Source organism: Leptopilina boulardi, unplaced genomic scaffold (assembly GCF_019393585.1).
Source record: "Leptopilina boulardi isolate dan_hultmark-lab unplaced genomic scaffold, ZJU_Lbou_2.1 LbouV2_240, whole genome shotgun sequence".
NCBI lineage: Eukaryota > Metazoa > Arthropoda > Insecta > Hymenoptera > Figitidae > Leptopilina > Leptopilina boulardi.
Window position 1 is genome coordinate 145,263 of NW_026137797.1, and position 144,179 is coordinate 289,441.

Below are 144,179 nucleotides of genomic sequence, written 5' to 3' on the forward strand. Positions count from 1 at the left end.
GAGATTTATATAAAGTTAGTTTTAGATTAAATCAGAATTATATCAAGTGAAATTTAGGTTAAATGAGATTTAGATTAAATGAGTTTTAAGTTAGATGAGTTTAGGTAAAGTGAGTTTTATATTAAATCATACAGAGGTTAAATGAGATTTAGATTAAATGATAATTATGTCAAATGTGTTTTAGATAAAATGAGAATTAGAATATGTAAATATTAGATTACATGAGAATTATGTCATGTGAGATTTGGAGAAAAGTCGTGCACCTCAAGATTATCGCAAGATTGATCAGTAAGCTTGCACGGTAAGCTTGTAGCAAGGTTGCCAAATAACCTTCAATAAAACTTTAAAAAATAATTTTCTTATAAGGTTTCGTCTATAATTTATATAATAAAATTATATAAATTAGACGAAACATTTTTTTAAAAAAATTATTTAGGTTCAGAGCAAGGTTATTTGTCAACCTTGCACCTACTTTGGTACAACCTTACCGTACAAGCTTACTGAGCAATCTTGCGATAATCTTATTGTGCAATCTTGCAGTAACCTTACACTGCAATCTTACAGTAAACTTACCATGCAAGCTTGGGTTAGGTCCCAGGTGAAAATGATCCTCACGAATGACGTGTGGAATTCGTCCGGAATTCGTCCAAATTCCCTTAAGAATTCGTTTAGAATTCGTTCAGATTTCCTGTCGAATTCTGGAAAACGCCGTGTGGCGATTTGAAACAGAATTCGTCCATAATTTAATCGGAATTCGTGCGACTTTGATAAGAAAAACGAATACAAAAAAATTTTCTCTCAAATTTCGGACCGAATTTCGTACGGTATTCGTGCGAATTGCTAACGAATATTTTAAGAACAGTTCGTGCGGATTCCTATAAGAAATTGATAGGAATTCCGAACGGAATTTAGGCTGAAAAATATTTTTAAAAAAATATTCGCCCACTTTTTCGAACGAATAGTGCGCGGTATTCGTGCGAATTACTAAGGAATTCTTTAAATAAACTTCGTGTGGATTCCTATAAGAAATTGATAGGAAATCCGCAAGGAATTTTCGCTGAAAAATTTTTTTAAAAAAATATTCGCCCCCTTTTCCGACCGAATAGTGCGCGGTATTCGTAAGAATTACTAAGGAATTCTTTAAATAAACTTCGTGTGGATTCCTATAAGAAAATGATAGGAATTCCGTACGGAATTTTGGGTGAAAAATTTTTTTAAAATAATATTCGCCCACTTTTTCGATCGAATAGTGCGCGATATTCGTGCGAATTACTAACAAATTATTTAAATAAACTTCGTGTGGATTCCTATAAGAAATTGATAAGAAATCCGCAAGGAATTTTGGCTGAAAATTTTTTTTTTTAAATATTCGCCCACTTTTCCGACCGCATAGTGGGCAGTATTCGTGCGAATAACTAAGGAATTCTCTAAATAAACTTCGTGTGGATTCCTATAAGAAATTGATAGGAAATCCGCAAGGAATTTTGGCCGAAAATTTTTTTTAAAAAAATATTCGCCCACTTTTCCGACCGAATAGTGCGCGGTATTCGTAAGAATAACTAACAAATTCTTCAAATAAATTTCGTGTGGATTCCTATAAGAAAATGATAGGAATTCCGAACGGAATTTTGGGTGAAAAATTTTAAAAAAATATTCACCCACTTTTCCGACCGAATAGTGAGCGGTATTCGCACGAATACTGCATACTATTCGGTCGGAAAAGTGGGCGGATATTTTTTTAAACAAATTTTTTAGCTAAAATTCCGTTCGGAATTCCTATCAATTTCTTATAGGAATCCACACGAAGTTTATTTAAAGAATTCCTTAGTAATTTGCACGACTACCGCGCACTATTCGTTCGGAAAAGTGGGCGAATATTTTTTTAAAAATATTTTTCATCCAAAATTCCGTTCGGAATTCCTATCATTTTCTTATAGCAATCCACACGAAGTTTATTTAAAGAATTCCTTAGTAATTTGCACGAATAGGTACTGCATACTATTCGGTCGGAAAAGTGGGCGGATATTTTTTTAAACAAATTTTTCAGCCAAAATTCCGTTCGAAATTCCCATCAATTTCTTATAGGAATCCACACGAAGTTTATTTAAAGAATTCCTTAGTAATTCGCACGACTACAGCGCACTATTCGTTCGAAAAAGTGGGCGAATATTTTTTTAAAAATATTTTTCAGCCTAAATTCCGTTCGGAATTCCTATCAATTTCTTATAGGAATCCACGCGAAGTTTATTTAAAGAATTTGTTGGTAATTCGCACGAATACCGCGCACTTTTCGGTCGGAAAAGTGGACGAATATATTTTTCAAAATATTTATTAGCCAAAATTCCGTTCTGAATTCCTATTAAATTCTTATTGGAATCCACACGAACTGTTTTTAAAATATTCGTTAGTAATTCGCACTAATACCATACGAATTTCGGTCGAAAATTTGGTCAAAATTTTTTTTTGTATTGATTTTTCTGAAAAAAGTCGCACGAATTCCTATTAAATTATGGACGAATTCTGTTTCAAATCGCCACACGGCGTTTTCCAGAATTCGACAGGAAATCTAAACGAATTCTTTCGGAAATCTGGACGAATTCCGAACGAATTCCTTACGAATCATTTGCACCTGGGGTGGGACATTTGAAGCTTGCCGCAAGGTTGCTGCAAGTTTACGTGCTACCTGGGTACAAAGTATGCAGCAAAATATTATTATTTAAATAATAATTATTGGGTATTTAATAATAGGTATCCCACTGTTGAACACAATCCTTCAAAAGAAGAAAAACATATTAAGTTCTAAAAACTTTAAATTTATCTATTTAATCACAATATAATGTGTGCATTGTGTAGAAAAGAGCTCAAATTTTATGGTAATACCAAAATGTGTTCAAAAATATGTAAAATTGACATATAAATATGTCTTTGAAAAAAGGTGTCCCACTGTTTGTCACTCTCCCCTATATTATGGTACGGGTAAAACACGAAGACCAGGTATTTCGACAAATTTGTAGGTGTTATTATTTCAGGTATAAATAAATGTACAACCCATTAATATTAACAAATATAATATACATATTATCAATATAGTGACTGATTACATCCTCGACAGTTTGAAGCGACTCTGTCGACTGACTGTTTATGACCATGAGAGATTCGTAAGCAGTAAGTGGGATCAGTAACGTGCCTATCAGATTATATAAGAATTTTCCTAATCCCTAAACTAATTTTAGCGTATTTATCAACACCCCTCCTCGCTAAAAGAGTGTTCTTATTTCAAAGCTTATTCCTTTAAACCTACTAATTTTACAAACCTTGTAAAAGGTGTAACTGGTAAACCTTTTGTTAAAAAATCTGCTTGATTACATTTAGTATCAATGTATTGTAGGTCAATTAAACCTTTTACAACGTTTTCACAAATAAAGTGATACTTTAAATCGATATGTTTAACTCTCTTGTTGTTCAACGGACTTTTGATTAACGCGATACAACCTTGATTATCTTCGTAAACTTTAATTTTCGTAACTTAAATTTTTATATCATTCAAAATCTTTTTGATCCATAACGCTTCTGAAAGCTGCCCAGTCGGCATCAACATAACACGTTAATTCAGATTTAAAATTTGAAGTTCTTTCATATCTCAATCCGAGATTTTTCGTAGATTTAAAATATCTTAAAACTCTTTTCAAATAATTTCACGCTTCATCGGTAGCCTTGTTTTGGTATCGACTGAAATGATTTACGCTGTAACAAATATCAGGTCTTGTCCCTAGCATCAGATACATTAAACAACCTACTAACTCTCGGAAAGGTTTCTCGGTAGTTTTGCCATTTTCGATAACTAAATCGAATTTCAGTTTCGGATCAATCGGAATATCAGAACTTTTACAATTTTCCATACCAAATTTATTTAACAATTTTTCCGTATATTTGGATTGATTTATTTCGAGTATCCCTGATTTTTTGTCGTAAAAAATATCTAAACCCAGAAAATGTTTAATTTTGCCTTTAACTGAAATTTTGAATCTTGACATTAATTTGTTTTTGATTTTGTTTAAGCTGTCAATATTTAGATAGTAGTATACCGCCGTAAGGTGCTGCCATCTAAGTTTAATATAGAGCGAGTATGCGTGTGAAAGGTACTTAATACTTAGTCTTAGTCGAGCTTTGTAGTTGACTACCTCATTGCTTTTTTAATAAACTTTTATAATTACTAAGTTGTAATTAATTGATGTTTTATTTATTGCCCCGAGTTATTACATGGACCAAATAAAATTATGTCATCAACGTAAATGACTAATTGTAAGAAAACTTGTTCTTCATACAATATATACAAGCAAAAATCATTTTCAGAACGCTTAAAATTCAATTTCTCTAAATAATCATTAATTTCCTTGTTCCAACATTTAGAGCTTTGTTTTAATCCATAGAGAGACGTGAAAAGTTTTAGAATATTATTTCCTTTATATTTTATTTCTTTAGGAGGATACACTGAAAAAGTCTTGGGCGTTTAGAATTCCCAACGCATGTATGAGAAGCACCAAATAAAGAGATTCTGCACAACTTCATTGTGGGGCTAACTGTTTCCCATCTTGGGTGCTCTGAGTGCCCAAGTCTGATGCTGCAGCATCACCAAATCTTGGTAACAATAACGTGGAACATCTGCTCGCCCAACATTTAGCATAGAGGTTGCTCAAAATCATGCTCCAGACACTCCAAAGCAAAGAGCTACTGCATTTCCACTGTTGGAACTGCCCACACAGCACAATATATTGCTGTAAGCTTACCTCAAGCTTACATGTAATTTTTGTAAGCTAACCCTGTAAGCTTCAGGTAAGGTCGAGGTAATATAAAAATGTCCGCCATACAGTAAGCTTACACAGTAATGCCATGGTAAACTTACATGGTAAAGTCATGGTAAGCTTACATGCGTAAGCTTACACGGTAAGATCACTGTAAGCATACACGGTAAGATCACTGTAAGGTTACAGTAAGCTTACACGGTAAGCTTATATTAATTGCTAACAAATAACAAAGTATTAATTTATCAACTTACAGTAAACAATAAATTGTTTTGCACAATTATATTTATTTTGTCATTTATATATAAAACCCCGGTAGGGTTTGCTTAAAAAAAATTTACTGCGCATTCGTAAGTGCCATAGAAAGCTACTGCGCATAAATATTTTTAAAAAATTATTTATTGATACCTTTGAAAACTTGCCGTGTAAGCTTACTGTAACCTTACAGTGACATTGCCATGTAAGTTTACTATGGCCTTACTGTGTAAGCTTACTGTATGGCGGACATTTTTATATTACCTCGACCTTACCTGAAGCTTACAGGGTTAGCTTACAAAAATTACATGTAAGCTTGAGGTAAACTTACAGCAATATACTGTGCTGTGTGGGTGCTGATCGCTTAAGACTTTTTCAGTGTAAATATAAACACTCTTCTATAATACACCGTTAAGAAATGCTGATTTCACATCTAATTGTTGGAAAAAGAAATTAAATTGATTTCCCAAAACTAGAATTAATCGCAAAGTGGACATTTTTAAAACTGGTGAATAAATTTCACTATAAATCGAAACGTCTTTCTGTGCAAAACCTCTCGCTACTATTCTCGCTTTATATTTATCGCATTCTTTTTCTTCGTAATCTTTGTATGTAAATACCCCTACTGAAAATCCCTGTATAAGATCTTGTACAATTTTCTGTACAGGATCAGCAACTGAACTTGTACAAGTTCTGACCAGTTCCTGCACAGGAAAATGCATACGAATTTGGAACAAGTTCATGTGTAAGATCTTGTACAAGATCTGGTGCAAGATCTTGTACAAGAAAGATACTTGTACAAGAAAATGTACATGATCTTGTACAATTTCATGTATAAGTACTTATACATGAACACGTTCATGCTTAATTTTTAACCAATAAGAGTCGTAACTCATGCATGCTAAAAACTATTGCACAGCTGTAAAGGTTAAAGTAAACTATTGCGTAGCCTTTGAAGTTTTTAATTTTTAGTAAAGAAAAACATGAATTAACATGTGCAAGAACATGGACGTGTTCATGTACAAGTACTTATACATGAAATTGTACAAGATCATGTACGTTTTCTTGTACAAAATCTCACACATGAACTTGTTCCAAATTCGTATGCATTTTTCTGTACAGGAACTGGTCAGAACTTGTACAAGTTCAGTTGCTGATCCTGTACAGGAAATTGTACAAGATCTTGTACAGGGATTTTCAGTAGGGACCTATTTCGTATCTAAAATTTGCACACTTTCTGGTTTCTTTACTTCTTTCCACGTTTTATTATCATTTATCGACTTTATTTCTCTATCTACTGCATCTAACCATAAACTCTTATCTTTTCTATCTTTTAATTCATCAAAATTTAACGGTACATTATCAATGAATTGCATGGCATTAAAAGCTATATACATTTCGTAATCATTGTATCTCTCGGGGGATTTTGAAATTCTTTTACTTTTTCTTATCGCTATCGCTTCATCGTCGTTCGATTTTTCAATTTCTCTTTCTAAATTATCATTCCCTTCCTCAAATTCAAAAAATTCATCATTTTCGACTTCAATTTCTTTTTCTTTAATTATTTCGATATTCTCTTCATCGCAATTTACATAAATTTTATTCTTTTTCTTGAACCAAAAATTATTTTTATCAAACTTTACATCACGCGAAATTATCACTTTTTCTTTTTCAATGTTCCATAACCGATAACCAGTTGTCGCGTATCCTAACATTATACATTTTTTAACTTTCGAATCAAATTTGCCTTTTTGAATTTCTTTTGGGATATGACTGTACGCTATACATCCAAAGATTCGTAAATTATTAACATTCGATTTTTCGCCATACCAAACTTCAGCCGGTGTTACACCCGTTACATTCGTAGTTAGACATCAATTTAAAACATAGGCTGCAAATAAAACTGATTCGTCCCAAAATCTTTTTGGCATTTCAGAATCGACAAGCATGGCTCTGCATCTCTCGACAATACTCCTATTCATGCGTTCAGCTTTTCCATTTTGCTGAGGAGTATATATCTTACTGTATAATCTAAAACAATTCCTTTTTCTCGACAAAGTTTGATTAAATCATTTGAACAATATTCACTACCATTGTCACATCTTAGTTTAGAAATTTTACTGTTAAACTTTGCTTCCACTAAACTGATGTATTCTTTAAACTTTTCAAATACTTCACTTTTTTGTTTAATTAAATATACGACTGTAATTTTGAAAAATTATCAATAAAAGTTAAAAAATACTTATTTCCATTTTGTGAAGTCGGGGATACAGGGCCGCACAAGTCTGAGTGTATAATCTCTAAAACTCGATTACTTTTGTTCTAGTGCTAAATGGTATGCGTGACATTTTTCCGCTCACACACGGTTCACAAAATTCTACTTTCGAAATTTTAATACTCTTATCGATACCGTCAATCATTTGTGTTTTAATCAATTTTTCGAGACCTGAATAACCTACATGGCCGTACCTTTTATGCCATTTTGTAAACTCGTCATCGGTCATTCTTTCAACATTTAAAGATTTTGAATTTGAGACAGTGAATGATATTTCGTATAAATTATTTCTTTTCCTAGTCCTACTAGATTATTTAATTTATCGAACAATTTCACAGAACCTTTTTCAAAAATTACTTTCAAATTTTGCATTTCCAAATTTTTAATCGATAATAAATTTTTTCTTAAATTTGGAACGTACAAAACATTTTTAATTCTGCATTCAATCATTTTGTTATTTACGTTACTACAAGCATTAATGTTACCTACACCTGTAGCCGTTAAAAATTGTTTATCTTTAGCCATAGCTATTTGAATAGGTTTATCTAACATTATTAAATCTGTTAAAATTTTTTTTTATTTATCATATGATCAGTACATCCCGAATCGATAAAAAAATCTAAATTGCTTGTTTCAGAATTGTTCGTTTTTATTTTCGTTCATGACTTGACTAAGAAAAACAACGCTCCTATCTGTATTATTACACTCGTTATCATCGAAATTATTTTCCTCGCTGTTACTTTGATCAAAATTTGACTCCGATCTATTATTATAATAATTGTTTTTACCTAGACCTCGTTGATACCTGTTGTAATTGCCCCTGTAGTTGCCTCTGTAGTTTCCTCTTCCTCGTTGAAAATTTCTTTTCTGTTGATTATCACCCGGGAATTGTCCTTGAGATTGGTCCCATCCTTGTTCATGGTCCCTCTGGTTGGTGTTTACATTTTTACACTGCCACTTGTGATGACCCATTTGACCGCATCTATAGCAACCTTGCCGATTTGCTTAAAACGTCGCTTGATTCCCAGGTGCAAATGATTCGTAAGGAATTCGTTTGGAATTCGTCCAGATTTCCAAAAGAATTCGTTTAGATATCGTCCAGATTTCCTGTCGAATTCTGCAAAACGCCGTGTGGCGATTTGAAACAGAATTCGTCCATAATTTAATAGGAATTCGTGCAACTTTTTTCAGAAAAATGAATACAAAAAAAATTTTCGACCGAAATTCGTATGGTATTCGTGCGAATTACTAAGGAATTCTTTAAATAAACTTCGTGTAGATTCCTATAAGAAATTGATGGGAATTCCGATCGGAATTTAGGCTGAAAAATATTTTTAAAAAAATATCCGCCCACTTTTCCGACCGAATAGTATACAGTATTCGTGCGAATTACTAAGGAATTCTTTAAATAAACTTCGTGTGGATTCCTATAAGAAATTGATGGGAATTCCGAACGGAAATTTGGATGAAAAATTTTTTTTAAAATATATTCGCCTACTTTTCCGACCGAATATTGCGCGGTATTCGTGCGAATTACTAAGGAATTCTTTATATAAACTTCGTGTGGATTCCTATAAGAAAATGATAGGAATTCCGAACGGAATTTTGGATGAAAAATTTGTTTAAAAAAATATCCGCCCACTTTTCCGACCGAATAGTATGCAGTATTCGTGCGAATTACAAAGGAATTCTTCAAATAAGCTTCGTGTGGATTCCTATAAGAAATCGATAGGAATTCCGAACGGAATTTAGGCTGAAAAATATTTTTAAAAAAATATTCGCACACTTTTCCGAACGAATAGTGCGCGGTATTCGTGCGAATTACTAAGGAATTCTTTAAATAAACTTCGTGTGGATTCCTATAAGAAATTGATGGGAATTCCGAACGGAATTTTGGTTGAAAAATTTGTTTAAAAAAATATCCGCCCACTTTCCCGACCGAATAGTGCGCGGTATTCGTACGAATTACTAACAAATCCTTTAAATAATCTTCGTGTGGATTCCTATAAGAAATTGATGGGAATTCCGAACGGAATTTTGGATAAAAATTTTTTTAAAAAATATATTCGCCCACTTTTACGACCGAATAGTGCGCGGTATTCGTGCGAATTACTAAGGAATTCTTTAAATAAACTTCGTGTGGATTCCTATAAGAAATTGATAGGAATTCCGAACGGAATTTAGGCTGAAAAATATTTTTAAAAAAAAATTCGCCCACTTTTCCGAACGAATAGTGCGCGGTATTCGTGCGAATTACTAAGGAATTCTTTAAATAAACTTTGTGTGGATTCCTATAAGAAATTGATGGGAATTCCGAACGGAATTGTGGCTGAAAAATTTGTTTAATAAAATATCCGCCCACTTTTCCGACCGAATAGTATACAGTATTCGTGCGAATTACTAAGGAATTCTTTAAATAAACTTCGTGAGGATTCCTATAAGAAATTGATGGGAATTCCGAACGGAAATTTGGATGAAAAATTTTTTTAAAAATATATTCGCCTACTTTTCCGACCGAATATTGCGCGGTATTCGTGCGAATTACTAAGGAATTCTTTATATAAACTTCGTGTGGATTCCTATAAGAAAATGATAGGAATTCCGAACGGAATTTTGGATGAAAAATTTGTTTAAAAAAATATCCGCCCACTTTTCCGAACGAATAGTGCGTGGTAGTCGTGCGAATTACTAAGGAATTCTTTATATAAACTTCGTGTGGATTGCTATAAGAAATTGATAGGAATTCGTACGAATACCGCGCACTATTCGGTAGGAAAATTGGGCGAATATTATTTTAAAAAAATTTTTTACCCAAAATTCCGTTCCGAATTCCTATCATTTTGTTATAGGAATCCACACGAAGTTTATTTAAAGAATTCCTTAGTAATTCTTACGAATACCGCGCACTATTCGGTCGGAAAAGGGGGCGAATATTTTTTTAAAAAAAATTTTCAGCCAAAATTCCTTGCGGATTTCCTATCAATTTCTTATAGGAATCCACACGAAGATTATTTAAAGAATTTGTTAGTAATTCGTACGAATACCGCGCACTATGCGGTCGGAAAAGTGGGCGAATATTTTTTTAAAAAATTTTTTCATCCAAATTTCCGTTCGGAATTTCTATCAATTTCTTATAGGAATCCGCACGAACTGTTCTTAAAATATTCGTTAGCAATTCGCACGAATACCGTACGAAATTCAGTCGGAAATTTAAGAGAAAATTTTTTTGTATTCATTTTTCTTATCAAAGTCGCACGAATTCCGATTAAATTATGGACGAATTCTGTTTCAAATCGCCACACGGCGTTTTCCAGAATTCGACAGGAAATCTGAACGAATTCTAAACGAATTCTTAAGCAAATTTGGACGAATTCCGGACGAATTCCACACGTCATTCGTGAGGATCATTTTCACCTGGGTTATTTGATGTACCTTGATTTTCAGTCAACTTTTTCTTTTCAAATTCTCCTCGTAGTTTTATTTTTACCTCTTCAAGTGTGATTTTCGGTAAATTTTCAATTACAGTGACAACTGTTTGATAAGATTTTGGTAACCCGAGTAAAAGATTGCAGGTGAGATCTTCCTCGTCCATCTCAGTTCCACTGGATTTTAATTGCCTCACAATTTCCTCGAAATCGTGTATGTATTTGTCCAAAGGTTCACTGTCCTCGAGTTTCAATGCGAGTAGCTCCTTTTTCAGGAACATTTTACTTGGTAGACCTTTCGTTTCATATTTTGTTTCCGAAGTTTTCCACATCTTGTATGCTGTGTCTTGATCTCGAAGACATTCCAACTCGGTATCAGCTACAAACTGCACAATCAAACTTTTTGCTTTGTTGTCTTTCCGTTTGAATTAATTTTTCTCTTTGTCTTTCGTAAACGCTGCAACGTTAATTGCTTCACTTGTTATATCAAACACTTTGTTTTCTTCCAATATGAGTTGTATCCTGAACTTCCAGTTGTAATAATTATTTCCATTTAGCGGCTCCAACATGTAACTTTTCAAATTTTTTTCACTGAAGCGTGCACGTGCTCCTAAAAATACTTTATTCTCTCTTCTTATAAATGGTGAAACATAAAAACTTTTTCACTCATCCCACTAGACAACTAGGCCCATAACCTGTTATTATTTCAGGTATAAATAAATGTACAACCCATTAACATTAACAAATATAATACAGGGTGTTCCAAAAGTATGGAAACTTGCAAATATCTCGAAAAGTACGAATTTTTGTAAAAAATGTTTAAGACAAAAGTTGTTCCAAACAAAAAGATGTACATCTTTGAAACAAAAAAATTGGGCTCAGAGCCCAATGTTGGGCCCTACAATGAAAAAAGTGGTTTTCTTAAATGAGACCACTAATTTTCAGTATCAAATTCGTAATCCCCCTGAAATTCTGCGTTCAGACATGTGGTATAAGTGCTCAAAATATTGGGCCCAATACAAGATATTGGGTCCAAAATTTATCAACAGATAAATAAATTTTAAAAAATCGCATCTTGGAGAGATTTTGAGATGACAAAAGTAGAAATTGGAAGCTAATTTTCAAATTGGGCATAGAGCCCAATGTAAGATTCCGCCGCCCAATGTGAGGCCCACAGTAAAAAAAATTAGTTGTCTTAAATAAAACCCATTAAGGGGTTTCCTAAATTTTTTTGGTCAAAAAAATCGAATTTTTTTTTCATTTTTTGATAGGAAAGTATGTTAAGAATGTGTGATTAAATCATTAGATCGTAATTCGCTCATAATCTTAAGTTATTTAACAAAATACATATATATATATTGCGTCTACAGATCGTATAATTAACCCTTTCGTGACCACGATAAACCGAGCGAATGGATTTGCTTGAAATTCGTTACTCGGGGGTTATTGGGGTCTCTGATTACGAATTTAATGTCAGATTTTAAAAATTCAAAATGGCGGATCCAATATGGCTGACAAGTTTTTTAAAAAGTGTTTAGATTGGCTCGAAATTTACTATTTGGGGGTTTCTGAGGTCGATGACTACAAATCTGAAGTAATATTTTAAAAATTCAAAATGGCGGATCCAAGATGGCGGACAAATTTAAAAAATGCTTGGATTGTCTCAAAATTCTTACTGAAAGGGTTTATGGGATCGCTGATTACGAATATGATGACAGAATTCGAAAATTCAAATATAAAAAAGGTTTTTTGGTTTGCTGATAATAAACCCGATATGGTCATGGATCCAGTACGGACAATTCATCATATTCATATCATTTCATCATTTTCGAGCAAATCCGATTAGTATTAAAATTTTCGTCCGCCATATTGGATCCGCCATTTTGAATTTTTAAATTCTGACATCATATTCGTAATCAGCGACCCCAAAAACCCCCGAGTACCAAGTTTCGAGTAAATGCAATTGATTTTTAACTTTCATGTCCGCCATATTGGATCCGCCATTTTGAATTTTTAAAATCTGACATCATATTCGTAATCAGCGACCCCAAAAACCCCTGAGTAAGAATTTTTAAGCTGATTTAGTTACTTCTGCTTGACTCATTATAACCTTTTGATATTAAAACTTTAAACGCTTTTTTCTCAAAACACTATATTTAAAAATGGTAACCAGTAGAACTCAAAAACCGTTTGACCGATTTCAAAAATTCAAGTTGCATTCGATTCAGTGGAAGTTTTTGCAGGTCCTAAACCTCTAATATATTTAAAATATTCAATAATCAGGTTTTTGTGAGTGATTGATTGTCAAAAAAATGGCGTTTTTTCAGTTTTTTGGGTTCCAAAGCTTGCCATTTTTTTAATTTTTGATTTTTTTTAATATCTCGAGGTTTAGGACCTGTATTAGGTCTTAAACTTTAAAATCACGTTTGATTTTTTTATTTTAGATGATTCTGCGATGAGCTACAGTGGTTACCGTAAAGGACCTTGATTTTGACCAGTGTACATAGCGACCTCTGTAGAAGGAGCATAATAATATTTTTTTAAATCGCAATTTTTTTTTAAATAGTTCTTGACGTATATAGTAACATGTAAAAACTTTTGATCAATTATATTTTAAAACTTATGAGTACACGATCTTTTAAAAACCTTCTATTTTAGGGCAAAAAAATTTAGGAAACCCCTTAATTTTCAGTATCCAATTCGTAATCCCAATGAATTTCTGGGTTTAGACTTATACTACAAAAGCCAAAAAATATTGGGCTCAATGTCTGGGATTGGGCTCGACATTTTTTGACAAATAAATAAATTTATAAAATCGCATCTTTTGGAGTTTTTGGGGTCACAGGATTAAAAATTCAAAGCTACTTTTCAATTTGGGCACAGAGCCCAATGTAAGATTCCGCAGCCCAATGTAAGGCCTACAGTAAAAAAATTAGTTTCCTTCCATTTCGTAATCGTTATGAAATTCTGGGCTTAGACTTGTGGTACAAATTCCAAAAATATTGGGCCCTCACATTGGGCTCTATGCTCAATTTCTAATCCTGTGATCTCAAAATCCCTCCAAGATGCGATTTTTTAAAATTTATTTATCTGTTGATAAATTTTGGACCCAATATCTTGTATTGGGCCCAATATTTTGAGCACTTATACCACATGTCTGAACGCAGAATTTCAGGGGGATTACGAATTTGATACTGAAAATTAGTGGTCTCATTTAAGAAAACCACTTTTTTCATTGTAGGGCCCAACATTGGGCTCTGAGCCTAATTTTTTTTGTTTCAAAGATGTACATCTTTTTGTTTGGAACAACTTTTGTCTTGAACATTTTTTACAAAAATTCGTACTTTTCGAGATATTTTCAAGTTTCTATACTTTTGGAACACCCTGTATATTATCAATATACAATATTACATTCTCGACAGTTTGAAGCGACTCTGTCGACTGACTGTTTATGAAGATGAGAGATTCGTAAGCAGTAAGTGTGATCAGTAACGTGCCTATCAAATTATATAAGGGTTTTCCTAATCCCTAAACTAATTTTAGCTTATTTATCAACACTAGGTACACAGAAAAAAACTGAACTCAGAATTACCCGTGTAGGCGGCTCATTTTGATATGCAACAAAAATGAACCAGGTTGGTGGCGCCACTGTCTCTCGTTTAGCATTAGCTCATTTTGATTTTCAACAAAAATGAGACTAGGTTTTTTGTGTGTAAATACCTATAGAATATTAGGTATTACCCAAATTTCCTTGTCATTCTTAGGTATTTCCCTATTTGCCTTAGTATGTCGCGAATTTCCTAAGCATTTCGCAAAATGCCAAAGTCGATTTAGGCGTAAGTAAAACTTAGTTAAGTCGAGTTAAGGAGTGCTTTCTGAAAAGGTAGGTGAGTTAGAACCGCCGCTCAGAAGTAAGAACTCGGTTAACTCAAACTGGCACGCGAGGTGGGCAAATTACGTATTATACAGATTGTAAAAAATGTTGTTCTGAGTTAAATTTTAATCTGATTTTGATTAATGAAGATTATTATTATTTTTTTTAATTTATATATTTATTTATTATTTTATTAACTTTATTTAAACCGGCACGATTATAAGCACGCGAGAATTACAGATCAACCCAACAAGAATCCGAAGTTAAACGATGTTGAGTTGAGAAGTTTGCTTTCGAAACACACCCACGTAACACTGAACATTTAATAAATATTTATTAAAGATTTATTTTCAATGTTCGCAGGATTTAGAATAAATGTTAACTAAAGCTTCTGTAAATATTTAAATGTCTGCATTTGAGCAAATGTTTAGCGCGAAACTTGAGTGAAGCTTTAAATTAAATATTCATTAAAGGTTAATAACGTCATAACGCACGCATATCGCATTCATGAAATGATGACTGCACTAGTGAACATACACAGTGAATAATATTTGAGTTTTAGTCATGCGAATGTGTTCTCACGCATGTGATGGTATCATGCGATTATGTAAAATAGCATACAGACATTTGATTAAAGTTGTCTATTCAAATGGGTTCCCTATTGAAAAACCCTGTACAAGATCTTGTACAAGAAAAATTACATGTTCAGCAGCTGAACTTGTAACTGTACTAGTAAGAACATGTACAAGATCTTGTACAATTTCGGCACCAGAATTTGGAACAAGTTCTTGTACGAGAACTTATACAAGATATTGTACAAGTAAATATATATTTTGTTGTACATGTTCTTGTACAAGTTCATTTAAAAATTTTCTTTTTTTTAAAAAAAAAATTTGAGATTTTAATAATTTAGAATTATTAAAACCTTTTTCAGTGAAAACTCTTTATAACGAAACTCTTTATAAGATAAAACTCTCCTTAACGTAAACATCTGTTCAAATTAGTTGCTTTGTATTTAAAGCTGTATATACATACACTCTCTTTAACGAAGCAATCACTCACTATAACGCAAGTACAATATCTCAAAACGAAAAATTTTTTCTCCTAACTTTGTTTCATTTATTTACTGTGGTGTACTGTTATTGCTGCCACATAGATTTTTATGGTAGGTAGATATATATAAAAAGTATTTGTTACTGTGAAAAATTAATTTAGTCTGTTTGAGTTTTCTACAAGTCGAATGTGACTAATATTGTGCGTGGCTTGTAAAAGATTTTTTCTATAGACGAAAAGGTTTCAGTAATTCATACATGGCAAAGCAGAAACACTCAATTTAAAATTACAGACTATTATAAATAATTTTTTTCATGATCACAAAAATTTGTTTTTTTCTTTAATTGAGTATATTCCTTTAAAATAAAAATTTAGTATAAAATATTGTTATTTTTTTGCTCACTCGATGTTACGAAAACTCCCTATAACGAAACAAATTGCCCGGTCCCTTGAAATTCGTAATAGACACTTTCCACTGTACTTAAGCATGCCAAAAATTATTGCGCAGCTGTAAAGTCCTAAGAAAACTACTGCGCAGCCTTTAAAGTTTTTAATTTCCACTAATCGAAGACATAAATGAACCTGTACGAGAAAATATACATGTTCTTGTACATTTTCTTGTATACAAATATTTCGCCGTGGCGGCCCCGGCATCAGAATAGGGCCCGTAGGTTACTGCGTGTCGTAAGAGTCGACTAAAGGGTACCCCTTGCTGGAACGAGAGCAGAGTCCCAGCTAGGGGCTGGCAGTGCAGAGGCGTTCATGCAAGTCAAATATTTGTTCGTCCGTCCTTAATGCGATCCGTGCGAGTCGGATAATTGAGAATGCGTCCCAAAAGACACGGTTATGATAGTGAACTCCCGTAATGGTAAAGGACGGTCGTCTGTATTATACTTGCAACTGTTATTGTATGAGGAGGTTTGCTTTAGAGTTTTTCGGGCATCAATCTCGCCGCTGCCAACAATTAACAAACCTGTGTAACATTAGTCAATAAGCATCCCAAAATGCCGAATGGTTCAATCGTGATGTTCCAATAGGCTAATGGTAAATGATGGTGGCTTCGGCACGTGTTTCCGCTTGCCTTGACCTGAAGTAGTTCCGAGTTTTTCGGAAATCACTACCTTCCGGTTGGTCTTGGCATATATGTGGTGTATGTTGTCGTATTTAAACGGTAACCGACCGCCAGTATGGCCTCCGGTTCCCCGGATATTGGAAAGTGGTACTCATATCTGAGTAGAATGGTACCATGGGACGTGTCTGGAGCCCAGGAGGTATGGATTCCGCCAGGCATTGGGTATGGATTCGTGGTGGCGGTGATTACAGCCCACATCGCTTGGGGTTAGCGTGCGTTAGCACATTGTGCACACATCTTTCGCATTCGGTGTGTGAATTGCATTAATCCAACTCGGGTGGAAACCTGTAGAGTTTCCAGGGATTGGAAGGGTCCCTGCTCTCACCAAGAGTGGCAATCGTGACATAGGTCGGTCGCATTGTCAATTGGTAGGTGACTGGAAGAAATTCTGCGTCATCGGTGCCGGTCAGGCATTAACTATTGACCCCGTGTCCCATGGGGGACCGTGCTTGTATACATGTATATGGAGGTCTTGCACGTTAAACATTTAGGCGGTGTATACAAATATTAAATATATTTTTTTTGTACACGATCTTGTGCAAGATCTTGTACAAGTTCTAATACAAAAACTCGTTTCAAATTCTGGTGCGGAAATTGTACAAGATCTTGTACATGTTCTTACCAGAACAGGCACAAGTTCAGCTGCTGAACATGTACATTTTCTTGTACAAGATATTGTACAGGGATTTTCAATAGGGTTAACAATGAGATGTCTTTTTGTTAAAAATGTTATAAAATTAATTATCAAAAAAACATAAAATTTGTCATGCATTATCTTTTAGTGCAGATATTCTCATTTTCTGATCAATGTTAAAACATAACCTCAAAATTTCATCATTAAAAACAATAATTTTTATATATTAATAACATTAAACGTCATTTTTACAAATTTTTAATTTAAATTTTTTGTTGTTATAAATAAATAAATTGTTAAAATGACACATTGATTTTAACCAAATTTGAATTGAAGTTTGTGGTTTTTCTAAAACAAGTTATTTGTAGAATTCGCGTATATAGCACCGAAACTTTTGTGAAATGCGCACAAATTGACTATGAATGACTATGAATGACTATTGGGGTATTTTAAAGAATTACGATGAACTTTCTCCTAAAATTATATTAAACTATGAAGAATAATTGTATTAATAATAATACTATAATTAAAATAATTATATTTTTTCATTTGAATCAGTTTGTTAAATAAATTGATTTAGGAAATTTTAGTTTTGAAAAATGAAAAAAAATTAATTTCTTAAATTTAGGGACTCGGTTGGTTTGGTATTGCGTTTGCGTTCGTCGAACCCGGGTTCGATCCCCAGTCCTAAATTTATTTTTAAAATTAATTTCGTTATGTTAAGTCTCTAAAAAATTATTTGGTCAAGTATGAGTCCCCTAAATTTAAGAAATTATTTTTTTTTCATTTTTTAAAACTAAAATTTCTTAAATCAATTTATTTATTGAACTGATTCAAATTAAAAAATATAATTATTTTAAATATTCCAATGGGCACTGGGACGTCTAAAAGACGACTTGAAGACGTCTTTTATTATCCACGGACATCCTGGGACTTTGATGATAATGTCTCGAAGACATCATAAAGACATACAAAGGACTTCTCTAAAATTATCTAATCATAAAAGCTTAGATATAATTTTAGAGACCAGCTATCTGGGTGAATATTTAACGAATATTTTTTTTATTCTTCAATCAATGTTCGAGTCGATCCTTTAACGAATATTTTATTTAAAGCTTTACTCAAGATTCGCGCTAAACATTTGTTTTTCCATTTTTCTTCGTGTGTAATTGATATTCGAAAATAGACATATAGTTTTGTAAACAGTCTGGCTGGTATTTCCCGATTTGTCTAGGCATTTCGCGAAACGTCTGGTCTTCGGGTTTTACCGGTCACATATAATATACATATTGTTTTTGAAAATACTTACAAAAGGTATTGCAAATGTAGAAAACATAAATAACAACATTAAGTAAACCATATTTGTCTGTCGCTTAGAAGAAAAAGGCCACAATCCTATCATCATAACAAATTTTTTCATAAAGGTGATATGTGGTTCGTATAGTGGAGATAGCATTGTTAAGAAAAAATTTTTAATTTTCAAAAACTTTTAATCATGTATCATTTTTCTAAAACGGTTTAATATAGTTTTTATTAAACACCAATATAAAAGATGAATTTATATAAACGATCCTTTTTATTTACGTAATTTGTTTAAAAACAAATTATTGCTTTCTTTTCGTTTTTTTTTTATTTTTCAAAATAAAATGCGTTTTAATTTGTTTTTCTATAAGTTAGCCGGTAAGAAGGAGTGGATTGAAAAGGATAGAACGCTTCTATCTACTTTAATGTCGTTTTTGTCCACAAACAGATGAATTACGAATGAAGATGAAGCAGGAATTAGATGGCATTAAAATGCTAACAGTCCTTGCAATAGAATAAAAAAGAAATTATATGGTATTAAAATGATAACATTTCTTGAATTGGATTAAAAAAGAATTAAACATTTATTAAATAAATAAATAAATCAGTATTAATTAAAATAAAATATAAACCAGAATAAATTTTAAATACAGATAGTATTTTACATATGTAATTCAAAATTTCTTAAAAGTTACCATTAATACTTTAAAAAATATAATTATGCATAAATTATTATATTTATTACTTTTTATTTGTTACATATTATTTACTTATTATTTATCATACTTGATCCCTATGCATTTGTAATATTATTGGTATCTTCATTATATACACCGAAAAAAACTTCCTACATTCCCGTTTACCAAAATTTTACCAAGCGCAGGGGTTCGTTAGAGTGATTACAAAGTTTTTTTGGTAAAATTAACTTATAATTTTTTATCACTAGAAAAATTAGTTATTTCAACTAACTTTTATGGTACTCTCTAACAGTGAAATTTTGGTAAATGCTACCCACAAAAAATTATAATTAACCTGTTCAAAATAAACCACAATAAACATTATACTTATGGTCCAGGCATTTCAGTATTTATTCTTAATAAAGTATTTACATCAGTCGAAATAAACATTTAATGACTTATTTTTTTAAATTTAAGATATAAAATTAATAAGCAACTTCACTTTGATGTAAAAGAACATGTAAAAACACACCACAATGTGTCTTTGAAATGACAAGCCCCTATTGAAAAAAACACGTATAATTATACGTATAAATATACGTATATTTATATGTACTATTATATGTATATTTATACGTATTATTATACATATATTTATACGTATTATTATACATATAATTATACGTGTTTTTTCCACTAGGGGCTGATTTCCTATTTTTTGAATTGCATTAAACTGACAACGGGGTTAAACAGGATTAGTTTTTTTCAATCTTATTTCTCTTAAAGGAATTAAAACAAACTCAATTTTAATGCGAATAATTTTACAATCAAACGAACTTACCTGTACGTGAAGTTCGATTGTAATTATACGAAGGCGCCTCGTTCGAAGATGATTATATGTAGTAGTGTCCAGTTGTTACACACTTCATAATGTTCAGAGTATTAAATTTAAAATTTGCCGCGGCGTCTTATTTATAAGGTTATTTAAGTTGGGTGGGGGAAAGCCAAGATGGATGATGGCTGGTGCACAAACATCCTATCAGCATTCATTCTCACGAGAAATTTCTCGTGGGAATGAATGCTGATAGGCTGATAGGCCGGATGTTTGTGCACCAGCCATCATCCATCTTGGCTTTCCCCCACCCAACTTGAATAACCTTATACTCGTCCGCGCGCTTGCGCTCTCATATTTTAAGAGTCCCTCTCTCTTTTTTTTAAATAAGAAATAAATGTGATGATAATTGGGAAAAAATTGACACAATGTTGGGCACCGTTGGGTGGGAAAAGATGTAATCATCTTCGAACGAGGCGCCTTCGTATAATTACAGTCGAATTTCACGTACACTGAAAGACTTTTTGTTTCAAAAATTAATATAATTTGTTTCAAAATGAGGATAACTGTATTTTTGTACTATTTAGTCGTATGAAAGTACTAGTTTCTAACCAAATAATACCAAAAATTAGTATGGTCCATAATAATTTTTAGTTTTTTCTAGTCAGAAACTATATAGTACTTTCATACGACTAAATAGTACAAAAATACAGTTATCCTCATTTTGAAACAAATTATATTAATTTTTGAAACAAAAAGTCTTTCAGTGTATAGGTAAGTTCGTTTGATTGTAAAATTATACTTGGCGCCTCGTTCTCGAGATTACATGTCGATGTTTAGAGTTATATTTCTTATTTTTTGATTTTATTTAGTAATGCTGTAATTACACTCTTAAAAGTCGACATTTTATTAGAATGCTTTTATATGAAATTGGTTTGTCATTTTCTAGAAAGGACATAGAACCATCTTGAAACTATTAATGAAACTGTCTAGAAACTTAATGAAGACTTTTAGAATCTTCATAGAACGTTCTAGTAAATTTATAAAAACTTATAGAAATTCCGTAGAATTTTCTAGAAATTTCTTGAAATTTTTGAGAAACTTTGTGGAACATTATATTCACAATACCTTGTACTATCTTCATGGAATTATCTATATACTTTATGGAACCTTCTAGAAACCTCATAAAACTTTTTAGGGTTTTCATTGGAATTTTCTAGAAACTTCATGGAACTTTCTGTTCATAGAACTTTTCAGAGTTTTCATGAAACTTTCTAAGAACTTCATGGAACTTTCTAGGAACTTAATGAAACTTCGTAGAAACTTCATGAAGCCTTCTAGAATTTTTGTGGAATTTTCTAGAAACGTCGTGGAATTTAAAAAAAAATTTAATGAAACTTTTTAATGCCTTCATGGAACTTCATAGAAACTTAATGAAACCTTCTAGAATCTTTACAGAACTTTCTAGACAATTCATGGAACTTTTCATTCATGAAACCTTGTAGAGTCTTTATGAAACTTTCTAGAACGTTTTATGAAGCCTTTTAGTAATTTCATAAAACCGTCTACAATGTGCATGGAACTTTATAGTAACTTCATGAAAACTTCTAAAATATTCACGGAAATTTCTAGAAACTTCATGGAACTTTCTGTTCATAGAACTTTTCAGAGTTTTCATGAAACTTCCTAAAAACTTCATGGAACTTTTCAGAAACTTCATAAAACCTTCTAGGAACTTAATGGTACTTTCTTGAAATTTCATAGAACTTTATACCTAGAAAGTTCGTAGAACTTTTGAAGAAACTGAATGAATAACCTTTTAGAATCTTTATGGAACTTTCTATGTATAAACTTCGTAGAACTTTTTGGAAACATAATGGAAAAATCTAGGAAATCTTCATCAAAATTTTTAAAACTTCATGAAAATATCTAGAAAATTCAGGAAAGCATCTAAAAATTTCAAGAAATCTTCTGAAATCTTCATAGATCCTTTTAGAAACTTGATGAAACTTTTTAGAAACCTAAAGAAATATTTAGAAATTATATTTCACCTTTTAGAAACTTTATAGAATCTTCTAAATATTTCATGGAATCTCTTAAGATCTTTGTTTATGAAGTAGAATATTTGCTAAAAATATATTTACCTAAATATACACATTTTGAAAACCATCAAACCTAAGCAACTTTTCTTTATGAACCAAAAAGTAATAAATAAAAAATTAAAATCACAAACAATTTTTTTTAATTAGAATGCTTTTATTATGGCGTAGAAAAGTAGAACTATAAAAATTTTAATAAAAGAATAAATGATAAATGTTTTGTTTAAATAAATTTTTAGCCTGAAGAGGTTGGCAAACCTGAGCCAACGAAACGTCGCTATTTGAAAAGAAAGTATTTTGATTTCTTTTTATTGACCTTCCTATGATCATTTATTTTTCATCTCGTTAATAAAATATGGAAGGATATAACTCAAATATACAAAAGAATAAATGTCCGATAAAATATTTCAATTTATTGCAAATATTCATTATGGCAGATTACATCAAAATGAAACATGACAGTTTTAAATAGTTTGTCGAATTGATTAAAGGTCCAAGAAGAAATAATTCGTAAAAACATTCAAAGTTGTCTAAAATATTTTAAATCATTGAAAACATTCTTTAAACCATATTTAATGAAAAAAAATTTTCCAATTTTGAATGCTTTTACGAATTACTTCTTCTTGAACCTTCAATCAATTCGAAAATATATTCAAAACTTTCATGATTCATTTTGATTCAATCTGGCATAAATAATACCTACTCGCAATAATTTTAATTATTTTGAAAACATTTATAATTTTATTGCAACTGTCAATAGTTATACTTCTATCTTTTATTTATCACTTTTTAGGCCGCCATAATAATAGCATTCCTATTAAAAAAAAATTTGTTAAATTTATTGAGAGCCAACTGCTTTAAATGGCTTTCTGGTGGAAATGAATAGACTTTCGATCTTTCCTCTTTTGTCCTTAGTATATTCTAAGTAATCCGTGATAGCTTTTGCTGCACATATGTTGGGTCTTTCTTTATAAAATGGAAGAATGATTTCGGGTTGGTATCGGCCTGGCCTGGAAGTTTTTATTATGTCCGGAACTTTAATCGTTATTTTTGTTGGTGTAATTTTGATGTTTAATATATAAATAGCAGCTATTGTTTGTAATCTATGGGCTGATACAAGGGCCAATAAGGTTGCTGTTTTTTTCGAGGTTTCTGTTATTTCCGAAGACCTGTCTGAAGATTCCATGTATTGAAATACTTGATCGATGTCCCATGTTGATGAATTCTTGGGCTTAATCGTTCTGTGTCTGAAGATTCCTTTGAAAAGTCTGTTTAGCAAAAAGGTTTTTTGACATGCCTATTCCAGAAATTAATGAAATTGATGAGCGAGCCGTATTGAGTGTACCGAATTTCGCTCCGTTGTTGAATTTCAATGTCAAGAACTCTATTACATTCTTCGTATCAGGCTGGAACATATCGAAGTTATTTGATATAGAAAAGGCTTCCTATTCTTTCAAGACGCCCGAGTATTGTTTTCTTGTATTTTCGGATATTGATGACAGAAATAAATCCAATGATGCTTCAGGAATGCCCTTCTTTAGGAACGCTTTCCGCATAATGTCGCTGCCATCAGACGAAGACTTCTTGACAGAGGATGATCTTTTTCATGCAAGGAGACATTAGTCAATCAGGATGTGCGTCAAAATATATGACAGGTTCTATTGCAAGCGACATGAATGAGGGAAACCATGGTTGCATCGGCCAAGCGGGTACTACCATGATCCCTCTAGCTTGCTCTTGAATAATTTTTCTTAGCGTAGGTAGGATTAAGGCGAAGGGTAGGAATACGGAGAAAAAATGATCACACCACCTGATTAAAAAAACGTCGACGAAGTGTGCTTCGGGGTCTGAAAAACGCGAGCAGAAAATTTTGCATTTCGTGTTAACCTTTATTCTAAATACTGCGAACATTGAAAATAAATATTTAATAAATCTTCGGTGCTATGTGGGGTTGTGAAACACGCTTTGCACATTCAGCGCGTTCTCGTTAGATTATTTAAAGTTTTTTATACAATTCAGCACAAAAAACATCATGGGAAGTTCCAGTAAAAGGAAAAGATCAAGGAGCACATCCAGCGAGAGACATTCATCTAGGAAAAAGATAAAGGAGAAATTATGAAACGTAGAGGAAAAACTTTCTAACCTCACAATCTTGATGGAACAAATGGTCAAAAATCAAGCTAAAACATTACAGAGTTCCCCACGAGCTCTAGTATGTCAAAAAAAAAATTATAATAACAATAAGATATTCAACCTCCACACGAGGTATTATATCTGCATTTAAGTCCCGAAACACGGGAACGTACACATACGTATATACATATACACTCACGTATATTTATATATGTACGGTCAGTCCCCATCTTTAATTTTTTATCTGCTCTAATACCATCAGTTGCATACGAACACACGATAGCACCTTTACAAAAAATAAAGGTTATAAAAATTAAAACATTTCTTTTTTATTTGAATTTCAGAGGCTAACAAAGAGAGCGCCGAAACAAACGGTAATAATAATCAAGCAATAAGCTCGGAAAATGGGGTCGACAAAAATACCGTTAACGAAAAATCCACGACAATAACCGCAACAGACAACAAGTCATCCGTTAACGACGGAGTCGAAGAAGAAGTAAAGTCACATAACGAAAATACTTTCGATGATGACACTCTAAAGGCTTTGGGCAAAAATCCAAACGAGTTAGCCCTAAAAAAACGAGATAAACACTTTACTCTCACACAAAACTGCGCCGGCACCGGGCAAATTGCGCAAGCCTCTGCCATATCGATGCTTGTAAAAGACCCTGAAGAAGAAATCGACCGCTTAATTTTCCTAGAAAGAATGAGCGACGTCAGACGGTTACTGGTAGACATTTTTCATCAGCAAACAACATGCCGAAAATCGTTCATCACTCCGATGATGAACAAAGACTTAAAAGCCACTCTCGACGCGGAGACTTCCGACGAGTGGCTACATGGTGCCAAGCTTTCCGAACAGGTCAAGGAGACGCAGTAGATCGTAAAAGCCTGCGAAAAAATTAAAGCTCCTGCGAGGACCGTACCGGGGAAGTCCACTACGTCAAACCAGGGAAACTGGAAGAACCCTTCTGGGAAGACCTACCAGAGGGGGGCTTACAAAAGGGTTCAATGGAAACCTCAATCCAACTGGAAACCGAGGACGAACAAAAATCAACCTCGAGGAACTCAGAGCAGTCAGGGTCATCCGCCAGCGAACAAGAAGAAGTAATTGAGGTAAGAGAGGTCGCCGGTAGGCTCAAGCAATTCTTGCATGAGTGGGAAAAAATCACACGAGACGCTTTTGTTGTAAACACACTAATAGGTTATAAAATTCCCTTATATCAACCCCTCATCAAGATCACCCACCAAAAAACGTCTAATACTCACCTGAGGAAACTGTATCCTTAGAAAAAAGCAATTAATACCCTTCTAGCCAAAAAGGCAATTGAAAAATGCAAGGATTGTGAATTTCAATTCTTATCTTCTTTCTTTCTGAGACAAAAATCAGATGGTTCTGATAGATTTATCCTAAACCTGAAAAAATTAAATAAACTAAACGAGAATTCCTTTATGTGTTCAATAGATTTACAGGATGCATTCCTTCTTATACCGATCCATAATGATTCCAGAAAATTTCTAAGATTTCGATTTAGAGGCACCCTATATGAGTTCACATGTTCTACCTTCGGACTGTGCCTCAGTCCTTCCATATTCACAAAACTCATGAAACCAATCATGAGTTACCTTAGATCACGAGGATTTGTGTCGGTCATCTACTTAGATGACATACTCTGCATAGCCAATTCTTATGAATTATGCCAAAATAACACCAATTAAACGATTTTCTCCCTAACAAAACTAGGCTTCATAGTAAACTTCCAGAAAAGCTCATTAATTCCTTCGCAAAAATGTACCTACTTAGGACTGATTCTGAATTCTAAACAATTAAGTTTAGAATTACCCGAGAAAAAGATTACTCGCACAACAGAATTACTAAAAGAATTTCAGGTAGGCTCTAGGTGCAAAATTCGTAGGTTCGCTCAACTGTTAGGGGTGCTAAACGCCTGTTCTCCGGCTGTAGCATACAGCAAGATATACAGTAAAAATCTCGAAAGAGAAAAGTTTCTAGCCCTTCTCTTAAACGACAACAACTACGAAGCCACAATGATCATCAAAGAAACTCTCCAAGAAGACTTAGAATGGTGGGCATTCCACATATCCAGCTTCAATCCCATCAGGTCTTACGTCTTTTCCATGGAAATAAATACTGAAGCGTCCATGACTGGTTGGGGTGCAAACTGTAATGGATCATCCGCCCAAGGCTTCTGGAACGAAAAAGAAAAAACTCCACATCAACTACCTGGAACTCCTCGCCGTTTATCTCGCTTTGAAAAGCATTGCGCACCAATTGTTTAAATGCGAAATTTTGCTGAGAGTGGACAATACCACGTACACAGCCTATATCAACAAGGCAGGCGGTGTGCAATATCCCAAGTTGCATGCACTGGCTTGCAAAATTTGGCAGTGGAGCGAAAGAAGAAAAATTTGGATCACAGCATCCTATATCCCCTCAAAACAATATATAGATGCCGACAAAGCTTCAAGAAACTCTAACATCGATACAGAGTGGGAGTTATCTGACGAAGTGTTTAAAAGAATTAAACGTAAACTAGGGACTCCTGAAATAGATTTGTTTGACACACGAATTAAGTAAACCTTCTGTAAATATTTAAATGTCCGCACTTAAGCAAATGTTTATAGCACGAACCTTGAGCAACTATGATCGGAAAAAAAATCTTGCTCTTAAGCTACAAGTGATTTTATTGGTTGCGGAAAACGGCACGAATTGCTTCGATGGTTAAGATAATTTTTGTTTGGTTATATACTGTCAAAACAAAAAATCCAGTTTTAAATTATCTCGCCGTTTTCCGCAAACCAATAAAATCACTTGTAGCTTAAGAGCAAGATTTTTTTTCCATTCATAGTTGCTCGTATAGCTCGGTTGGTTAGGTATTGCGTTTGCGTTCGTCAAACCCGTGTTCGATCCCCGGTCACCCAAATTTATTTTCAAAATTAATTTCGTTATTTAAACTCTCTAAAAAATTGCTTAATCAAGTATGAGTCCCTAAATTTAAGAAATTATTATTTTTTTTCATTTTTGATAACTAAAATTTCTTAAATCAATTTATTCATTAAACTGATTCAAATTAAAGATATAATTATTTTAATTATATTATTATTATTAATACAATTAATACTTTATGATTAGATAATTTTAAAATCCAGCTATCTGGGCGAACATTCAACAAATATTTTTTTCAAGCTTCAATCAAGGTTCGAGCTGAACCTTTAACGAATGTTTAATTTAAAGCTTCACTCAAGTTTCGAGCCGAACCTTTAACGAGTATTTAATTTCAAGCTTCACTCAAGGTTCGCGCTAAACATTCCCACGTGAAAAAGTTCCCGGGAGACTCCCGAGAATTTCCCGGGAGTTGACTCCCGGGAATCTCCCGGGAGTTGATTCCCGGGAATCTCCCGGGAATTTCTCAGAAAAAATTCCCGCAAACTTGTTAACCCTTACGTGAAGCATTGTAGGTGTCTCTGAAACAAAAAACTTTTGTTTAAGGCGTAAAAAATTTTTGTAAGTATTTAAAAAGTTTCATTTAACACTAGGAAGTACCCAGAAGCATATTTAAAGTTTAGGTTAATCATATTTTGCATGTTAATTACTTATAGAAACCTATTCAAGGTTTCAGTCTGAGATCCAGGTAATTAATCGACATTTTCCAATGTATTAAACTGAAAAAAAATCAATAGTCGATTACTAGGATCTCTCCAGGTACTTCTCTAAAAGTTAGTTAAATTTCGATAACAAGTTAACCTTAAAACGTGATAAATGATCACTAGGAAGTTTCAAAATACTTTCCTAGTGTTCAGGTCGTTTTCATAAACTTTTTCAGGAAAGTTTATGTTAAACAGCTCAATCGTTTACGAGAAGCAATTATCATATTACCTAAACTCAGTCAAAATCAAATATCTACAATTAACCTTCAAATATTTGCTCCTAGGTCAATTGATTTTTATCAACTGTCTCCGTCAAATTAAATATAAATCAGTTAATTATTTATTCCATGTAATTTCAAACAAAAAGTTTTTATCGCATAATTAAAATTTTTTCTGCTGATTATTTATTTATCAATTTATATTTATATTTTTAATTCTTGAAAAACAACTAAAATATCTTCAAAAATATCGTTGATTTTTAATTTTTATTAAACTTTTATGTATACAGACATTTACTAAATTACAGAATAAAACATTTTGATCAATTTTTTTTAACTATAAAACATTCTCGAAGTATTAAACATAACATACAAAAATACCAACAAAATTGTCTGAATTTGAAATTTCATAACCTAAACTTTAAATATGCTTCTGGGTACTTCCTAGTGTTAAATGAAACTTTTTAAATACTTACAAAAATTTTTTACGCCTTAAACAAAAGTTTTTTGTTTCAGAGACACCTACAATGCTTCACGTAAGGGTTAACAAGTTTGCGGGAATTTTTTCTGAGAAATTCCCAGGAGATTCCCGGGAGTCAACTCCCGGGAAATTCCCGAGAGTCTCCCGGGAACTTTTTCACGTGGGATTTGCTTAAGTGCGGACATTTAAATATTTACGGAAGCTTTACTTAACCTTTATTCTAAATACTGCGAACTTTGAAAATAAATATTTAATATTTATTAAATCTTCGGTGCTATGTGGGACGAAACAATATGAGAACGCAAGCGCGCGGTCGAGTAAAGATTAGACGCCGCGGCAAATTTTAAATTTAATCGAGAATGTAATACTCTGAACATTGTGAAGTGTGTAACAACTGGACACTACTATACATGTAATCTCGAGAACGAGGCGCCAAGTATAATTTGATTACATTTTCTATTGCAGGGATGTCATAAAATTTATTTCAATATTAAATTAGATTTATTTGCTACAATTCGTATTCTGACCACACGAATTAAAATGATTTCAACTTTTGTAGTAATTTTTCAGTATTCAACGGTTTTAAACTGATTTCAGTTTACGCTGTTAGGCTAACGATTCAAGTGTAAACGTTTTATAAACTAAATTTTTAAAGAATTAAATTGGATAGAATAATAAAAACAGTCGTTTTACCAGAAAATAAATTGAAATGAAAGTGGACAAAAACGACATTCGTTTGGATTAAAGTGTGTTCAATTTCATAACAATTTTATCCATTTTAATCCACTCCATCTTACTGGGTAAGTAGCCCAGCGAGAAATCAAAGGTCTAATCGAAGTCTATTTAACGTCTAGACCAAGATCTACATAAGGTCTAAATCAAGATCTACCTAGACGTCTAACTCGTAGACAAAATTGAACATACGTTGGTAAATCCTCAGTGCTTATAGAATATGACACTATCTCAGTATTATCTATATTATAAAGCCGCCATTTTAAATTTTTTGATTTTGTCTGTAGGTTTGAATTCAGTAAATCCAAAAACCTTAGAATACCTATGAATTAATAATTGTCTTAGTCCCTGACAGCACGTAAGCTTGCAGCAACTTTGCGGCAAGCTTGCCGCGCAATATTGCCAACCTTGCACGGCAAGCTTCAAATGTCCCGCCTAATCCAAGCTTGCATGGTAAGCTTGCCAAAAGATTGCAGTGTAAGGTTACTGCAATATTGCACAGTAAGATTATCACAAGATTGCTCAGTAAGCTTGTCGATTAAAAAAATAAATAAAATCCTATATAGGATCTCATGTAAGAATTCATCATACAGAAATATATATATAAAAATCCATGTAAAATCTTATGTAGGATCATATATAAAATCCTATATATATAGGATCCTATATCGGATCTCATTTAAAAATTCATCATACAGAAATATATTATAAAAATCCATGTAAAATCTTATGTATGATCATATATAAAATCCTATAGAGGATCCTATATAGGATTTCATGTAAGAATTCATCACATAGTAATTTATGTGGGATGTCATGTGTGGATTTCATTGTTTTAATTGTCCATCTAAGATACCAAGTCGGAAATTATATGAGAAATTATATAGGAAATTATATGGGAAATTCAAATATAGATGTATATCATCATAGTTCCACTTTTACGCCGCCCGATAGTGCTAATTTTTTTTTCTCACAGTTGAGATCAGTCTTGAATACTATAAAAGCTGAGACTCTAACTCAGAAGGTGTATTGCAAAGCACAATTTCTTTTGTTTTCAGATGAATTGCAGTAATATTATTTGATTTTTAATTAAATAATTTTTAATTTTTATAAACTGCCGTCTGCCAACTGAAAATTCCTATATGAAATCCTCTATTGTTCCTTTATATAATTCTATGTGAAATCTTAAATATAAATATTTCAGAATCTACATGAAATCCTATATGATTTCTTATGTTCAAATCAATCATATATATGGTCTCACGTGAGGATTTTCAATATGATTTCATGTCAGATTATTTGTAATAATTTTTTATTCAAGGATCGAAAAAAGATTTGATGTATGATTTGATATAGGAAAATTTCTAGTTAAGGATTGAGCAATGAATTTTGGTATGTTTTTTAGTGAAAAACACGAAGGAAATTGACATAAGAAATTGAAGGAAAAAATGTGACCAGAAAAAATTGAAGGATTGCACATAGGAATTTACATAATTTATTTATTACCTAAGAATACATTTATAAGAATTTACATCGAATCCTACTTCAAATCATGTCTCAATTTTCTATATGATTTTTCATAGGATCCTATATAGTTTCTTACATGACACATAGGATTTTATGTGGATTTTAATATATGAATTTATGTGAGATCCTATATAAGATCCTATATGAGAATTTTCAGTAGGGTTTAACCTTCCATTTCTCGCTGGGAGGGTGGGGAAATAGCCAAAATCGTACTTATGTTCTTATTATTAATAAAATGTAATCACAATATATTGTGGATGTTGGATTAGCTGAAATCATCATTTTTTAGTTATAGGGTAAGTCCGGGGGAGTTGGCCATAGTCACGAAGTAGTATAAGGAGACCCCACTGTCTGGGAAAGCTGAAGCCTGAAGCCGTTTTCCCCGTTTCTCTTACAATTAACGGAGGGGTCGAACCCTAACGGGAAAATTTGATACCTCCGAAATTTCGTCTGCTAAAAGTGACATGAGCGATATAAACATGAAGAATCTCCATGGATATAAACATGATATAATTATTTAGGTTGTGTAAAAATACAGTATCGAGGTAAAATTAGTAACTGCAAGTGAATATAAATTATTATACTGTTTAAATTTTATTTTAATTATGGTTGTGATAAAAATATACTTTAATAAGATTTATATTTAAAATGATACTCATCATTATTATTTGGATTTCATTGAAAATAGTTTTGTAAATAGATTTTTATTTTGTATTGCCTTTAACACAATTTGTTTCGCAACCTTTAATAGAACAACTAATCATATTTCCTTATTTTTCTTTAAATTATTTAAAAACCAGAAAAAAACAAAGCGATATAAAAACAATCAGTTTATGCAGGTTATGTCACAGTAGCCTTTTTGCGAAAGTTCTATGTGTTAGTAACTGTATGTACACATTTTGTGTCAGTGTAAGTAACTAGTTCCCAACTTTTCCGATAGGTTCGACACGTCCGTTAATTTTAAGAGAAACGGGGAAATCAGCTTCAACTTTTCGTGGGCTTAATATAGCAGTATGGGGCCTCCTTATACTACTTCGTGGCCATAGTTTTTTAAAGGCCTGCAAAAATAAAGTGATTTATGTATTAACTTTTATTGCTAATTAAACACTGAACATTTAACTTATAAATAATAATAGAAATGATAAATTTTTTAAATGTAAACAATCTTAAAATTAATATTTTTTAAAAAACACGTTTGGCCATCTCTCCCGGAATGTACGGGGGAGATGGCCATAGGCGTACGGCCCTACTGAAAATTCTCATGTAGGATCTTACATAAATTCATATATTAAAATCCACATAAAATCCTATGTGTCATGTAAGAAACTATATAGGATCTTATGAAAAATCATATAGGAAATTCAGACATGATTTGAAGTGGGATTCCATGTACCCAAGAAGCACGTAATATATCCTCAATATTAAGGTAATATTACACGTAAGATTCGTAATATAACGCTGTAATATTACAGTAATCTTACAGTGATCTTAAAATGTCCGCCTCAAGGTAATATTACAGTAATATTACAGACTGATTTGAGTTATTCATAAAGCATAAAAAACGTAAATATATTATAAGTCAATTTGGCTTATTGGTAAAACTCTGGACTCGTGTGCTTTGAGTTCGGGGTTCGATTCCCTGGATGGGTAGATTTTTTTCGTAAAGAAATGTTCCCATAATATTACTGTAATATTCTCTTGTAATATTACCTTAATATTACGGTATAATATTACCTTAATATTAGCGCGTAATATTACAGTAACATTACCGGTAATATTACCTTGAGGCGGACATTTTAAGATCACTGTAAGATTACTGTAATATTACAACGTTATATTACGAATCTTACATGTAATATTACCTTGATATTGAGGTTATATTACGTGCTTCTTGGGTAAATTCTTATAAACGTATTCTTAAGTAATAAATTATGTAAATTCCTATGTGAAATCCTACAATTTTTTCTGGTCCCATTTTTTCCTTCAATTTCTTATGTCAATTTCCTTCGCGTTTTCTCATTAAAAAACATACTAAAATTCATTGCTCATATAGGAAGTTTCAGTTGGCAGACGGCAATTTATAAAAATTAAAAATTATTTAATTAAAAATCAATTAATATTACTGCAATTCATCTGAAAAGAAAAAAAATTGTGCTTTGGAATACACCTTCTGAGTTAGAGTCTCAGCTTTTATAGTATTCAAGACTGATCTCAACTGTGAGAAAAAAAATTATCACCATCTGGCGGCGTAAGAGTGGAACTATGATGATCTACATCTATATTGGAATTTCCCATATAATTTCCTATATAATTTCCTACGTAATTTCTCATATAATTCCCGACTTGGTATCTTAGATGGACAAATAAAACAGTGAAATCCACTCGACATCCCACATAAATTCCTATATGATTAATTCTTACATGAGATCCTATATAGGATTTTATGAAGGATCCTATATAAGATCATACATAAGATGTAAGAATTCATCATACAGGAATATATATAAAAATATATATAAAAGATTTAATGAGAAAACACGAAGGAAATTGACATAAGAAATTGAAGGAAAAAATGGGACCAGAAAAAATTGTAGGATTTCACATAGGAATTTACATAATTTATTACTTAAGAATACGTTTATAAGAATTTACATGGAATCCCACTTCAAATCATGTCTCAATTTCCTATATGATTTTTCATAAGATCCTATATAGTTTCTTACATGACACATAGGATTTTATGTGGATTTTAATATATGAATTTATGTAAGATCCTATATAAGATCCTACATGAGAATTTTCAGTAGGGTAATTGTTTAAATGTGCATCTTCATTAGTAATTGTATCAAAAAAAGATTAAAATAATTTTTTAAAATCATTTTGCAACAGTTATATTAAATATAATAGTAATAATAGTTATTTTTTATGAACGCGCCGTAATTGATGCTCTCGTCGTAATTAATGCACTTACCCTAATACCTATTTAAAAATATGTAATTATTTATTTCTCGATTTTCTATTTTAAAGTTATGCTCTTAAATAATAATTTTAACTTTTTAAGTAATTTTATTGAAAGTTCTACGTATAAGAAAACAGTATTTAACGTGTAGTATTTTTTGTAATAAAGGGTAATACTCAGTAATATACGTGTAGTACTTTGTAAAACAGTAATATTTTAATACTTGTAAAAAGTGTAATACTAAGGTAATAATAGTAATATGTGTAGTTGCGTAGTCAAGTGTACACAATTTTTACTAGTAAATTCCCCCTCGGCATTGGACATCTGTCCCAGACATCTATACCTATAGCCATCTTACCTGTACATTTCGGGAGAAATGGCCAATTGCAATTTTTTAAGAAACATTAATTTTCAAATTGTTATCATTGCAATATTTTAAATATTTTTTTGTTTTTTCATAGTATAATGTTCACTGTTTAATTAGCAAGAAAAATTAATACGTAAACTGCATTCGTTTTATTTTTACGAACATTTAAAAAAAGTATGGTCATCTATCCTGGACTAACCCTAAATCTTTTTTCCCTATAAAGAAGGAAAAAATATATATGTATAGTATAATACCTCAATCAAATGCGAATAAATAAAGCAATAAATGAAACAAAAATTATGTTCATTTAAAAGAAATCTACTTTATTTAACGATTGCTTCTGTACATTAATATTTTAACATTTTTTTCCAACAATCGAAAACAAATGCGAATAAGAACCTATTATTATCTGTAAGCGTATGAATAAAATAATAGGAGAAAAAAAATTATTTTCAGTTAAAAGAAATCTACAACCTCTAAAGTTTTTGTTCTATAAATCAATATCGTTATAGTTGTTATTAGTTTTCAAATTACTTCAAGTTGATATATTTAATATTCACAAATAAGGGGGATACGTCATAAATAGGAACTTTTATTCAGCCCATTATTTTATTTTCACGTACACGATATCATTGCTACATAATTTTAAAAAATTGTACTTATTTGTGAATAATCATGCGTATGCGTGTACTTGAAAATAAATTAATGGGTTGAATAAAAGCATTTTCAAGATAAAAAAAAAGAAAAATCATATATTTTAAACCAAGATGTTTTTTTAGAAAAAAAACGTTCATTTGAATATTGTAAGATTAGTGTTTGCCTATAGATTTCTCTTTTGAATTCTAATTTTAATTGGTTCACTTTATTTAATGAATATTTCATGTTTAAATAAATATCGCCTTTTTGGATCAGGTTTGAAAGAAGTAGACTATTTTATTTTAGTTATACTGTGGATGTCAAAGTTTCGGTCTGCGATTGAGTACCATCATCAGGGCAAACCTGATAAAAAGCCTGGAATTAAAAAGAATAAAAAATATCTTATATTCTGTAAAATTGTAAATATTTTAATTCTATTTAATTCGGAAAATCCCTTTTGTCAATAACCTCAAACTTGATAGAATTTTGAAAAATTTAATTCCTTTCTATTCCAAATAATGGAAGTTGTATTCTATTTAGAGGAAAAGATTTTGTAAATTTTTAAACCCGATTATTTCTTTTTCGAAATGGTGAAGTTGAAAAGTATCTTTTCCAAAAGTGAAATTGGTTTATTATTTTTTTTATTCCTTTCAATGTCATAAGGTAAAAAACTCTGCTTTTCTGTATTATTGACATACTATATATAATGTGTGATATAATCAAAGTTTAATTCCGTTTTTGGAATTCCTTTCAACTTTTTTCAATCCTATTTAATTCTTTTTCTGTTTGATTTCAAAAGTTTCTTTTTGTAAATATATGTTTAAGTTTACGTGGCTTATTGGTCACCTTCACAGACTTGTAGCAAGAAAAATTCGGTTCCCCAGATGCGAGTTGGCGGTCGGCCCCAAATTGGGCCAACCATGTGCTCAGTCGGACCACCTATGGCAGCCAAAGGTCGGGCCAACTAGCGAATTGATAACGTCAACCGACCTATGGTCGACTCAGTTGGCCCAACTGTGGCTACCCAAGTCATGCCGACCATTATCCCCCACAGTCGGCCCAACTATGGGAACCATGGTTGGCCCAACTAGGGCTGCCGACGTTGGCAGCCATAGTCGAGCCACCTTTGGGTGACAATATTTACCATGGTCGGCCCAACTAGGGCGGCCGACTCTCTTGCAGCTCTAGTTGGGCCGACCAACCATCTCTGGCGGCCGACCGATATTCGCACCTGGGTCGATTCTTATTTTCGTCTTTTTAGGACACGAATTTATCTGGAGGGCTGAAATTTGGTACACATATGTATTTTCGCGTGTAGATTACAGGAAAAATATAGCGAACCTGATAGGAATTGATTATCATAGCGTTGTCAAGGAAAAACCATGAATTTTTTTTACAGGAAAAATATAGCGAACTTGATTCAGATCAATTTACATAGCGTTGTCAAGAAAAAATAAAAAATTTCGAAAAAAATGATTTATTCTCCCTAGCGCACACAATATTCAACCCAGACAGTTCATATTTAGTATACAAATGTATTTTTACGGGAAAAATACAGGGAAAAAAAAGCGGTCACGATTAGAGTTGATGATTTACTTTTTATCAAGTTTTTCAAGAAAAAATGACAATTTTAGGAAAAAAATGTATTTTTCCACCAAAAACGAACAAAATTTTATTTAAAGGGATTTAAATTTATATATTTTAACGTATTTTTAAGTGTAGATTACAAAAAAAATATAGCGAGCATGATTGGAGTTGATTATCATAGCGTTGTCAAGGAAAAACCATGAACTTTTACGAAAAATACCTAAAAATGACTATCATGGGTATAGGTGTAAATTTTATAAGTTTCATGTCAAGTCAATGTATAAAATATATATTCTTCTTAATTAGAAGCTTTTCGATCACATCACGTGATCATCTTCAGTAACACTAAAATATCAATGATTAACAATCGATTAGTTGTTATTTTTGTGAATTTAAAATTATTTCTGCAATATTGCATTACAAACTTACAAAAGATATGGAAAATATATTTTCCATATCAACTAATCGATTGTTAATCATTGATATTTTAGTGTTATTTTCCATATCTTTTGTACGTTTGTAATGCAATATTGCAGAAATAATTTTAAATTCACAAAAATAACAACTAATCGATTGTTAATCATTGATATTTTAGTGTTACTGAAGATGATCAACGTGATGTGATCGAAAAGCTTCTAATTAAGAAGAATATATATTTTATACATTGACTTGACATGAAACTTATAAAATTTACACCTATACCTATGATATACTCAGCCACAAGTCGAAACTAAAACTAACATCTAATTACAATTATAAAAATGACTATGTACCCCCCCCCTAGCAGGCACATCTTTTTACATAAAGAGCACAAATTTGGTATACTTACGTATTTTTACGTGAAAATTACAGGAAAAATATAGCGAACTTGATTTGGATCAATTTACATAGCGTTGTCAAGGAAAAATCAAAAATTTCGAAAAAAATGATTTATTCTCCCTAGCGCACACAATATTCAACCCAAACTGTTCATATTTGCTGTAAAACTGTATTTTTGCGTGAAAAATACAGGGAAAAAATGTAAGCGCGATTGGAGTTGATGATCAATTTTTATCAAATTTTTGATGAAAAATGATAAATTTAAGAAAAAAAATGTATTTTTTCGCAAAAAACGAAAAAAGTTTATCTAAAGTGATTCAAATTTATATATTTTGACGTATTTTTACGTATAGATTACAAAAAAAATATAGCGAGGATGATTGGAGTTGATTTTTCTGGAGCTGTCAAGAAAAAACTGATAATTTTAGAAAAAATCATGAATTTTCTCCCAATAACGGAAAAAATTTTATTTAAAGGGCTTCAAATTTACTATTTTTACATATTTTTATGTGTAGATTATAGAAATAATTTAATAAACATGATAAGAAATGGAAACAGTGGACTTTTTGGCTTAAGTTTATTTCTTTAGTCATTATAACTTTAAAGTAAAATAGGGGGTTCTTTATGTTCATTTTATAAAAATTTGGGTTCCTCGCGGAGAAAGCAATAAATATCTTTAACTCATTTAAGTGATTTAAATGATTTAAATTCAATTAAAACGCAAAATGTAAATACAATAAAAATATTGCGAGTTGAAATAAAATTATGTTTCTTATATTTTTTTAGTAAAATATTTTTTATAAAATAAAATCGGACAAGTGCGAGTTACACTCGCACTGAAATCGAGGGTTCCGTACTCGAAGCGAACTTATTTGGTATAAAAACAAATGATTAAAAAATATGTGTTGTATGTTAAATAATATATGTGATACAAAAAGAAACAATTTAAAAAAAAATTTAAGAAAATTGTTCCTCCTTTGGTATAAAAACAAAAAAATTTTTTAAATATGTGTTGTATTTCAAATAATATAAGTGATACAAAAAGGAACAATTTTGTAAAATTTAAGAAAATTGTTCCTTTTTGTATCACTTATATTATTTGAAATACAACACATATTTAAAATTTTTTTTTGTTTTTATACCAAAGGAGGAACAATTTTCTTAAATTTTTTTTTTAATTTGTTTCTTTTTGTATCACATATATTATTTAACATACAACACATAGTTTTTAAACAGTTGTTTTTATACCAAATAAGTTCGCTTCGAGTACGCGGAATCCTCGATTTCAGTGCGAGTGTAACTCGCACTTGTCCGATTTTTTTTTAATATAATTATAAATGGAATAGAAACTCATATATTTCTGTTCCATAAATGGAATTAAAAAAAGAGGTAATTTTCCGAATTAAAATTACTAATTCCATTCAATTCCAGCCTTTTTACCGGGAAATTTATTCCAAACAAAAAATTTATTTTTTTTGTCCAAAAGACAACCGCAGAAAACATCCGTAGGACGTCTTTTGAACAAGTCGATGGCTGGGTGTAAAAACATGATACATCGAATTGGCGTTGAAAAACATGATACATCGGATTAGCGTCGGAAAACATGATACATCGTCGTTTGATTTGAAGAACATGACATGTCGAAAACGAAATTTTTTTTCAAATTTCTGTTGGTACCACTGACCGCGAAATTTAAAATGTGTCAAATCTTTGAAACTGTTTTATGAAACAAATGATTTTGCTTCATAATATGTCAGTTTAAAGAAAAATTAGGTTAAATAGCTTTTTATAAAGTTTATATTTAGATTGATAAAATCTGTGATTTTATAAATAATTCTATTTTATTAAAAATATTTATATTGTAAATATTCTATTACAATTGGTGTTGCTTAACCTTTGTTTGACACACTGGGGTACAAAATACCCCACGTTTTTCCATTCTTACCAATTTTTCTCGAAATACCTCACGTTTTCCAATTTTTTAAAAATACTTACTTTAAATATTCTACTATATAACTTATATAGTTTTCAGAAGATACCTCTCAAGAATATGTAAAAAAAAATTGAAGTAGATATATTTAATATTTTATTTTTCATGATGATTTTTGTCGATGGGGTACAAAAAACCCCAATGTGTCAAGTATGATACTCAGAAAAAGTGTGTCAAGTAAAGGTTAAATATTTGTTTAAAGGGTCAATCATGGAGAGTAAGTAATGTATATTTTTTAAAACACAATTAATAAATAAATCAAATTAACTTACAAATTTACTTACAGATTATACAGCTGTAAAAGTAATTAATAATACAGACGACCATTTAAATACAGAAATTATTTCTAATGAAAAAGGTTACAAAATTGTTAACCTAGAAAACAAAGGCAATGAACAAATATCAAGTAAATAAATAAATCTGTGAAACAAATTTTTTAATTACAGATCTAGGTTTGTAAAATCATTTACGTTCAATTTTTTTTTAATTATAGCTTTTACAAATACAGTTAGTTTTGAGTTATTTTTGTTATTTGAGATATTATTTTTCAGAAAAGAAATTAATACTAAATAAAAAACATAAAGCTATATAAACTTGTGTTTTTTATTGTAATCCCGTTGATTTAAAACAAATTTCATGTAAAATATTCAAATTTATATGTGTATATTGCAAGATTTTACTTCTATTATTTTAATATCATCATATATTCTTAAAAAATGTAATATAACAAACCATTTTAAATTTCGCGGTCAGTGGTACCAACAGAAATTTGAAAAGAAAAATTTCGTTTTCGACGTGTCAGGTTCTTCAAATCAAACGATGATATGTCATGTTTTCCAACGCTATAATCTGAGATCTCATGTTTTTCAACGCCAATTCGAGATATCATGTTTTTACGCCCAGCCATCGAAGTGTGCCCACTGGGTAATTGAAAAATTAACGTACTCTCTTTGTCAAGGTACCCTTTCTTTCAGAATTGAACCGCCGGCGACCAAAAGGGCTTAAGCGTGACTTTCGTTGGCCCCGCGTCCAGCGAGTCTCTAGCTATTCCGGGGACCAATGAAAACCTCGTGTAAACCCTTTTGGTCGCCGGCGGTCCAATTTTATGAGTTTTTAGAAAATGAAACAATTTTAGTTTTAATAATTTTTAAGATTTAAACCGTCTTATATATAGTTATCAAAAAAGCAGTGGTCGCACAAAACCCGACGTTAGTGTCAGGGTCGGCACAGCCTACATTTTTCAGATCTAGAAATTTATTCTTTAAAAGAGAGGGGGAGTCGCTGATGAAGAATTCGGTAAGCATGAGAACGAAAGAGATGAAGATATCTCACTATCTCTTTCGTTCTCATGCTTTCCGCTTTCATGCTGGCGTTTCACGCTGTCATGGGACTGCGTCTTTATAATAAGGGTCTTAATATCCTCCACAGCATCTAAACTGAAAAAGCGGGAATGAAAAGTATGGCGTTTTCAGTCTTCTAATAAAAGTACGGTATAGGAAACACAATTAGTGGTCACAGCTCTATTGGCTCCGGGATGACGGGACGAGGGGGAGACATGAGTGTGAGCGAGAAAGAAAATTTAAATTTTTCTTCTTGCTCACACTCATGCCGCCCCGTCTGCCGAAGGCAGGCAGTAGAGCTGTGACTGTGCGCTATTACTCCTCTCAGCTGATGAGGAGGAGAGGCACCTACATAGAGAAAAAAATCAAACGAATATAATAGAGACAGTAACTATACTACTTTCGCGCGTGCGCTTTCTACGATATTCGTAGAAAAACATACCCAATTTGCAGGGTCCTATACCATAAGAGTATAGATCCCTGCAAATATCGTAGAAAGCACACGCACGAAAGTAGTATAGTTACTGTCGCTACTATATTCGCTTGATTTTTTTCTCCGTGTCAACGAGCAGAATCTTTTATTGTTTACGATCAAAAATATTAAAATATTATTCGAAGACATTCTTGATGAACCGATTTTTTTTGGAATCTTAAAGAAATCACAGGTAAAGGAGCGTTTACATCTCGGCTGCCTGCCTACCTGTGTTATGCCGTACAAAACTGAAAGACCGTAACTTCATTTTTAAATTAGGTTATGTCGACCATTACATTTTCACTTCTATAAAAATATAGAGATTAAAATTTCGATCAAATTTTTCATTATTTCAATTTCTATATTCTTGCAGAAGGAAAAATATATAATTGTCAACATAACATTCCTACGTTCTAATATTTGCCAATGATGTTAAAATTTTTAGAATTGTCAAAGACATTAATGATAAACAAGTCATGCAAAATGATCTTAATCGCACGTTTTTTATGGTCTCAATTAAATAAGTTACTATTAAACATCTCCAAATGCAATATAATAACATTCACGAGATGTGTAAACCCTATTTTTGTTAATTATTCTTTAAATAACATTACTTTGAATAGAGTCTATAATACTCGCGACTTGGGTGTCACATTCGACGATCGATTAAGTTTCATAGATCATATAACGTCTTTGGTTACGTCAGCATCGAGAGCTTTGGGGTATCTTTTCAGAACTTCTAAAAATTTTAATCAACCAAAAACTTTAATTTTACTTCTTAATTCATTTATTCGTACAAAATTAGACTATGCTTCTTTAATTGCCAATTTTTAACTTGACAAATATAATTATTACCTGGAAGCTATTCAGAAGAAATTCCTCAAATATCTCATTTTTAGAATAGAAAAACATTATCCTCCCCATGGTCTGGATTACATTGACTTATGTTTACGATTTGATTTTCGAACTGCTAAACAGCGTACAATTTTTTCCGCATGTATGATTATATTCAAAATCTTATCTTCGCAGGTATATGCTCCAGAAAAAAACTCCCAAAAAAAAAGACCCTGTACAAAGAAAATGTACATTTTCTTGTACATGTTCTTGTACAATTTCATTAAAAAAAATTTTTTTGAAAAAAGTTTGAGATTTTAATAAATTAGAATTATTAAAACCTTTTACTTAAGCATGCCAAAAATTATTGCGCAGCTGTAAAGTCCTAAGAAAACTACTGCGCAGCCTTTAAAGTTTTTAATTTTCACTAAACGAAGACATAAATAAACCTGTACGAGAAAATATACATGTTCTTGTATACAAATATTAAATATATTTTTGTACACGATCTTGTGCAAGATCTTGTTCAAGTTCCAATACAAGAACTTGTTCCAAATTCTGGTGCGGAAATTGTACAAGCTCTTGTACATGTTCTTACCAGAACAGGTACAAGCTCAGCTGCTGAACATGTACATTTTCTTGTACAAGATCTTGTACAGGGTTTTTCAATAGGGACAGAATATGCTAAAGTAGCTCCTTTTTTATGTCTGTTTTCAGATTAATCGCTTAACTGAAAATTTAAAACCTGCGTTGATTTATTTTTCTTGTGGCGTAGCGACTTTACGACGGCCCTTTTATACTTGAATTCCTTGTATTAATAATTTTAATTCTTTCTTCTCCAATATAGTTACTTTGTCTGTTAAAACGTGACAGTGACATTTATAACATTGGAATATGTATTGAAGTTGCCCATTTATGGTCCTATTGGATTGCGGGTGTTGATGTAAAATAAATAAATAAATAAAGTCCCAAGTAGCACGGAATATTGGTTGAATGTCACGGTGATATCAAGTGGGAATATTCCTGTGACATTCATGTAATATTGAGGGGATATCCCTGTGATATTGAGAGAATATTCCTGTTACTTATAAAATTCTAAATTGTTGTTTGTTTTGATTATTTTGAATATTTAAATACAAAAATAAATAAATTGAAAAAAAATAGAAATTTATTTTTAGAATTTTTTAAATTATCTCATCAATATCACTGGAATATTTCTCTGAATATTAGAGGAATATTCCGCTCAATATCAAAGGGATATCCCCCAATATTACATGAATTTCACGGAAATATTCCCTCAGTGCTACTTGGGGTTATTGCAATTGTAAAGCTACCCAAAGAAACCATTGTCTTATGTAAAGTCTTACGTTCAAAAATTTGTATCTCCTAAACTTTTGAGAATACCACTTATTTGTCCTTATAGGTTTTTGTAGTAAAAAATACAAGACAGATTCGTAATCAACGACCTTATAAACCCCCGAGTAAGAAGTTTCAAGCGAATCTAGGCGATTTTAATAAGTTTCAAGCAAATCTGAGTGTATTTTAATTGTTATATTCTAACCACTTTTTAACACTTTTTTAACACTCTATCTTTAAAACAAAATTTATGCTCAACTCTAAACGTTTATGGAATTATTATGGACTATATGTTTAAATGCGAAATTCGAGGGCCCAAAAATGGGCTAAAAAATAGTAGATTTTAGCGTCACTCTTTAATGCAGAATACAAAAAAATTATCACTTTTAATAATTTATATCTAATAAATTTTTTTGTGTTTATTTATATTTCGGATGTAAAACGTAAATATATAAGGTTTTATAAATGTTATTAATAATAGGGCTAAAAAATTATTTTTGAAATTTTTTAGGTTGCAGTCGTATTAAAAATGACAAGTGTAAATGCAGTTATTCGACGGGCAGAAAGGTTAGATTGCGAAGCAATAAGAGCTTTTATACAGGTAAATTATGATACACTATTATGAAGGCATCCCTGGCGGATTGGATACCCTATTGAAAATCCCTGTACAAGATCTTGTACAGGAAAATGTACATGTGCAGCAGCTGAACTTGAACCTGTTCCTGGTAAAAACATGTACAAGATCTTGTACAATTTCCGCACCAGAATTTGGAACAAGTTCTTGTATTGGAACTTGAACAAGATCTTGCACAAGATCGTGTACAAAAATATATTTAATATTTGTATACAAGAAAATGTACAAGAACATGTATATTTTCTTGTACAGGTTCATTTATGTCTTCGTTTAGTGAAAATTAAAAACTTTAAAGGCTGCGCAGTAGTTTTCTTAGGACTTTACAGCTGCGCAATAATTTTTGGCATGCCTAAGTAAAAGGTTTTAATAATTCTAAATTATTAAAATCTCAAATTTTTTTAAATGAAATTGTACAAGAACATGTACAAGAAAATGTACATTTTCTTGTATACAAATATTAAGTATATTTACTTGTACAAGATCTTGTACAAGTTCTTGTACAAGAATTTGTTCCAAATTTTGGTGCCGAAATTATATACAAGATCTTGTACATGTTCTTACTAGAACAGGTACAAGTTTAGCTACTGAACATGTACATTTTCTTGCACAAGAACTTGTACAGGGTTTTTCAATAGGATATTCTAAAAGCTAACCGTGTTCGGTTTCTTTAATAAAAATATATATATATATATTAAATCTTCGGTAAATGTTCGGTTTCTTTAAAAAAAAAATATATATTAAATATCTACACAATATAAAACAATGTATTTTAAAAGGTGAATGAAGGTTATGGAAGAGTCAATTTATATTGGAAATGTAATAATTAATTAATTTCAATAAATTGATATAAATTATGAGGAATTTAATAATTATTCAAAAAAAATATTAAATTTATTAAATTCTATTTGTAAATCTAATAAATTAATAATAATTATAAAAATGTATTTAATTTCGATAGTGTTGTGAAAAAATATATGAAGAAACTTTATTCCCGACTAAAAATGATACTATTAAACTAAATTGCAAACAATGTCGTACATCAAAAATTTTAAAAGGTGATAAATCATTGAAAGCAAAAACTTTTAGGAATTAGAATTTGGAAAGGACAAGTTTTAAAATAACTTTTCAGTATTCTTCTTTATTGTCGCACATGTACAGTATTAACTCAGATAGCACGTAAGCTTGCAGCAACCTTGCGACAAGCTTACCGTGCAAGCTTACCGTGCAAGCTTACTGAGCAATCTTGCGATAATCTTACTATGCAATCTTGCAGTAACCTTACACTGCAATCTTTCGGTAAGCTTACCATGCAAGGTTGGGTTAGGTGGGACATTTAAAGCTAGCTACAAGCTTAAGTGCTGTTTGGGAACACAGCACAATAATATTTCTTAAAACTCAATGTCAATTAATTTTTTTTTATACTTTACAGGAACTAGCTGACTTTGAAAAACTACCTGAAGGACCTAAAATCAATTACAAAGGTAACTAAGGTATTACAATTACTTAACCCTTACGTGACACATGGTGCCATTTTAACCCCAGACAAGTTTGAAATAACATTTTTGAAAATTTCCCGGCGGAAATCAGACAATTTATTTTTGTCTTGAATTAAAATTTTTTTAGATAGCTATAAGGTTTTACCTTCCTATCCCTAATTTTTTTCAAAAAAAATATTGAAAACTTTTGAAGTTTTGTTCAGTTTTTCACGTTGGGGTTAATATGGCACCATGTATTACGTACGTCAGAAAAAGAGGTGTGTCACGTAAGGGTTCAAATTGATTTTATTTATTAATTTATTTTGGGTAAAATTCTGTAAATTATTTTATGAGAAAACTTATTAAGAATGCGTATATGAGAAATCATGTGACCGTATAATTACACACACAGCACCCAAAATTCCAGTGAAACTTGACAGAACCTCACACGTCGAGGTTAGGAAACTTCAGTGGCAAGGTTCATACAAGTTTGTGTCGATGTTTAAATGTCCACATGAAAAGAATATTTACACGAAACTTTGAGGAAATATTACACTATAAATAATAACGTGCAATTTTCAGTCAATGTTGTGTCAATATTCACCTATACTTATTATATTAGTAAACAAAATTTTTATAACTAGGCGAAAATGTAATGTCAATATTGACACAACATTGACTGAACATTGTACGTTTATATTTATAGTGTAATATTTCCTCAAAGTTTCGTGGGAATATTCTTTTCATGTGGACATTTAAACATCGACACAAACTTGTATGAACCTTGCTACTGAAGTTTCCTTACCTCGACGTGTGAGGTTCTGTCAAGTTTCGGGGAATTTTGGGTGCTTTGTGGGTATATGTCCTTAACATAATATATTCCACTGCAGATCTTATAAGAGATGGATTTGAAAGTTCTCCACCCTTATTTATGAGTTATGTGGCAACAATTCAAGAGAAAGTAGTTGGTTATTCCATTTTTTACTATAGTTATTCAACATGGGAGGGAAAATCATTATACCTAGAAGATCTGTACGTCACTGAAGAACACAGAAACAAGGGAATTGGAAGTTTGCTTTTCCAAACTGTTGTACAGGTATTTATATGATATGTTTTCTCAGGTAGCACGTAACCTTGCAGCAACCTTGCGTCAAGCTTGTCGCGCAATATTGTCAACCTTACACGGCAAGATTGCATGGTAAGCTTACCGAAATATTGCAGTGAAAGGTTACTGCAAGATTGCGATAATAAGATTATCGCAATCTTGCATAGTAAGCTAAATGGAGAATTTTAATTAATGGTAGTTCCGCTACTGATAGCACACTTGCATAACAAATTAGGAACGTTATATTGCTGTAAGCTTACCTTCCCACGTGGAAGCGTTACCGGTAAAATCCGCGGAAACTCCGCGGAAATTCCGCGGATTTTTCGCAAATTTTTTTTACCGGTAGTTTTGTGCGGAACAAGTAAAAATTAAGCACTATGAAGTCATAAATGGTCCACCGGGTATCCAGATGAATGCAGGTCAACATCTTTAGGGAGATTATTTTATTAATTAACGAAGATATTACATCAGGAAATCACCATTGTCTGGATCAATTCAGGCCAACATCTTCAGGAAAGTTTACCTCAAATAGTGAAAATAATACACTAGGAAGTCAATAAATTTCAGGTAGATCTTGATAAACTTTTTCTTGGAGGATTCTAGAAACGAAAATTAAAATTTCCAAGAGTTTCTCGAAAATATTTTAACGTCAGACGACTTGAACTTGAACTTGGAAGTTTTACCGACAAAATAGGTAAGTTTATTAGTATGCCCTGTATACAATAGGTGATTTTCTAGTACTTTTTTCAATATTTGAAATTAATTTCTTCGAAAACGATGACTTGAATCGATTCGGAAAGTAGGCTATTTTCTGGTGTATTTTATTACTTTTTAAAGCTAATTTTCCCGAAGAACTTGACCTGGACCTACCCGGAACTTTCTTAACTTCCTGGTGTATTATTTCCACTATTTGAGGTAAGCTTTCCCGAAGATGTTGACCTGAATTGATCCAGACAATGGTGAATTCCTGGTGTAATATTTTCGTTAATTAACACAATCTCCCTAAAGATGTTGACCTGCATTCACCTGGATACCCGGTGGACCATTTATGATTTGCCAGTGCTTAATTTTTACGTATATCGCACAAAATTACCGGTAAAAAAAATTTGCGGAAAATCCGCGGAATTTCCACGGAATCTCCGCGTAGTCACTCCGCGGACTTTCCGCGGATTTTACCGGTAACGCTTCCACGTGGGTTAAGATATTCATCAAGTTCATATGTAAGCTCTAGGTAACCTGTTGAAACAAGGGGAATGGTGCTCTGCGCCGATTGCGCTATGAGGAGAAACCAATTCCTAGATAGGAAATTTTATTAAAAAATTTTAACGGCGAAGAACTAGGTGCATTTCAAACACCAAAATTCGATTTATGTGTGCCTATTGCAAGAAGGAAATATATTACTCATTTATTGACTTGGAAAATTGTTTGAGGTGCAGATCTCTTTATATCCATAAATGGAAATAATCTTGCAGATATAAACAAACATATAAATTATATAAAATTCGATTTTTAAAAAAAATCTCTTATTTCTGTCCTTTTCGTCACGTTAAGTCCATGGCCATATTTATTATTATACTCCACTATTAGCTAACCTAGACCTTATACATGAACTTCACGAATGTCTTTTATACACTGAGAAAAATATGCTATTGAATCAACAGCATTTCTGTCAAAGGTATAAAAATTATTGATTCAAAAGCACATGTTATAAATAAATAATTAAAATGACTTTATCACTCGGTCGATATTAAATAAAAAAACTTGAAGATAACGATCACTCCGAGTCAAGGCAAACAAAAGAAAACAAAACTATTCCCTTTTACGTTTCAGCAGCACCGCTGCCCTCTTCAGAAACTACAAATTTTTATTATCGAATAATTAAAATTTTTTACAATATATAATTTAAAAAGTACAGTATTAACAAAAAGGTTTTTTTACCAATAAAAAAGAAAAAAGAAAATTTTTTTTCAAGTAATTCATTTGAGGATGAAATACTTGGAGAGGAAGAGACGTCTGTACGATAGCTAATCTATCTAAACACTGAGTAGAAGTACGTGGCTTGACAATTTTATAATGAAGGGGTCAACGGACTGTCAGTAAACAAAATTACAAATATATAATAGGTGTTTCGGTTAATAATGTCGATTTTTTTGCAGGATTTGGGCGTTTATCTAAATGACGAAAAATATTACCTTAATAATCAAAATATTGTCCATCGTTTGCTATGACTTTCTCCCATCTTTCTGACAAATCATGGATTCCTTTCCAAAAGAACTGTTCACTTTTTGAGGCCAACCATTTATCGAGCCAAATTTTCACTTCTTCGTAAGAATGGAAATGTTCTTCTGAAAGTCCGTGCTGCATCGATCGAAATAAGTGGTAGTCCGAAGGGGCCAAGTCCGGTGAATACGGCGGGTGGGGTAGTACGTCCCATTTAATGTTTTCCAAATAGTTTTTCACACTTTTCGCAACATGAGGCCGGGCATTGTCATGTTGAAAAACGACTTTGTCGTGTCTTTGAGCATATTCTGGTCGTTTTTCCTTTAATGCTTTGTTTAATTTTATCAATTGTTGCCGGTACCGATCGTCAGTAATCGTTTCACCAGGTTTTAGCAATTCATAATACACGGCACCCTTGTTAATCCCACCAAATACACAGCAATGTCTTTTTTCCATGTATATTGCGCACTGGTTGTGATATTGAAGGCTGGCCTGGGTCAACCCATGATTTTTTTCGCTTTGGGTTGTCAAAATAGATCCACTTTTCATCACCTGTCACAACTCGATGTAAAAAACCTTTTCTTTTCTGTCTGGCAAGCAGAATTTCACAAATGGTTTTTCGCCTTTCAATGTCTCTTTCTTTTAATTGATATGGAACCCACTTTCCTTCCTTCTGGACCTTTCCCAATGCGTGCAAACGTTCGGAAACAGTGGATTGGGCAACGTTCAATGCATTTGCTAACTGCTTCAACGTTTGAGTTGAGTCTTCATCCAATAAAGCTTGCAAATCTGCGTCTTCAAACTTTTTCGGCTGACCTGACCGTTCCTTGTCTTTTACATCGAAATCACCAGTTTTAAATCGTTGAAACCATCGTTCACAAGTTTTCTGGGTTATAATATGTTCACCATAAGCTTTAACTAACAATCGATAACTTTCAGCAGCCGTTTTCTTCAAATGAAAGAAGGTTATTAAACTTCCCCGCAAAACGGCTTTTTCCGGCATGTAACTTGACATTTTCAAAGCTATACAAAACTATGTTTTGTGCACAATGACAATTAAGAACAAACTGGTTTTTAATGATATATGTCCAACATTAAAAACGCTATAGACATCAAAAGCCTGTATCAACGCACATGAGTAACTCAATTTTTTAGGAAAATCGACATTATTAACCGAAATACCTATTATATATAAGTAAGAGAGCTGTCAGTGCACATCAAAACAGGTGGCTAAACAGACTTCTTATCGTTGAGGAAATAAATGTAACTATTATTGAGATTTTGAGTGTCTTCCATTTTGTTAATTGGTTTCTTTTGCAAATTAATATGAATCATCTCAGATATCGAACGTTTGTTATAATCAATTTCTCTATCATATCTTTATCATATGTTATAAAATTTGTGAAATATTTTATAGATTCTATAGCATGTGCTTTTGAATCAATAATTTTTATACCTTTGGCAAAAATGCTATTGATTCAATATATATTTTTCTCAGTGTATATGCTCAAACTAAGCTAACAACAATATAATGTACCATGTGGGTAGAATTAAAAAATATAACAATTTTTTAATTTAAATTACAGTTTGCAGTGGAAAACAAATGTAGCAGGCTGGACTTTTCCGTTTTGAAGTGGAATCCAGCGAAAGAATTTTATTTAAAAAAAGGTGCAGTTAATATTACAGGATCTCAGGATTGGCAATTTTATAGAATGGACCAACAAGCATTACAAAGTATATATAAATCCAAATAGTGCAGCCTTGACTCGTCAAGTATTGTGTTTTTATCTATTCGAGTAAAAAAAAGTTGGATAGCACGGTACGGTATTACTTATAGCAGCGCAGTAGCTTGAATATAGAATTTGACTTTTTTCATATAGAACCGTTTGGTGCTATATGGAATTATAAGAAGGTCCTATATGGACAACTTTTATGGATGGTTTAGATAAAAAATACCACTTAAAAGTACACAGTTATAAATGCAAGATTGCATTGCATTAAAACTAAAATTATAAATTAAATGCAAATTTTGTAGAAAAAAGTAAATATTTCTTGGTTCATATTTGATAGTAGAAATGAGTAACTGTATTTTCTCTTTGGAACGGTAAGTCCAAGAAATATTTACTTTTTCTACAAAATTTGAATTTAATTTATAATATTAGTTTTAATGCAATAAATTAATAACCTTGCATTTATAACTGTGTACTTTTAAGTGGTATTTCTTATCTAAACCAGCCATAAAAGTTGTCCATATAGGACCTTCTTATAATTTTATATAGCACCAAACGATTCTGTATGAAAAAAGTCAAATTCTATATTTAAGCTACTGCCCTGCTATATGGAATACCGTATCGTGCTATCCAATTTTTTTTACTGGGATATTAAGGCATTATCCCTAACAGCAACGGATATTTCTAGATATCCTATAGACGTCCTGAGGATATTATTTGGTCTGGGGAAATTAGGATATCTTTAAGATGTACCAGGGATATCCCTAGGACGTCCATAAGACATTCTGAATATCTGAATGTTGTTAGGAAAATTCTTCAATATACATATATCTGTTAACTAAATATTATGCAATGGAATTTTTTAAACCTACCTTACTTTGTTGTTTACTGTGAATTCCATTCATTATTGGTTTTATACGATTAATCTCAGGAATATAATAAAATCTTGCTGTCTTCTCAATCTCTATACTTTTTTTAAAATATTTGCATTAACAAGTTAACATTATATTTTTGGCTAAATGCAAAGAAAAACCTATTGTTTTTGTAACAATTGTCGATATCTGATCTTGTAGATAAATACGAACGTTAGATGTCTCAGGAAATTAAAACATTTTGAATTTTTTGTAAACCCTGACGTTATTGTACCTTTAGATGAACAGCCTCTTAAATATCACAGTACAAACAATTCAAAGCTACGGTCTCTAAGAAAAACAAACTTATTGTGCTAAATGAGATAATTATGTTGGAGAAATTGAATTATTAGTTGATCAGACTAGACAATGTCGGCAACCTTTATTTGTAAGCTTACCACAACCTTTCCCAGTTGAAAAAATTTGTACAAGGCCATGTACATTTTCTTGAACAAGATCATGTTTATGTACATTGAAGTGAACATGTACACTACCGTCAGAAATTGTCGGTACGCCTGACTTACGAGGAGAAGATATTTGATGCTGACTTTAAAGCAAGATATTTTAAGTTAGAAAAAAGTTAGAGAATTTCTGCGTCTGAATGTATATCAAGAATTTTTTTTAAATTTTTGGAGCGATTGTAACACCGAAATGATTCCAAGACAAAATTATATAATTTTCTTACTTTCGTACTAAAGTTTTTGACTCATGGCATAATCTAGAATAATCGTGCATTATAATTTATATGAATTGTGTTTACACATGTTACCATACAATAATCGTGCATAATTTTGAAACTTAAAAATGTTTTGTGGTTCCTGAAATATGTTCAAAAAGGTCCTGTTAGCTTGTAGAAAAACAAGCTCGACCATTTTTTAACATATTTCAGGAACTACAAAATATTTTTCAAGTTTTCAGAAATGCAAATTAAAGCTAACTAAATATTAGTTGATATTATAAGGTAAAAAGATTTATTTCTCAACTCTTAAAACATACACTTAAATTTATGTAAGGTAAGTAAAATTTGTTTTTAATGTTACTTGAAGTAAAAGATATTATTTTCAAATGGAAGTATATATGGTACCGCCTATGTTATTTCCTATATTAAATCCTGTTTCCCTTTCCTATACGAATTTATATGGGATCCTATAAAAATTCCTATAAAATTCAGGGATTTTATATAATATTTTTTTTCGCCATTGACATGAAAAAGTGTCTTTTTTGTGCCTGTTTTGGGCAGATAAAGTAGCACTTTTCAAGGCAGTTTGGGTCAACTGCCTAAAAAAGACTTTTTTAGGCAGTAATTTTTATTATTTTATATACTATTTCATATATATTATATATGTATATTATATTTTCTATATATATATATATATTTCTTTAAAATTGTTTCACTTTTTCATAACAATAGCGAAAAAAAACGTATGTATGTGGCTCGCACGTAGTAATTTTTAGGTTCGGATGATTTCAATACTCGCTGTCTGTGCGACTTCGGTTCGACTTGGCTCGCTTTCGGCTCGTCTTCGTCTCACCTACGTCGCACTAACGACAGCTCGTACTGAAAATTACATCCTCACCTAAAAAGTACTACTTTACGTGCTTGCCACATAATATACTATTCTGGGAAATTTTATCGGGTCCTATATAGGATCCAACATGAGGATTTTCAATAGGGGAGGAAACAGAAAAATTCGGCGACACAAAAGTGTCAAACATATTTTACCATTATTAAGTAGAAAAAAGACACGAATAAATAGAAAAAATAATTAAAAATCGAGTCCACGTATATAACATGTGAGAAAACATACAAAATCGTGTGATTTAATTTTATAATTATAAAAATTTTTTAATTAAATTTACATATTTGATTTACAGATAACGATTTTAGAAAAATATATTTAACTTTGTTATCTAAGTATAGTTCACCCTAATGTTGTATTTTTACTAATTTCTTCAGATTCCTCCATAATTTCTACATAATCTTTTACATCATTAATAAATCTTCTTAAAAATTTGTGGTCCTTTTTTACATTTACAATCAGTTGCTTCACTACACTTGTACTGAAAAATAAAATTTTTAAAAAGGTTTTAACAAATTTGAATATATAATATTTAATCAATTTGCAACTAAACGTATTTACACTTTAATTTTGATTTAGGGCAAATCTCTGAAAAAGGACAAATCCAAAATTATGGCGGACGAATTTTTAAAAATTAATTTGACCCATTTGAAACTCGTAACCTGGGGGTTTCGAGGTTACTAATTACGAATTTGATGTTAGTTTTTCAATATTCAAAATTTCGGATCCAATATGGGAGATAAAAATTTTAAATATTCATTGGATTCACTTGAAACTTGTTACATGGATTTTTTTGGATCGTTGATTACGAATATTGGAGCTGAAGGATTCTAGAAGAGCACGTAAATTTTTTTGGCCGGAAAACGAAGTCCTCTGGACACTCAAAATTCATTTTTCGAATTTTAATATTTTTCGAGCATATTCTTATACAGAATTCGATTGGGCATCTTTTTTTCTTAATAAAAAAATTTCCATCTTTTTCCGGTTTCGAAATATAAGAGAAAAACTGATTTTTTGGAAACGTAAAATTTAATTGTTTTTTTGACTTCAACTCGCGCTAGCTCAGTCAATTTTACGAGTTTTTCAATGAAACAAAAACAAAAATACGCGTTATTGTATTCTACACGGAGAGAAATCTGTTACTAATAACGCATTAGCAGTCCGTTCGAAAATAGCACAGACACAACCTTGCGTAAATTGCAAGAAATCCATGCTGATTTTTCATGGCTTCTGAGCAAAACTCGCACAAGCTGTGAAAAATTAGAACAAGTCTTTGCGATATTAGCAAACGAAGCTCATTCGTAACAGATTTCTCTCCGTGTACAAGTGACTAAAAAAAAAGTTGTTTTGATTAAAAATAAAAAAGTTATTAATTTTTTATTGAAACATTGCGAAATTCGTGAAGTGCAATTTTCTCAATGCGGTGAAGTTCGACAAATTTTCAGCAGCAACAAACTTACAGGGAGAAAGTTGTTCATTAAGTCCAAAGAAGTTTTCTGGATAGTTACAATGCAATTGAACAATTAATAACAAAATAGTGATTGTTTAAACTTTGAAGTTGCGCGAACGGCTGAACGTTTGGCATGTGTTTGCTACGTAATAATTCAATCGAAAAAAAGATGCGCAATCGAATTCTGTATAAGAATATGCTCGAATAATTTTAAATTGGAAAAATTCAAAATGTCAATTTTTTAAAAATTAATTAGATCCGCCACAAAATTTAATCCATTTAACCGAATTTTCAAATATTTTTTTCGACATATTGGATCCGCCATTTTGAATTTAAAAAACTAACATTAAATTCATAATCAGCAACCCCAAAAACCTTGAGTAACAAGTTTCAAGTTTATTTATCATTTATTCAGCAAAAAAACTGAAAAGGTATATTGGCGGTTATGGAGTGGAACTTTTGCTCCTTTGGATAACGTCTAAATGGATTATTTATAATAATAAGAAATATATGATTTTTTAATCAAAACGTTAACAATCTTTGCAATATTTCATACAAATTGTAATAATATTATTAGAATTATGTATTAATATTTATTATTTACTTAACAAAAAGCTGAATATGTATACTAGTCACGGAATTGAGTTTTATTCTTCTCTACTTCCAAAATATATTGATTTCAGTGTTAAAAGAAAAAATTTTTTAAACAATCTGTGAATAGTATTTGCATTACTTTATTCAAATAAAAAACTTTTGTAAAAATTATTAATAATAAAAAAAATCTCATTTATACTGAATATTTTCTTTTCTTTCATCTTAATTTGCGCTGACCTTAAATCGCAAATTAATTCTTAAAAATAGAAATTGAAATATTTTGCCTTAGCTATTCTAGAATCGATTAAAATAAAGAATAATTAATCAATATTGCTGGACAAATGATAAAATTAGATTTGAAATTGAAACTAATATTTATTCTTTAAGTAAAATAAGTTTCATGCACGGTAACGGAATGGAGTTTTTGCACCATATGAATATGAATATTTCAGATACCTAATATGAAATTTCTATTTTTTTCTCATATAATCTGATTTAATAATGTTAAATACTATCATATGGCCGTAATTATTTTTATTTATTTTAAATATTTTTTAGAAAAAATGCCTTAAACGTGTTATTTGTCCTTTTCTAGAGAATGACCCTTTAAGTTTTTTAAATTTCAAAAAAAAATTATTACCACCGTATTTAAGTCAAAGAATAATTTTAAAACATATTTACTCACTTTATACTACCTGAAAAGCACACGACATCAACATCATCTATTTCAATTTCATCAAATGGTTTTATATTTAATGACAATTTTAATATTATTGACATTCTTTTAGTCCGTGTCATAAATGATACTCTACAAAAAGAATATATTACTTGTAAATTTTTTTGTTATTTATATATTTTGAATTACAAACTATTTTTAATTATATTATTCATTACATCAAAAATAATGAGTGATTTAAAAAAAACATGTACCGTTTACTATTAACCTCCATCAGATGAAGGTTTTTTAGTTTCTGAAGTTCGAACATAAAATCTAAAGCCAATTTTACTTCCTTTGCAATTTCTTCTAACAATGGAATAATATCATCAAACAGTTTATAAGTCTCTATTAAGAGTTCTGGACGTAGTTTTTTAATTATTAAGTCGTGAACCATTTGCATTAAATCGTTTGACGTTGCTATAAACAAAAAAAATTTCAACTTTAAATTAGTCATATTTATTTATAAAAAATCAGTCAGAGTAGCATGCACATAGCGCCTTCATGAAAAGGGTTTTGTGGCTCTTATATTAATTTTAATTGCAAACCATTACGTGATTTGTCTTTGGCGTTAGCTGATTCAGGAGTTAAGTATAAATTCTAATGCCCTATTTTGTAGAACAAAATAAGGATTATCAGCATTTTAATTTTGATTACCCACTTGTAATGATTCCGTTCACTTAAAGGCTCCGACAACCAGAGCGATACCACAAACTCTTCGGAGACGCTCTCAATTTTTTCTTCTGATAGACTTATCATCTGACTAGAGCATACGCGTCTTAATACCTCATCAAATATGGCTCATGCAATAAACAGCACCTCGATGCTTCTATGCAATTAATAAAATCTTTGAATTTGGACAAAGACAAGCTTCAATCGACATAAGAAAATACAACAATTAACAACAATAAAGACTACGGCAATTTAATAAGAACAAGAGGTGATGCACTAAAGTCACACTTAAATAGTCAAACAGTTGAAAATCTTGTTAAATAGAAAAGAACAGCAAATAGAATTAAAAAGGCAATCAGAAAGATTAAATCAGAGTCACTTAAACAATTCTGTGAAGACTCAAACTTTGCGAAGGGATTGTCTAATATCTGGAGGGCGGTCAAAGTCATGATGTCAAAGACGGGAGTGAATGCTAGCAGCATCTATAACAACGGAAGATAACTCGGAACTAACTAAACTTAAAGACAATCTGATTAGAAAGGATATCCCCCGAGGATTCACATGTTATTACCTGTCAAGGACGGAGATCATATGTTGAATAAACCATTTTCCATGACCGAATCCAAAGCAACTCTAGCTTCATCTAACGCCAACTCTGCACCTGGGTTGGACTCGATCTCCTATGACATTCTTCGTAAATACCCGGATTTTTGCAATTCGAAATTTTGTACAATTATAACGAAATGTATCTCGCAGGCAGTTATCCGGACTCATGAAGGAGGACTCTAGTTAGATTCATACCAAAGGGAAATGATGGTTACCGTCAAATCTCAAATCTATCAGAAACCATTGACTGGCTACCCGAGTACCAATTGGGCTTCCGCAGAGGAAGATCTTTACCAGATGCGGTCTCTTTTTTGTAATAGATGAATACTGTACTTTTTTGAGAAATGAATCAGTGACAGCTCTGGCTCTGGATATTAAGGGTGCTTTTAATGCCATACTTCCAGAAACAATAATCCGGGAACTTATTAATTTTAGAGTACACTCGATTAATCAACTTTGTTAGCTTCATGATATCTGAAACATATTTCAAACTTCTCGATCAATCAAGAGCAACCTTTCGTTTCAGATGTAGGAGTACCTCAGGGAAGTATATCATCACTCTTCCTCTTCAATTTGGCACTCATATCAATAAGGGATCACCTTCTACGAGAGACAGGGGTAGTAATGTATGCAGATGAAATCCTACTCTATACCTCGTCATTCTGTATTGTCACTTCCAAAACAGTCGTTGTTGACGCCTTTCGACAGGCCACTGATTGGCTTTAGGGTTTCGGTCTGGAGATATCTATCCTCAAAACCCAATTCATGGTATTCTCTACATCCAATAAGATTAACCAAAAAAATTTTTAATTGATTTGAATAACCTAACAATTTTTGGCCTTAAAGAAATAAAATATACCTATCTAATTATACTAAGAAATTTCCTTTGGACCAACTAGTCATCATCTCTTCCTTTAAAACTACACGAGGTATAAGGGATATGATCTGTACAAAAGAACTGTCGTCATACTTCGATTTATCTTGGCAACAAATTTTATCCAAACAATCAGTCGATGTCAGTAAGAGCATCATAATAGGAGAATCAAATCATCCAGAAGAGACGTTCCAAGAACTTGTGCTAAAAACACATTCTCAGTACGTAGTCACCTTCACGGACGCATCATTTATTCTTGTAACATTTAGAGTGGCAATATCTTTTTTTATTCCCCAATCTAATACTCGCTTTGGACTGAGGATCTAAGCCTTTCATTCAATTCTATCATTAGAGAGATTGGCAATTCGGGAGGACATACAATTCGCAATCTTGGCACAAATTAGGAGTATCATAATTGTCACACGGATTATGGGGAAGCAATTAGAGACCTATCCAATCCGATTATAGTGAAATACAAGACCCCTTCGGACCTACTCGAGATTACCAATCTGCCAGATCAGTTTATCAGTATTTAAATTATTTTTCAAACATGTAAATATTGAAATGTATAAATATAAAATATCAATAATAAAAAATATATGAAAGATGTAAAAAACATAAATATATATATATATATATTTATAACTGTTCGAAGGGCGGTTAGGGGAAGAAATTACAAATGTAAAGGGCCCCCACTACCACGTGTGTGTGTTACGGCTTGGGACTTCTTTATAAGCTCTGTGACATTTTCCTATTGAGCGAACGTCAAAAATTATCGAAAGCTTATAAAGAGGTTGTTGATTATATTTTTACCGGCTCAAAGTGGGGGACTTGTCGAGAACTCAGCTGTCCTTGAAGCTTATAAAGAAGTTGGGCTCTTTGTAAAATTTAGAATTGAGTACCTAGGATAAAAAAATATAGTGAATTAAAAAAAATAATAATGTGGAAAATAATATTCAAAAATAAATAAAGAAATTTAAGAAGCAATGTAACAAGACAATTTTCTCAAATAATCAAATTCTTGATTATTTTGGCAGCAATTTGAAAACATTTGAGTAGTTGCTGTGGCAACATTCTACTTCGAAAATATGTCGATTCACACGCGGTGCATTTCAAATTTCTCATTCGGTAAAATATTTTTTTTCGAGATATTTGACATTTGGTAATTTAGTTTTCGGAGACTGAGAGTGATGTCTCCCCTTCATACAGATGTCGTCATTAAGTTAAGAAAATTAATTTTTACCTGCAATTAAAGATTTAATCTGGATACTTTTGATATCTCTAAATGTATTATTGCTCAGCCGATTTAATTTAATTACAACCACAAGAGATTTAGAAATATAGTCAATTGACAGCTTCTCTTCATCTAAAGATCGTATACTCCATATACAATCATTCCTAAAATAAAGAAAGATATATTACTTTTTATGAGGCTTAAGTAATAAAAATGAAAACACATTAACTATAAGACATTGTTGATTTTTAAAAATATAAAAACATTCATTAATTTACATTTAATATAAATACACTTAAACATAACCATTTTTTTAAAAAAAAATTTCAAAAAGCTACTACTTTTTACGAAACTTTTAAGCCTATCCCATAAAATCGAAAAAAAGGTGGGACGTATATGTCCGACTGCTCTCATATTAAATAAAAGTTTAAATTTACCTTTCGGCGTAAGACTTGATGTTGTTTACCAAAAGATGAAAAGGTTCTTCGGCTTTCGGCTCATCTTCAGTGTTTTCAATAATTTTCGAATTTTCATTTGAAATATGTATATTTTTGTGATGTACAGTTTTTTCTGGTACACGTATTTTCTTTAAAGATTTAACTGTGGACTCAATTTTCTGTTCAATTTCATTTATTTTAGTAAATACACATTTGTATTTGCATGAAATACTTTTCACATCTTCAGTTATTTGTGTTAAACGTTCAAAATGAGTATCAGTTTCTTTATTTATAACAAAAGTTCTTCTGGAGTCACTCTTTTTTAAAATATTTCTTGCAGCGCCAATTAATGGTATAAGACCTCCATATTGAGTTTCATTTTCCTTACTCATAACAAATGTTCTTCTGATTTTTTCCAACATTTCATCTTGTTTTCTATTGGTATTTATTAAATTTTTCGATTCATTTGCTCCGCAAGACCTTTTAGTGTTCAATACCTTTTTCGAACCATCTAATTCAATGTTGCATGACATTTGTTGTGCAGAATTTTCAATTTGATTACTTTCATCAAAAAATAAAAAAGAAGGTGGTTCTACGTGTTCTATCAATTCATTTTCATCAGTTCTTAAGATATTATTATGACCCTGGATTGTTGTGTTTTCATTCGAATTCTCTAAATTTGTTGAATTCACTTTTGAAATAACTGGTTGATTAAATGGATATTTTACAATTTCAATTTCAGAAGTCTTGGAAACTTGCTCGTCATTATGCAGTAAAACATTTACGTTGTCCATTTGAGAGTTGAAATTGTCAGTATCCTCATTTTTTTCATTCACATTAGAAATTTCAATAACTTCAGTTTCGGACATGTTTAGTAAGGATTCACGAGACGGTGATGAAGAAGGAACAGAAACTGGAGACACTCTTGCTTCAGTGATGAAATCGTTTTCTTGATTCGTTTTTGATTCTTCTGTATTAATTTGGATAATATTAACAGTCATAGTATCTGTCTCTGGATTACAGTATTGAAGTATGGGCTTCGTTATTTCCATGCTTGTAATGCTATCTTCACTTCTTCGGAGTATGTCCTCAAAATCATTTCGATTAGAATTTTGAAATATCGATTCATTTTTTGCATCTGTTATTTTTTCCATGTCGAGATTTGATAATTTTCTTCTTTTGTTTGTTAAATGACCTGCATCAGAAGTATCAAAGCTATTTTCATTTGTTGAAACTGAATTATCAACATTCAATTCACAGGATTTATTTTGAAACGTTCTTGAACTTGACGAAGGATCGATTTGATCCTGATTTTTCTCCTGTGATATTTCATTTATATTAATAGATTCTGTAGATCCATTTTTCAATAATATTGTAGAAGTAGAAGGAGGAATAGAATCAACGATATCAGAGGGTAATGAACTATCTGTTGAAACTGATAATGTTTTTGATTGAAAGACATTTTCATTTTGAGAACTTGCTGGCACAATGGCAGTGAATTCCATAGAATTTCTAAAAATCTTATTATTCTCGTCATTTTGCTGAATTTGCAAAATATTGGGTACATTAAAGTGTTTTGACATTGAAGATGAATTAACAACTTCAAATTCTTGAGATGATTGTTGATTTTTATTAGTTGAAATGTTAATTTCATCATTTTTATATTCGAAATTCCTTTGAATAACATTAGTAAATTCCATAGATTCATTTTGAGACACTAAATTATTATTCGTAACTACTGATTGAACGTTGTTGAAAATATGACCTGATGATTCTTGTGAAAAGTTTTGAAAATGATTTCTTTCTATTATTGGCATAGAAGGTATTGCAGATGTCATTTCCATAGATAAATTTGGATTTTTCAATGGTTCTAAAGATATTGCTGATGTTATCTCCATAGACATTTCGTTTAATTTCGTTTCGTTATTCAATTCAGGGGAGTTCTCATAATCCAATTCCAATGTCAGTTCCATACTACTCTCTTGATTGTTATCTAATTGTTGTTGATTTAGATATATGCTGTTGGGAACTGCTTCAGTAAATTCCATGGATAAATTTTCATTTGATTTATTAGATCTTTCATCTTCACAAGAATGAACATAAATATTTTCTTTGTCATTTTGAGGAACACTTGACAAAACTTTAGTAAAGGTCATTGTTTCGTTGTCGCAAATAGTTTCTCGAAAAACAATTTGTGAAGAGGTGGACAACGAGATATTTTTATTTGTCAATGTGTCTTTCTCAAATTGAGGCATTGCACTTAATTCACAGTGGACTTCTTCAAATTTATAAAAGTTAACGGATTGATTTTCTTTATCTATTGATAGGACTGAAGATTGTTGAACTGTACTGTGCGTTATTGAGACGGGATCTAGACTTCCTTGACGTTGATTTTTTAGATTACTAGAATCACTTTCCTCATAAGTACTGTCCCACACAATTCCTTGATCGACTGAATCACAAAATTCTCTTAAAAAAGAAAAATTAAAGATGTAAAATTTTGTGATAAACGTGGGAACATTTTTTTGCTTTAAATTCTTACTTAACGCGCTTCTTTTCTGCAAAACTAACACGTCTTTTGGAATTATGAGCTGGTTTTACTTCAGGAAGACCTGGACTTTCAACAATTGTCTGGAAAGGTTGGCGTTGTTTTGGTAGTTTGAGAATCTAAAAGAAATAAAAAGAAACAAGTTGTAAATTCAGATGTTCATTACATGAACATTTTGCTTCCTCTTTACGATCAGCAAAAAAATTTGCTTCCTCGTGGAGAAAGCAAAATTTTATAGCCAAAATGTGAATTTTTGATTTTTTAACTTTCATTAATTCTTTAAATTTACCTCAAATGTATACTTTATATATGAGGCAAAATTCCTGAAATGTCCGAACAAAAAATTAAAAGTTCTCGAATTTAATCCATACTTTTCTAAAATGTTGTTATTGTTGGTGAGAGTCTAAAAATCAATTATTATTGAATTTAATAAAATAGTTTTTGAATTACAACGTTTTTAATTTTTGACTTTTGAAAAAAAAAATTTTTTTCAATGTACAATATTTATAAGTAGAATGCATAAAAGTTAACATATATATAATGATTTTTAAAGCTTTTTTGACGGGCTACACGCTGTTAATAAAAATTTTTTTTTTTAAATAACATTTGACCTTGAAATTCAAGGTCAAAATGTTAATTTACGTTTATCTCAAAATCGGATTTTTTAAAATTATTTTTAACTATCTCAATGGAAAGCTTGACTAATTTCCTACAAAACATGTAATTTTCAGAGTGGGATCTTTTAAAGTTTTTGAGATATTAATTAATTAATTAATTAATGTTTATAACAAATGAAATATTTTACAAACGAATAAAGTTACCGTAATTCTGAAGTTAGTAATTGAAAGTTAACGTAATTCCGCATCCAACGATCCCTATATGAAGTATTTTGGATAAGTAGATTGTTAATAAACAATTAGTTAACATTGCAATTGTTTATTAACAATCTACTCATCCAAAATACTTCATATAGGGCTCGTTGGATGCGGAATTAGCTTAACTTTCAATTGGTTAGTTTAGATGTACGATAACTTTATTTGTTTGTAAGATATTTCATTTTTTATTGTTATTTAACTAAAATTGAACAAAAATACTTCATATTGGGCTTTTGGATGCTTGTTGTTAGTAAAAAATAAAATATTTTACAAACAAATAAAGTTATCGTAAATCTAAACTAACCAATTGAAAGTTAAGCTAATTCCGCATCCAACGAGCCCTATGTGAAGTATTTTGGATGAGTAGATTGTTAATAAACAATTGCAATGTTAACTAATTGTTTATTAACAATCTACTTATCCAAAATACTTCATATAGGGATCGTTGGATGCGGAATTACGTTAACTTTCAATTACTAACTTCAGAATTACGGTAACTTTATTCGTTTGTAAAATATTTCATTTGTTATAAACATTAATTAATTAATTAATTAATATCTCAAAAACTTTAAAAGATCCCACTCTGAAAATTACATGTTTTGTAGGAAATTAGTCAAGCTTTCCATTAAGATAGTTAAAAATAATTTTAAAAAATCCGATTTTGAGATAAACGTAAATTAACATTTTGACCTTGAATTTCAAGGTCAAATGTTATTTAAAAAAAAAATTTTTTATTAACAGCGTGTAGCCCGTCAAAAAAGCTTTAAAAATCATTATATATATGTTAACTTTTATGCATTCTACTTATAAATATTGTACATTGAAAAAAAATTTTTTTTTCAAAAGTCAAAAATTAAAAACGTTGTAATTCAAAAACTATTTTATTAAATTCAATAATAATTGATTTTTAGACTCTCACCAACAATAACAACATTTTAGAAAAGTATGGATTAAATTTGAGAACTTTTAATTTTTTGTTCGGACATTTCATGAATTTTGCCTCATATATCGAACGATTCGTCTTAACGTAAGGAATACAATTATTTCATATATAAACTTCAATTTAAAATATCACAAAATTTTATAGCTAAAATGTGAATTTTTTATTTTTTAACTTTCATTAATTCATTAAATTTACCTCAAATGTATACTTTATATATACCGATCGATTCCTCTTGACGGAAGGAATACGATTTTATTATATATAACCTTAAATTTTTCTATTTAAAAATTTTTTCGATTAAAAAAAAATTTTCGGAAAAAAGACGATAAAATTTTTTTGGCGTATTTTTTAAAATCCTTTGGTCAAATTTGAGATATTAATATGATAAATGAGCCTACCAAATTTTATCTAAATCCATTAAAATCTGTTAAAGTTATCTTCTAAACAAAAAAGGGATCCACACACACACACACATCCGGACAATTGATCAGGATCTCATATAACCTATTTCTATATAGAAAAAAATTTGTTTCCGACACTTTGAAAATTTTTATAAACGAAAGGACTACAAAGCTTCCTCCACGAGGAAGCAAAAAAAAGTCGTTTTAGTCGATTTGCATTCCCAAAAAAAGTCTAAAAAGTCGATTTTTTTTATTTTAATTAAATTTAATTAGTTAATAAATATTTTACTTTAAATAACTAATGTTACTAGATATTAAATTCATTATATTAAATCCTTAATATGTAAGAATATTATCAAGAAAATTTATTTTGAATATTTTAGAATCGAATTAAGACAAATTTTCAAAATTTTAATTAAGTAGAATAAATTTCTAAAAAAAAATTTTAAAGTTCCATTTTTTATATTTTTTGAAGTTTGATTGAGTAATTTATTCGAATTAAAAATTTTGCATAGTTTTTAATTTTAATGGTAAAACAAATTTCGGACAATAATTAAGTTTTATAGATTTTTAAATTTCTTTTTTTTAAATAATGGAATTGCGAAAGGTTTTAAACTTGAAACAAATTTTCTGCAAATTTAAATTGCTGTACCTAGTTTTTTTTTAATTTCTGACAATTCAATTATCGAGTTGTTATTTGAAACTTTTTTAAATAATTGAATTTTTAGAGAAAAATTATTCAATATCATTAAATTTTGGAAAAGTTACAGTTTATGTTTTTAGAAATAATTAATTAGAAGGTTTCGTATGAATAAAACGGTAAAATTCGGACCATTTTTGTTTTAATAAAAGTTTACTAAAATTAAACAAATTAAATTTACTATAAAATAACTTAAATAAAATAAATTATTAATTTTCAATAATCGAAATAATAATCAAAAAGGAAATTAAAATTATAAATATGTACAAATAATAAATAAACAAACAAACAATAAATAATTAAATAAATAATTACAATAATTAGATAATTATAAAAATAATAAAATCAATACGGGAGTAAAATATAATAAAATATCTGTGCTGTTTGCAATGTCAATTTTAAAACTGAACTCCAAACACTATCGACTCCTTACAATAAATTTGCAAATTCAGCAGAACAAAAACAATTATACGAGAAATAGAGAATAACAAGAATGAGCAAGTTTTTAAATTTCATAAAGTTTTAGATGGAAAATTTTAAAAGTAATTAAATTTTAAACGGTTTTAAATTGTAATTTCTTTGTAATTTTATTTGCTGATTTTTTAAAAATTGTAAACAATTGTCAAATTTCATAAAATTTTTAATTGAAAAATAGTTTAAGATAGTTGAATTTGTAAAGAATTTCATTAAAATAATTTAAAATAATTAATTTAGAGAAGAATTTTAGTTAAAAATTTGTTAAATAATTGAAATAAAGAAGATCTGAAGAAGATCTGTATTGTATACCGAAAAAATAAAGTATTTTTTTTCAAAATGTAAATATAAATAAAGTGGAATCTTATCCAAATATGTAAGTCGAAAAAAGTCGTACAATCCATGGCCTGCAATTCTGTAATCGTGTGCAAAAAAACAAAAAAAAATTAAAAAGATTCGATACTTTAGTTTGTGAAAAAGAACATAAGATGTAAAGAATGAAAAGGATGTAAGATTGGTTATTTGAAACCTATATTCTTGAAAATGTGCGCGAATTATATTGTGACTTATATCGGTCTAGCCTATCAGGGTCAAATGTGGCTTTTTTAAAAAATATTATTAGTATGGAAATTGTTAGTGTGAAAATGCTACTATTCGGACCTGAAGATTTGCATCACTTGAGGATAATTTTATCGAATCCAAAGACGATGGTATTGTTTAATAAACTAGAAGTCCAAAAAAAGGATCAAAAGAAGTTTTCCCTTCTTATTTGGTAAAATTTGTTTTCTTGACTTTGGAAATTTGTAATTTAAATATGACTTAGTTTGAGCACTTTTCTTTGAAAAATCTTAACTCACGCTCAATCCAAAAATAATGTAGTAAGTCAAACATAATTAAATTATATGTCAAGTTGTGATACCTATAAATGTTTTTCTTTCATTTTGTTGAGTTTTTTGAGATTAATATTTTTACACATTATTTTTAGATATATAATTTATTTAAAATATTGAATTACCGTAAATAATTACATAAATTTAAGCTCTTACCGAAGATCGCCTGGAACCATCATCTAAAGGTTTTATTGGAATCCTGTAATAACAGAGAAAAAATATAATTATTCTCTCATTTTTTCATTTGCAATCTATGAAACTGAAGTTACCAACGTTGATTCAACGAAAAAAAATAGTTAAGGATTCTAATTCTGAATTAAAAAAAAGGTAAGAAAACAGTATTTATCATTGTTTTGTCACGAATTTTCAAAATTTCAAGTAAACTGCTATTTTCTCGCCTCGGAAGCAATTTTTCTCGTATGATAATTATTTATTTCAATGCTAGAAGCCTTTTGAAAACAGAAAAATTGCTTGAAATTTCGAAAATCCGTGACAAAACAATAATAAATACTGTTTTCTTAACTTTTTTTTAATTTCAGGTTTTGGAGAGTTGAAAATAAACAAATTTCATTGATGAGAATTGAATCAACATTGGTAGCTACAATTTCATTGCAATCTTCAGTATTAATTTTCAATATTATATTAATAATAGAATATCTGAAATTCTTACAATTTCACTTCGATTTTCTACTGACTAAAAACTGAGTTTTTAACGCCTTATATATTTTAAATTCATAATTTACAATAAATAACAGAAATTTTAATAAACTTCTTGTTTTACTCTTCATGTGATTAAATAAGTTTCTCAAATTATTAGAAAATTTTTTTTTGTAGCTTAAATTAACGATTGAAATTTTCATCAATCTTTATAATAAAAAAATATGTTTTTTAAAAATTTTAATTAATTTAAAATTTGAAAGAAAGAATATTATTTGTCTTGAATACAAAAATAATAGTTTATTTAAAAAACAATTTTATTTCAAATAGTATTTTATATTATTTTCTAACAAAATGTTAATAAAAAACCAGTGTTTTTCATACCTAATGGAAAATTTTTAATAATTCTTTTTTATTGTACCTACTTCTATTTCTAGATATAAAAAGTTTTTTAACAAAATCTATTTTTTACTAGATACTATACAACCCAAAAGAAATAAAACTTTATTTTGTTATTAAATTAGTAAACTTGAACTTAAAAAATTTCTTTTTAACTAAGACTGCTAAAAATTTTGATTGTTAATAACTTAAATAAATTTTTCTTTGTCTAAAAACAATTACAGAAACTTATAAACGTTTTTTTTAACATAAACAACACTTTTTCAATTTAAAATTTTCATAGTATTTACTTACATTGTTTAGCTTCTCAAATAGTTTTTTTTTACTAATAGATTTAAAACAAATATATATTATATTATTACAGAGTTATTCTCTCCATTTCATGTGGATATTAAAACCACAAAATCTGCATTACAATATTGGCGTCAAATTAATTAATATTAACTAAAATTCAAACTTTCATAACAATGCTAACTGAATCCCGACAATTTATGAACTTTTATTATAAGTTTTAATATTATTCTTTTCAAATATTCCTTAGAAAAAAAATTTAGTTTCTCACAATACACATTTTTAAAGATAATTAATTATTTTGTTGTAAATAATATAGAAAAGTTGTGTCAACTGTCAGAAATTCAAATTTAACAACTCTCACAACTGACAACAAACAAAGAGGTTAAAAAATCAGCAACTAAAGGTGCCTCTCCAATGAAACATTAAATTAAAGGTGATCCTACAATCACTGGACTATTAGTAGTTCAAGTTGGGTGGGGGAAAATTCAAGATGGACGTAAGCGAAATGTATGGGACGAAATTGAATTTTTTTAATATGTATCTCGCTTAAATGAAATTTTGAAACTCAAAGGGCCCGTCCTATGTAGGCGTAAAAGCGTCGGCGAAAAGCGTAAACTATGTGAGTAAAAGAGATAAACAGATATCATTCTCTCTTTCACTCACATGGTTTACGCTTTTCGCCTTCCTAAAGTGTGTAAGCACCTTTACCATATGTTTTCGGTGAATAGACCTTTTCATGCTGATCGTTCTGTCTTTATCTAGCGCATACAATGACACATGAGTTGGAAGAGGACAGAATGATCAGCATGAAAAGGTCTATGGAGGGAGGACAAAATGAGAGAATGTTTTACTTAACACTTAACAGATCTTCTATATTACTAAAATGACCTAACTGAAAAGTTTTATATTTCGGATATTCTACTTTAGTTCATTGAACACCTGCCTTTTTCTTTGTAAATATGGCGTCATTTTTCGTATCCTAACAATAGAGGTAGATAGATTAGTAAGTTTAAAGGAAAAACGTTTAGAAGCAGGTATTTTTAAACGTTTCTAATATAGTTGTTGTTGAATAAAAATTTCCAATAATGGCTGATTTTATTCACTCAGAAGCAGAAGAAAGTGAGGTAAGAAAACAATTTTAAATCATAAATACCGTTAAATTTTTAGAAGCCGGTGAAAAAAGAAAAATTGTTTCCTTAGTTGGCAATTTATTTACCATACTTTATTTTAAGATAATATTTTTGTTATAAATCGCTTTTGAATTTCTATAATTTTTCTGTTATAATAACCTTTAATTTGCTTTTGATAGCTTTTCTTTTTTACTCTATAAGGCATGGAAAGTTTTAGAAATGAATTTTTCGTTAATTATAATCTTAAGTTAATACCAATTCTATTAAAAATCTTCCTTATAAGTTTTCATATTTTTAATTTTTTATTTCATAAATTGATCAAATTAATTCTTTTCTGAGTAATACCTTTTTTTAACTCATTTTTCTTCTTTTTTATTATGAAATTCCAAGCCATTTCTTTCTGAAATCACATTCCTTCATTATGACAAACTAGTGCGAGTTGAAAGTATCATTTTACACATATGTAATGCACGATATTATTTCGATAACCAACTGTTGATTCCACGATGAAGTTTACATGAGATATAAACTGCATATTTTTTTTTTATAAGTATAATTTTGTAATAAAAATTAAACCGTAATATTTTTTAAAAAATTAGATTTCTTTTATTAAATTTTCAAACAAATCTTATTATAAAATTATAACAATTTTAATTTTTTTAAATTTGAAAGTAGTTAAGTAAAATTTTTCAAAAAATTGTGCGAAAATTTTGAAAAATTTTTTATCTTCTAAACAAACTTGTATTTAACTTAAGAAATTTATTAGTTCTTGTAAATTAACTTAAATTTCATTGCTATTTTTATTTGTTTACCTTCTCATATCTATCAAAACATTTTTGGAACTTTTAACATTTCAAGTCCCTTTTATTTTTCTCTTAAAGAAAGAAATAATTAAATACAAATAAAAGCAATCAATCATCAAATATTGATTAATCATAAATAAAAGATGTTTAACATGCGTTTTTAATTATGTAATTTGTTTTCACAAGTTCTACTACATCAAGGTTTAGAATAAATTGCTTCATCTGTTAATTTTTAAATAATTTTTTTACAAAATTAATACGTTACATGTTTTTTTAAATGATTTTGTTTAATTTTGACAATCTTAATAAAGACAGATACGAAGTACTACTTTTAAAGATAATGAAATTATGGTGAACTAATCTATGAATTTGAATTTTCTAAAGAAATTTTTTTATTTTAATTAAGTCATTGGATACCTAAACAAATTTCACGCTAACTAATCCAAAGAATTTTGAAATATCTAATCAATTTTATTAACAATCCCTAAATACGTTCTTTAAAATATCTCCACAATTGTTCGAGTAATAAATATAAGTTAACAGAAGTTAAATTTAATGGTAATTAACAAATCAAGTGCAATAATAGTAAAATTGTTTTATTTTGATAGTATTTAAGAAAACAGAAATTAAATTCAACATTATTCACTAATTTTACCTCATTGGTCAAAAAAGCGCACGCTTATTTGAAATCTTAATGTAATTTATTTTTAAAAATAGTTGATTCAAAATATTAATTAAATTCATCATTTAATTTTATTAGAATAAATAAATTTTATAAATATTTTTAATGCAAATTAAAAATGCCTTTTGTATGTATATATTTTATTAAATATTCAATTAATCAATTTCTATTAGGACGAAGAAGAATTAGACTACCATGACAAGAAGAAACTTAAAAGACTTAAGGCAATGGAAGAAAGTGAAGAAGAAGAGGAAGGTAATTTCTATTAAATTTTTAATTAAAAGTCCTTCGAATTAAAAGAAGTCTTAAAAATTAATGTAAAAATGGTTCGTAGTTCATAAATTTTTTTTTAAATTAATTTTTCTTTTTATTCAATCAGTAATTTCAAAATGATATAAAATTCTAAATATCTTTAATTTTTATATTTTTATTTGTGCTTTTTACTCCTTGACTATATTTTATTTATAAATAATATAAAATTTTGAAGTTTTTAAAAAAAATTTCGTTATTAATATTGATTATGATAAATAATAATATTTAGATTAAATAATAATTATAAAAAATAAAATCATTATAAATATTAATTGAATTTCTTTTTTCTCTACGTGGTGTATATAATCAAATTTGAAACCGAATTCCAAAATACCCTCAAAAATTTAATATTTCTAAAAAAAATTGTTAATTTACTTAATCTAGAAGACGAAGAACGGATGCGTGAAGAGTTAAAAGATTTAATCGACGATGGTCCAATTGAAGAAGATGGAGATGATAGCGATAATTCTGAAAGATCTAAAAAACGCAAAAGAAGTGATGATGATTTTGATGATCGACTAGAAGACGATGATTATGATTTAATTGAGGAAAATTTAGGTGTAAAAGTGGAAAGAGTAAGTTTGTTATTAATCTTTTTTATATTAAGCAAGTATTTACTTTGTAAAGTATATTAAATAATTTGTTAATATTTTTAGAAACGTTTTAAACGTGTACAAAAAATAGTAGATGAAGAATCGGAAGAAGAAGCAGAGCAGGAAGAAGAGAGAGATGCAATTGCCAATGAACTTTTCGAAGGTTCTGGTGATGTTAGTATTTTTTATGCACATTTTTTATTTATTAATAAATTGTAAAATTATTTTATTAATAATAATATTTATTATTAAAAAACAAATTTTAAAAAATTTTAACGTAGGAGGATGATGGAAGATCTGAAAGAAGTCACCGCGTCGCAGAATCGAGAATCGATGAGGTTAGTGAAGGAGATTCTTCTGATGCTGATGATTTTATTGTTGATGATGAGGGTCGACCAATTAGAGAAAAACGAAAGAAGAAACATATTTTCGCTGACTCGTAAGTAAACTTTTTTTATAATGTTTTTCCATATTTCAAAATTCACAAATTTGAATTTCTATTTATACATATTTTATAAAGTCGAGTTTACATTAAATACACGTGCCTAAAGTTCTGAAAAATTTGTTTTCTGCTTTTTTAACTTTAAAATTTATTATAAAATATTACTTTCTGTTTCTAAAAATACATTACTAATTTATTAAATTTTTAATGTACTTTAATGCTGTAGTAATTAAAAAAAATTAATTTTATTATTTAAACGTTCAAAACTTTCTGAAATTTAATAATTTTAATTATAACTCTTCCGAAACTCTTCGATTTTTGTCTTAAATTTTTTAATAAATTCTTCAGCATCAGAAATCACCAAAAAATTCCAATTCATAATCACTTAAATTCAATTATTTTGAAAAATTTTAATTAAAAACCTTCTAAAATTTAATTATTTTTAAAATTTTCCATCTAAAACTTTATGAAATTTATTAATTTCAACTATAACTCTATCGAAAAATAAGTATTTATAATGATTTTTATAACTTAATTTTTATCCGAAATTTGTTTGACCATTAAAAATAAAAACTGCCAAAGTTTTTAATTCGAATAAATTGTTTAAATCGAGCTTCAAAATATTTTAAAAATGAAATTTGAATTTTTTTAGAAATTTATTCTATTTAATAAAAATTTTAAAAATTTGTCTTGGTTCGATTCTGAAATATTCAAAATAAATTTTATTGATAATAATCTTTCATATTAAGGATTTAATATAATGAATTTAATATCTAGTAACATTAGTTATTTAAAGTAAAATATTTATTAACTAATTAAATTTAATTAAAGTATAAAAATCGACTAAAACGACTTTTGTTGCGCTTTAAAGTCGATGCTAATTTGAAAGGGAATGTAATTATACAATGATAATAAATTAATCCTTATTGTAGGGCTCTTCAAGAAGCTCAAGATATTTTTGGCGTGGACTTTGATTATGAAGAATTTGAAAAGTACGGCGACGAAGATGAAGAGGAAGAAGAGGAAGATGAATATGAAGAAGAAGGAGATATTGATAGACAAAGAAGATCAAAGAAACAACCAAAGAAGAAAACAACAAGAAAAAGCATTTTTGAAATTTACGAGCCTAGTGAACTTCGACGTGGACACTTTACTGATCAAGATAATGAGGTATTTTAAAAATTATGGAATTACTCAATAAATCTATAATTTTATCCATTTTCATTATTTCTTAATATTCACTTGTTTATTTTTTTTTAGGTTCGAATGAATGATATACCAGAACGAATGCAAATTCGTTCAGTGCCAGTAGTTCCAGTGCCAGAAGGTTCAGATGAATTAGATCATGAGGCTAAATGGATTTATGAGCAAGCTTTCTGTAAACCCACATTCTCCGTTCAAGATTCACATCTAAATGATGAAGCTAAGGAGCGTGCAAGAGAACGTGCAAATAATGGTCCGCAGACAATTGGAAAAATTAAAAAAGCTCTTGATTTCATGAGAAATCAACATTTCGAAGTGCCTTTTATTTCATTTTATAGAAAAGAATATGTATTACCTGAATTGAATATCAACGACTTGTGGAAAGTTTATAAATTTGATGCAAAATGGTGTCAGTTAAGACAGCGTAAAGAAGATCTATTGAAACTCTTTGAGAATATGAAAAATTTTCAACTTGAAGAAATTATGAAGAACCCTGATGCTCCATTGTCTGATGGAATAAGAATTATTAAAGATGATGACGTTGAACGTCTTAAAAATGCTCAAACTCCCGAAGAAATTAATGATATTTATCGTCATTTTAAATTGTATTACAGTGAAGATATTCAATTGATGCAAGAATCAGTGAGACTAAAGGAGCGTGAAACACGAAAGCAAGAAAAGCTTGAAAGAAGAAAACAATTGATTGCTGAAGCTGAAGAAAATGGTGAAGATCCACCGCCTGAAGAAGATTTAGATGAAGATGAAAATGAAGTTGATGATGTAATAAAGAAACCAGTGAGAAATGATCCTTATTCTATTTGTAAAAAAGCTGGTCTACATTCTCTTTCAAAAAGATTTGGTCTCACTCCTGAACATTTTGCTGAAAATTTACGTGATAATTATCAACGTCATGAAGTCGATCAAGAAGATGCAGATCCATTAACAGTTGCAATTGAATATTGTGGACAAAAATTTTCAACACCAGAAGAGACAATAAAAGCAGCTCAACTAATGGTTGCAATTCAATTGGCGCGTGAGCCTTTAGTTCGAAAAACAATAAGAGATATGTACATGGAAAGGGCTAAATTGTCCGTTCGTCCGACAAAAAAAGGAATAAAAGAAATTGACGAGAATCATCCAGTTTACAGTATGAAATATTTAAAAGACAAACCAATCCGCGATTTTGTTGGCGATCAATTTCTTAAACTTGTCATTGCTGAGCAAGATAAGTTGATAACTATGTCATTTAGCGATTCTTTTGAAGGTAATACGAGTAATAATTACATTGATGAAGTAAAACAACTTTACTATCGAGACGAATTCAGTAAAACTGTCCAAGAATGGAATGCGCTTAGAGTCGCTAGTGTGGAAATGGCTTTAACAAAAATGGTAAGTTTCATTTATTTTACAAACATTTTTTTGTTAATTATTAATATTTCTAAAATTTTTTAAAACAACTTCTAAAAATTGTCAAGCTATTTATTATTATTGTTATTATTATTCTAGAAATAGTCTAGAAATAATTCACATTTTTAAGACGAAGCTGAAGTACGCAACGTTTATGATAAACGATTTTTAAAGAAAAAATTTTTTTAAATGAAAAATTCTATAATTTTTTGCCTAAAAAAATAGTTTTTGTAGTTATCATTAATCAACAAATTATAAAAAAATATTTTTTAGGCAAAAAATTATATAATTTTTCATTTTAAAAAATTATTTCTTTAAAAATAGTTTATCATAAACGTTGCGTACTTCAGCTTCGTTTTTTAAGAGGAAAACTTAATTTTTTCTTTTACATTATCAGAGTTGCCACGGGTCAGGGAAAAGTAAGGGAATTTCATGAAAAGTACTGTGAAAATTTCAAATTACTAAAAATGCTACTAAAATCATAATTCTTGAAATTTCCGATTCTAATTTTTTATAATTGAACATCTCTTGAAATAAATTTCATTGGGGTCAAGAAAAAAATTTGTATTCTAACCGGAAATCAGGGAAAAACAAAATAAAATTTTTGTGTCAACCCTGATTATAAAAGTAAAAAATTATTTTTAACACAATATTTTCCAACAAATATGATTTTTTAAGTAGTTTGTTGATCAAATTTGCTTGAAATTCGTTAAATTTTTTAGGAAACTAATACGAATTTAATGTCAGATTCAGGCCTTTCACTACCGTTACGCGAAAATGACACTAACGCTTTTTCAAGTTGATCACTTTTCGAAATTTACGATTCAATTATTTTCAATAATTTTAATTAAATTTTTCACAAATTCAATTATCTTAAACTATTTTTCAAACAAAAATTTTATGAAATTCGATAATTGTTTAAAATCAAAAAAAAATCAGCAAATCCAAAATTCAATTATCTGAAAGCATTTTTAAATTAAAATATTCTAAAGTTGAATTTTTGTCTTTAATTTTTAATAAATTCTTCAGCTACAGAAATCATCAAAACATTTCAATTCAAAATCACTTGAATTCAATTATTTTCAAAAATTTCAATTTAAAACTTAAAATTTAATTATTTTTGAAAATGTCAACTGCAATTCTTCCAAGATTTAATGATTTTCAATGATTTTTAAAATATTCTACAAAAATTCAATTATTTGACAGCATTTTTCACTTAAAAACTTTTGAAATTCAATTTTTGTCTGTAATTTTTAATAAATTCTTCACCAACAAAAATCACCAAAAATTTAAATTAAATATCAGTTGAAGTTCAATTAATTTCAAAAATCTGAATTGTAAATCTTTGAAAATTTAATTACTTTTAAAAAACATTATTTAAAATTATTTGATAAATTATTTTTAATTCTATATAAAATTTAATAATTAAATTTTATTATTTTTTTAAATAACAATAATTATTATTATTGTTTGAAATTTGAAAGAATCTTTTGAAATTTAATTATTTCTAAAAATTTCAACTATAACTCTTCCAAAGTTCAATTAGTTTTAATAATTTTAATATTTTTTAAAAAATTCAGTTATTTAAAAAGTTATAAATAAAAATTCTAAAATTGAATTTTTGCAAGAATTTTTTTTTCTTTATTAGAAATTTGTCTAATTTAATTAAAATTTAAAAAATTTACATCTTCGATTTTGAAATATTCGAAATAAATTTTCTTGTTAATATTCTTATAGAATTATTCTTATTAAGGAATTAATAAAATGGATTTAATATCTAATGAACGATACTTTATTTATTTAATTTCATTTAATTTTTATCTTTACAGGTTGTACCTGATTTAAAGAAAGAACTGAAGGCAACGCTTCTTGCTGAAGCAAAAGAATGCGTTATGCGTTCATGTTGTCGTAAAATGTATAATTGGTTAAAAATTGCTCCTTACACTTGCGAGTTTCCTGAAGAAGAGGATGAAGAATGGGATACAAGTAAAGGTTTGCGAGTAATGGGTATAGCTTATGTACCTGATGAATCTGAAGCTCCATTTGCATGTATAGTTGCACCCGATGGAGAATGTACAGATTTTTTGAAAATACCTCATATACTTAAACGAAAAAATAGTCCAAGAGAAAGTGAAAAAATAATGAAGGAGGCAGATCTTTTAGCGATTAGAAATTTTATAGCAACAAAAAAACCTCATCTCATTGTAATTGGTGGCGAAACAAGAGACTCTCAAATGATACAAGCTGACATTCGAGATACAGTTTTAACACTCGTTGATGAAGAACAATTCCCAAATGTTCAGGTAGAAATATGTGATAATGAATTTTCAAAAGTTTATGCAAATAGTAATAAGGGCATTACAGATTTTCGCGATTATTCACTACAATTGCGACAGGCCATATCACTTGCGCGTAGAATGCAGGATCCACTATTAGAATTTTCTCAATTATGCACATCGGACAATGAAATACTTTGTTTGAAATATCATCAATTGCAAGATCAATTTGCCCCTGAAGATTTATTGGAGAATATTTATTTGGAATTTGTAAATCGCGTTAATGAGGTTGGTGTTGATATAAATAAGGCAGTTCAGCAGGCGTATTTCAGTAATATTGTACAATTTGTTTGTGGTTTGGGTTCGAGGAAAGGTCAAGCTCTGCTTAAAATATTGAAACAAACTAATCAGAGGCTGGAAAATAGAACTCAACTTGTTACTGTTTGTCATATGGGACCTAAAGTTTTTATTAATTGTGCAGGATTTATAAAAATCGATACCAACAGTCTTGGTGACAGTACGGAAGCTTATGTTGAGGTTTTAGATGGTTCTCGAGTACATCCCGAAACTTATGAATGGGCAAGAAAAATGGCAGTTGACGCTCTTGAGTACGATGATGAAGATGCAAATCCAGCAGGTGCATTGGAAGAAATTTTAGAAGCTCCCGAGAGGTTAAAAGACCTTGATTTAGATGCTTTTGCTGAAGAACTTGATAGGCAAGGTTTTGGAAATAAAAGTATCACTCTCTATGATATCAGAGCGGAATTGAATTCTCGTTATAAAGATTTAAGAGCAACTTATCAATCTCCCAATCCTGAGACACTTTTTGATATGTTGACTAAGGAAACAATGGAGACTTTCCATACGGGAAAATTGGTTTTAGCCAAAGTTGTTGGCATTACACACAAGAAACCACAGGGTGAACAACTTGATCAAGCAAATCCAGTTCGAAACGATGAAACTGGACTCTGGCAATGTCCTTTCTGTCTTAAGAATGATTTCCCTGAATTATCGGAAGTATGGAATCATTTTGACGCTGGTTCCTGTCCTGGAAAGGCAACTGGTATAAGACTACGTTTAGATAATGGTGTTTCTGGTTATATACACATAAAGAATTTATCCGATAAACATGTGGCGAATCCTAAAGAGAGAGTTGCCATAAATCAACCAATTCATTGTCGTATTACAAAAATAGAAGTTGAAAAATTCTCCGTTGAATGCACAAGTAAAAGTAGCGATCTTGCTGATAGAAATCATGAATTTAAACCACAGAAAGATCCTTTTTATGATAACGATGCAGAAGAGAAGGACATTCAAGATGAGATCGATTCTAAAAAAGCGAAACAAAAACAAATTTACATTAAACGAGTTATTGTTCATCCGTCATTTCATAATGTCAATTTTATGGAGGCTGAAAAATTAATGAAAGACATGAAACAAGGTGACGCAATGATACGTCCAAGTAGTAAAGGCGCTGATCATCTGACTATTACTTGGAAAGTTATAGACAATGTACATCAACATATTGACGTTAAAGAAGAAGGAAAAGCAAATGATTTTTCACTGGGTTCACGCTTATGGATTGGCAGTGAAGAATTTGAAGATTTAGACGAAATTATAGCTAGGCATGTTAATCCCATGGCATCATATGTATCTGAAGTATTGGATTTTAAATATTATAAATCTGGAATTGATGGTATGAAAGATAAAGCTGAGGAAATAATTAAAGCACAAAAAAAAGCAAATCCTTCTGGAATTCCCTATATTTTGTCAGCAGCTAAAAATTATCCAGGCAAATTTCTATTGTCATATTTACCGAGAGCACAATGTAGACATGAATATGTTTCAATTACACCAGAGGGTTTTAAATTTAGAGGACAAATGTTTGGTAAATTGTGCGACACTCTCAAGTGGTTTAAAGAACATTTCCGTGATCCAATTCCTGGTCAGGCAACGCCTAGCACTCCTCGTGGAATGATGTCTTCAAGAACACCCTACATTACAACACCTGCACCAATGAATGGTTATACTCATCCAATGTTAAATTCAGTACCAAGTCCAATGACTGGTCAAAACACTCCCATGCTGATGCCTTTTAGAACTCCTTATTTACCTACAACTCCTGGACCTATGAATACCATGACTCAAGAAGTGATACAAAGAGTTGCTCAAAATATGCCACATCATATGTTGAATTCCTTATCACAAGTGGCGAGTCAAACTTATCAGCCTCACACTCCGGCGACTACTTTTGATGGAATGCAACCAATGACACCATATACTCCATCTGATCAAACACAATTTAATGGAATGGCAAATAGAAATCATAAATTTGCCACACCTCAAGATAGAAATCAAAGATTTAATAATCGTACACCACAAAATGATCCACCGGAAGTTGATGATAATCCATTTAGCGTTGGTTCATCAAGAGAATCATCTAGAGAAAGAGACAGTACAAATAGATCCTTCAATAAAGGTGGTCGAAATAATAGATCTAATTTCCATTCTAATACAAATGATTTCTCCAGTCCATCAGCGGATGATAACCCCTTTTCAGTTGGAACAACTGGCGGTAATAACAATTCCTTCAATAATAGAGGTGGAAGAGGCAGAAATCAAGGATCTTACAATTCGAAAAGGGATAATTATAATTCTAATTCACGGCAGGATGGACCAGCCGATGATGATAATCCATTTTCAACCGGATCATCCAATAATCGTAGTAGAAAAAATGATTCAATGGACAGAGACAATGATAATCGATCATTCAATAGAGGTAGAGGACGAAATCGAGGATCTAATTTTCATTCCAATTTTGATTCACGTTCACGTCGTGATTCATCGGCAACGCCAGATAATGACAATCCGTTCTCAGTTGGATCGTCGAATGATCGTGGTAAAAATGATAATGAATCAGGTGATAGTGAAAATAATCCCTTCTCGTCTGACAAGAGATCGTTTAATAGAGATGGTGGAAGAGGTGGAAGAGGAAGAGGAGGTAGAGGAGGAAATCGTGGTTCCAATTTCCATTCAAACTTTGATTCACGTTCACGTCGCGATAGTGCACCACCTGCAGACGATGATAATCCGTTTTCAGTTGGATCCTCGAACGATCGTAGTCGAAATGATGATTCAATGGACACAGAAAGCAATTCATTTTCATCAGACAACAGATCGTTTAATAGAGATGGTGGAAGAGGTGGTAGAGGAAGAGGAAATCGTGGTTCTAGTTTTCATTCAAACTTTGATTCTCGTTCAAGACGCGATAGTGCACCTCCTGCAGACGATGATAATCCATTTTCAGTTGGATCCTCGAACGATCGTAGTAGAAATGATGATTCAATGGACACGGAAAATAGTTCCTTTTCATCAGAAAAGAGATCATTTAACAGAGGTGGCGGAAGAGGTGGAAGAGGAGGAAATCGTGGTTCTAATTTCCATTCAAACTTTGATTCTCGTTCACGACGCGATAGTGCACCACCTCCAGATGATGATAATCCATTTTCAGTTGGATCCTCAAATGATCGTAGTAGAAATGATGAGTCAATGGACACGGAAAACAGTTCATTTTCATCAGAAAAGAGATCGTTTAATAGAGATGGTGGAAGAGGTGGAAGAGGAAGAGGAAATCGTGGTTCCAATTTTCATTCAAACTTTGATTCACGTTCACGTCGCGATAGTGCACCACCACCAGACGATGATAATCCATTTTCAGTTGGATCCTCAAACGATCGTAGTAGAAATGATGATTCAATGGACACGGGAAATAGTTCCTTTTCATCAGAAAAGAGATCATTTAACAGAGGTGGTGGAAGAGGAGGAAATCGTGGCTCTAAATTTCATTCAAACTTTGATTCTCGTTCACGTAATGCACCTCCTCCAAATGATGATAATCCATTTTCAGTTGGATCCTCAAATGATCGTAGTAGAAATGATGATTCAATGGACACGGGAAATAGTTCCTTTTCATCAGAAAAGAGATCATTTAACAGAGGTGGCGGAAGAGGTGGAAATCGTGGATCGGGCTTCCATTCTAATAAAGGACAATTTAATTCAAATTCTCGTTTTGGTAATTCTTCCTCTCAAGTTGATGACAATCCATTCTCAATAGGATCTACAAATGATACTACGAGATATGATGATAATCCAACCGCTGATAGTAATAATCCATTTTCTTCAAATTCCGCAACTAAATCACCTCGTGATATGGAAATAAGTGGGGACCAAACACCTCTTTATGATGAAAGTTAGACATTATTTTTATTCGTATTATTATTTAAAACTTAATTTAAAATAGGCGATATACTTTTCTAATGTAATTAACAGTAGATTCGATTAATAATTTTGAAAGAATTTCTTCATTTTTTTGGTAAAAAAAATATATATAAACTATTTTTTGAAAGTAATTAAAAGTTAATGAAATTTAATCATTGCTTTTAGGAATTAAAAAATTTATGTCAATATAGATTTGTAAGAGAAAGCAATTGAATTTGGTGAGAATATGATAGTATAATATTGATAAAATATAGTTTTGGAGAAATTTAAATAGAAATTATATTTTTCTGTCAAATAGGTACTTATTGTTAATTAAATCATTCCGCCGTACAACAGAAAATCTATACTGTAAATAAATTCAACACTCAGGTTCATTTCTCTGTAGCAGGCTATGTGGGAAAAAATCGACCAAAATACCAATGTCATTCGCCGCATTTTTCCCATAATTACGTATATAATAACCTAGTTATTCAATATAGGGAAGTTTTGTTTTCTTTTTTTTTTTTTTTTTTTGATATTCTAACTATAATAGAAAAAGAACAATTTTTTTATGTGTTTGTTACTTTGAGAATTACGTATAATTTAAAAAATAATTACTGCCAGAATGCAATCTTTATATACAATATTATTTTAATAAAATTTCTTCATTTAAATATAGTTAGATATCAATAACTTTATTTTTCAACTAGACAAAATTAAAATCGCCATATAATTTAAAGTTCATTTGACATGATAAACAGTTGTAAATATCTATAGTTTTTTTTTTGTACATAATGACCATTATAAAGAAAGAAGAAAGATATATATATAAGTTTTCAACTATTTTTCCTATTCTGATCATTTATTTGAAGGCAAATACATATGCATGTAAATTGTAATATTGTTCTGTATTCCATAAACACAAGATTTGAAAAACAAATCAACAAAAGACTCAAAATTAATCAATTTTAACTATCTCTTTTTTATAAACGACTGCTTTTGTTTTTTTACTATTGTACCTCTAATAAATAGAGTTGATTTCAATAAATTTTCTAATGAAGTTAAGTGTTGTCGATTAATTACCCTTTATTATGAAAAACTAATTAAGAAAATTGGATTTTATAAATCATCTGTTATTTTTTATTTATTATTATTGAATTTAGTTTTTAAATTAAAAAAAAATTTGAAGAATCGAAACAAAAAAAAAATAATATTAATTTTAAAAAAAGTGTACATATTTTTGAATATCGAAATCAAATTTTTATTTTACAAAATATATTTTTTCTTCTAATTAAACAAAACCAAAAAAAAAGTATTAAAAATCTTACAAGAATAATAATTAGTAACTATGTTCATTAAACTAAGAAAAAGAATTGTAATACATTAATTTTAGAATTATTATTAATTTTATAGAAAAATAACTTTTATTATAATAAAATAATGTTTACTTCCTCCAATGTCGGAAGCAATTTTTTGACTTTTCAATTTATTCATTAATATTCTTCATCCTTTATCTTAGAATTAAAATTAAAAACACGAATATCATTCGAATCTCTGTGACATACTACACCTGCAAATACAGTTAAAAGGAAACTCGACATTTTTAATAATTTGTTGACGCTTAGCAAAAAATTTCTACAAATTTTGTTGTATTAACTATTTTTCTTAGCATTCGTAAAGAAATATTTGTATTCAATAAACAAATTTAATTTTAATTAAATTTAAATTATAAAATACATTTATATTAAAAAAACAAAATCATTTATTAAAAATAATTAGTTTTGAAAAAGGACGAATGGGTACTTAAAAGAATTAGATAAATATATTATTAAATATTTATTATTAACTGTTAATATTAAATTTTTAATCAAGAAATATTAATTTCATAAATTCTTTTATTAAAAAAAAAAATCTTAGATTTTCGGTAAAAACTTTTAAAAAAGAATTAAAAAATTTTCCATTTTTAAACAGATTTACAAAAAGAAAAAGTTTTTTAAGGTCAATTCATAAAATATTGTTTGATCAAGGTACCTATATTTAAAATAATTTTGAAAATATGAAATAAACATTATTTTTAAAGTCTAACTCAAAAATAAATTTTTTAATTATTTCTTATTACAAATATCAAATTTTTCTTTAAAATATTATTCCATCAAATAATTTCTATTATTTTCTATCAAATTAATTTCAATTATATTTAATCACATAATTAAAATTTTTTTTTTAAATATTTAATCTAATAAATTAAATGTATATCGTAATAAAACAGCTATAAGTGTGATATGTTTATTAATTATAATTAATTCCTTACAGGTCTCTTATGTAGGATTCTTTGTAGGATCCCAAATAAAATCCTATTATAAATTATTTATTGTTAAAATTTATTTTAATCAATAATATTAATTAATTAATGTATAATAACAAATAATCTATAATTGAATATTGTAGGTATGGAATCCTACACGAAGGTTCATACGAATCCTATAAATGTAACCTATAAGGGCGCCTGTCATTTTTCTTAAGACATGTGTATTATATGATAATTTTTTTTAAAATAAGCATTTGTTAACAAAGTATTAACGTAAATTTTATTTTACAATAACTGTAGTATTTTTTTTTACAAATTCTTGCTCTTGAGCATTTTTTGCTGACATGGGACTATACTCTTTGGTTTACGCTCCTGAACTATACTGGAACAGAATCATGATCATGATGGAACAGAATTCCATTCACAGAATGAAAGAACGGGCCTGCGTTTCATCCTTTCATTGTGTGTGCGGTGTGTCGCGTGTAGTCAGATTCGTCAGTTTTGAGTCAGAGTCAGATCATGGTGGTTTAAGTTTCTAGTGGCAGTATGTAGTGTAGTGTCATGGAGGTAACATGGCTGAGGAGACGCGCCTAGTTCGCGTAGAAGAGAGATTAAAGATTAAAATTGGTATGAAAATACTTTATAATAATATAGTTGTTATCAAATGTGATTGTTAATGAGTGTTGTTTTTTAAATTAGTGATAATTTTGAATTACGAGAGTTTAATAAATTATATATTCTTAAATGTGTGTTCATTTCGCATCTATTTTCAAATATATAAGTGTCGCCTATTTCAATACTCCTACGGATATTCTCTCGAAGGAGAAATAAGTCTACAGTTTTTATTCTAAGTGAAGTTATCTCATGTAGAAATCTTTAAAAGGAGGTTGCTATTGTTTATTTTATTTCATAGAGTGTGATTTTTTTTTTAAAAGGAATATACGCAAGTTACACCGGATTTCCTACCCTATAATCCATATACAAATCAACGCGACTCCAATATGTGGGGCATTTCATATGAAGAAGATCATTCATATTTCTCAATTTTTTTTTCCATCTTTCGTTTTACTTTTCTTTTGTAGTGCTCGATGAGCTAAGTAATACTAAATATTTAAATTAAAAATATTAAATATATTTCATGTTATTTACAGTAACAAATTTAATTTTTTTATATTTCATTTACAGAGAAACAATTTTTTATTTTTACACAAAAAAACATTTAATTTTTGAGAAAATAATGTTTAATTTATAATATTCATGATTTTTAAATTACTGTTTATTTAAAAAATGAAAATTGTATGTAATTTTTAAATCTCTTATTGGATTAATTTCAACTTGGAAAAAAATCATGATTATCGTTTAATATTAAGCAAAATTATTTATGAAAAAAAAATAGTTTGCGGAAACGTTATTTTGAATTTTAGAGAAAAAATTTTTTTTACCTTGACAGTGTACAACAGCATTGTGTAATGTTATCCATGTTTTGACTGTCAAACTTCACAACATGTGTTACTCCTAAACGCATGGCGCACTGTTTTGATTAGTAAAATCGTGCCCCGTTAAGTTAAAAATTTTTTTTTCACAAAAATTAAAAATAATGCATTTACAAAACATTTTAAATAAATTTGTTTATTATTAAACAATAACTATGGTTTTTTTTGAGATTTATATTAGTTCGATAGCAAATTTAAAATTTAAAGCAATGAGTTTTGAAGCAATTTATGAATTTTTTAAATTAAAAATAAATCTCTTAAAGTTCAATATTTTTTGACTTAAGTAGTAAAAGAAATTTTTTAAATATTTCCTAAATGTTGATCTTTAATTTTTGAAATATTCACCCACGAAGCTTACGAAATATTATTGTTTATATTTTTTTAAAAAATTTGTATAAGAAAATATTGAACACAAAGTTGAAGTAAATATTGTACGGCAATATTGCGCTACAATATTAAAGTAAGGTAAAATAAGGAATAATTTTATACTAAAACGACTTTCGTTTACTGAATCGCATTTTACTTTAAAATTATGTATTTTATTCTAAATTGAGCTATATATATTTATTAAAAAGTAATGAATTTTGAACAGGGGAGGCAAAGAATCTACAAAGCAGAAGTCATGGATCTCCAGGTACAAGAGATGTGTACTGTGCATTGTCATTGGACCAAGAAGAAATATTTCGTACCACAACAATGGCAAGAACACTTAAGTAAGAATAAATATATTTCTATTTAATTTTTATTTTTTTTTCTTTGAATAGTAATAAAAATGATTAAATAATTTAATTTTATTTCCAGTCCGTTCTTTGGGGAGGAATTTCAATTCGAAGTGCCTAGAAAATTTCGCTACCTTAGCATTTATGTGTTTGATACAGATCGGCATTTAAAACAAGATAAAATACTAGGGAAAGTAGCGATTAAGAGAGAGGATTTAGCGACTTATCATAATAAAGAGCATTGGTTCCCTTTGAGGCCGGTTGACGCTGATTCTGAGGTGCAGGGAAAAGCGCATATTGAATTCGCTTTGCTACCACAAGTTGGATGCGATCAACCTAAACTATCAGTCAGGTGAATATCGTCTGTATTTGGATTTGATATTTTTTTTTACTCAGATACAGAAATTTCAATTTTATGATACACAGCCTAAAAACCCAGAGCAAGGAAAAATAAATTTGTAAACTAATTCGATTAAAACGAAAAACATTTTAAAATGTGAATGAAATATCACTTTCTTGTGAAATTTGGAGTAATGATTGAAAAATCCTGAAGTGACGGAGTCAAAAGTTAAGGAAATTCTAGAAATTTGAGAAATTTACAGAAATTGTCAATTTTATACTTCCGTTTTGTGATCCGTGATGCTTTTAACATAATGATGTCATATTAAAAAAAATAATTATATTTACAATGTAAAAACATTGATTTGAGTTCAGTTGGAAAATTATTTGATTAGTTTAAAAAGAATTTTTTTTAACATTCCTGAATTTATATTAATTTAGAGAACACAATAATGCAGATTTTCATCATTTCTAAATAAATTATTCAATTGACCCAAGCTTCAATTTAGTAAAATTTTCTATCGATTTAAAAAATATCAAGATCAAATTTAAATAAATCTAAATTTAAATTAGTTGCAAACATTTATTGATTAAAATTATTGTCAACGATCTAAATTTAAATTCATTCTAACTCTAATCAACCATCAATTCTATCAATCTAAAATTCAATTTATCCAAATTGAAATCAGTTCAAATTTTAATTGATCCAAATTTCAATTAAATTAAATTTTTTTCGAAATCAATTTAAATTTCAAGTCATCCAACTTTCAATCAATTCTAGTTGTTTTTTTTTATCAAAACAAATCAGGGTGTCCTGCGGTCAAGGAATGTCAGGGAACTTTTTAAAAATTTTCCAAAACTGAACATGTTTATGAATTTTTTAAATTTTTCGGTACAAGACAAAGTTTATAATGCTAATAAATAAAATGTTTTTTATTATCTTAGAAATACTTTAATATTCGATACTTTCCATTCTTTTAATATTAAATATTTCTTACAGAAAAGTGGAAAGAAGGTTTGGGAAAAGTCAGGGAATTTTTTTTTTTTGTACTTTTTGCTGGACACCCTGCAGATTTATTAATTTAAAATTTTAATCAAATGCAAATAATAATAGATCGAAACTTAAAATTAATGAAATTTCAATCTAACTTAATATTAATCGATTGAAGTTATAAATTAAGCGAATTTTAAATTACTTAATTTTTAATTGATTTTCGGTATCAAATTATCTAAATTTTTATTAATTTAAGCTTAAAATTGTCAGAATTTTATTTTATCCAAAGAATAATTTGTTTTAACTATTATTTTATTATCTTTTCATAACGCGGTGCAAAAAAGAGGCACTTTTTTAGCACGCCGTGCTAAAAAGTGCGTTTTTTTGCACCTTGTCATGAAAAGTATCGTTCGTAACTTGTGTTAATATTTGCAGATTTTTGAAAAAGTGTTTTTTTTGGGACAAGCTGTCCCAAAACAGCTCATCCCAAAAAAACACTTTTTCAAAAATTTGCAAATATTCGCACTCGTTACGAAATATACTATTTTGTTACCTACTTTTGATAAATAATTCACTTTTTCACTGATTTTGAAGAAAAAAGGTACTGTGATCCCAACTCTAGTGGAAGGAGTGTAATACAGTAGGGAAACACGTTTATCTAACTTCAAATTATTAGATTTCTATTAATTGAAAATTTTCATTAAAAATGAAATTAAATAATTTTTCATTTATTTATTTCAGAATTATAGAGTGTAGTGAATTAACAATTAAAAATGGAGGCTGTGATCCCTTTGCAACAATTACTGCTGTTTACAATAATGGGAAGCAAATACCAAAGCGCACAAAAGTTAAAAAGAAAACTGCATCTCCCTATTTCAATGAAACATTTATATTTGAAGTACGTTATTAACTAGTTTTTATATATATATGTAATTTATTGTAAAATTAATTCTTCAAAAATAGATAATTACATTTTCATTTTTATGATGTCAATAGCAAGAACTATCAGAAACGAAGGAAAAAGATGTTTCTTACTATTCAATCGACAGTTGCGAGGTTGCAGAGGTAATTATTGCTTTATGGCATACAACATCTGGAATGGGAGAACAACCTGCATTTTTAGGGGAGGTGCGAGTTACCTTAGGATTTTTACAGAAGGAATCGGCCAATTCAACAACTGCATGGTACATTTTCTATTAAAAGAAACTAATCGCGCGTTTTCTTTTTCTTTTGGCTTATATTAAGTTAATATTAATTATTAATGTTATAGGTATTTTTTACAACCTAGATTAGTAAAAAATAGGCCAAGTAAAATTACTAATAATTCCACGCCTCCGGGAACTCTACCAGGATTAGGATCATTACGCTTAAAAATACATTACACAGCTGATCATGTATTTTCTTCAGAGATGTATGACAAATTACGAAGTCTTTTACTACAAAGTGTTAATGTAGAACCTATTACGTCTTCGGCAGTTTACATTTTGGGAGAAATTGTGCCAAGTAAAATGGATGCGGCGCAACCTCTTGTTCGTGTTCTTGTTCATCATTGTCAATTGGTTGCAGTTATGAAAGCTCTAGCGAGCCATGAGATTTCCAAACTAACGTAAATATTTTTATTTCAATATATTTTATTTTAAAATAACATGCTTGAGATTAATACATATCACTCTCCTAAGTAATTTTTAGGTACTCTTAAAATTATTACTGAAAAAGTAACAGACCATAAATTTTTTCTTAAGGTAGTTTAATAATTATGAATATACGTTTTTAGGGATCCTACTATAATTTTTCGAGGTAACACCTTAGTAAGCAAAATGATGGATGAAGGAATGCGTCTTGCAGGATTACATTATTTACATAGTACTCTTAGACCAGCAATGGAGCACGTATTTTTGGAAAAAAAATCCTGTGAAATTGATCCAACGAGAATAAAAGATGCAAACACTATTCAAACGAATCTCTCAAATCTAAAGGTATAATACGTCAGTTCTATATTATTTTTTTAAACACAGCCTCAAAAATACGAAAATTTTAATCTATTTAAATAAATTTCAAAGTCTCATATTTTTTTATTTTTCTCCAAGAAAGTTATTGACGTTCAAAAATAGGGAAAATGAAGAAAGTAGATATTTTAGTTTTTAAATTTTTTATACTTATGAAAAAGAGAGAAGAAAAGTGCAAAATATCATTCTAACGATATTGAATGTTATTTAAATTAAATAAAACTTTAAAATAATTGAAAAATACAATTTCTAATTTAATATTAAAGTTTATTAATAACAGCTATATAAAAAAAAATCCGAAAAAACTAAATGTTTCTTGTTTCAAAATAGGAGTATGTTGAACGAGTTTTTACAGCGATAACAACTTCAGGAATAAGATGTCCACCTTTAATGTGTGAAATGTTTGCTTGCTTAAGAGAACTTGCTGCTACTCATTTTCCAAAAAATAAAGAAGTGCGGTATTCTGTTATTAGTGGATTTATTTTTCTGAGATTTTTTGCTCCAGCAATTTTGGGGCCCAGATTATTTGATATTACTAATGAACAAATTGTAAGTAACTGATTATTTTAAAAGTGTTTTTTTTTCAAATACAAATGATAATAAATCAACGTTCAATTTTGTCTTAATTATGAAACTTAAAATTTTTTAGGACTCACAAACGAATAGAACTTTAACATTGATTTCGAAGACAATACAGAGTCTTGGAAATTTAGTAAGTTGTAGGGGTGAAGCAGGAAGTGTTTGTAAAGAGGAATACATGGAGTGTGTCTACAGGTTTGTATTAATTTTACGGTTTTATATTATGATATATTAATTAAAAATAATTAGATTTTTGTTTTAAAGTAAAATATTTATGAATGAGTGAAATTTTATTTTTACTAAACTTATTCAAATTCAAAATTATTTCAAATTATTCACAATAGAACCATTAATTAATAGAGGGAAAATGTTTTTTATCAGTATAATTTATAAAATCTGTTTTTTTTTAATTTAGAGAATTTTATACCGAAAGACATATTCAAGCAGTTAAACAATTTTTGGAGTTAATTTCAACAACAAGCGGAAGCAATACCATTAGACATCGATCAGTTGTTCATCAAGGACAACCAGTCATGCTAAAAGAAGGGTAAGCTTAAATCTTAATAATTTCTACTAAAAGCACGAAAACTATTCCAAAAGTATCACAAAGTGAAGTTTTTTTTAATTAATATATATATAAAGAAGAATTTAAATTAAATAAATAATTCAAAATAGAGGATTGCAGACTTGTTCAATAAAATTAGGATGAAAATTTAAATAAAAATCTTTTCGAGAATGTGTAAACCACCAATAAGTTTAAATTCTACATTTTTAAATAAAAATTACAAAGTTTAGCTCTTTAAAATTCTATATTGTTAAATTATGTATTTAAAAATTAAAGATCGAAACTAATTATTATTTTCCATTCCTTTAAATACTTAAAAAATAATTTCTCCTATCTAATGCAGTTTCTTCTCTTTTTGCTATCTCAATGCTAAAAAAGTGATAAAAAGGTTCGTATAGAAAATGTTTTAATAATGCAAAGTCGACAAATTAACTATTATCAACAAGAATCAATAATATTTGTTACAGAGTAATGATTAAAAGAGCGCAAGGTAGAAAACGATTTGGTCGAAAGAATTTTAAACAAAGATATTTTAGACTGACTACTCAAGATTTAACATACTCAAAAACAAAAGGTAAATAAAAATTGATTTATTTTCAACATTTATTATTGACAGGATGTCCAGCGGATCTTGAAATCTTTGATAAGTCCTTAAATTTTGTAACAAAACCTTAAATTATTAAAATTTTCTAAAATAATGATATTTATTTCTTAAGGGGGGAGCACCACCTTAGTATTTTGACCCCTTTAAATTTAAATGATCGCTGCAAGTTGTAATATTTTTTTAGTGTCAATTTAAGTCCTAAAAAAACATAGAGTGGCCAGCCATAGAAAATATTAATTTTAAGTTTAAAATTTACAATCCACAAATTTTTTTTCACAATTTTTACTATTTTCTATCGACAATTCTTTTCCACGCTTTTTTTTAAATAATTCTTTAGAATTTCTCACATAGATTTTCAAAAAAAGGGAGAAAAAAATGAGTTAAAATTTCATTGGTTTCTCTTCTTAAATATTTTACTTTTTTTACTATTTCAACTAGTTTTCATTGTTAATTTTTTTCAAACTTTTTATATGATTCTTCACAATCTCTTGTATAGATTTTCAAAAAATAAAAATGTATGTTATTAGAACCGAAATGTCAAAAGAAAAAAAAAATATAACTTCCTACGATCATTAAAATTTAAATGACCCTTAAAATATGAAGCCATAAATAAAAAAAAAACTTTTCATAGTTTTTACGCCGAATGTGGACCTTAAAAAATATGATTTTAGAGCTTGAAAAACTTTGAAAAGTCATAGATTTTTTTTTCAAGAATTGGTGGATATCCTGTATTGTCTATATATTTGATGTATTCCACGGCAAATTCCAAGTCCATCTGTAATTGCATCTCCGATTTTTTTGAAACATTTTTTTCTTTTAGTACTAATTGAGACTAGCTGTCATTATTTTTTACAAATTTTTTTAGCATGACGTTTTCGAGATATGAATTTTTCAAAATTTCATAATTTTAATGACTTTTATTTTTGAATGCTCATAACTTTCTTAAAAATGCATTAATTTTTTAAAAGTATTTTTTTCAAATGATATTACTATAAAATTTTTAAGTTTTAAAGATAAAAAGTCATTTTTCTCTATTGACCTACTGATCGATTTTTTTTAAATTTATTAAAATTCTTATTCTTTTACGCAAATTGTAAGCCTATTCAGATCGTGGGCAAACAATTTTTTCAATATTATCTGAATTTTAAAAATTCAAATTTCGAATTTGGCGCAGAATACATAATTTATATACTGCTTTTTACAAATTTTAGTTTAGTGAAATATATAATTTTTTTTCGATTGTTAAAGGCAAAGAACCTTTATGTAGAATACCATTAGAAGATATTTTGGCTGTAGAGAGATTACACGAGAATTCATTTAAAATGAAAAATATGTTTCAAATTGTACAAAAGCAAAGAGCTCTTTATATTCAAGCTGGTAATTGTGTTGAAGAGAAGGATTGGATTGATATTCTCACAAAAATTTGTCACACAAATAGTAATAGATTAGAAAGATATCATCCAAGTGCATACATTAATGGTCATTGGCTATGGTACGTAACATATTATATAAGCTTAGAAATTTTATTTTTTTTTTTTATATATAGAAAATATGCTCGAAATTTGTATATTTATATATAAGGGGCATTCTATTCTAAAATTCTACCCCTAGTAAACAATTGACAGTATAAGACAATTGTTAAATAATTATTTCCCCTATTTAATTAAATCAAATTATTTTTTCAATGAGTAGTTTCGAAAGAGAAATTTCTAAACTTTATTATTGTAAAAAAATGATTTTAAAAAAATATTTAATTAGTATAAAAAATTTAGTTTGAAGGTTTAACTTCTAAATATCTCAAAACACGTTGTCTCCGATTTTGACAAAATCTATGTCGAAAGAAAACTTAAATATTCTATTTTTTATTTCCATAAAGTTTATAATGGACATTTTAGAGGATTTTAAGAAATTAATTTAAATTCTCTGACGTTTCATAGGTAAAAACGTAAATTAAAAAAAAAAAATTGTTTACAGTAATAAAGTTTAGAAATTCTTCTTTCAAAACTACTCGTTGCAAAAGTAATTTGATTTCATTAAATAGGAGAAATAATTATTTAAAAATTATTTGTCAATTGTTTACTAGGGGTATAATTTTAAAATACCTTGCCCCATAAGTAAATCGTAATTTTATTTGAATAGTAATAATTATAATTTTATTATAATAAATTATAATAGTTGTCGAGCTGCAATGGAAGGAGCGCCGGGATGTAGTCAAGTATCACCGGGAATTGAAGCTGGATTACGAATGGTTTTTGATCCCGACCGTGATTTGCAAAGAATTCACTCTCTAATCTTTACAAATATGACACGACTCGAAACATTGATGAGCGCGTGCGAATGTCAAGCTGTATATGGTGCCAGTGAAATGTGCGTATTACCGAATGGAGGATCGCCAATAGAAGACGTTCCAGCTTGTTTTAAAACTTTGATTGCACTTAGAGATGCAACAATTGCTTTGCAATGTGAACACAGATCCTATTTTAGAAAATTAGCACGAGATACTAAATATGGAAGCAAGTGAGTAATAATATTAAAAAGACAAATATTCATTTTCTTTAAAGTATCATCATCAACCAGGTTCATTTTATAATAAAATTCAATTTTATGCATAACATTTTTATTCTTTTTTTTTAAATTTTGTATGCAATTATAGTTTGATAATTAAACATCAACCAGAAATTGTAAAAAAAAAAAATTAGTTACTTAACAGTTATGCGACTAATCGAAAAGTCTTGATAACAAACTTGATGTTTTTAAGTTGTTGTTGTTTTTAAAGTAATTAAAATATTTTTTGTCGTAACTAACTTAAAATTTATCAAAACAATTTTGTATTCAAACCTTAAATTTTTTTAAAAAATGTTTTCTTTTCCTAGAAGTAATGTTCTTTTGAATAATTATATTAAATTTTTTTCAGACAAGCACCGATTGGCGACGACAACTATCTCCATTTGGCCGCTAAAGCTGGATTCGAAAGTCAGTTGGTAAAACGTGGTTATGAATTTGATAGTTTGAATCAGCGAATCGATCAATTCGACAATGACAGTTTATCTCAAAGGATTGAAGATAGAGGTGAAGATCAATCGTTTAGGGAATGTTTCAAGTCCGATTTAATAAAACGTCGTTATGATATTGAAAATAGCATATTAAAAAGATACGAATGTGATAAGTCTGATTCTCTTAGGAGTATTCAAAACGATCTCAAGAAATTTGATTACAGCTTGAAAAACACTTTAAGATCTGACAGGTCTGAGAGAAGCGAAAATGAAAATCTCGAGAATCATAGGTTAGACCATTCTAGTATGTTGTCGACTGACAGAATTAATTTATCCGATACGTTATCAAAAAATTTAAATAACCATGATTGTGCAAGAAAATTGGACAAGGAAGTATTAACAAGACGAATAAAAGATGTAGCTTCCTATGTCTCTTGCAATTCTATGAGTGACAGAAGAGATCATTGAATTTCTCTTGCAATTATCACACATATATATTGTTAGTAAAATGTTTCTTTATTTTTAATTGTATATTGATTTAAAAGAAAACAAATTTTAATTCAGTATTTATCATGCAAATTTAAATTTTTATATTTAAAAATGTATTTTTTTATAAAATAAATAATATCGTATTAAATAATAGACATTTTTACAAATTGAAATATTTTTTAAAAAGATTTTATTTAAAATAAATAAATAAACAATTATTTTAATTTTATAATTAATTCATTTTAATTATCATCGATTGCATAATCGCTGTTGTTAAAAAACTATCTGTCATGAAACAAAAGAGATATTTATTTATGTCAATTATTTTGTGAAATAATACATTTTTAAAAAATTCTCGCAAATAATAGAAAACAACACTTTATTTAATAAAATAAATTTAACAGAAACAATTTTTAAATGAACAAAAATTACAATTATTTAATTAAAAGTAGCTTAAATATTTTTATTCTTAGTTTTTTTTCGTTGAAGGATAACACATTTCTATTTTTAAAAAAACATTTATCTGTTTAATAAATATAAAATATAAATATAAACTTTTAATAAAAATAATTCACTAAATTGCTTTTACTAGAGCACGACTGGTTTTTTTCTGTTTCGTGAGATCGCATAATAATGTACTTTATTTAAAAAAAAAAAAAAAAACCTATAAAACTATAAAATAGTCTCTTCTCTCTAATAAATTAAATATAATTAAAATTGTTTTTACTTCAAATCGTGAGGTTAATTGGACAAAAAGATTTTTTTTTTTTTTTATTACTTTTCAAGTAAAAGTTTCAATCGGGATTTTAGTAAAAACAATTTTAATTATATCATTATTTAAAAGAGTATCAAATCAATTAAATATTATTTTTTAAAGTCTTCTAACGCATTAGACATAGTGATAACATAAATAGTAAGTATAGTAAAAGTGTATCGACCCTTCTCCTGCATTGCGCATAACCATATAGTGCACTACTTTCTTCTAAGTAGAAAAATTCTACTTGTTACTGACAAAGCATATATATATATATACTACATTTTTTATGGAACGTTTAGCAACTGTAAAAATTTAAAATAAGTTTTGTTTTTATAAAAACAGATGTTATTATACGTTGATTATTTTAATTATGTATCCTCTACATTCATAATCATATTATGTGTCAATATGTGTCCCCTTATAATCATGTTGGTTTTATTATTCTAATAATAATGAATTTTCCAATTAATTTTTTTGTTAATATATTGTAATGAAAATAAAATAATGATAACAGGCTAATTAATTAAACGTTTCAAGAATTGTACAAAACTCTTAGTAAATTTGTTAATTTTTAGAAATTTTAATCAACATCTTTGATAATTTAATTATTTAAACAATTTTTAGATTTAAAATATTATTTTTAATACATAAACCCATATCGGACAGCTGTTCGACTAGTTGAACACTACAATTCCAGACGCACTTACAAATGTAAGTGGCATAATTATTGTAATTGTTTATTAATTTTGGTTCTTTAAAAATTTGAAAGTAAACTACTTGTCAATGTTAAAAATGTAGTTGCATAATAATGTATGATATTCTAATATTTTATTTGCAATGTGAAAACTAGTGTTTGACTAGTCGAACAGTTTGTTCGGTCCTATATGAGTTAATATGAATTCTTAGAGAATTTATTTATTTGTAAAAAAGTTGTATTATAAATTCTTTTAAAATTTAACTATCGAAAACTTTTAATTGCAGCATTTTGAAATATCAATTATTTTCTTAAAAATCAAAATTATATATGTTTTTAGTATAAAAATTTTCATATATTCAAATATAGTTTTCAAAATTTTCAGTTGAAAATCTTCTAAAATTAAAAAATTTGAAAACATTTTAATTAAAATTTTTCATAAAATTAATAATTTTCAATAATTTTAATACAATTCATAAAAAAATTAAATTACATAAAAAAAATTTTTGTATTTAAAATTCCTTACAATTCAATTATTGTCATAAATTTGTAAAAAAGTATCTTAAGCAATTCAAATTAGGGTATTGAAAAAATTTGGAAAAAAACATTTAATGACTTTTCAGGGAACGTTATAATTTTTTTCAAGGTCCACTTTCGGCATAGAAACTATGAAAATATTTTTTATTTATAATAAAGTAAGCTTTGTTTCTTAAAGTGTCTAACAACTTCACCGGAAAAAAATACCTAACTTTTTCCTGACTTATATTAATCATTTCTCCGACTTTGATTTAATTATTAATAATAAAAAATTGATTATTATTCAAAGTGTTTTATATTTTAAAACTTTGCTTAAACAAATTAGTTTGCATTTAACATTTTAAGAATTTTTGAAAAATTAAACAATAAATAAATTTTAGAAAATCCTAAAATAAAAGAAGAATTTGAAGGAAAAATTTAAAACACAAATAGTTTGAGGAAAACATTCAGAAAGAAAAAAAACATGACAATTTGAGAAAGGAAAATAGAAAATTTAACGAAATACAAGAGAAACTTTGAAAGAAAAATTGAGAATTTTAGAAATTCACAAAATAAAAATTGACAATTTCTGACTAGTTTGTAAAAGTAAATAAATATATAAAATTAATTAATTGCAAAAAAATGAAAATTTGAGGGAAAAATTTCTTTAAAAACGAATACTTTTAATTTTTGTTGTAACCATAAATTTTTTATTTCTTAAAAAACATTATTCAAAAAGTTATATTAGATAATGTGTTTAAAAAAAAAATTTATTTACTCAAGTTTTCATTTCACCGAATTTTATTTTGATTGACTTTTTATTTAATCGACTAGATTTTTTCATTTAATAAAATTATTTATTAAAATAAGATAAAATATCTGACTGTTTTCTAAGATTTAAAGAATTGTAGAACTTTTTAAATTAGTATTAATCGCGATAAACCGAATTTACATAATATAGTAAACAGTGATATAGATTTAAATATAAATTTATAGTTGTTATTTAAGAAGTATTTTTTTCGGGGAATATAATAGAAAAGAATATTTTGATAAAAATAGATAAAAAAAATAAGCAGATGTTTTATTGAAATTAATAAGATATAAATTATACATATATAGTTAGAGTCCAAATTTGATAAAATTAATTATTCTAAATTTTCGTAAAGTTAGATATAATATATATATATATAGATAATTGACGTATTAACTTTGTAAATCGGGAGGAACTGTTGAAGGTGATTGTAATTGTAAATGCATAAATTTTCGAATTGGACCACCAATAATATTTCCCGCTGGTCCTGAACCGCCTGCTTCTCTTGATAAACTTTCCATTAAATTTGATTCAATTTTATCTTGACTTTTTGGTGTTTCACATAATTTTTCATGTCCCAATGTTTTTTCCATTCGAAGTTCATTGTCTAATTGACGCATATAATCATCCATTTCACCACATTTATCTTCGTCATCGCCTCCTAAAGATTCTTCAGAACTATCATCAAATTCACTATCACCACCAGGCACTGCCAAATCCAATATATCGCGTAAAGCAATATCAAATGCATCAGTATCAAATTCTATTCTACCGGAATCCTCCACGTCTAACTTCATATCAGTATCTCTGCAAAAAATATTAATTTTACAATTCTAGTTTATAAACGTTTAGATTTAATTTTATTATGTATTTATTTACAAAAAAAAGTGAGAGAAAAAATTAGGCTGTATTAAAAACTAGTGTGCGCACTTCGATCGTGAATTTATATTATTTATGTCTTCTTTTTTAAAGTCGGATTTAAAACAATACAAAATATATACATACTGAAACAATTGAACCCCCTCAACGCCACTTGATTCTTTCAAAAAATTTTGTATTTTTCGTCTAAGATTTTGAGACGTTGGTTTTTCTGCTTTAGTTTTTCCATCTCCCCAACGTTCACCTAAAAGATTTTCAAGTTCAACTGGATTTACACTAAGCCAGTCGTCACTATCTGAAGGGCTTAAATTAGATTCATCATGACCTAGAAATAAAAAAAAATTCCACAAAATTCATTGTTAGTAACATAGAAATGAATGTTAGAAATAAAATATTATAAATATATACCTGTGAAATCCACGTCATTTGTCTGTATGTTTGCCCATACTTTTAGGACTTTTTCCTTATCATGTTCAGGCTCCAAATTTAATAATTTATTTGAAGTGGAATTATTGGAAAAATAATCTTTTGCCACTTGTAAAAGTTTTTCTCTTTCACGACTACCTTCCAAAAGATCCTTAAAATAACCACTAAGCTCTAAACGACTGACAAAGGCATTTAATGTTCTTTCACGCATTTTTAATAGATCATTATTTGACACTGTAGAAGTGTCATTCGCTTTTTTTCTCTGTTCTTCATATGCACTTGATATTAACATTTCTAAACCGCATGCTATTTTCACTCCTAAAAGATGTGCATTGTATATTGCACTATTAACAGGTGGTAAATTCCAACCAGTCATTGGATCACCCGTATATCGACAGTGCATTATCATAGCGTACAAGCATTTTGTCATTTTAACGTTGACCATTGTTCGCTGCTCAGGAGGAAAAAATTTCATCCCTCGGCAAACCTAAATGATATATTTATATTTATTTCATTGTTTCATTATTATAATATTCAGGGATTATACTACCTTTACTGCAAAATGATAAACATTTCAGGAGTTTTTTTTTCTCCATTAAAAATAAACTAAAAAAAATAAATGGATTAAAAATTTTATTGCTTTTAATTCAATTAGATAAAGAAAACAATTTTTTCCTTACTTTAACCGAAACATTTTCTTTAAATAAATTTTTCCAATCGAAAAATGTATAATCTCTAAGTAACAGGGCTGCAATCACAATTTTAATCAAAGTATTATTTGGGGCATTCCACGGGAAATTTTTATTCAGAATTTTTTTTTTGTCCGAAATCTATATATGAAAAATATCAACTTCCTTCATTTTTATCAAATAAAAAAATACATATTTTCTTATTTTTCATATAGATTTCGAGAAAAAAAATATTTCGCTCAAAAAAAAAGTTTTAATGAAAATTTCACGTGGAATGCCCCATTTACATTTAAATAATTATTTAAATCAAAGATATTTCAATTTTTTTAATCATTTTTTTTAAAAAATTATTTTAATTTTATATATTTTTTACATTTAATTTTGCATTTTCTAAATTTCAAAATTCATCTTTTAACCTATTGGTGTTCGGAAAAAAATATAAAGTAACTTTTACTATTTTCAAAGTAAAACCTAGTGTCTGAAACTTCTGCGCATTTCTCACAACTTTTGATACGAAAATAAAAAAAATTACTTCTGAAATAGTAAAGTTTTCTCCGAAAATAGTATTTTTTTTACTATTTCCTGAGCAAAAGTTGTCAAAAATGCACAAAAATTCCGGACAGTTTATGTTTTACTTTGAACTTTTTTAAATATTTCTTTAAAAATCTTTACATTATTATTAGTTTTTTAGTTCAAGAGAATCCTGGGAATATTTGTGTATTAAATAAACAAATAAATAAATATTATGTCAAAACTATCATAAACCAGTTTAAGAGTATTGAAAAAATTTCGATTGATTTATTTGTGAAATTTTACTATTAATTATAACAAAGTTATTGATATTTAAAAAATCAGAACATTTTAAAAAACATTTCTTTTTGGATAACTGAAGTTTAATATTTTCATAAAAGTTTTGATATATTTTAAAAACAAATTCTTGTTATTTAAACCTTCTATAAGGTAAGATATTACGAAATTATTGACTTTTTAAAAATCGTCAATTTTAAAAAAGATGAATTGTTGACAATTTTAGGTTTTAATTCAAAAATATTATTTTTTTGATAAGAGTATAAATATTTATTGATGCGTATATTATGCCTTTTTTTAATTTATCGTTTATTTATTTAAAAAAAACTATTTAACAATTAACTTTTTTAAAATTTTACGTAAATAAAGGAAAATCTGATTTAAATAAAAAATATCGGAATTTTTTTAAATCATAATTTTTATCAGCCCTGCTATCTAAACAGAAAAAAATTTTCTTTAAAACTCACAAGGTAGTGTAATCTCTTAAAAATTAATAATTTATAATTTAAATCTCATATTATACGTACGAAAATATACATTCAAATAATATAGTAACTAAAAGTTTGACAAAGAGTCGATCCTCGTAATTGATGATTAACAATAATTAAATAATCTTTACAACCAATATTCTAAAGATCTTCATAATATTAAAATTATTTAATAAAGAATAAAATTGTACAATTTTTAAAATCTTATTAATGATGAATTAATATTTTTTATAAATAACAAAATAGAGGAAGTAGGTAATGAATATTTTTGTTAACAAAAAATTAATAACTGAAAATTGATTTTTAAAATTAAAGCTATTTTCGAAGAGAAAATAAATGATGAAATTCATAATTACCTTGCGTTCAAATGGATCAGAGTGAAAAAGCATTCTAATTGCTGGTGCTATTAATCCAGGATCTTCTTGAAGCATAAACGCAGCCTTTTCTGGTAAATATGCTCTAGCTTTATGTGCACGCTCTTTAATCTCTTCAGGATAAATGTTAATTCTTTTTTGAATTATAGACTGTACAGCCTCGGATAATTTGAATAAATTTGGATTATTAGAAATGCTATTTAAATTATCAAACAATGATTTATCTTTATCGGGAATTACGTGAATTGAGCCATTTGAAATAAATACGCGTTTTTCACAAATTTCTGGATTTGCCCATGATGGAAGAGCATTTGCTGATTCAATCAACAAAAATTCACCATCAGAATCCGTAACTCTAGCAGTTAATCCCTCAAAAACTTTTGTAAGATAATTTATTAAATACACTGTAAACCATTCATCGCCAACATCCTCGTCAAAATGCAATTTTGCATAAATATGTGGAATTAATTCATTATCTAAAACAAAATACACCATTTAAAATGATTTAAAATTGTATAAAACAAAAGAGTAAGATACAATTTTCTTTAATTTTTTGTTTCCAATAAATTGTATAGTGGAAATTATAAAAAAAGTCTAGATTGTGTAATTATATTTTATTTTTCAAAAAGTCAAAATTTCTAAATCGAAAAAAAAATAAATTTATTTTTATAAAATTAAACTTTCAAAATTGAAGAAGGGTAAAAAAATTTTGAAAATATTTCATAACAAAAAAAAGAAATTCATTCAATTATGATGATGAGGAACATTGTAATTTCAAAATATTTTTTTCATATTGTTTCTCTTAATTTTTTTTTGTCATAGATATAATGAGCCAAAAGTTTTGAACGTTCAAATGAAAAAAATTTTTTTTACAACTTCTTTAAATACGAATTTTATTACAAAATTTTGTTTTAAATATCTAAAAAGAAATTATTAATTTAACAATTGTTTAATTTACTGTTTTATTCAACATTGACATAATAATTTTTAATAATTTAAAGATTGAAAAAAATATATTTCGTTCATTTGAACGTTCAGAACTTTTGGTTCATATAGATATATTTGAGGATCAAGTTTTCAAAACCTGATAAATCCATATTTTCTTATTTCGATAAATTGAAACGATTGAAATAAATGACTTTTATCACATAACCACTACAGTTACTTATAAAATATAAAATTTGTAATAGTTTATTTCTAGATAACAATGTTTTTATATTCAAGACGTTCTATTTATAATTAAACTTTATCATAATTTAGTGATTTACAGGTTTTGGTAATTTTTTCTAATAAAAAACATAAAAATTATGAGTCATCTTGGTTATGTCAAAAAGTTTTTAAATTGAAAATTCGTTGTTAATCAATTTTTTTTCTTAAATTTAACAGTGAAAGGAATATTTGTGAAGTCCTTAAAATATTAAATTTATGTTTATCTCCATTTTTTTTGAAAAATGGATTTATCAGCTTTTAAAAATTTGCTCCTCATTTTGATGCGAATATTTAAAAGATTTTTTTTTAAACTTAAAAATAAAAATTAATATTCTAAGAGATAACTATAACTGAACAGTTCAAATAAAAATGATTCTTTAAAATTGCATTTTAAAATAATTATAACAAACTGCGTAAATAATTAATTTCAAAATTTAATAATTTACCAATTTTAATAAAAAAAAAAGAAAAGAAAAATAAAACACGTGCTTTTGCGCGCGTTTTGCAAGAAGTAGAACATAATTACCCTCATATCCGGATCCTTCAATAATTGTTTCAAGTAGAAGTGAACGTTTTGTTCGTGGAAAAAATGTTAATGAATCTTTGTGCCATATATAGTCTTTTGTGATATGTTTCGTTGCATCATAATATTTATTAATTTCTTCAAGAAGCTTTTCTTCAGTTATTTGTTCGAAATTTTTTGTTAAACAAAATTTTGGATAAAGAAAGCATTCAATAACATCGTCACTTTTTATAACAACATTAGCCATATTATAATTCGTAACAATTGCGTTTTATTTAAAATTTATTTAAACTTCTTAATAAACTGCAATTTGGAGTTGCATGCTTTTTATTTTTTTATACATAAAGTAGACTGTTCTAAAAATGAAACTTTTGGGAATAGTTTTTGCGGTATTTGTTATTGTCACTAAATTATAATATAAAAGTTCTTCTACAATAAGTGTCAATGCAGATGTCAATGGGTTAAAGGTACAATCACAACTATGCAGATAGTCTGTTTAACAGTTGGTTGTCATAGCAACGAAATTCGTCACGAAAAATATGTTACTTTACCGCAATGAAAGTGGATTTTAATTGGTCGACTAATTTTCTTTATTATTAAATTTTTATTTTTTTTATTAAAAAATAACAATAAATTAATAAATAAAAAACCCTCGTTATACTACTATGCAACTATTGTAGAAGCAGCTTTATGCGATGATGGAGCCTCTGATGGCAATCACGTGAACTGAACTCAAGCCTTCTATGTACAGTGTGTATTGTAAATTTTTATGTTTTTACCAGAACCCTTCTCTTCTGATACTTATGTTTATTTTTGATTTTCTTCAAAAATTTATGAAATACCAGAGTTGCGTAAAGAAAACAAAGTGCAAATAACATCAAGACAAAGAAAAACAATTAAGCATACTTGCTGAAATTATTAAAAGACAAGTGTACAATTCTGACAGTTGTCAACAGCCTCAAGTTATTTAACAAGAAGAAAACAAATATCTGGACAAATAAAAATGGTGAGTCAAGTTAATTTATTTTTTTATCCAAAATAACACTTACAAAGTATTCATTTCGTTAGTTGGCCTTCGAAATTACAGTAATAGATATTAAAATTGTCTATGATAAATATACTTACATAGTGGTAAAAAACAATTAAAATAAGAGATAAATAGATTGTTTTTTTATTCAGATATTTTTTTTTATTATTAACAGATTGTAAATAAACATAATCTAATTTTTAAAAGATACTTACTTACAGGGATGTAGCTATTAAAATTTCAATAGATGTTAACCTCCTCTGAAAGGGGCCTAATAAAACGAAGTATAAAAAGTTTGATTCAAAAGATAAAAAGTTGGCTGAACTTAGAAAATAAAATCCTACATTTTATAAATTAATTTTGAAAAGTATATTTTCACTTTTAGTAACAAATCAGTTTTTAGAATTTCATCCTGTAACTTATTTTAAATTTGATACTATTTTAAATCTCCTTATATTTTTAAAAATTACGATATTTAACTGTTTTATAAATTCAAATATTTTAATAAGTTTATTAATCACAATATTATGATGTAAATTAATTTTTTAATGAGAATTAATAATTAAATAATAATAATAATTAAAAATATAAACTAGAAACATTGTCTCTTCTTTTTCAAATATTTTTCCTAATTCCATTAGGCACTAGTTAACTATTTAAAACAAACATACGAGGAAATTTTTAATAGAATATCTATATAAAATAATATATAGTGAAAAAAATACAATTTTTGCAGTAAATCTATTCTAGCGACTGTCACCTTATTGCATGAAAACCCGCAATTATTTTTAACTATATAATAATACTGATTTTGTTTGTGAAAAAAAAATTAATAAAAAATGGAAAAAAAAATAATCGCCCGAACAGGGACTTGAACCCTGGACCCTCAGATTAAAAGTCTGATGCTCTACCGACTGAGCTATCCGGGCCTGTGACATTTCGTTCTTTAAGTTTTTTCGTATTATTTCAAAACAATTATACTATTAAAAATGCCATAAATGGTATATAAAGATAATAGCAAATTAATTTTTTATAATAAATTCAGTAATTTGAACTATTTTTAATAGGACATTAATTGTTATATTATCAATATTAAAATTTATAATTTATTAAACTATCAATAAATAATATTAATAATTATTGTTCTTTTGAAAAAATATATGCTATTTTTAAAATTAAAATTGAATGGTCATCACCATGTGTGGGCGATGACTAATATTCCCCACTACAGCGGCCTATGGTCTAGACCATTGTTTGCAACGCGCGGCGCCGGGGCGTCTGCATCGTATTCGGTATTATCGAGCGTAATCCCTCCATAATTATTTTTTTCCCATAAATATAAAATTTTTTAATTTTCACATTTTTTAATTTTTTATTATAAATTCATCTTTTTTTGTCTTTTTACTACTCTAATCATTTTATATCATTTGTTTAAAAAATATTGAAATTTAAAAATATTTTTTATTTTTTGAGAAAAGACAAAAGTTAATCTGAAAATTAATTCCATAAAAAAAAAGTTATTTTTTTCTATTTACATAAATTTTTTCATATTATATTATTTTGTCAATAAGTATAAATAATATTGAGGATTTAGAAACAAAAGAAAAAAATTTTATTACTAAATACATTTTTTAACAGAACTCGAAATTCTGGAAAATTTAAATTCTGAACTTCTCTGATATAATAATTCGTCGATTGAGTTAATTTTATTTTTATGAGATTTAAATTTTTATATAAATATCATTGCTAGAAGTTCTGAACGTTCAAATGAACGAAATCATTTATTTGGTTTATAAATTTTTTTAAAATTATTACAGGAATGAAAAATCAAAAATAGTACAATAAACAGTTAATAAATTATTATTAATTTATTTTTGAGTATAGAAAGCAATATTTTATATTAAAATTTAAAGTGAAAAAAGTAGTAGATAAATTTTTCGTTTATTTGAACGTTCATAACTTTAAGTACATTAAATAATTAAATAACACGAACAAAAAGTTTGTTAAGTTCAATTATTTATATTCATCGACAATTTCAGAAATTAAAGAATGTTACCTTTTTTAAAAAAAAATAATAATTTAATTGAACAAATTAGAAATTGTAATAAATTTTCATTCGTTTTCATTAGTCAAAACATTTATTTCACGTAATTTTAATTGTTACTAAATTTAATCCTTTCAAAATTTTACACGATCTAAATTAAGAATTAATTTTAATTTTAATTAACCTTTAATTTAGACGATATATTCGATCAAAACTTATATTTGTCAAATCCATACAAATTTAAATTAATTCAAAATTCAAGAAATTCTATAATTTTTTTCGGTAAAAATTTTAATAGATTCACAATTAAATTTATCCAAATTATTATTTAATTAACTTCGATATTAAATTGAACTAAATTTATAATCTACATTACAATTTCAATTTATAGAAATGTTAATCAATTAAAATTTTCTATTCATTTAAATTTCAATAAATCCTAATTTTTATTGGTAAAATATTAAATTGAGAATAAAACAATCAATTTATTTAATTTTTTATCATATTCAAACTATAATTAATTCAAATTTAAATTGATTAAAAATTTTAATTTGTTCAAATTGTTCAAACAGATGTAAATTAAAATTTATATATATATAAACTTTAATTAATTTTCATTTATTCTAATTTTAATAAATTTCAAATTCAATCGATCTAGACCTCTAAATTTTAATCAATTAAAATTTCTCTATACTCATTCAAATTTTAAACAATTTTAATTTTTATTGATAAAAATTTATTTTAAAGGAACTTTTAATATTTAATTATCCAAATCTTTATACAAAATGTAGAGTAAAATTGATTTTGTTATTTTGTATGTATGTTAAAAAAAAGTTAACTAGGTATATAATTTAGGCTGTGTTATAAGTTACTAAATTGTGGGAAAAAAATTATAAAAATGAAAAAAATTAATAATAAATAATAAGCTTACAAAAAATTGTCAGCAGTTTTTCAAGAAAAATTGAATAAAATAAAAAAAAAATTTTTCAAGTTTTATGTAATGTTTTTTACTTTATCAATATTTGCCAACTCGATAACAATTTCAGAAAATGAAATATTTTAATTCTTTTATGACTTAGGATGATGAAGATCAATATCAGACAGGTTATGGTGGCTGTAGTGGTCCTTTTCCTCAAGATTATAGCTACTCAGCTTTTGATGGAGAAGCAGATGGATTATCTGGTCCCTTAACAGGGGATCAAAAACCCAGAATACTTTTAATGGGTCTCAGAAGGTAATGTTCTGTTTACTTTATCCATACTATTCAATATTAAAATTTTATTTACGATTTATAAGTAATTTTTTACAAATTTTAATTTTTGGCTAAACTTTAGAAAATATAATCTTACGTATCAAAAAAATTATTTACTATAAAACAAAATTTACAAAAATTTACAAATAGTAAATGTAAATAATTTTTTAATTTCTCTGTATTTATTTCTAGGAGTGGAAAATCTTCAATTCAAAAAGTTGTTTTTCATAAAATGTCTCCAAATGAGACATTATTTTTGGAAAGCACAAACAAAATTATTAAGGACGACATTTGTAATTCGAGTTTTGTACAATTTCAAATTTGGGATTTTCCAGGGCAAATTGATTTTTTTGAACCAACTTTTGATAGTGATATGATATTTGGTGGTTGTGGGGCATTAGTTTTTGTTATTGACGCTCAAGATGACTATATGGAAGCTCTAAATAAATTGCATTTGACAGTTACAAAAGCCTATAAAGTTAATCAAGCAATTAAATTTGAAGTGTTTATTCATAAAGTCGATGGTTTGTCTGATGACTATAAAATGGAAACACAGAGAGATATTCATACTAGAGCCAATGATGATTTGGTTGATTCAGGTAATTTATTGATTTTATCATTTTTGTAATAATTTTACTTAAGATTTTAGATTGAATTTAACATAATTAACAGGACTCGGATTATACGACTTTTTCGACTTTTTCTGACTTTTTTTTAAAAATTCGACATTTTTGATTTTTTACAATTTCTTTTAAAAAATTTATAAAAAACGTCGTTTTTAGTATGCAATGTAGAACTTCTTTAGATCATCTTTATTTCAATTATTTAATAAATTTTTCTTTGAATTAAGTAATTATTTTTAATAATTTTAATGAAATTCTTGACAAATTCGATTATCTTAAATTATTTTTCAATTAAAAATTTTATGAAATTCAACAATTATTTACAATTTGAAACAAAATCAAATAAAATTAACAAAAATTTCAATTTAAAACTTTTTGAAATTTAATAATTTCCATTATAACTCTTCCGAAATTCAATTATTTGAAAGGATTATTCAATTAAAAACTTTTGAAATTAAATTTTTGTCTGTAATTTCTAAAAAAATTTTCATCAACAGAAATCACCAAAAACTTTCAATTAAATTCACTTGAAGTTCTGATTAATTTCAAAAATCTGAATTGTAAATCTTTGAACATTCAATTACTTTTAAAAAATATTATCTAAAAGTTATTTGATAAATTATTTTCAATTCTGTAAAATTTAATTATTTCTTAAAATTTCAACTATAACTCTTGCAAAGTTTAATTATTTTTAATAATTTTAATATTTCTTTAAAAATTCAGTTATTTAAAAAAGTTTCAAATAAAAACTCTAAAACTGAATTGTTATCAAAAAATTTTCTTTTTAGAAATTTATCCCACTTATAAAATATAAAAAATTTACGTCTTCTATTCTAAAATATTCAAAATAAATTTTCTTGATAATATTCCTATAGAATTATTCTTATTGAGAAATTAATAAAATAGATTTAATATTTAATAACATTAGTTATTTACAATAAAATACTTATTAACTAATTAAATTTAATTAAAATAAAAAATCGATTTTTTGCGCCTTGAAGTCGATCCGAGACCTGAATTAAAAATGTTTACCAATAAAAATATGATATAAAAAACAATTTTTTTATAGGCTGTGATCAAATTCATTTGAGCTTCCATTTAACTTCCATCTATGACCACAGTATATTTGAGGCATTTAGTAAAGTTGTACAGAAATTAATTCCGCAATTGCCTGCTTTAGAAAATTTACTAAATATTCTTATTTCTGTAAGTATAGGAAAATTCATTATTTGCATTTAATTAACTTTGTATAATTACATGATGTTTATATAATAAACACTTACTTAATGAATGTTAATAGAATTCTGCAATCGAAAAGGCTTTTCTCTTTGACGTGGTTTCAAAAATTTACATTGCAACTGATAGTTCTCCAGTCGATATGCAAAGTTATGAATTATGTTGTGATATGATAGACGTTGTAATTGACGTTTCTTGTATATATGGGTAAGATAAATAATTTCAAGAATTTTCATATTAATGTTTTATAGGTATAATGAAAATGTGAATAATGACACTTTTTTACAGAGTAAGAGAAGACATTGAAGCAGCTGCATTTGACGCTCAAAGCTCTAGTTTAATTAAGCTAAATAATGGTACAATACTCTATTTGCGAGAAGTAAATAAATTTTTAGCCCTTGTGTGTATATTGCGTGAAGACAGTTTCGAGAGACAAGGTAAGCAATTTTTAGCTATAAATAAATACTATTTTATTTACTATTTAATCTTTTATGGTCGAAAAATATTATTAAAGAGAGGTGAAAATAAACGTAAACATTCAGATAAATAGTTTTTATTTCATTAAATAAAAACTATTTGCTTCGAATAGTTTCAATCAATTTATTCCAACGTTTCTAAATCTAAAACGATTTCCATAGTTTTTAGTTTTAATGGCCAAAGAAATTTCGGACATTTTACAGATTTTTAAATTTAACTTTTTTTAAATACATAATTGAATTGTAGAAGATTTTAAATTTAAATAAATTTTCTACAAATTTAAACTGCTGTAATTTTTCTTTTTTTAATTTTTGAAAACAATTAAATTTTAGAGCATTTATTATTTTAAACTTGTTTAAGTAATTGAATTTTTGAAGAATATTATAAAAATCATTAAAAATAATTGAATTTTGAAACTGTTACTGTTGAAATAATTAGAAATAATTGAATTACAAAAGATAATAATTATAATTTATAATTCAGATTTTTTAAAATAATTGATGTTCAAGTGAAATTGAATTGAATTGAAATTTTTTGTGATTTCTTTGGATGAAGAATTTATTAGAAATTTCAATAAAAAATTAAATTTCAAAAGTTTATAATTCAATTTTAGAAGAGTTAGAGTTTAAATTATTCAATTTTAGAAACTTTTAGCTGGAAAATTATAGAAGGTTTTATAATATTTTCTCCTTTTTTATAAAAAATAAAACATTTCGTAACGTTGGAGTAAACTAATTAAAACTTCATCTATTTTTTTATCCCTTAAGCTGCGGAGTTTTACGCAATTAATTAAAAAAATTTTTTTTTTTTTGTTTAGGTGTCATAGATTACAACTTCCTTTGCTTCAGAAATGGAATTCAACAAGTATTTGAGCTAAGAAATAAATCGCTAGCTGCTGTTGGCGCAAATAATCATTCAACGTCTCCTATTAGCATAAGTGAATCGACAAATATGCCTTCTGCTGTTACGCAATCTGGGCAAAATGGTACAATTGTGCTGGCTCAAAGTTAAGTTAGTAAAAAATCTTGTCTCATTCCACACATTTAGTTAACTCAAGATAAATATTTTTAAGTTTCAATATTTTATTTCTGTCATTAAAGTTTCAAATATTCAAAGATTCATGAAAAGTCAAGTATTGTTTTTTTTTCTTCTCAAATACATTTAACATATAATTTTACTTTTAAATATATTAATATTGAACAAATAAATATGATTATATTGTATATTTAATTTCAATTAGATAGTATTTATTAATGTTATCTATATGGATTTTTTTTTAATTCAGTTGAAAATATAATTTATTTCAATAACAGGGATATAATACAACTAATTGAACAAATTCTTTAAGCACATTTATAAAATTTGAAGAACCATTAATTTTATTAGTTTTACATTAAATAATGATAATATGTATCAAAATTGATATATTTAATGTACATATTTGTACAGGATGTCCAAAAAAAAGTTCTAGATCTCCTTAAAAAGGTTTTTTATATAAATTGTTTTTCTTATTGATATCAAAAACTTAAAATTTAGATTATTAGGAATTTTCTTTTGATATCCTATTATACGTATAATATAATTGTATGCTAGTCGCATAAATGTTACATATGTATTTAGAATTATTCAAACAATTTGATAGATTAATATATATTTTTTGAAAATATATAGATCATTCATTTTTCCCTCTGTTTCCTTTTATCATTCTAAAATTATTAATAAACTTTCTTCATGTTATTGCATTGACATTTAGTTATTGATTGCATTATCTATATAGCAATATCTAATTCATTAAATGATAAAATATTTTGGAAAAACGAAAAATAAAGATGTAGTATTTGCTTTTTGTTGAAAAAATTTTTTTTTAAAAATATATATTTAATTAAATAAATAAAAATGTATTAAATTTCATTTAATCTTTGAATCTATTTACATTGAAAGAATGAAACTTTTAAAGCATAGCTTTTAAATTAAAAAAAAATATTTATTTCTATATATACATTTCATAACAATAACAAAAACTATTTTGATGAAATTATGTTGTTGGCATGCTATAATTAAAAGCAGATGTCAAACCAGATACTGTAAAAAGAATAATGAATTGTAACATATAGTGAATTAAATTTTACTCATTTCTAATTTGCTATACTTACAGTATGCAAAGTTGTGATGCTGCACTGCATTACGTAAAGCTAATGCCAATTGTGTATGATACTTAATGTAAGTGCTTTCTAGTAAATCCAATTTCTTCCCATCCAAATAATGATATCCTTTTTTCCAAATGTCTCGAACATTTATACACATTTCTAGTAACTAATTGTTAAAAAAAAGAAAATATCAATAAAATTCTGACAAATTCAAGATTACGAGAAAGTTTTAAGTTTTTTTTTTTTATTAATGAAGGGAAATACATTTTTTTTCTTTACCTGATTGATTATTATCATTAAATCTTCGAATTGAGAAGTTTGCAAGCAATGCTCAAGTACTTTATTTAAATATTCTTTATGAACTGAAAAAAACAAAAAGGTATATATAATATCCTTCTAAGAAGATGTTAATTGAAATAGATTTTAATTATTCGAATTAAAATAAAAATAAAAATTTCGATTGGATTAATCTTAATTTTTTTTTTCATTTTAACGAAATTGAAATATAAATAATATTTCGTCAATAACTAAATAGAATTCAAGTTTTTAGATGAATAAAACATACTTTTGATAATTGAATAAAAATTATCTGCTTGAGTTAACTCATCATCTAAAGCACTTCCTAAACTTTGAAGCACTTGACCTGAAAGATAAATGTGAATTGCTCCAATAGCATGTAATAACCAAAATCTTAAACACTCGAGTCTTCTCATTTGAAAGTGTTTTACAGCATCAATTGGTGCCTCAGATTTTGATCCTTCAAGGTCTATAAAGGAAAATAATATAAATTTAATATTTAATTCTAATAAACAATTATTGATTTTAAGAACAGACTTTATATTTTTATCTTCATATAAAATTTGACTAAGAAAAAGACGAAATAATAACCTGAAAATGACAAACTATTTAAAGTCCAAACGACCCATTTTAATTTCAAAACAAATCTGAAAATAATGTTATATTTATTGAGTGTTTCTTCATTGAGAAGTAAATTAACTGGCCAGTCTACTGAATAATTTAAAGTTATTCCATTCACGGCATTTAACACTTGACGAGTTCTTGCACTATCAATAGTAATTGACCAACGTGAACTTAATTCTGGCAATTCTTCGGAAATTACTTCCTCCAAGATTACTGATAGAAAATGTGAATTATTCCAATTAACATTTGACTCAATCTATAAATATTCAAAGAAATATATATATATATATATTTACAATACAAACTAAATTAAAACGAGCGGAATTTCAATGTATTATGTTTAAGGAAATAAAAATACCTCATTGAACATTTGATTACAAAACTTATTCATTAGATGACCTTTCTCCATCATAAAAATACTTCTCATTAATCTCAAATTTTCCTCTAATTTATATTCCTTGATCATTATTTGTTTGACCAATTTATTAGCACCATTGTAACGAAGGTCAAGAATTTTTGAAAGAGAAATTTCGAAAATTTTTCTCAATGGTAAAATTGACTTGGATGCAAGTTCAAATCTAGAATATTTTATATTTTTAAACATTTAGTAACATTACACGTTATATAATTACATATTAAGTAAATGGAAATTTTTATTTTTAGATATAACAATAGGGTTGTCACAAAAGGATGATTTTTACTCGGATTTTTAAATTTCATGAATTTCCATGACTTAAAAAAATTTTTAATTTAAATTTTAATAATTAAATAAAATTGTTTTCATAAATTTTTAGCTAGTTTCCAAAAAATTGGAAAAATCGACTTTTTTAAATTTAATTGGTTAGTATATATTTTACTTTTAATAACTAATATTATTAGATACTAAATTCATTTTATTAACTCCTTAATAAGAATATTATCAATAAAATTAATTTCGAATATTTCAGAACCATGATGAGACAAATTTTCAAAATTTAAATTAAATAGAACAAATTTCTAAAAAAAATTCTTAAAGTTCTATTTAAACAAAATTTTTTAAAGTCTGATAATCAATTTCTCGAATTTATAATTTTGGAATAGTTTTTAGATTTAAAATCAAACAAATTTCAGAAAATAATTAAGTTATACAGATTTTTAAATAATAATAATAATTTTTTTTTAATAATTGAATTGTAGCAGATTTTAAATTTGAAATAAATTTTCCGCAAATTTAAACTGTTGTAGTTTTTTTCTTTTTTTTTAATTTCTGACAACTCAATTTAAGAGTTTTTATTTAATACCTTTTTAAATATTAATAATAATAATAATAATAATAATAATAATAATATGAAAATTATCAAAAATAATTAAATGTTGGGAGTGTTACAGTTGAAATTTTTAGAAGTAAATTTTAGATTTTAGACAGTAATTAAATTTACAGAATTCAAAATAATTTATCAAATAATTTTAGATAACATTTGTATTTTAACTAATTGGATTTTCGAAGATTTACCATACAGATTTTTGAAATTAATTGAACTTCCATTTATTTTTAATTAAAATTTTTTGTGATTTCTATTTATGAAGAATTCATTAGAAATTATAGGAAAAAATTAAATATCAAAAGTTTTTAATTGAAAAATTCTTTCAGATAATTGAATTTTCAAAGAATATTATAAAAATTATTAAAAATAATTAAAATTTGGAAAAGTTCTAGTTGAAATTATTAAATTTTTAAAAATAATTGAATTGCAAGTGACTTTTAATTAAAATTTTTGGTAATTTTATTTTCTGATTTTTTTTTTAATTTTAAACAATTATTGAATATTTAAAAATTTTTAATTGAAATGTAGTTTAAGATTTTTGAATTTGTGAAGAATTTCATTAAAATGAAAATAATTAATTTTGAGAATAATTTTATTTTAAAATTTGTTAAATAATTGAAATAAAGAAGATTTGCATTGTATATTAAAAAAGACGTTTTTTTATATTTTGTAAAAACTGTAAAAAAAATCGCAACTTATTCTATTGCATGTTTAAAAAAATATATATTTTAATTAAATTGACAAATTTACAATTAATAATATTTAATATTACTTCAAAATTATTATTTTTACATTTTCTGATAAAATAGATAAAATGACTACAGAACTGTTTCTTCACATTTTGAAACAGAAAAATTTTTTAATTCATGTAAGTATTTCACTGGAAAAAATTAAAGGAGTTAATGGTGACTGGAGTTGGGAGTAAATTTTTTGGAGTTAAAAGTCAATTTTAAAAGTGAGTTAATCATTATATTATTTTCCTTAGCATCAAAAAATCAACATTGTCTTTCTAAAAAAAAAGTAAAAATTCTTGATTTTAAATCCGTATTTAGAATCGAAAATTTAATAGATTAAAGAAAAAAAGGATAATAAAAATTAGTTATAGAAATTAGAAAAGTTATTAAAAAAAAAATTGTAAACTTAAGATTTTTTCTAATCAAATATAGGAAATTAATATTTTAGAACGATATTTCATAAAATTCCCTGACATTTTCAGGTTTTCCATATGACTGAAAAAAAATTCCATAACAATTCCAGGTTTTTTAGAACCGTGGCAACTCTGAACAATTAATTATTATACAGAGGGATTAGAAAGTAATAAAAGAAACAATACTTACAGAAATAAATTCGATGATTTAATTTCTTCTTTTTTATTGGATCTATAATCAATTTCATCATAGACGTATGTTTGCCTCCCATTTAATGATGAATATTTTTCGAAAGCTTTCATGTAAAATGGATTATCCGCTATTAAAGGCTGACACAAAAAACTATCATTAATTAAATCTTGAGGTGTGAAAATTGTTTGTTTATTTAATATGGCATCTGTTCTATCGCATGTAGAATGAATAGAATATTTTAAAGTTTCCGATACAACTTGCTTACGAAATTCTTCGTTTAACGAAATTAACCTGGCTAAAAGAGAAAAAGTATAAATTATTTTTATGTAATGTTCTTGATATCAGAATTGATTAAAATTTATTTAAATTATTAACTCATATTATTCCTGACGTTGCAAGAACTTTAATTTAATAAAAAAAATTTTTTTTTTAATATCCTATACAATGTTTATACTTTAAAGTAGAGATATATCTCAATTGACTTTTTTTTTTAAAGAAATATATACTGATAATAATATAAAAATGAAGAATATTTTTTTGGCTTAAAGAAAAGAGGAAAATAACTTTTCAAAATTATTTATAATTGTAAAATTTTACCATCTTGATCATTCATGGTGTCCCACATGTCGGAAAGACGGTCCAATGTAACAAGTAATTCAATGTTACGACCCATTTGACAAACTTTTTTCAACAAAAGTTGCATTACAGGATCCTTTATACTTTCTTCTTGAAGTTTTCTCACTTTAAATTTTTTATACAATTGTTCTCCTTCTAGTGATTTTCTATCCCATTCTCTAAATAATAAATAAAATTTCTTTTTAAACGACATAACTTTTAAAGGACTAAAAATTCAAGATACAGTGAAACTCAGTTTATATACATCAGTTTGTGCAATATATATATTATATATATATATGTATATACAAGATTAAAAAATATCTAGTATTTGTAAATCTTTCTCACCTAATAATAATAAATTCATTTCTCCAATCTTCAAGTCGACCTTCACTCAACCAAACGTCTATGATATTTAAATAAGCAGTAATACTAGATAAATATAAATTAGCACAAACATGAGTCCTTTCATGACTAGAGGAACTTTGCATCTCGTTATATAAAGTAGATAATAATTTTGAAGCGCGTAGCCAATTTGAACAATTTTCCCAGTTTTCTGTTGCAGACTGATGAATTTCGTAGAGAATTTTAATCAAATTTAAATGTTTCATTAACTCTTTAGATAATGCAAGAAATGTATTAAAACCTTCTGTAATTAATAATAATAAAAATAATATGACGGTATAATTAGTAAAAAAAAAGTCGATTTCATGTATTTATATTTAACATGTTAATTTCAATGTATATTTTTTCATACTTTACAAAAAAAGGTACACCTATTTTTGTATGTATGGAAAAAATTTTCGAGTCATGAATTTTCAAAAATCTAGTTTCTAGATAGATAAACTAGATCTATTTTTAATTACCTATAACTAGAAAATTATTGAATTTAGAACATTTTTTCAAAAAAAAAAAAGAAAAGTTTAGTTTTTTTCGACCTTTAAACAATGTTAACGAAAAAAAATTGTTTGAATTTTTATATAAAAACTAGCAATGTTTTATAAACAAATTGATTTTTTCAAAGAATTTTTTTAACGGAATTATTATTTAGGAGGATTTCTATTTAACTGATTTTTTTTTATGTCAGATTCTTTATTTCACTGAATTTTTATTTAACAAAATTTACATTTATGAGAATTTTTATAAAGCAGAATTTAACGGACTTTTTTTTGTTCAAAAGAATTTATAGTAACTGAAATTTTTAATTTAACATAATTTTTGTTTTTTTTTAAATTCGTTTAAAGAAAAATTCTGTATTCACAATAACTTTTATTTAAAAAAATTCTCAGTTAAAAAAATTTCTTTTTAATCCAATTTTTTATATTAAATTCACTAGTTCATATTTTTATTTTATTGAATTTTACTTTTACTAAATTTTTAAGTAACAGAATTAACATTTTAAGGGAGTTTCTATTTAACGGAAATTTATTTACTCGAAAAAACTTAACAAAATAAAATTTTTTCCAATCATAATTACACGATATTTGTAATAGAATGAGAATATAAATTACCTTGAATAATTAAATTTCGTTCTAATTCAACAATTTCTTCTTTAACTTGAAGTACATATTGCTGTAAAGCATTGTTATAGGCTTCATAAGTTAAAGGTGGTTTTTGTGCTTCCTCCAATAGTTGACTTTGAGAATATAATTTTCGACTGAACTCTTGTAATTCACGAATCATTGAAAAGTAATGACAGTATGTCAGTAAATTACTTTTAAAAGCTGTAACAGTTAGACTTGGTATTGATACATTATCACGAACAAAAAAATCCAATGATTCTTTACTCTGAAAAAGGGCCATTGGCTTTTGAATGTGAAACATCCAAAGTAATTCTCTACAAGTTTGATATTCGCTTATTGTGTTAATATTGTGATGATGTTTTGAAATATTTTGTCGACAAAATTGAAAACACATTGCACTTGAAAGTTTACTATTTTCTTCAAGTTGATGTCGACTAACATCATTCCACCAAGAATGTTGAATTTTACTTGCTAACCAATTTTTCGAATGTAATTTATCGGCAATACATAAGGATAATTTTTCAATCTTATTTTCAGATTCTTTAACATTTATTGCTAAACATAAGTCCTTATCGTTTGAACAAATTTTTAACAGATCATTTTCCGGCAAATCAACACCTTTAACATCCTCATCATCTGTCCAATCAGAATCACTACTACTGCTACTTTGATATTTGGAAAAAAAGGTTTCTTCACCTTCCTTTAAATATTTGGCCCAATCAATATCATCTGGCTTATCCTCATTTGAAGGTACATTTGCAATTTGTTCCAAACTTGATAAATCAGAGTTATTAGTTTCAGTGGATAAATTTAATAAAAGTGTCAATAATGACCATTGTATATCATATTGTGGATGTCTTCCAAAATCGAAATTATTTAAAAATGAATCAATAAGCTCCTGAAACTTGTTTGCAACTTCATATTTACCATGAATTTGAAATTTCTCAACTAACTCTGATATTTCTTTTTTTGTCATATGACTATTAACAGACAAATATCGATGATGTTTTATTTGTGATAGAGCAAAACGCTCACATAAAACAAATCCTTCTTCATCTTCCTATTTATAAATTGAATTTGGCATAATTATAAAAATATATAATTTTTTTTTAATATTTTTATTTTTACATATTTTTTTCATTCTAAAAATTAATATTTTCAATTTCATGTAATGAAATTTTCTAGTCAAAATTTCTTTTTTAATAGAATATACGACAATTATGTTGAAGAAAGTGAACTTAACAAACTTTTTGTTCGTGTTATTTAATTATTTAATGTACTTGAATTTATGAACGTTCAAATAAACGAAAAATTTATCTACTACTTTTTTAACTTTAAATTTTAATATAAAATATTGCTTTCTATACTCAAAAATAAATTAATAATAATTTATTAACTGTTTATTGTACTATTTTGATTTTTCATTCCTGTAATAATTTTAAAAAAATTTATAAACCAAATAAATGATTTCGTTCATTTGAACGTTCAGAACTTCTAGTAATGATATTTACATATATAAAAATTTAAATCTCATAAAAATGAAATTATTTAAACAAATTTAAGCAATTTGAAATAATATAAAATGAGTTCATTGCTGCGCGTTCAAATCACTTTTTTGTGCTCTAAGAAATATTTATTCTTAAACTATTAATTGATAAAGTAATAAACTTTATTTTTTAAAGACATAAATTATTTAAACAAAAAATGGTTTTAAAAAATTTCAAAATTTATCTGAAAACTATTAAAAAATTATTTGTAATTTAAAATATTGTGATAATTTTTTTCAATGATAAGAAAAGATCTTTATTTAAAGAAAAGAAAATTAAAAATTTAATTTAAGCCATTTATCATGTTTTAACACAAAAAAACTGCAATAAACATCAAAATATGTTCAAATACATGGTTTTATTTAAATTTATAATTTTGCTTTCTTAATATTAAGATTTTGTAACCAATTTTACAAAAAAATTATCATCACGATATATTTTTAATTACAAACAATGATAATAGTTTTCAGATAAATTAAAAAAAAATTAAGGGGCCATTCATTAATTAATTACGTAAGATTTTGCCAAGTATTTTCCATTTGTATTGTTGTAATTAATTTTTCAATTACATTAATATTGTTAAAAACTTACGTAAGAAGGGGAAGGGGGGGGGGTCCGAAAAATCTTGTGTATTCTTACATGGAGAAGGGGGGGATCAAAAATAGCCAAAATCGTCCTTACGTAATTTATGAATGGTCCCTAATTTTATAATACAGAATTTTGTATCAAAACATTTCATTTATAAATTTTATTTAAATATTAAAAAAGCCATGTTCAGGCTAGAAATATTGATAAATATCTTTTACTTAAATAATTAAATTAAAAATAGTTTAAATGTGCATCTTTATGGATAATTGTATTAAGTAAATATAGGTTTAAAATAATTTTTTAAAAACATTTTGCAACAAATATATATATATATTTTTTTTAAATAGTAAATAATATTTTCCGAAAACACGCAGAAATTGACATTTCTAAATTTATCAATACATAATAAGAATTTAATAATATATGTCAAAAAAATATAACCTAAAAAAACTCACTTCAAAATCGGTGATTAGTTTAATAAGTAGTTTCAAGTCACTACGAATATCATCCAAAATTTTGGTACCCATGCTTAATCACTTTTTAACAAACGTTAAAATAAATGTTGCCATTTGATTTATGAAAATGTTTTTTAGTAAAAATAATAAAACCTTTTCAAACTTTTTCTTTTTTCTCTAAAAAAAATAAAACGTAAACAAAATACCAGGGATGGGACATCGATATGGTTGAATTATGGAACGTCTAAAATGAAAAAGGCGTTAATTCATGGGAAAAAGTTGCGGAAACAAAGAATGAGATAGAAAAAGACACAAATATATCTCTGTTTTTTTTAACTCATGCTTCACAATCATTTCCCTTAAAACACGTCTTTACTTTCCCATCCATGTCCATATGTGTGATTTTACCCTTATGAAAGAAGAAGGACAGACAGATAATAAATGATTGTCCTCTTTCTTTTCTCGCGCCTGATAATTGGAGTGTATGGTACACCCAAACGCTTAAATGCTGTCCTTCCGGTTTGGCAACGTTTTGAAAAGTCGTGACAGATCTATCGAAATCTTCATAGTTCGTGACGTATGAATAATCAACAAAAATAGATTTCCAAGTGACAGTTAACCTGTAAGATGGATGAGTAAATATTTTCAAGATATTTTTAAGAAATAATAGTGTCAATAATAATTATTTTTATTAATATTATTATAAATATTATTGTGTTTAAATTTGATTTATATAATATGACTATAACTGTATGAAACTTGTAATGTGAAAAATGTACGGAATTTGGAACTCGATATTTTTTAGAAACAACAAGTTTGACTTTAAAACTTGTTATTAATTGTGTTAATAATTTCTTATAATTTTAGATAATTTGTCCTGTTATTCTGGGTTTTATTATCGAATAATATTGTTTAACCAAATTTTTTAATTAAAAACGTGTTATTTTATCAAATTTTATTCCAAAATTGACATTTGACTATATCTTTATTAACAAATATTTCTTTTATCTAAAAATGTTTGTTAAATTGTATTAAAATAACAATTTTTTTAAGATTCTTTATTTTCTATAAATCCTGGATAAGTAATCATTTTATTTACAAAAATCTTTATTAAATACAATTTTTATTTAATAGTTATATTATTTGTGGACCTCCACATGAAAAGGTCCCATTTGAAGGTTATAGTTTTCGAGGTAATTGGAATTACTCAATTTATGTAAAGAAATATCGTGATTTTTAAAATATTTGCTTTATTAATCTGCAATATTTCAAATGTATCATCATACTGTTTTCATTAAATTATTGTAAATTAAAGTGTTTATTCTCATTTTTGTTTGTTTTTTTTCTTAAATGTCTATTTTGTCAGTTTATATTGCAAAATTAATTATTACAGATTTTCACAAACGTTGGAAAATGTGGAACCTACTGATTAATCAATCTAAAAGTGCGTTTTTAACTTATTTAATAACCCATAATATGTTAAAGTTTCTAGAAGAAACAGAATTATTGACACATAAACTTTGATTTTCTTTTTGTTAAAATAAAACTTTCGATATTTCTTAACAATATGCACAATAGAAACATTGAAAGGTTTCTAAATGAGACTAGTTTCCCTCATCTAAATAAAAATAGCATTTTTAGAAATGGAAAAGGTTTTTTTTGTATCTCTTGTATTTTCAAAATGAAGGGAGGGAAAAAGTTAAAACTAAAAAATTTTCAAGTTAGGCAAGGAATTTGCCCTTATAAATTAGTCCAATAGTGCCAAAATGGGATCTTTTTATGAGGACGTTGACATTTATTTATTAAAAGTATTTGGTTTTTTTTTAGAAAACCTGAGAATCCAAGTGTTTGAAATTGCCATAATTAATGTTTAAAAGTTTCCAAAAAAATGTGGAAAAGCCAGTTGTTTTTTAAAATTTTTAATGATTCAAAAAAAGTCAAATTCCTTAAATTTTCTACTATTTGTGACATAAAGAAATCTTTAATAAAATTAATTTGTTTCCAAATCTATCAAATAATTTATGAGATCCCAAAATAAGATTAAAAATTATGCTGGAAATTTTTGAAATTTGACATTGAAAAAATTAAAAATGCTTGGAATCTTAAAGAGTTTTTTAATTGACAATGTTGCTAATTTATAATTAAAATTTTATAGAATTTGAAATCGATTGGGGATGTTGATAGCAAACAACATTTAGAAAAATCACAATATTTATTGAGAGTTCCTTCCATCTTTTCTCGAGATATGGTTCCTATCATTGACTCTTATGCTCAGAAAGTCAAGAAAGTCGATTCAGATGAAAATCATGCCTGGCCGAATAATGTAGGAAATTCTACAAGCGATTGCAAGGTTACAAATTTTAAATATATAAATTTTCAAAATTTGTATAATAATTATATTTTCATTAACATTATTAGGTACTATTTTTATAAAAAGTCACTCTTCTATGTCTATTTTTTCTACTACTTTTATTGAGCGAATTTTTCATTATACTGAATTTTTTCAGATAAATTTTCTTCCAGGAATTTGTTATTTTATGAATATTTTATATACGGAAATTTTTTTGAACATTCACTTAAAATTTTTCTTGACATTATTTTCGAGTCACTGAATTCTTATTCACCAACTTTTTAATTAACTATATTTTTATTTACAAAAAAGTCAATGGAAAATTTTTCAAGTAAGAATTGTAGAACCGCCCATTTTTTATGCATTCAAAACCTCTTGAAGAAGAAGTTAATTTATCAATTTGAATGATGTCTAAAGTTGTTAACGATTTTTATTATTCTTAGACTCATTTTCAGTTATTTCTTTATTTCCTATAGAATGAAAAGTTTAGAATCAGTTTTTGAACAGAAAATTGATTTTTAAAATTCGGAAAAATTTTTTAATTAAATTTCCTTGAAAAATCTAAATAATGCCACCTTTGATATATTTTACATGACGGTTTTTTGAAAGAAATAAATGACTTATAAATTAATGAATATTTTTGGTACAACTTTGACAGACTGCACTTTTTGCGAAAAAATTAGACGTTAACGCTTGCAAGTAAAAAAAAACTTGCAAGTTACTGCAAGTTTTTTGAAGTTTGACTTTTAGAAAACTATAAAAGTTCTTGGAACTTTTAATTCATACTTATGCAGAAATGGAACTTCAATTTGACGAGGTTCTTCATTTGTTAATCTTTCAAAATTTTATAATTTCTGTAGAATTTGTATCCATTCGGAGATATTGACGGCAAATAGTGTTCAGCACAATGGCAGCATCCATTGGAAATTACTTCAACCTCTTCCCAAAATGTGGATTATATCGCTGACTCCTGTAATCAAAAAGCTAAAACAGTCTACTCGATGGAAATTCCGCAATCCTGTATGGATTTCCTCTCAAGGATTTCTTCAACTTTTATTTCAAACAACTGTCTTTCATGTGAGTTATTTATACTTTAAAGTTTTATATCATACTATTCGATCGTTTGTGTTTATTATGATATAATACTGCCGTCCGGTTTTAAAAAGTCGCTATCTACATTTGAAGTCAAACGGAGATATTCAATCAAACGCGTTTGCTTCAGAACCTTTAGAAGTATAATATTTTTGAAAAAAAGTGTAATTTTCTCGTTTTTTTCGTACATTTTCTTTATTTTTCGTACTTTTTTTTCTCTATTAAGTCACCGATCACTCAATTTTTAATATTATAGTTTAAAATTATAATATTACTTTAAAAAAATATTATTGATTATTTATTATCAATTTATAGAAAAATGTAAATTTTTATATTTTCATTATTTCGTTGAAATTAATATAATTCTTCAAATAATTCAAATATTTTTGTTCTCTGGGCTTAATTTAAAAAAGTACTATTTGCAATCAAAATATGTTATTTGTTAAAAATTTGATTAGTTTTTGAATAGGAAACAGATGTTTTAGTAATTAGTAGAAAAACAAATTTACCTCTGAAAATTATCACAATTTGTCAAATTTCTTAGATTAAATTAAAAAAAAGCATATTTTTGCAAAGAATTATAACATTACTAACTGTAAAATATTTAAATTACACGTAAAAATGACCATTAAAATAAGTCAAAGAACATGAGGCTAAATTAAACTGACACCCACTTAATTTTATAAATTATATTTAAAGCTGAATATTCTTTTTGTTTGAAACCAACATAAAATTTTGGAAAATTAACTGGACGACAGTTTCAGCTTCATTCAAAAAACATTGAAACATGTAAATTATTGCTGAAATTATGTTATTTTTAATAAAACAAGGCAAACTCAGGAACTTTTTTGAACAAAAAAATTAATTGTTTTGTTATTGATTGAATTTTTTTAAAATTCTAATAGATCATGGTTGCTTATCGAGAAAAAATGTACATTTTGAAAAATAATAAATTCTTTTTAGGATTTAAAAAGTAGCATTTACACAATTTTTGTAAATTAAATTGAAATTGACTAATTAATAATTCGAAATTTATCAAAAAATAGTTTTATACATAAATGCAGGTATAGCGGGATGTAATTATGAATTTCAAAATTATTTAATTTGCAATAATACACCCGTCGATAATAAAATTTTATTATTAGCTTTTTTTATAATTTTGAACAATCAATTGTAGACTTTTGGAAAAATTGAATTTCAAAAATAATTTTAAAAAATTGTAAGAATTGTGAAAATCAAATTAACATTTGCAAGGAAAGTATATTTTGGTTGGTTTTAATTTTACTTGTGATAATTTTGAAATTTAACTTTTTACCATTTTTATTATTTTTCACTAACTATTTTTTAAAATACTTTTTTTATAATTTCAAACAATAGATGTTTTATGTAAAATACGTATCGTATAGAAAAAGAACCCCAATCACTACAATTTCAAAATTTTATTAATTAAGTAATAAATTAAGAAATATATAAAATTAAATTTCCTGAAACAGTAATAAAAAATTTGGAAACAAATAAATAACCTGAATAATAAAATAAAATAAAATAATTTTTAACAACCAATAAAAAATTGTAATATAAACAGTAAATAATTCTTATGAAATAATGAACTTATTATATAGAATATATGTGTTCTTAAAAAGATTATTTGCAGATAGGACTTTTATCCGGAAATAAAAGTCAAGTTGAGTTGAAAACATGACAAAGAATGTCGCTATGTACATAGGTTTTCTGGCTTCGATCTTTTTAAGCCACTTTACTGACGAGACCTATGTACATAGTAAAATAGTCAGTATTTCTCGGCCGCCAGAGCTCGAAATTCTGAAATTTATGTAGATAGGGCCGCCGTTTCGTAGATAGTGACTTTTTTTGTCCGTATTTCACCAAAATCTCTGTAGATAGGCTAATTAAGGTCTAATTATCTCGGTAACTAATTAATATTTTTAATTATGGATTGCACAGTTAAATTCTAATTTTTATAATGATTCCAACGATATAAAAAACTCATTTTTCATAAAAAATGTAGATAGCGACTTTTAAAAACGGACGGCAATTATTAGTCTATTCAAATAATTTTTTCCGACTAATTTCTTTGGAAAACGCAAAAATTTTTAATCAAACAATATTGTTCTTCTAACTAAATTTGTAATTAACATAATTAAATAATTTTGATTGAGCAAATTAAAATTTAATTAGAAGAAAAATCTAAAACAAAGTAATTTTGTCTTTAGCACACATACTTTTTTGGCAGTTTACATGAATGAATTTATTTTCTTTTATAGAATTCCAAAAATAGAGAGAATGCCGTTTGACCATCGGTCCAGAGAATTGTATTCAAACTTCGATAAATTACTAAGCGATTATCAAAAAATGTTGTTTTTGCTCAATTGATATTTAATTACAATTTCAATCAATCCCTTCGATTTATTTTATAAAAATAATTATTAATGTTAATCATTGTAAAATTCTTCGTTCAAATATATATGAAATTGAAATTTGGAAATACTTACTGCTGAGAAAAAAAATACCATCGCTACATGTCTAAAAGCCTTTAAAATTGGTGCACTCACTCTAATAATTTTTCTAATTTTTATCACTATTAAAACTTCAAGTGAAAGAAAAGTCGTATTTTATTTTTTTGTGGAAATTTTTTTAGAAATTTATTTTTTGTATAAATTGAACTTTCTTAAACAATTTTTAGAATAAAAAAAGGAAAGGGTAGTAAAAAAATTGAAAATGATAAATATTAAAATTTATAGAAAAAACAGTCAATTATAATTTTACTTAATGCAATACCAGGGTTGCCACAAGTCTGGAAAACTGGGAATGCCCGAAAAACTTAGGGAAATTCAAAAGGTCTTGGAAAACACGGGAAATGTCAGGAAAAACAATGAAAAAAGCGTGAATTCTTTATGACTTTAGCTAAATTCATTTTTAAAAAGTTTTTTTTGCTTTTCTGATATAATTATTTTTCTTAATAATAGAATTTCGATAAATTTTAACTTTATGTTCTATAATAAATACTATTAATTTTAGTTTAAAAGTTTGAAAATCTTAAATATTCTACATCTGTTTTATTTTATTCGAAATTAAATATTCTTCTGGTCTGAGAAAAAGTCAATTTTTAAACTGGAAAACGGGGAAAAGTTAGGGAATTTCAAAATCAAAATATTGTGACAACCCTGAATACTTTGTTATAGTAAAATCAGTATTAAATTTTAATACCACACTGAAAAAAAAATTTACTTGATTCAAATACCGGTGTATTTGGTTATTATCAAATTAATATTTACTTGAATCAAATATTTCTTATTTGAATTAAATAATGAAATATTTGATTCAAATGCTATATATTTTATTCAAAAGCTATATATTTGATTCAAATGCTATATATTTGATTCAAATAAGAAATATTTGATTCAAGTACATATTTATTTGATAATAACCAAATACACCGATATTTGAATCAAATAAATATTTTTTTCAGTGGAAATATTAATATTAGTACTTAGTCCAGTAACCTTGGGCTTCTATAACAGATCTAAGTCTCCTTGGCATTGAGTAGATACAATTAGCTGCGATGTTCGGACCTAACACCATTTCGTCCCAAACCGCATGAACTTTATCTACAAGGTTTTGTAAGTTCCGCGCTTCTCCAACATTGAAACTGTTATTCATGATGCCCCATATGTTTTCAATACAATTCAAATCTGGAGAATACGGTGGATGGGGAAGCAATATTAAATCGGGATGATCATCAAACCAGTTCCTAACAATTCGGCTTGTATGAATACGACTATTATCTTGAACTACTTTGAGTACAGGATATTCATCTTCAAGAAACTGTTGACGAACGAATGGCAAAAAATCATTTTCCATGAGCTCCACGTACATTCGGCCATTCAGTCTTCCTGGGATGTGCCGAATTTCACCACAGCCTTTTGTTGTAATAAATCCCCAAAACATTGCAGATGCTCTGCCACTGTGATTCACAGCAACCACATGTTCTGGAGAAAGAGATTGTCCTCTTCTTCGCCAAACTCTCCTTCGACCATCCTCCGTTGTTGAGAACTTCTTCTCATCCATGAAAATTACATTTTCCCAAAAGTCTTCAGGCTGAGGATAATACTGGAGGGCATATCCTACTCTTTCCTCTCTGGCTGCATTAGAGATTTCGAACTTTTTGTTTGCGCGGTGTGAAGAAATCCCTAACCTGCTTAACGTCCTGTATATTGTACTTGGATGAGCTTCTAAACCAGTGTCACCTAAAAATTGGTTAGCAGTCTTGAAGGGTTCATTTTCAAAATAATTGAGAACTAAATCCTCGTGATCTGCCAATGCAAAGGGACGTGAGTTATTTCGTCGGTGATCTTGTGTAGCTGATAAATCCCCTTCATCGATGAACTTGTTCCACCAGCGACGAACCGTCTTTTCAGTTGTAGCCAGCTCCAACGCAATATCTCTAACGTCCCATCCCGCCTGCATCAAACCGATGATACAGCCTCTTTCATGCACTAAAAAATTTTTTTTAAATTTAAAACCTCTAACTACAAAATTAGAAGGTTGCATATTTTTTTAACAATTTTAACTTTCCATAATGATGAAAATAATAATACAATTGAATTTACAAAATATTTAATTGATTGCTAAAAGAAATTGAATTATAAATAATTAATTTTTTTTAAATAAAGAAATGGAAAATATTTTAAGAGACCAATTATAGCATGATTGTCACTACGTGAAAACATGTAACTTCAACGTGTCAGGATAAAAAGCATAAAGTCATGTCTTCCAAAATTACAAGAAATAGAAATAATTATGAAAATATTTTCAATTATTAGAATAAATTTAAAAACGTATTTTTCTCTATTTTATAAACATTTTTGTTTATCGTAGAGTTGAAAATTATTACATATAGACATTTTCTAAAAGCGACATTTGTTTGAACTTTAGGAGCTAAATAATATACAAAAAAGTAAAAAGTAGTCAAAATAGAAAATTAATTAATAATAAATAAATAATAATAATAATAAATAATAATAAATAAATAATTAATAATCAATAAATAATTAATATTTAATCAATAGTAGGTAATAATCATTTAAAAATAATTAATAACAATTCTTTTTTTTAATAAGCAGTAGGTTATGTAAAATTAGCATTTTACTTAAATACCTACCTCTCAAATTCGCGTTCGGATGTCGAAGCATACTGAAGATAATTCACCAAAAAAAGTATTATTTATCGCTTTACTGAAGAAATTTATATTTTGAAACAGAAACCTTAATGAATTACGGCTTTTGCATAGCAAACGTCAATTTATAATTTTTGGTTCAACGTTTTTCAAATGTCTTTTACAGAAATACACATCCAAGTGGCTTGAATTTGTATTAGTAAAAAAGACATTTGAAAAACGTATTTGAATGTGGTTAATGAAGTAAATACCCAGGGAAACCAATTTAATTTGGTTTTTATTTGTTACAAATTAAAGCCTTATTTAATACAAATTAGTTCCAAATTAAGACCCATAATTTAATTGGTTTTAATTTGACTCAAATAAGGGACTAAATAAAGTTTAAATTAAATTTTAATATGGAGTTTATAAAGAATCGAATTAAACATATTATCCTTATTAAGGTCAAATTAAGTATTAAAATTAATTAACATTTAATTATCATCATATTAAAGAATTTTCGTTTAATTTCATCCAAACGAAGGATGAAATTAAGTTTATATTAAATCTTAATATGAAAATTTCAAAACACCTCATTATATTTACAATCTTAATTAATATCACATTTAGTTTTAAAACCGCTACCAAGTTGTACTTTAACGTTCATTTAAATGTGTAAATATTTTTCTTTTGTATTAATTTCATAAATACTCTCAGAAAAAATAAATTATAGATATTTATGAACTGTTTGTAAAGTAACACTAAATTCTTTTTTCTATTAAAACATTTCTGTTATTATTAATATTGCAGAAGAAAAAAGGGTTCAAATAATTATGCAGAATTGCAAAAATAAGTGCAGCTTCTAAATTTGAATCAGTTATATAATTATATACTAATTTATGGAGAGGATGTAACGAATAGTTTCGTTAGGTTATCTCTATAAATTAGTAAAGTTATACTGATTCAAATTCAGAATTAAACTGAGGTTAATTTCAATTAAATAAGGTATTAATTGAAGTTAAATTAAAAATTAATAAGCCTAGAGTTATTAACCCTTAATTTAACTCTAATTAAGTTTATATATGTAGCAAATTAAATCCAAATTTATTAACTAATTGAACATTAATTAATTCATATTAAATTTAATTATACATTAATAAGTTTCACCGAAAATTAAATTGAATTTATTTAATGAAAATAAATTTAATGAAATATAAATTTGAATTTAATTAAAAGAAATTAATTTAATTAAAGGTAAATTTGGATTTAATTAAGGGATTACAATTAAATTTAACTAACATTTAATATGAATCATATTAGAATTTAATTTGGACCCAAATTTGGATCAAATTAAAATTTTTTTCCTGTGTAATGTTGTTTAAACAGTAATCAAAAATTGTAAATTTAATAGACGATCCGAAAGCATTTTTTTTCTCATTTTGTTTTTTTGTCAATTAAATATTTCTTGAAGTTATTGTTGTAATTATTTCCACTTATTAGAGAAATGAATTACTTTTTTGCTTCCTCGTGAAGGAAGCTATGTTGTCGTTCAAATTATAAAATTTTTAAAAATGCTTCAAATAAATTTTTTTCTATGTATAAATGATATATATAAGTCCCTGATCAAATGTCCGGATGTATGTATGTGTGTGTGTGTGTGGATCCCGATTTCTTGTGAACACGATAACTTTAATACGTTTTAACGGATTTGGCTAAAATTTTTCAGGCTTTTTTGTCACATTAATATCTCAAAATGGACACAAGGATTTTTAAAAATACCCACAAAAAAAAATTTTCTCGAATTTTTTTCAAAAATTCGTTTTTAATAAAAATACCTTTTTTATTGGACAAATTTGAGTTAATATGTAGTAAAATGTTATTTTTTACGTTAAAACGAATCGATTGACACATATAAAGTACAGATTTCATTTAAATTAAAAAAATTATTAAAAATTAAAAAATCAAAAATAGACATTTTAGCCAAAAAATTTTTTTTTTGGAAACTCCAGTTAATATATAACAAAATTGTATTTCTTGCATTAAAATCAATGGATTAATACATATAAATTTTACATTCTACCCTAAATTAATAGAAATATATTAATTATTAATATTTCAAATATTTTGAATTTTTCTTCTTTTGTATTTTTTAACTTTGTTAAAACGGTGTCTATTTTGTGGGATATTGAAGTTAATATATGATAAAATTTTATTTTTTGTATTAAGACGAATCGATTGAACTATATAAAGTTTAAATTATATAAGAGTTTAGAGAATTAATCACAATAAAGCGGAAAAATTGACATTTTTATTTGAAATTCAATTCTTTATTTTAATTTATGTAACTGTACAATAAAATTGTATCCATCATAGACGATAAAAAAATCTTATTCTTTGCATCAAAAAATAATCAATAAATATTTCTTGTAATGTTAATGCTTCCTCCACGAGGAAGCAAATTTTTTTGCTGATCGTAAAGGGGAAGCAAAATGTTCATGTAATGAATATTAAATTTACAACTTGTTTAAATAAATATGTTTATCTTATTTAAATAGATAAAATTGCAGATCTTTTTTTGCAGATCTTATCTTCATATGAGTTGGAATTCATACTAAAACTTATAGATAAGCGTTTTATATGAGCAGCATCTTTTTAAAAAAGATAGTCAATTTTTTATAAATTAATTAAACTGAATAAATTATCTTTTACGTTTTAATAACAGAACTGTACTTTTTCATTGTTTTCAGAAGTGCGAAAGTTTATCAATTTATGTAAAAATATTAATTCTTTGCTATTCTTTACTAATAATTTCCATTTTATTGGAAAGAAGTAAATACAAAAATACATAAAATTTAATCGGTTGAATTTCTTATAATAAAACAAATTATAATTTTACAAGAATATTTTTTGAACATTATATCCTGACTTTTTCAACAAGAAGTTAACGTTTTACAAAATAGTCTACCTTAAATTGTGCTCTTGAAATTTCATAATGTAAATTTCTTGTACTGTGATGAATTTTTAAGATCTTTTTAACATACCTGATTTTTAACCATTGCATTACAATTTAAACTAATCTAAGTCTTTCGGTAATAATATACAATCGTGTATACAAAATTGTGGTCTAAACGGATGATTTTTTCATGGCTTGGATAAAGTGGTAACGTGATAAAGTGACCGTTCAATATGAAGCCAGTTTCATTTTCATCCGTTCAATGATGTATCGAGAATTTAAAGCATCGACATTTTCAAGTCAAGTGAATCTGAATCTGTATGATGTTCTGTAAGACTTTTGCAATTTATCAAGATTATAAGTTTAAAAGTAAACGAATTGGGTATTTGCTTTCCTTCAGAATAACTTTATTTCCACAAATTTTCAATCTTAGGGCAAGAGCTTCGAAAACATTAGACTTTATTTTTAACCGATCCATTTCCCCATTCAAGTCCTATTTAATGTAGAATTCAAATTACGGACTGGTATTTTGATACATATTTTCCAAGAAAAATTTCAGGCCGTGAAAGTAGGATAAAAAAAATCCGAAAATAGACTGGCACTTTTTCAGAAAAAAAGAAATAATAATTTTTAAAAATCAAATAAATTAATAATCCAGAAGCTTTCTCAAATTTTAGTGAATCTATTAATTGTGCATATTTTACGAAACCATTATCAACACTTTAATATTCATGATATTGTTTTCAGATTTTTTGATCCTACTTTCATGGCTGAAAAATATTTCTTGAAAAAATATATATCAGAATACCAGTAGGTAATTTAAATTCTGCATCAAATACATATAAAAATGACTCCAAGAATTTCAAGAAACGTCAATTATTTTCCGAAAAATTAAAAAATTACGAAAATCATACAAAATAGACATTTACTTCTGCATCTAAAGGAAACCTTAATGCAAATTCTTCGATTCTTTTCATAATTTTATCAGCGTTATGAAAAAAATTTTTTTTTATTCCTATTTATTATGATTTTACATTTTTTTCACTCATGAAAAAAATAGCGTCCAAGTACTGGCGGACGGTACTGAATATCATTGTGTCAGTACACAATGTAATCCTCTGCTCAGTATAAACTCATGATTATAAACCCTACAAATTAGTTTATATATAATATAATTCCTTGTCTTATTAAACAGCATTATTGTTTGCAATAATGTGATTCGATTGACGGATAACTACATATGTGTCGCTCCACTCTTATGTCATATGGTCCCTCCTCTCGTGAAGCATCATACATTATCACAAGATTTTCTTTCTATTGTTTGAATTTAATCATTTGGGAAATCAAATTTTATAGCACAAAATATTATTAAAATAACCACACTGTAATCATAATTAATTTGGCTAATTTTTTCATCTGAGACATTTGCTAGGGATTTATAGTTATAAAAGTATTAAATATACCTCATAGCGCAAGAAATTTACAAAGTATTTAAAGGGCATAACTTTTACAACTTTGAAATCTAAGAAGTTTTTGATAAAAGAATGTGAATAATAAAAACAATGGTAATAAAGACATTAAAAGCACTTAGTCTAGTATATAAATTCTTGAAATCTATAAATGGTAGCCAGCATCAGGACTCTCTCTTCTTAGAAAGGTAGAAGGCAGGTCGACAAATTCCACATGTTATCGATCATCTAGTAATTAAACAAATGCATTTTTATTTATATTTACTTCAAAGAAGAGTGAAATTTTTAGTTTTTGAACATTTGTACTAAAAACTTCATATTATTATTTTAGGATTCCTATCATAAAACATGACTAAATTATTTGTTTATTTATTAAATCAATATGATTAAATTCTAAGGGATAAGTACAACACCTTTTTTAAAAACAAGCAATTTTCTAAATACTTCAGATTCTTGTAACAAATATATGATATGGAAATTATTATTTTGGTTGGAAAGTTCGATAACATGTTTAAAGACAGGGTACAATGTAAAGATCTCAAGCTAGCGGAGCGTGTACTCCTCACGAGCTCAAAGTACATTAAATGTATGCTTATACAAAGTGTATATAAATTTTGAGATACAAAAGTATTTGAAAAAAGTCACTGAGATGTGGTACTAACCCCTTCAAAACTCCCTACATGGAAAAAATTTCGGTACATGAGAGCAATTAAATCTAGTGTAGCGCATGTACAACCGAGATCTTGGTTTTGGGTCTCTGTTGCCCTATCTATTGCTGCAGACGAACTATACGGGACGCCTGATGTCCCAAAACGGTGCGTCAGATGTTTCAAACGCTTGGAGTAACTACATAGTAGGGACGTCTGATGCACTAAAATTTTTTCCGTGTTACAAAAGGAGATACAATCTCGTTTCTGCATGAAAAAATGTTCATTTTGAACTTTTTTTAAAACAATCACTGGAAATAGATAAAAAGAAAAAAAATTGAAAATAAATATGACAACACTTTCATATTAATAATTAACTTTTCAACAGGTTTTAAATAAAGTGTGCCTAGTGATGCACGACGATACGAGATTTTCAATTATCTCGGAAACTATTAATTGTTTTTGAAAAATGTCAAAAAAGGAAATGTCGTTTATTCAATTGTTTTTTTAAATATCGTGTCGTTTTGAAACTCCGAGCGATACCGAACGATAATCTCGGTTCCATCAGGTTATAATGACGGAAGAAAATGTCGGTAGCCATAATGGTAGAAAAAGATCTGCATTAAGGTAAACAATTACTTTAATTAATTAATAATTAATTTTAAATATTGTCTCATTATATTTTAAAATATAATTATATTAAACAAATAATTAATTACTCATTTTTTTAATATGCTTATATTAAAAAATTCGATTAATTAACAATTAAGTAATCTATCGATATGCTTGGAGAGTTCAATTTCTTATGAAATTGATATAGAGACATAAAATAATTTACTTTATGTTTTACAGTCATTAGAAAAATCACGAGAAAAAATCTTTACTTTTACCTACAAAGAAAGGTTATCTTATAATATTAAAAAATATAAAAATAACGTTATCTAATACAGATTTTATTATATTTATTTTAAAATATAACTAGGAAAATCATAAGTTGAGAATTTTATTTTTAAAAAATATGCCTTCAAAAAATAATTTTTGATATTTCTATTAAAATTTTTTGTTATAGAATTAATAAATAAGTTGTAATATTAATAATAAAATTAATATTTTATTAAATCAAATCAATATAAACTATTGATCCTAATTTTCAATTGAAAATAAAATTTACAGTTGAAATTTGCTGAAAAATCTAGAAAAAATCTGTAACTTGTAAAAACTAACTAACTAACTTTAACTTGGTTAAAAAAATGTTTATTTTAAACATTTTTTCTAAAAAGTACTGGAAAACCGAGAATCGAGATTCTCGGTAGTCTCGCTCGCATTATAATAATCTCGGTCGAAAAACAAAAAGCATGATTTCATATCGATTTTTTGACACATGAATAAAAACAAATATCGGTCGTTTTTTATATCGTATCGATCGAATGCATCACTAAGTGTGCCTAAAATATGTTGCTTAAATTTTCCAAACTGTTCAGTTCGAAGGAAAAGTTGTTTACTCTATTTTATGAACAGAGTATATATTCTGAATATTAAACGCGTTTGATTGAATGTTTGACTTCAACGTTTGACTTCAAATGTAGATAGCGACTTTTTAAACCCGGACGGCAGAATAGTTTGTTCTTTTTGTAATTAAAATTTTTCCAATTAAAATTTGTTTGAAAATTCCGATTTCTTTCAGTTTTTGAGTTGGACATCCTTTTAAGCTTGTTTCCAATTTTTTTTATATATTTTTATAAAATTTTATAATTTACCTTCTGTGGCTATGATGAACTTCTCTAAATCGTCCTCTGATAGATACTCTGCTATCATTTGTACACAATCGTGGTTCAAGCGGGTTATGTCTTTTAGAAGGTGGATAAATTTATTTATTTTAAGAGCCAGCCTATTTGCTTCCACAAAGTGTGCGGTCAATAAAAAATCGAAAATTTGAAGTCTTGACAGTTTCGAGTCAAGGGAATCTGAAAATGAGGTGTTTTGCAGGACTTTTGCCACTTCTCGAGGTTTTAATTTTAAAAGTAACCGAATTGTGTATTTATTTCCTTCTAGAATAATTTCGTTTCCATAAATTTTTAATCTAAGGGTAAGAGCTTTGAAAACCTTAGACTTGATTTTTAACCGTTCTATTTCCCCACTTAGGTCATGAGCACATATTATTTCTGGAAGATTGAAATGTATAAATGCTAAATGAGCTATTTCTTTCACGCTTAAGTTAAAATCAATTCTTAATAGAAATTGTATAATATCAAGACAGTTTGTGAAATTTATCGTTGAATAATTGTCCATTTCCATTAACTGGTCACATAGGATCTTTATGACTCTGTCATTTGAATTTTCCGAAAAACCCCCAACAAATATACCTGCTGCAACTGCCGCCTTGACATATTCGATCGACTTATTGCATAGAACCATAGTTTGTAACGATGTATATCCATTGACGCAGTTTCCCACATCTCCACAAAACGTTCCCAGCAACGTTTGTACATTAGTTATTGGAAAATCGAATTTAATGAGATAAAACATAACCAAAGCTACCACACTGTAATCGTCGTTAATTTCATCAGAATTTTCCATGAGATAATTATTGATGATGTTGGGATCATTGAAGCTAGTCAACTTCACAATCCTTTCAACATGACTATCGTCAATGTGATCCTCCGGACAGTACAAACTCATGTTTATATACCCTATAAATCAAAATATTATGTATAAACCTAATATAATATACAAATTTTTAGATGGTAAAATTTTTATTCCTGATTCTCCAGAAAAAAGTCAAAAAACAAAAATGCATTATCATCATGTATTTTAAACTCAAAAGAAAATCACCGTTTGATAAAACGTCAATGACTGAACAAAAAATCGATTATTTATAAAAAGTCCAAAGTGGACAAATGTATCATTTTTATTTATTAAATATTCCAAACTATTCAGTTTTCTTCAATGCTTTGATCAAAAAATTTGTAAATCGCAAAAAGCACAGGGGGATAAGAAGGTAAAAGTTGCCCCGCATGTATTCAGCTCAAATTAATAAAAAATCCTGCAAGTTTAAAACCTTCAATTCGCTTTTCTGTAGGAGTTATGGAGGGGGAAAGAAAAATAAAAACATCCGTTTCTCTCGAAAACTACTGAAGCAATTTTAATGAGCTTTAGATGTGTGAACAATACTTATAAAAATAAAAATTTTTGAAATATAAAAACAAATTTTTTGCGATTTGTAAAGTTACATCTTCAATTTTTTTTCAAAAAATATCTCATAGTGTACCATTAAAACATAGTTTCCCCAGATTTTTTGAAAATATACATTTTGAGAAATATGATTTTTTAACTTTTTAAAATTCAAAAACTCCATTTTTGTCGTAAAGTACGGAACCCATTTTAATAAACTTTGGATATGTTAACAGTACGCTTAAAACAATTCTAAAATCTAAAAAAAAAATTTTTCAAAAAAAAATTTTTTTAATATATTAAATATTTCTTCAAAACATTGTTTACAAAAATTTTTTATTTTTAAAAATGTCTTAATTACGTCTCAAGAAGTATATACACTATAAGGTATTTTAAAAAAATTAAAGGTGTAACTTTAAACAAAATCAAAAATTTTTTTTGAATATTTAAAAAATTTTTTTTCTTTTGGTTTTTAGAAAACATGTGAGGGCAACTTTTTCATGCTTAATCCGCTATGCCCTTAACAAAATACCAATTAACAATATTTATGACTACAAATTTATCATTTGTTTTTTATTATTACCATTAATTTGAAGTCACTTGAATGTGTACAAGCACACCTCAAGCTTATTAACATAACATTTTGACAATTTTATTAAAAGAAATACAATTAAATTAATTAAAAAGTAAGTAAATTTAGAAGAATAGTTAATCAAAATCTAAAAGACGATTAAAAAAAAACATTTTTTATGCCCAGTAAATTGTGATTTGGTAATAACATAATAATTATTTAATTTATTATTGTGACCATTTTCACTTCTAAAGAAAATAATTTTTTTTGCATTTTCATTTTTGTATTAAATGTTTTGTTTTTTAATGAATATTTTGGCATTTTTCAAAAAAGAATTGTATTCGTGAAATATTTTTTAGAGATAAAAATTTCATTTCTAGAAAGATAGTCAAACAATAATCAAGCCCTTTAATTATCTGATTTTTTAGCTCAAGCAAAAAAAGTTCCCGGACTAATTAAAAAATCCATTTTTCGAAAAAATCAACAATTTGTTAAAATACGGTGAAAGATAGTCTAGCGCATAATTGTAAATGTAATGAATTAATCAGATAAATTTTGAATAATTATCATTGTTTAAAATTAAAAATCAATTATGCAAATTTTTTAAATAATTTAAATTTTAGGGAAATATTTGAAAAATGCACAAATATACTATTTTTTATAACTATGAATCAACGATTCAGGGAAATAACTTTTTCGACAAATGAATAATTTAAAAAAAAGGACAGAAACATGGTTTCTAAATACAAAAAAATTTCAAATTTCTAAAAATACTGAATGCATTGATTTTTACGTTTTCATTTCTGAAGATAAATTTTTTTTATTTTCATTTTTATAGTAATTTTTTTTAATGAACATTTCGACGTATTTCAAAAAAAATTTTATTAAATATTTTTTTAGACAAAAAAATTTGATTTCTATAAAAAAGTGAAATAATAAACAAGTGCTTTAGTTTTATGATTTTTCAGCTGAAACCTAAAAAAATTCCCGGTTTAGTAAAGAAATCGATTTTTCGAAAAAATCAACGATTTGCTAAATCAAGGCGAAAAATGGTCAAGCGCTTGAAAGTTATCAAATATTCAGATAAGTTTCAAATAATTATCATTGTTTAAAATTAAAAATCAAATATTAAAATTTTTTATATCGTAAGGGTTATATTCTGTTTCATAGACATCATATAAACTGTAAATATATTTTTATCACTTCAAATTAGTAATATTTTAATTATATACGTTAATTTAATCTTCAATACTTTGTACCGAAAAAATACATTCTATCAGTTACACGCTTTCTATCCGTTTTAGCGAATAGTAGTGTTTTCTATTTGTTTTGGTAAATAAACGCCCTCGCGAATGGTGCGTTTTCATTTAGGAGTCATCGAAATATATATTTGTTTAATCTAATGTTTGTGCATCATTAAGATGAAAAAATTATTTAATTTTTAGGGTTATGAATTTAAAGTTGAAATAAAAGTATTTTTTAAAACTTATTTTTTCTCTGAATCGTAAAAATGGAATAAGGTAATTTGAATTATTGTTAATAAAAAATGTATGTTTCTGAAATATTCACACAGAAGTTTTTTAAACCCTTCGATCAAGAAAATTTTTCAATGTCAAATTTACTAAATGTCCCTTTACATTAGAGATTATCACTTTTCATTTGTTTTTTAACAACATACAAGTCACTTGAATGTCAAAAAATAATTTTAAAATCGACCATTCCGAAAAATATATTTAAAAAAGAATGAAAAAATAAACATTATTTGAAGAATAATTAAAAAATTAAAATTTGATATGACCGCTAATAATTGCTAAAGAAAGCAATTTTTTCAATGTTTTCTTTATTAATAACTATTTTTACAGTTTTCAAAAAAGTATTTTATTTATTACTTAAATATTTTTACAGATAAAAAAATTCTGTTTTTATAAAAATATGTGAAACAATAAACAAGTGCTTCAGTTTTCTGATTTTTCCGCTCAAACCTAAAAAGACTTTATCTAAATTCTGTAAAAAATCTAATTTTCGAAAGAATCAACGATTTGATAAAATAAGGTATAAGATGGTCAAGCGCTTAATTGTAATCAAATATTTAAATAACTTTTGCATAATTAACGTTTTTTAAACTTAAGAATCAACTATTCCAATTTATAAATAATTCAGATTTTAGGGAAAAACTTGAGACATGTGCAAAGGCACTATACTTTATTCATATTTTTGGATCAACGATGATGGAACAATTCCTCTTTGGACAAACGAATTATGGTTCAAAAAAATAATAAAGAACGGAAATTGGTCAAGCGCCTTATTGTTTTCCTATTTTCATCTTATGTTTGAAGAAAAATCATCGTTGTAATCATGAGGATCGATTTTTCAAAGAAGTTGAGTATTTCTCAATTTTTTTTGTTTTTAACTCCCGAAATTAAAAGAAGTCAATAGTGTATCACAAAAAATTGATTTTTCGAAAAGAAAAATTTGAAAATGGTGAACTATTTTTTCTTTTAATATGTTTATCTTAACCATTAGGACAATTAACCGATAAAATTGAGTTTATAGAAAAAATTATATTTTTCTCAATATTAATGAAAAAATTCTCGTATTTAAAATGCCCTGCTTCTGGAGAATAAAAAAATAAAACGTTATTTATTCGCTGTAATAAAAAAATTTCAGTTGAATTTTTCTGCCATTCCAAAAATAAACACAGAAGTTAACTTTAAATCTTCTACAAGTTTATTCAACATATGCATTGAGTGATGACCATTGAAAATTTTTTATAGTTACTTAAAAAAAATTATTCATTTAACATTGGTTAATTGAAAAATATTTTATTAATTTAAATATTATTTGTACGTCATTGTCATGAATTGTTTTATATTTTTGGGGTTAGAAATTTAATTTAAAAATATTGAGCTTTTAAAATCTTAGTTTTTCTCGAGATTGTAAAGAATGAAATGAGAATATTTGTATAAGAAATAATAATAACCATTTTTTATAAAAAAGATAATAATACTCACTGATAAGTTTTCTTAAACGCTTCGTTAAAAAAATCGTTCAATGGCCAAATTATAAAATTGTTTATGAGTTTAACATTTTTCATTTGTTTTTTTATCACCATACACTCAAGTCACTTGAATATGTGAATGTATATTTGAAACTGATTGAGAAAATAAGTTTAAGAACTTTTATTCAAAAACAGAATAAAAAGAAAAATAAATAATGTTAGAAGAGTCACTAAACAATGAAAATTTGATGGAAAATACAAAAGATACCCTATTATTCTTATAGTTCCATTTTGCTTTCGAAGAATAAATAACAATTTTCAAATCTATTGATGTAAAGGTTTCCATTTTTAATGAAAATACTTACTTTTTTTATTTTCATTTTTATATTAAATATTTTGATTCTTAATGAATAATTTGTCATTTTACAAAAATTTATTTATTAAATATTTTGCTTGCCTAGAAAATTTTGTTCTTAAAAAAATTAATGACAGTGAATTTTCAGCGCAACCATAAATGAATTCTTATTCTTATAGAAAAATAGATTTATTCTTTAAAATTAACCAGTTTTTAAAACGTAAGGCGAGATGTGATAAAGCGCCTATTTGTCATCATATATTTAACTCGTTTTTGAAAAATTATCTTTTCTTTTAATAAAAAAACAAATTTTCAAAATTTTTGCTCCCTCCCAGAGGAAGCTTTGTAGTCCTTCCATTTATAAAATTTTTGAGAATGGTATGAACAAATTTTCTGCAATATAGGATTATATCATATGAAACCCTGATCAATTGTCCTGATGTATGTATGTGTGTGAGTGTGTTTATCCCGTTATTTGTGAACACCATAACTCGAAGAGATATTAACGAAGTTGGGTAAAAATTCCTGGATATATTTATCATATTAATATATAAAAATTGTGGGGGGGATTTTTGAAAAAATTTAATCGGTTGAATTTCTTATAATAAAACAAATTATAATTTTACAAGAATATTTTTTTGAACATTTTATCCTGACTTTTTCAACAAGAAGTTAACGTTTTACAAAATAGTCTACCTTAAATTGTGCTCTTGAAATTTCATAATGTAAATTTCTTGTGATGTGATAGATTTTTAAGATCTTTTTAACATACCTGATTTTTAACCATTGCATTACATTTTAAACTAATCTAAGTCTTCCGGTAATAATGTACAATCATGTATACAAAATTGTGGTTTAAACGGATGATTTTTTCAGGGCTTGGATAATGTGGTATAAAGCTTGGCATAAAGCATCGACGTTTTCAAGTCAAGTGAATCTGAATCTGTATGATGTTCTGTAAGACTTTGCAATTTATCAAGCTTATAAGTTTAAAAGTAAAGGAATTGGGTATTTGCTTTCCTTCAGAATAACTTTATTTCCACAAATTTTCAATTTTAGGGCAAGAGCTTCGAAAACATTAGACTTTATTTTTAACCGTTCCATTTCCCCATTCAAGTTCTATTTAATGTAGAATTCAAATTACGGACTGGTATTTTGATACATATTTTCCAAAAAAAATTTCAGGCCGTGAAAGTAGGATAAAAAAAAATCAAAAAATAAATAAAAAAATAAAAAAAAATTTTTTTAAATTAAATAAATTAATAATCAAGAAGCTTTCTCAAATTTTAGTGAATCTATTAATTGTGCATATTTTATGAAACCATTATCAACACTTTAATATTCATGATATTGTTTTCAGATTTTTTGAACCTACTTTCATGGCTGAAAAATATTTCTTGAAAAAATATATATCAAAATACCAGTAGGTAATTTAAATTCTGCATCAAATACATATAAAAATGACTCCAAGAATTTCAAGAAACGTCAATTATTTTCCGAAAAATTAAAAAATTACGAAAATCATACAAAATAGACATTTTCTTCTGCATCTAAAGGAAACCTAAATGCAAATTCTTCGATTCTTTTCATAATTTTATCAGCGTTCTGAAAAATTTTTTTTTTAATCCTATTTATTATGATTTTACATTTTTTTCACTCATGAAAAAAATAGCGTCCAAATACTAGCGGACGGTACTGAATATCATTGTGTCAGTACACAATATAATCCTCTGCTCAGTATAAACTCATGATTATAAACCCTACAAATTAGTTTATATAATATAAACAGCATTATTGTTTGCAATAATGTGATTCGATGGACGGATAACTACATATGTGTCGCTCCACTCTTATGTCATATGGTCCCTTCTCTCGTGAAGCATCATACATTATCACAAGATTTTCTTTCTATTGTTTGAATTTAATCATTTGGGAAATCAAATTTTATAGCACAAAATATTATTAAAATAACCACACTGTAATCATAATTAATTTGGCTAATTTTTTCATCTGAGACATTTGCTAGGGATTTATAGTTATAAAAGTATTAAATATACCTCATAGCGCAAGAAATTTACAAAGTATTTAAAGGGCATAACTTTTACAACTTTGAAATCTAAGAAGTTTTTGATAAAAGAATGTGAATAATAAAAACAATGGTAATAAAGACATTAAAAGCACTTAGTCTAGTATATAAATTCTTGAAATCTATAAATGGTAGCCAGCATCAGGACTCTCTCTTCTTAGAAAGGTAGAAGGCAGGTCGACAAATTCCACATGTTATCGATCATCTAGTAATTAAACAAATGCATTTTTATTTATATTTACTTCAAAGAAGAGTGAAATTTTTAGTTTTTGAACATTTGTACTAAAAACTTCATATTATTATTTTAGGATTCCTATCATAAAACATGACTAAATTATTTGTTTATTTATTAAAACAATTTTCCAAACAGTTCAGTTCGAAGGAAAAGTTGTTTATTCTATTTTATGAACAGAGTATATATTGTATCATAATAAACACAAACGATCGAATAGTATGATATAAAACTTTAAAGTATAAATAACTCACATGAAAGACAGTTGTTTGAAATAAAAGTTGAAGAAATCCTTGAGAGGAAATCCATACAGGATTGCGGAATTTCCATCGAGTAGACTGTTTTAGCTTTTTGATTACAGGAGTCAGCGATATAATCCACATTTTGGGAAGAGGTTGAAGTAATTTCCAATGGATGCTGCCATTGTGCTGAACACTATTTGCCGTCAATATCTCCGAATGGATACAAATTCTACAGAAATTATAAAATTTTGAAAGATTAACAAATGAAGAACCTCGTCAAATTGAAGTTCCATTTCTGCATAAGTATGAATTAAAAGTTCCAAGAACTTTTATAGTTTTCTAAAAGTCAAACTTCAAAAAACTTGCAGTAACTTGCAAGTTTTTTTTTACTTGCAAGCGTTAACGTCTAATTTTTTCGCAAAAAGTGCAGTCTGTCAAAGTTGTACCAAAAATATTCATTAATTTATAAGTCATTTATTTCTTTCAAAAAACCGTCATGTAAAATATATCAAAGGTGGCATTATTTAGATTTTTCAAGGAAATTTAATTAAAAAATTTTTCCGAATTTTAAAAATCAATTTTCTGTTCAAAAACTGATTCTAAACTTTTCATTCTATAGGAAATAAAGAAATAACTGAAAATGAGTCTAAGAATAATAAAAATCGTTAACAACTTTAGACATCATTCAAATTGATAAATTAACTTCTTCTTCAAGAGGTTTTGAATGCATAAAAAATGGGCGGTTCTACAATTCTTACTTGAAAAATTTTCCATTGACTTTTTTGTAAATAAAAATATAGTTAATTAAAAAGTTGGTGAATAAGAATTCAGTGACTCGAAAATAATGTCAAGAAAAATTTTAAGTGAATGTTCAAAAAAATTTCCGTATATAAAATATTCATAAAATAACAAATTCCTGGAAGAAAATTTATCTGAAAAAATTCAGTATAATGAAAAATTCGCTCAATAAAAGTAGTAGAAAAAATAGACATAGAAGAGTGACTTTTTATAAAAATAGTACCTAATAATGTTAATGAAAATATAATTATTATACAAATTTTGAAAATTTATATATTTAAAATTTGTAACCTTGCAATCGCTTGTAGAATTTCCTACATTATTCGGCCAGGCATGATTTTCATCTGAATCGACTTTCTTGACTTTCTGAGCATAAGAGTCAATGATAGGAACCATATCTCGAGAAAAGATGGAAGGAACTCTCAATAAATATTGTGATTTTTCTAAATGTTGTTTGCTATCAACATCCCCAATCGATTTCAAATTCTATAAAATTTTAATTATAAATTAGCAACATTGTCAATTAAAAAACTCTTTAAGATTCCAAGCATTTTTAATTTTTTCAATGTCAAATTTCAAAAATTTCCAGCATAATTTTTAATCTTATTTTGGGATCTCATAAATTATTTGATAGATTTGGAAACAAATTAATTTTATTAAAGATTTCTTTATGTCACAAAT

The 144,179-nt window shown here is 27.6% G+C and overlaps 7 protein-coding genes, 1 long non-coding RNA gene and 1 other non-coding gene across 18 annotated transcripts in view; 4 read left to right on the forward strand and 5 right to left on the reverse strand.

Annotated features, from left to right (window-relative positions):
• The first annotated feature begins 41,288 nt into the window (after positions 1-41,288).
• On the forward strand, positions 41,289-51,602 carry LOC127280372 (thialysine N-epsilon-acetyltransferase). The gene is made up of 5 exons (XM_051303327.1): positions 41,289-41,480; positions 43,989-44,078; positions 45,541-45,592; positions 46,477-46,682; positions 50,498-51,602. The coding sequence occupies exons 2-5, from the start codon at positions 44,007-44,009 to the stop codon at positions 50,663-50,665; spliced, it is 498 nt and encodes a 165-aa protein (XP_051159284.1). The 5' UTR covers positions 41,289-41,480; positions 43,989-44,006; the 3' UTR covers positions 50,666-51,602.
• Positions 51,603-53,372: 1,770 nt separating this feature from the next.
• On the reverse strand, positions 53,373-68,280 carry LOC127280368 (putative leucine-rich repeat-containing protein DDB_G0290503). Its single transcript, XM_051303322.1, has 8 exons — positions 67,896-68,280; positions 66,702-66,744; positions 62,257-62,381; positions 59,715-62,183; positions 59,287-59,441; positions 56,107-56,311; positions 55,862-55,984; positions 53,373-53,613 (listed from the first exon to the last, which is right to left on the reverse strand). Coding segments are annotated over exons 1-8 (3,261 nt in total). The 5' UTR covers positions 67,898-68,280; the 3' UTR covers positions 53,373-53,474.
• Positions 68,281-68,838: 558 nt separating this feature from the next.
• LOC127280366 (transcription elongation factor SPT6-like) lies at positions 68,839-82,065 on the forward strand. Of its 4 annotated transcripts, none has more exons than XM_051303321.1 (9): positions 68,839-69,019; positions 70,684-70,765; positions 71,207-71,397; positions 71,479-71,589; positions 71,697-71,854; positions 72,790-73,027; positions 73,118-74,449; positions 76,297-80,140; positions 80,552-82,065. In XM_051303321.1, exons 1-9 carry the CDS (start codon positions 68,981-68,983, stop codon positions 80,995-80,997), a joined length of 6,441 nt encoding a protein of 2,146 aa, XP_051159278.1. In that variant the 5' UTR covers positions 68,839-68,980; the 3' UTR covers positions 80,998-82,065. The 4 variants fall into 4 exon arrangements, with proteins under 4 accessions (XP_051159278.1, XP_051159277.1, XP_051159275.1 ...); XM_051303320.1 differs by having other exon boundaries at positions 68,840-69,019; positions 80,345-82,065; XM_051303318.1 differs by having other exon boundaries at positions 68,840-69,019; positions 76,297-82,065.
• Positions 82,066-83,726: 1,661 nt separating this feature from the next.
• LOC127280373 (ras GTPase-activating protein 3) lies at positions 83,727-95,804 on the forward strand. Of its 2 annotated transcripts, XM_051303328.1 has the most exons (15): positions 83,727-83,935; positions 85,394-85,514; positions 85,603-85,872; positions 87,595-87,751; positions 87,850-88,037; positions 88,124-88,459; positions 88,628-88,829; positions 89,190-89,408; positions 89,509-89,633; positions 89,854-89,985; positions 90,347-90,391; positions 90,471-90,577; positions 91,856-92,099; positions 92,783-93,124; positions 93,522-95,804. In XM_051303328.1, exons 1-15 carry the CDS (start codon positions 83,881-83,883, stop codon positions 94,066-94,068), a joined length of 3,090 nt encoding a protein of 1,029 aa, XP_051159285.1. In that variant the 5' UTR covers positions 83,727-83,880; the 3' UTR covers positions 94,069-95,804. The 2 variants fall into 2 exon arrangements, with proteins under 2 accessions (XP_051159285.1, XP_051159286.1); XM_051303329.1 differs by lacking the exon at positions 90,347-90,391 and having other exon boundaries at positions 83,728-83,935.
• Positions 95,805-97,112: 1,308 nt separating this feature from the next.
• LOC127280375 (protein ecdysoneless) lies at positions 97,113-102,723 on the reverse strand. The gene is made up of 5 exons (XM_051303331.1): positions 102,266-102,723; positions 100,513-101,006; positions 98,155-98,659; positions 97,873-98,071; positions 97,113-97,674 (listed from the first exon to the last, which is right to left on the reverse strand). Exons 1-5 carry the CDS (start codon positions 102,507-102,509, stop codon positions 97,260-97,262), a joined length of 1,857 nt encoding a protein of 618 aa, XP_051159288.1. The 5' UTR covers positions 102,510-102,723; the 3' UTR covers positions 97,113-97,259.
• Positions 102,724-102,985: 262 nt separating this feature from the next.
• Positions 102,986-110,144, forward strand: LOC127280377 (ras-related GTP-binding protein C). The gene is made up of 7 exons (XM_051303332.1): positions 102,986-103,268; positions 106,413-106,567; positions 106,778-107,184; positions 108,278-108,414; positions 108,509-108,651; positions 108,733-108,881; positions 109,739-110,144. Exons 1-7 carry the CDS (start codon positions 103,266-103,268, stop codon positions 109,930-109,932), a joined length of 1,188 nt encoding a protein of 395 aa, XP_051159289.1. The 5' UTR covers positions 102,986-103,265; the 3' UTR covers positions 109,933-110,144.
• On the reverse strand, positions 104,146-104,218 carry Trnak-uuu (transfer RNA lysine (anticodon UUU)). The gene has a single exon. It is a non-coding gene; the product is annotated as a tRNA-Lys (tRNA).
• Positions 110,145-110,822: 678 nt separating the features above from the next.
• Positions 110,823-119,574, reverse strand: LOC127280374 (gamma-tubulin complex component 5-like). Its single transcript, XM_051303330.1, has 11 exons — positions 119,362-119,574; positions 116,760-117,831; positions 115,597-115,897; positions 115,231-115,427; positions 114,631-114,928; positions 112,348-112,567; positions 111,957-112,245; positions 111,634-111,834; positions 111,348-111,430; positions 111,075-111,234; positions 110,823-111,003 (listed from the first exon to the last, which is right to left on the reverse strand). The coding sequence occupies exons 1-11, from the start codon at positions 119,431-119,433 to the stop codon at positions 110,957-110,959; spliced, it is 2,940 nt and encodes a 979-aa protein (XP_051159287.1). The 5' UTR covers positions 119,434-119,574; the 3' UTR covers positions 110,823-110,956.
• A 21,161-nt stretch (positions 119,575-140,735) lies between these two features.
• LOC127280365 (uncharacterized) overlaps positions 140,736-144,179 on the reverse strand; it is a 4,916-nt gene continuing 1,472 nt past the window's right edge. For all 6 annotated transcript variants that reach the window (XR_007842826.1, XR_007842824.1, XR_007842827.1 and 3 more), the window contains 3 exons: positions 143,790-143,984; positions 142,713-142,929; positions 140,736-142,431 (listed from right to left, as the gene is read on the reverse strand). This is a non-coding gene — a long non-coding RNA (uncharacterized LOC127280365). The remainder of the gene's footprint in view (positions 142,432-142,712; positions 142,930-143,789; positions 143,985-144,179) is intronic.

Bases quoted from the DNA above. Each gene is read 5' to 3' on its own strand.
- LOC127280375 (XM_051303331.1), bottom strand. From the start codon at position 102,509: ATGGCTAATGTTGTTATAAAAAGTGACGATGTTATTGAATGCTTTCTT. The intron at 98,660-100,512 runs GTAATTATGAAT...TATATCATTTAG, and splicing joins CTGATCCATTTGAACGCAAG to GTTTGCCGAGGGATGAAATT. The intron at 97,675-97,872 runs GTATGTATATAT...TATTTTTTGCAG, and splicing joins GAGGGGGTTCAATTGTTTCA to AGATACTGATATGAAGTTAG.
- LOC127280373 (XM_051303328.1), top strand. From the start codon at position 83,881: ATGGCTGAGGAGACGCGCCTAGTTCGCGTAGAAGAGAGATTAAAGATT. The intron at 89,409-89,508 runs GTAAGTAACTGA...AAAATTTTTTAG, and splicing joins ATATTACTAATGAACAAATT to GACTCACAAACGAATAGAAC. The intron at 89,634-89,853 runs GTTTGTATTAAT...TTTTTAATTTAG, and splicing joins TACATGGAGTGTGTCTACAG to AGAATTTTATACCGAAAGAC.
- LOC127280368 (XM_051303322.1), bottom strand. The intron at 62,382-66,701 runs GTAAGAGCTTAA...TATTTCTTTTAG, and splicing joins ATGGTTCCAGGCGATCTTCG to ATTCTCAAACTACCAAAACA. The intron at 53,614-55,861 runs GTGAGTAAATAT...TTTATTTTTCAG, and splicing joins TGCTTTTCAGGTAGTATAAA to TACAAGTGTAGTGAAGCAAC.
- LOC127280377 (XM_051303332.1), top strand. The intron at 108,652-108,732 runs GTAAGATAAATA...ACTTTTTTACAG, and splicing joins GACGTTTCTTGTATATATGG to AGTAAGAGAAGACATTGAAG. The intron at 108,882-109,738 runs GTAAGCAATTTT...TTTTTTGTTTAG, and splicing joins AGACAGTTTCGAGAGACAAG to GTGTCATAGATTACAACTTC.
- LOC127280372 (XM_051303327.1), top strand. From the start codon at position 44,007: ATGACAAGTGTAAATGCAGTTATTCGACGGGCAGAAAGGTTAGATTGC. The intron at 45,593-46,476 runs GTAACTAAGGTA...ATTCCACTGCAG, and splicing joins ACCTAAAATCAATTACAAAG to ATCTTATAAGAGATGGATTT. The intron at 46,683-50,497 runs GTATTTATATGA...TTTAAATTACAG, and splicing joins TTTTCCAAACTGTTGTACAG to TTTGCAGTGGAAAACAAATG.
- LOC127280366 (XM_051303318.1), top strand. From the start codon at position 68,981: ATGGCTGATTTTATTCACTCAGAAGCAGAAGAAAGTGAG. The intron at 71,855-72,789 runs GTAAGTAAACTT...TCCTTATTGTAG, and splicing joins AAACATATTTTCGCTGACTC to GGCTCTTCAAGAAGCTCAAG. The intron at 74,450-76,296 runs GTAAGTTTCATT...TTATCTTTACAG, and splicing joins AAATGGCTTTAACAAAAATG to GTTGTACCTGATTTAAAGAA.
- LOC127280374 (XM_051303330.1), bottom strand. From the start codon at position 119,433: ATGGGTACCAAAATTTTGGATGATATTCGTAGTGACTTGAAACTACTT. The intron at 115,898-116,759 runs GTAATTTATATT...TATTAATTACAG, and splicing joins ACGAAATTTAATTATTCAAG to AAGGTTTTAATACATTTCTT. The intron at 115,428-115,596 runs GTGAGAAAGATT...TTTATTATTTAG, and splicing joins AATGAATTTATTATTATTAG to AGAATGGGATAGAAAATCAC.